Raw genomic sequence first — 119,122 nt, forward strand, 5'->3', positions numbered from 1 at the left:
CTCCCGCTTTCACTGGCTCAGGATCACAGAGAGGATGTCCCAAGAGAACCTACAGTCTGACAGGGACTGAGAGAACCAGGGCTCCTCAGAACTAGCTCCCCCCAAGAATGCCCATCCAAGGAAGGAAAGAGGGTGACCAGTGGGACAAAGGCATGCCAGAGGAAGGTGGCTGAGCTACTTTTTCCCTTTCTTACCGGAGACTCGGTTCTGACCCCACCTGTGCATAGGGAAGCATCCTCCTGGACGGGAAATAAAATCAGGCTCTTGAGTGAGCACTGAACGTCCAAGCTAGAAAATTATTTTATCCTGTCCCTGCATATAAAACAGTGAATTGAAACCAAAAGTGGTCTGTGAAGATGAGTGTCCTGTGAAGGATGTTCCTGTTGGGAGGCAGGCCATTGTGAGTCCTCTGGGCTGGGCTCCAGCATTGGAGCAGGCTGTCTGGAACTCTGGGCAAGGGGTTTGGCAGCCCCACTCCAGAGCAGCAGGAGTTACTGGGGGTCTTGTCCTTGAAGGCACTGGCGATGAATCCCTATTTTCTGTGTGCCTGCTGGAGGCCCATCATGGTTTTCAAGTAATTGTGCTGGACGCAGAGAAGGGGAGAAAACAGGAATTGATTAGCAGGTATGGAATTAAGAACCAGAAGCCATGCCACTTACACCCACCCCACCATTCATCCTGCAAACATCACATTCTGGGGACGAGGATGCCCACTGACCAGCCCCAATTCTGTTGAGAAATAATGTTCCATTCATCCCCTTTCATATTTTCATCCTAAAGAAAGTGTGTAAAACTGTTTTAAAATGGTGTGGCAGGCATGTTTAAAAGCAGATGTGTATGCTTCAAAGGCCCACTTGAAAGTTTCTGGCAAGAATTAGGTTCAAAAAGAAAAGAAGAGGGTTCTGTCTCCACAGGGGTGGGCACACATGTATTCCGAAGGGCCCTCCCTCTGCAAACCAGATTGATGTTCACAAATTCTTCCCTTTTAATGCAGTTCTAGGCCCTCAGAAAGCAGGTGGGAAAGGTGCGCTGAAACAGAAACAGTGGGCAGTAAGCAAGCAAGTCCTAAAACCAACTTGAAATGTAGGTATGAATCCTCGATCCCCCACAACGTGGGAACGGAAACTGAAGCTCCCGTATTCAGCCAGAATTCTTTTCTACCCCCAATGTTTTTATTGTGGCAAAATACCTACCTTACATAAAAATTTCCCATTTTAACCATTAAATTTTTTAAATTATTATTTTAGAGAGAGGGTGCGTGCACAAGTGGGAGAGGGGGAGAGGGAGAAGGAGAGAGAATCTTAGGTAGGCTCCATGCTCAGTGTGGAGCCTGATGTGGGGGCTCGATCCCCTGACCTGGGATCATGACCTGAGCCAGAATCAAGAGTCAGATGCCCAACGAACTGGGCCCCCGCAGGTGCCCCCCCATCTTAACCATTTTTAAGTGTACAGTTTGGTGATGTACTGATAATGTGCAACCACCACTATCACCCATCTCCGTATGTCTTTTCATCTGGCAAAACTGAAATTCCATACCCATTAAACACTCACTCCTCATTCCCCTACCCCCGAGACCCTACCAACCACCATTCTATTTACTGTCTCTATGATTCTGGCTACTCCAAACACTTCATGTGAATGGAATCATATAGCTAATTCGCCTTTTTGTGACTGGCTTATTTCACTTAGTGGCTGGACTATTTTATATTCCCGCCAATAGCACACACACAACGGTTCCAATTATTCCACCTCCTCACCAATACTTGTTATTTTGTTGTTGTTGTTTTGTTTTGTTTTGTTTTGTTTTGTTTTGTTTTTTCTGGATCATTGCCATCCTAATGGGTATAAGGAGATATGTTGTAGTTTTAATTTGCCTTTTCCTGATGATTTGTGACGTTGAGCATCTTTTCATATGCTTACTGTCCATCTGTATATTGTCTTTTGAGAAATGTCTACTCTTTGCCCATTTTTTAGTTTTAAAGTTCTCTAGAGGGGGGCCTGGGTGGCTCAGCTGGCTAAGCATCCAACTTCGGCTCGGGTTGGATCTCAGAGTTTATGGGTTTGAGCCTGTGTCAGCATAGAGCCCGGAGCCTGCTTCAGATTCTGTCTCCCTCTCTCTCTGCCCCTCTCCCATTTGCACTCTATCTCTGTTTTTCTTTTTTTTTTTTTAATTTTTTTTAACGTTTATTTATTTTTTTGAGACAGAGAGAGACAGAGCATGAACAGGGGAGGAGCAGAGAGAGAGGGAGAATCCGAAACAGGCTCCAGGCTCTGAGCTGTGAGCACAGAGCCCGACGTGGGGCTCGAACTCACGGACCGTGAGATCGTGACCTGAGCCGAAGTCGGACGCTTAACCGACCGAGCCACCCAGGCACCCCTCTATCTCTGCTTTTCAAAAATAAACATTAAAAAATTTTTAAAAAAAAGAAGTTCTCTATATATTCAGGATATTAATCCCTTATCAAGTTGGAATTTTTGAAGGGAAGTTAAAATGGTCCTGGGTTGGCAATGCCCTGTGGCTAACTGCAAAATCAAGTGCAAATGCCATCAGGGGGAAAGAATGCACTTATGCACTCATGACTCCTACACCTTCAGTTCAGTCAAACATGAACTTATCACACGCGCGCGCACACACACACACACACACACACACACACAGATAAAAGCCACCATAAGAGAAATTTAGCAAGATGGAAAACATTTTGACCTTGAAAAATCTGATCCTGTATACTTTACGTATAAAAATATATATGAAAAGTTTAAATAAATATTAAGATAGAATGGCTCAAGTATAACATTTACATATCAAGTTTCTGTGTTGGCATGTCTTTTTCTTTCCTTCCTTCCTTTCTTCTTTCTTTCCTTCCTTCTTTCTTTTCTTTCCTTTCTTCTTTCCTTTCTCTCTTCTCTTCCCCCCCTCCCCCCTCCCCTCCCCTCCCCTCCCCTCCCCTCCCCTCCCCTCCCCTTGCCTCCTCTCCTCTCCTCTCCTCTCATAGGTTCCACACTGGGCTTAAACTCATGACCCTGAGATAAAGACCTGAGCTGAGATCAAGAGTCAGGTGTTTAACTGACTGAGTCATCCAGGCGCTCCATGTGGGCACATCTTAAACATAAAAATTGTCCAATGCAGAGTTCTCCTAGAGATTGAGGGATGGTGGGAGAATATAATACTGACCTATAGAAATGCAGGATTCCCCTGTTGAATGGTTTAGAATTTAAATGTTTATCTGAGACTTTGGAAGTAAAGACAACACAAGGTTATGGGGCACCTGGGTGGCTCAATCTCTAATGCTTCCAACTCTTGGTTTTGGCTCAGATCATGATCTCATGGTTTGTGAATTCGATCCCTACATTGAGCTCTGCATGGACAGCACAGAGCCTACTTGGGACTCTCTCTCTCTCTCTCTCTCTCTCTCTCTCTCTGTCCCTCCCCTGTGCACACACACTTACCTCTCTCTCAAAAAATAAATAAATAAGCATTTAAAAAAAAAAAAAAAGAAAAAGGAAGGTTTGCCTGGAATGTCAAGAGAGAAATTCAGGGTGGTAGCCATGCAAATCACTTTGGTCCATCTTTTCTGTGATCTTGAAATAATTTATGCCAGTCAAAACAAGTTCACAACAATAAGGAATAAAATTTTGGAAGCTCTTTCCTCAAAGCCAAAGACCTTTTGGTCCTCCTATTCAATATATATGATGACTTTAACCAATTGATCAAAATTAACCTCACCAATAATGGGACAAAGCAACATCTTGTGCCTCTTGTTACAGACTGAATGTTTATACCACCTCAAAACACATTTGTTTATCACCACTGTAATGGTATTTAGAGGTGGGAAACTTTGGGAGGTAATTAGGTTTAGATGAAATCATGAGGGTAGAGCTCTCATGATGGTTTAGTGTCCTTATAAAAAGAGGAAGAGTGAGAAGACTCTCTCTACACAAATACATGTCTAGGAAAAGGCCATGTGAGCACACAGCAAAAAGATGGCTGCTTACAAGCCAGGAAGAAGGCCCTCACCAAGAAGCAAATCTGCCAGCACCTTGATCTTGGTCTTCCCAGCCTCCAGAGCCATAAGAAAGAAATGTCTGTTGTTTAAGACACTCGTGTATGGCATTTTGTTATAGCATCCCAGGCTGAATAAGACATGTCCTGATATGATGTACATGAAGAACATGACATCATTCCTGTGGTATTTCTGCCCAGAATGCAGAACTTGAACTTAAATCACAAGAAAACATCAGACAAACCTAAACTGAGGGACATTCAACCAAATAACTGGCCTGTACTCTTCAAAAATATCAAAATCATGGGGCGCCTGGGTGGCTCAGTCGGTTGGGTGTCTGACTTTGGCTCAGGTCATGATCTTGCAGTCTGTGAGTTCAAGCCCCATGTCAGGCTCTGCGCTGACAGCTCAGAGCCTGGAGCCTACTTCAGATTCTGTCTCTATCTCTCTCTGCCCCTCCCCTGCTCTCACTGTGTCTCTCTCTCTCAAAAATAAAATAAAAACATAAAAAAAAATGTTTTTAAAAATCAAAATCACGAAACCCAAGGAAAGACCCAGGAATTGTTCTAGATTAAAGGAGACATGGCACCTAAATGTGATGTGTAATCCTAGACTTGATCCTGGCCAGGGTGTGAGAGGAAAACAACTATAAAGGACACCATTAGGTCAACTGTCGAAAGTTACATATGGACCTTGGGTTAAATAATATTGTTGCATCATTGTTAATTTTCCTGATTTCAATTACTATATCATGATTATGTAGGAGAATGTACTTGCTCTTTTTTTTTTTTAGGGTTTATTTTTGAGAGAGAGAGAGAGAGAGAGAGAGAGCGAGCGTGAGTGGGGGAGGGGCAGAGAGCAAGGGAGACACAGAATCTGAAGCAGGTTTCAGGCTCTGAGCTGTCAGCACAGAGCCCAACGAAGGGCTCGAACTCACAAGCCGTGAGATCATGACCTGAGCTGAAGTCGGACACTTAACTGCCTGAGCCACCCAGGCACCCTGAGAAGGTAGTTGTTATTAAAAAGTAAACACTGAAATATTTAGGAGTAAAAAACCAAGAGAATGACATGTTCTAAAATTCACTGTGGTTATGGTTGCATTTAACTGTGGATATATGAAAAAACCACTGGTTGTACACTATAAATGGGCGAATTGTATGGTATTTAAATTATATTATATCTCAAAGGTTTTTTTTAATGGTTATTTATTTATTTATTTATTTGAGAAAGAGAGAGAGTGTCAGCAGGGGACGCGCAGAGAGAGAGAGAGAGAGAGAGAGAGAGAGAGAGAGAATCTCAAGCAGGACTTGAGCCATCAATAGGAAATCTTATGTGGTGTTCAACCCCACATACCACAAGATTGTGACCTGAGCCAAAATCAAGAGTCAGACACTGAATAAGCCACCCAGATGACCCCCTTTGTTTCTTTTTATTTTTATTCTCTCTTATGATGTATGTTAGACTTTCTCATTATGTCCTGTGTATCTCCTAAAGTCTGTTATTTCTTCTAGCCTCTCACCTCTCTATGCTGTAATTTGGGTAATTTTGTTACATTCCTATTTCAGTTTATTAATGCCCTCTTCAGCTGTGTCTAGTCAGCCATATCTAAAAACTGTACTTGGTTTTTCTTCAAATCTGCTTGGTCATTTTTAATAAACTCTTTTTTCATGCCCTTTAAAAAAAGGATAAGGCTCCAATATCCTTTCGTGATAAAAATACTCAGTGAACTAGGTACAGAAGAGAGCTTTTTCACCCTGATAGAAGAAAGGTTCTAAGAATAAACTTCAAAGTGTGCTACTCAGAGTGTGTTCCCTGGACCAGCCACATCAGCATCATCTGGGAGCTTATCAGAAATGCAGAATCTCAGGCTCCACCCCAGGGCTGCTGCATCAGACTCTATTCTAACAGCCTGGTGATTCATGTGTACTGCACAGAGTGAGAAGTTCTGCTATAAGGCTCTTCTTTTTTTTTTCTAGGAAAACCCCATAGCCAACATTATACTTAATGGTGAAGGAATGAACACCTTCCCCCTAAGGTCAGGAACAAGACAAAGATGGCGACTTTCATCTCTTATTTCAACATCATACTAGAGGTTCCAGCCAGGCAAAGCAGGTGAGAAAAAGATATAAAAGGCACTGGATTGGAAAGAAAGAAGTAAAACTATTTGTATTTGTATATGACATGATCTCCTATATAGAGATAACCCTAAGGAATCCACTAAAGAACTATTAAAATTAATAAATTAGTTTAGCAAGGTGGTAGAATACCACATCATTATACAAAAATCGGGGGCACCTAGGTGGCCCAGTCAGTTAAGTGTCCAACTTCGGCTTAAGTGTCTGACTTCGGCTCAGGTAATGATCTCACGGTTTGTGAGTTTGAGCCCTGTGTTGGGCTCTGTGCTGATCTGTGCTGACAGCTGGGAGCCTGGAGCCTGCCTCGGATTCTGTGTCTCCCTCTCTCTCTGCCCCTCCCCTGATCATGCTTTCTTTCTCTCTCTCAAAAAAACATTAAAAAAAAAAACTTTAGAAAAAAAATCAATTGTATTTCTATACACATGCAATGAACAATCCAAAAGTGAAATTTAAAATACAATTCAATTCATAATAGGGGTGCCTGGTGGCTCAGCTGGTTAAGTGCCCAACTCTTGGTTTCAGCTCAGGTCATGATCTCACAGTTTGTGAGTTCAAGTCCTGATTCAGGCTCTGCACTGATAGTGCAGGCAAGGGATTCTCTGTCTCCCTCTCTCTGTCGCTCCTCCGCTCTCTCACTCTCTCTCAAAAATAAATAAATATTTTAATAAACAAAATTCCATTCATAATAGCATCAAAAAGAATAAAATACTTAGGGGCACTTGGGTAGCTCAGTCGGTTAAGCATCTGACTTCAGGTCAGGTCATGATCTCACGGTTTGTGAGTTCGAGCCCCGCATTGGGCTCTGTGCTGACAGCTTGGAGCCTGGAGCCTCCTTCGGATTCTGTGTCTCCCTCTCTCTCTGCCCCTCCCCAACTTGTGCTCTGTCTCTCTATGTCTCTCAAAAAATAAATAAATGTAAAAAAAAAATTTTTTTTTAAAGAATAAAATACTTAGGAATAAACTTTTTTTTTAAAAGTACAAAACTTATACTCTGAAAAGTACAATTATACTGAAAGAAATTAAAGACCTAAATAAATAGAAAGATAGCCTATGTTCATAGGTTTGAAGACAATATTAAGATGTCAATATTCCCCAAAGCAACCGATAGATTCAACACAACCCCTGTCCCAGCTGGCTTCTTTGCATAAACTGACAAGCTGGTCTGAAAATTTGTTTGGAAATACAAGGAACCCAGAATAGTCAAAACAATCTTAAAAAAGAACAAAGATGGAGAATTTCTACTTTGTAATTTCAAAACTAACTACAAATCTACAGCAACCAACACAGTATAGTACTGGCATAATGACATATAGATCAATGGGATAGAACTGAGAGTCCAAAAATTAAAACCTCACATTTCTGGTCAATTGAATTTCAACAAGGGTAACAAGATAATTCAAAAAAGAATGGCTTTTTTTCAATAATTGGCACTGGGAAAACTGGATATCCACCTGCAAGAGAATAAAGTTGGATCCCTGCCTCATACCATGTGCCCCCTCCACTGAGCCCAGCAGGGGCAGGCCTCTTTATGGCCAAAGAAGGAAATTCCTACATGATGGTCACAGTCAAATGATCTTTGAGGCTGGGCTATCTAGGCCTACTTGTCCCTACTCCATTCTCTGCCAAATGTTCTGGGAGAGCCCTGCCTCCCCACAGAGAGATTTTCATGGACAACCCTGAGTGAGCTCTTTGGAGTCAGGTAGTGGGGTCAAGGGGGACAGCCTGGCCAGGGTCTCCTTCCCCAGCCAACGTGGTTGTGTTCCAGCAAACTTTTTCAGAGAGTCAGGGCCCTGTCCACTGATCTGGGCATCCCTCCAGGGGCCAGGGTTAATAAAGCTTGATGTTCACAGCACAAAGCTAAATGGCTAAATTTAGCTCCCATCCTCTCTTCTGCTGAGGGAATTAGACCAGGCAGCTGGAGCAGGCAGGGGAACCTGCTCCAAACCACCACTAATTAGGCCAGGAATGTACATTTAACCTAAGAAGAGTCACCTAGGCTTTCCCTCTGGAGAGACACAAAGTAAGTAGTCAGGTGATATACTGGACATTGGAGCTGGGAAGTCTTAGAAAACAGCCAGACTGGGGGCAAAGACTGGGGCTAAAATCGAGAAGTGAGTGGGAAGAACAGATAGGGGAAGGAGTAGACCTCAGGAAGAAGCTCAGGGACAGAGAGAGGCCTGGAGGGAGAGGAGCCAGAGGCTGTTTCCTGCAGATGAGCTCTGTGGCCTGCTACTCAAAGTGTGATCTCGGACAAGCAGCATACGCATCATCTGAGCCTTATTAGAAATGCGGAATCTCAGGCTCCACCCTAGACATGCTATGTCTGAATCTGCAATCTAACAAGTCAGTACAGATGTCAGCTTAACTATAAGTGTAAAGAGAATGAATTCAATAAGGAGAGGACTTAATTATGACACAAAATCCAGAAGCCAAGAAAGAAAAGACTAATACACTTGATTTCATAAAAATCAACAGAATAACTACAAAAAAATAGGTAAAGACAAATGACAAACAGGGAAAAATATTTGCAATTCATATCATAAAGAGCCAATCTCCCCAGTATATCAAGACTTCCTACAAATTAATAAGAATAAAGACCAATATACAATGGAAAAATAGGGGCGCCTGGGTGGCTCAGTCGGTTAAGCATCTGACTTTGGCTCAGGTCATATCATGGTTCATGAGTTTGAGCCCCTCATTGGGCTCTGTGCTGACAGCTCTCAGCCTGGAGCCTACTTCAGATTCTGTGTCTCCTTCTCTCTTTCTGCCCCTCCCTCACCTCTTTCTCTCTCTCTCTCTCTCTCAAAAATTAAAAAAATAGGCAAAAATATGAACAGGCAATTTATAGGAAAAGAAATTAAAATGGCCCTTAAATATATGAGGAGAAGCTCAACTTCACTTATAATAAGAGAAATGTAAAATAGAATACCTGAGAGACCATTTTTCACCTTTTAGACTGGAAAAAAAAACAAAAAGCAGGATAATACATCTTGTAGTGAGGCTGTGGGGGTACAGATGGGTCCAGCTCTAGGCAGGCGATTTAGCACCATCCATTAAAAGTACACATGTCCTGGGGTGCCTGGGTGGCTTAGTCGGTTAAGCATCTGACTTCTGCTCAGGTCATGATCTCATTATTTGTTGGTTCGAGCCCCGCGTCGGGCTCTGTGCTGATGGCTCAGAGCCTGGAGCCTGCTTCGGATTCTGTGTCTCCCTCTCTCTCTGCCCCTCCCCCACTTGTGCTCGGTCTCTCTCTGTCTCTCCAAAATAAATAAATGTAAAAAAAAAAAAAAAAGTTTGAAAAAAGTACACATGTCCTTGGGGTGCCTGGATGGTTCAGTCAGTTGAGCGCCTGACTTGATTTCGGCTCAGGTCATGAGATTGAGGACTGTGTTGGGCTCTGCACTGAGTGTGGAGCCTGTTTAAAACTCTCTCTCTTCCTCTCCCTCTGCCCCTCCCTAGCTTGCACAGTCACTCTCTAAAAAAAAAAAAAAAAAAAAGTATACGTCTTTGTGACCAAGAAATTCACTTCTACAAACTTCTCTCTCACATATATTCACTCATATGTGAATTCACATTTCTACAAGGTTAATCATCACAACAATATTTGTATTGTAAAGAAATGGAATCACCTAAATGTTCCTCAATATGAGATGGGTTAAATAAATTTTGATACATCCTCACAATGGAGTACCACTATACAGCTATAAAAAAAAAAAAAAAAAAAAGAAGAAGAAAACAAGCAGCTATGAGTTGACATAGAATGATCTTCAGGATACATGGTTAAGTGCAAAAAGTGAAGATATAGCACAATGTGCAAGGGGAACAGTAGAAACAAGTGACAGGGTTTCCCTGTCAGAGCGGGTTGGTGGGAATTGGATGGATGGGGACTGGGTATTTGTATTTACATTTATATTTTGTATATATATATATTTGACAGAGAGAGAGAAAGAGTGTGAGCAGGGGAGGGGCACTGGGGGTGGTGAAAGAGAGAGAGAGAGAGAAGACAACGAGAGAGAGAGAGAGAGAGAGAGAGAGAGAGAGAGAGAGAGAGAGAATCTTAAGCAGGTTCCACACTGGACGTGGAGCCCAACACAGGGCTCGATCCCTCGACCCTGGGATCTTGACCTGAGCTGAAATCTAGTCAGACACTTAACCAACTGAGCCACCCAGGTTCCCTGTATTTATATATCTTACATGATGAGCTCTCTTAAGCAGTCCCCCATGTGCACCTGCCACTTGCATATAGGAGCCTGTGGGCACAGAGAAGTACACAGCACACAGGCCCTCTGTGTTCTGGCTCCAGACTGAGCCTCAGTAGACCGAACCCTTCTGCTCCAGCCCAAGCTGCTCAGGGAGGAGAGTGCAGGCCCACCCCATGGCCAACACCTGGTCTAGCTTTGCCTCAGCTGCATGTGGTCCTCTGTCCCCTGCCTCCTGTTCATGGTGGCCCCCATTGGAGACATTGTCCCCAGCAGGCAGACCCTGTCCTGGGCTACGAACCACACATGGACCAGCTTAGCTCCCAATAGCCATGTCCAGGCCTGGCCATGGTCTGTGGGGCTCCTTTTGGTTCCCAGGACTCTGGTGTCAGCAGGAGATCCCAGTGACTCCAGGTGACTCTGTATTTCCCACGGCTGGCATATTCCTTCTTTGTCTTTTCAAAGTAGGAAGTGTGATCTTGGGTGTCCCAGTAATGTGGCCCCCGAGGCCTCACCTTCCTGGAGACATGAACCCCCAAGTTACCTTCTGTTCTGTCTTGACTTTGGCATTGTAGAAGGCGACGGAGTCAGGGCCCTCGGGCAGCACCACCTGCTGCAGCTGGCTGAACTTGTCCTGGGCATCTTCTCCCTAGAAGAGGCTCAACTCAGTACAGTCCCTTCAGCCTGGCACTGTCGAGATCGACCCTGACACGGCCTGTGGGGGGCATCAGGGCAGCCCCTCGCAGGGTTGGCAAACCCCTGCGCAGGGTAGCTCACGACCCCCAGCCCCAAGTTTGCCAGACACTCTGCAACTGCCTTCGGGGTGGGATGAGCCACCCCAGAGAGGTGACGGCAGCAAGTGATGTTTCCTGGGTCCCCATCTTCTCCATACCTGGGGAGAGACCTATACCTGTCTGTTTGCCTGGGTCCGCCATGGGCGAGGCCAGGAGCAGCCTGTACATTGCCATGTTCGCGGAGAAAAGAGAGGATGAAGGGCGCTGCCCACTCACTACCCCGTGCTCGTCCATTAGCCCCACTCCTCCCCTTGTGCCACTCACCAGGGACATGATCCTGCTGACAGGCACCATGCCTGGCCGGATGCTGCCGCCTGGCTTCAGTGCCACTTGTAGGTCCTCGGGGATGAAGAAGGACTCGTTGTACCAGATATCAAATTCTGCAAGCAGGCAGGCAGACGGCACTGTGAGCTGTGGGGGCGTCTCTGAGGGAGCACTTACAGCCTATGTGTGCAGGTCACAGGCTCGCCCTCTGTTTACTTCCTGTCCCGGGTCTCACCCTTTCCTATCTCCCTCCCCTACCCTCGGAGTGATTTTTTTTTTAAGTTTGTTTGTTTGTTTGTTTAGAGAGAGGGAGAGAGAGAATCCCAAGCAGGTCCCCCACTGATGAGAGACTCAAATTCATGAACTGCGAGATCATGACCTGAGCCAAAAACTGACAGAGCCACCCAGACGCCCCTCTTGGAAACACTTCTGAAGCCCCTGTCCAGCCCCAGCCTCTGTCAGAGAGACGCTCTGAAGCCACTTCTAGAACCCAGGTGGTGGCCTTGCCCTCTGTCTCCCAGGACCTCAGGTGGCCAGCCGACCTTCCCAAATGGCACACCTGTGAGCAGGCGGTGACGACACTGATCCACCAAGTGCTGGCAGTACTGGATTTCTGCCCTGAGGTCTCGCAAGTCCTGATACTCAGTACGGTACTGCTTCTTGAGGTCTTTGAGCTTCAGGATCAGCAGGAATTCCTCCTCATCGATGATCATCAGCCCCTTGTTCTCATACTCACCTGCAGGGACACAGGAGGTCAGAGAATGAGGTGCTCACTTGGGGTGTGGGGAGGAAGGTATTCTGGAAGGACAGAACAAAGTGCTGGCAAAGCCCGAAGACCAGAAACCAGAGGAAAGGCTGGGGTGTGGTGTGCGGGTGGGCAAAGCACCTGGACTTGCCAGGCGACAAGGACATATGTGGAAGAGGGAACTCAGGCCGGAGGGGCCACACTGGCACCTTTAAGAACAGGTGGGGGCGCCTGGGTGCCTCAGTCGGTTATGCATCCGACCTCGGCTCAGGTCATGGTCTCACAGTCCCTGGGTTCAAGCCCCGCTTGGGCTCTGTGCTGACAGCTCGGAGCCTGGAGCCTGCTTCAGATTCTGTGTCTCCCTCTCTCCCTCTCTGCCCCTCCCCCGCTCATGCCCTGTCTCTCTCTCTCTCTCTCTCAAAAAATAAACATTAAAAAAAAAAAAAGAACAAGAGGGGTGGCAGAGGAGAGGGTAGAGATGGCCCATGTTTCACACTTATGTTGATCTTAAACCTCAGTGGCCAAAGATAATTTAGTAAGCACCTGGATTAAATGGATGTTTTCCTTTTTTGTAAGCTATATACATGAACTGCCAGCACTTGGGCAAGGTTCCCTATTAATAACAGTGGCTGTAAATCTGTATCATGTCGAGTGGCTGTCAGAAGCTCCAGGAGGAGAGGGGTCAGTTGCGCTGTTCGTCAGCGCTACTCACGGTCTCTGCATGACCTTCGAAGGTCTGTCAGTTGATGAGCGTTGCTGAGTTAAGACAACATAACATGGTCTGTGGAGTCACGCACCTCAGCCACTGCCACTGCCCGCAGCACCTTGAAAGCTCAACATAGGCATCATGTCAACCCCCCCCCACCAGGGAGTGTGGGGCTTCCACCCCAGGACCCCTGGAGAGTGAGTCCTACGTGCGACTGAGGTGTGTGGCGGGGGTGTGCGAGGCAGTCTCCAGGTGCCCTTCCGCTGAAGTTTACTGCAGAAAAGTTAAGACGCTGTCACAGACACCACATATGGAAAGGCAACTAGGACCTTGAATTGGTCCCAATTCAAGGAGTCTGGAGTTGGAGGGTACAGTGTGGAGTGACCTGGTCCGTGTACTGTGGGCAGTCCCCAGTGTGGTCACTGTGACAGACACAAATCCTTTATAAAGTCTTTACAGTATTCTATTTCACAGAGTCTTTACGGTATTCTGTTGACATGGGGAGGGACTGTGAGCACCCTGTGTCCCACTGCAGGGGAGGGGGGTTCTCTGATTATCTGCAAGGAAAACACTTCAACCTAAAATGATTTTTCAGCGGCACCTGGGTGTCTCAGTCAGTTAAGCATCCCACTCTTGGTTATGGCTCAGGTCATGATCTCACAGTTCATGGGATAGAGCCCCGTGTCGGGGTCTGTGCTGACAGCATGGAGCCTGCTTGGGATTCTCTCTCTCTCCCTCTCCCTCTGCCCCTACCTTGCTTGCACATTCTCTGTCTCTCAAAATAAACATTTTTTTTTAATTAAAATGATTTTTCATTTTTCTTTCACAAAACACTAATCAACATGCCAAATTTGCTGACCTTCTGGGCCAATAAGTGGCTATCAATCAAAATGAATCAAAAAATGAATTCAGTTGATCTATTTCCTCAAGATAAAAGTATTTTATTTGGTATTTTAACAACCAATGGGAAAACAAGTGATGTTGGGGGTAAGAGCAAAAATGTTTTCTTTGGTACTGATAGATAAAATTTATTTATTTATTCATTTATTTATTTATAAGTTTATTTATTTTGAGAGAGAGTTCAGGACCATGAGGGGGAGAAGAGAAAGAGTGAGAGAGAGAGAATTCTAAACAGACTCTGTGCCATCAGTGCAGAGCTGGATGCAAGGCTCAAACCCACAAACCACGAGATCATGACCGGAGCCAAAATCAACAGTTGGATGCTTAAACCAACTGAGCCACCCAGGTGCCCCTGACAGATAAAATTTTAAGTATTTTATTTTACTATTTTTTTAATCAATTGAATGTTATTTTTTTAATGTTTATTGATTTTGGGAGAAAGGGTGCATGCATGAGCGGGGAAGGGACAGAGAGAGAGAGAGAGATGGAGAGAGAATCCTAAGTGGGCTCCATGCCTAGTGCAGAGCCCAACTTAGGGCTCAATGTCACGACTGTTAGGTTATGACCTGAGCTGAAATCGAGAGTTGGATGCTTGACTGAGCCACCCAGGTGCCCCTAATTTAAAATATTTTATTTTTATTTTTATAATGTTTATTTATTTTTGAGAGACAGAGAGAGACAGCATGAGCAGGGGAGGGGCAGAAAGAGAGGTAGACATAGAACATGAAGCAGGCTCCAGGCTCTGAGCTGTCAGCACAGAGCACGACGTGGGGCTTGAACTCACGAGCCATGAGATCATGACCTGAGCCGAAGTTGGACGCCCAACTGACTGAGCCACCCAGGTGCCCCTGAAATATGTTAAAGTACTGTTTATTTATTCTTCATCTCATCCTTTAAAAACATCTGTTTTCAGGTATATTTAGGAATAGATGATATGTCAGCACAGCATGAGTATATATTATTTAAGGATGTAAATATGTAATAAGAAATTGTATATTCAAAGAAGGTGTGGGCAGAAGAGACAAAGAAGTACTTGGCTCTGGGGGCGCCCGGAGCTTCTGGGCGGGGGCATGAGAGCCACCGTCACCAGCCCTTCCCTGTCTCCAGATCCTTGGAGGCTTTGCCCTCTGGAATAGTGTGTGACAGTTGCTCTGTAGGGTGTGAGCAGAGTGGCCTCAAGAATTTGGAGGTGCCCTCTGAGAAGTAAATGAGCAAGGTACGTGTCTCACTGTGACATGATCCACCTGGCCTGCAGAAATAAAACAGATGACATCTAGAGATGTCCCCACTGATAATCACCTGGAAAAAGGTTGTGATTTAGCAAGATAAAGCCCAGTAACCTGTGGTGTGCCCTGCTGCAAGGACAATGGGACCAAGCCAGGGGTGTGAACAAAGATGTGGTTTCTGAACCTCTGGCCTCAGAGTCAGGATGGTTACTCATTAAAATGCAGGTTCTGAGCCTTGCTCCAGATCCCCTGAGTTAGAACCAGCAGTCCGGGCCTGGGAACCTGTGTTTGACTAGCCCTCCCAGAGGAGTTCTCTGAATACTCAAGCTTGAGGGTCCCTGGCCCACAGTGCAGGTGTGGGCAGTGTCTGCCACCGTGACAAGGGCACCAGGTCAGGGTAACCAGGTGAGCACCCTCCTCACAGTAAGGTCCCTGCTTTCTGAGCCTGAGGGCCCCCACACCACCTGGCTTAGGGGACGAGATTTTGCCAGGCCAGCATTGGGTGTTGAGGGTTTGGCATAAGGAATGGTCCTAGTGACAATGAATCCCCAGGCTCTCTGGTATCCACATTCTCTTTCCTTCCTCAGTTCCCTGTGTCTTGACCAGCATCCTCATGTCAGTCGGACTACCCTGGGTAGTAAGGAGACCACACCAGGATCTCGGGGCCTTGTGGGGGACGCCAGCTGCCCATCTTCCTGGGGAAGCCTCTATAAGACCAAGGCCTGCTTCTCCACTGGGAGAAGCACCTAGGTCTGAGATAACAAAATAATGGGGGGCCCACAGGCAGAAGCTGACTGACAGGGAAGGACCCTGTGATTCCCAGGGCTGACTAGAGCCACGTGATGACCCAGGGGTGAAGACTGCACCCCAACATGCCCTGAGGCCCCCTCCCATCTGAGTCCTCCAGGACCCAGGGCTGCCCCATTTAGCGCAGGATATTCAGCTCCCACAGCCGCCCCCCCACCCCACTATCTTCCCATCATATTTACCTTGTTTCTCCCGGAGTGACTTCTGGAAATTTAGTGCCTCCTTGGTCACGTCCATCTGCCGTTTGATGGCATTGATGCGCTGTGTGGTCTCGCTGGCCCTTTTCCTCCGCTCGTTCAAGATGGATTTGTTCTCTTTGAAGATGCGGTTGATCTCACTGCCTCGCTCGTTCTTAAAGTCCTCGAAGGCCACAGGTTTGGGGGGTGGGGTACTGGGCCTGAAGACAGAGGGGGAGGGGAAGGAGAAAGTGGGGCAGGGTCTTAGAGCCTAGAGGCACTTGGCCTCTCTTCGCCGGGGCTTCTGTGGGCAGAAGGCCCAAACTCCCAGGCACCACCTATCCTGCACTGGAGCTACCCTGTGTGGGAACCGCTCACCTGTGCCTGTCTCACTCAGCAAGCAAGGACACATGGCCATTGCAGAAAGTGAGGACAGCAAGGAAAAGTGTAAAAAACAGAAAACAAAGCAAAAAACCACTCACTGCCTATTAGCAATTACACTCTGGTGTCTCTACTTCAGGGATCTCTTCGATAATTTTTTTAATGTTTGAGGAGCACTTGGGTGGCTCAGTCGGTTGAGCATCTGACTCTTGATTTCGGCTCAGGTCATGATCCCAGGCTCGTGGGATCAAGCCCCATCTTGGGCTCCGTGCTGAGCATGGAGCCTGCTTGGGATTCTCTCTCACCCTCTGCTCCTCTCCCCCGCTCACACATGTTCTCTCCCTCTCTCTCTAAAATAAAAATAAATAAATAATTAAAGTTTTTTTAATGTTTGAGGCCACACAGTAGATGTAATTTTACATCTTACGTCATTCACAGAACCATTCTTTCGTGTTATAAGGAGCCCCGAGAACTCTGGTTAACAACATATAATTTGAAGTGCTGGGGCAGGGAGAAGCAGATCGTCTGCAACTTCCTATGAAATGCATCGAAAAAATAAGAGGGATTGGGGTGACTGGGTGGCTCAGTGAGTTAGGCGTCCGACTTCAGCTCAGGTCATGATCTCGTGGTCCATGAGTTTGAGTGCTACGTCAGGCTCTGTGCTGACAGCTCAGAGACAGGAGCCTGTTTCGGATTCTGTGTCTCCCTCTCTCTCTGCCCCGCCCCTGCTCACGCTCTGTCTCTCTCACTCTCAAAAATGCATAAATGTTAAAAAAAATTTTTTTTAATAAGAGGGATGGAGAGAAAGATGGATGTGTGATGAAATAGGTATAGTAATATGTTAAATGTAGACTCAAGACAGTATTCACTGTCCAGTACTTCCAACTTCTCTGAGTGCTTAGAACTGTTCACCTGCTGGGGAGAAAATTCTTCATGCACATCCTTGTACATCCCAAGGGCAGAGATAATAACTCATTTAGTGCCTTTGCCATCACATTAGCTCCTGAAGGTATTTCACAAAAAACTGTCGTCACCTTTTTAAATTGATGATGCAATGAACATCTGTTTGCACAAATCTTTGTGCAAACATCTCTAATTATTTCCTCAGGATGGATTACTGAACACTCAATGACCGACTCACCAGGGAGAGAAACTGGGTAGCCAGAGGAAGGGGTCTCATACCTTGAGAATTTGGTGCCTTTTTTTTTCTTTGTCTTTAAGTAGGCTTCAAACCCAGCATGGAGCCCAACGTGGGGCTTGAACTCATGACCCTGAGATCAAGACCTGAGCTGAGATCATGAGTCAGACACTGACTGAGCCACCCAAGCACCCTGAGGGGCCTTTTAAATGCATTAGTTATTTAAAGAAAAAAAAATTTTTTAATGCTTATTTATTTTCTAGAGAGACAGAGCACGAGCAGGGGAGTGGTAGAGAGCAAGAGGGACAGAGCAACCGAGCGGGCTCTGCAGTGATAGCAGAGAGCCTGATGTGGGGCTCAAACTCACGAACCATGAAATCATGACTTGAGCTGAAGTCGGACGCTCAGCTGACTGAGCCACCCAGGCGCCCCTAAAAATTTTTATTTAAATAATGGCTATTTGAAGGGTCTAAAATGATTCCATGTGTAACTGCATATCTTGGAGGAGTCCTGAGGCGGGACCATTTTGCATGTGTATAAGCCATCATCTTACTTCTTTTTTTTTGTTGTTGTTACTTCTTTTTGGATTGTACTCCTAGTCTTTGCCTGTTATCCCCTGTTTTATCTCATGTATCTACAGGTACTATTCACATGTTGAGGATCACATTCTGGTTTTGAAAGATCTGGAGCAGGAACTACCATTAGAGGGTCACCTGGGTGGGCGTAATTCCTCCTTTGGGGAGTCCGAAGGAAGGGGCTCAAGGCTGGAGGTCTCCCGTTCCCGTATAGTCATGTCTTTGACATCCCCCTCCTTGGAGGATGGGGTCAGCTGGGTCTTGGACGTAGAGACATCCAACTCCTTGCCACTCACAGGGCTGCTGGCACCTTCCTTTCTTGCTGAGGAGCTAGAAGGAGAAGGCAGGGAGACCCCAGGCTTAGTCATGGGCAGTAAGGTGTCTCTGGTGCTGAGGAGAGTGACCTTTCCAAACCCTGTTATATCAGAAGCCCCATCCCACTCAGTCTTATTTAGATCATACATGTGGACCCAAACACAAAGAGTAAGACCCTATGGATAGGAAGAGGAGAGCATTCTTCTCCTCCTCATCAGAATACGTAGCCCCCCCTTCAGCAGCCTCAGCAGGAGACACCTAGGAAAATGGCAGTCTCCAGGTCTGGAAGCAGGTGCACCTGTGGGGTGGGCCACAGGCTCCCGGGAATATCCTGGCCATTGAGGCACTTATCACACAGGCACCCCTGGAAAGGAGTGGCAGAGCCCCCATCCAGGTTAGGTCTGGGGACCGAAGGTAAAGCAAGACATGTCTGCCCTGATGCCTTGACCAGCCCATGAGTTCTGCATTCTCCCACCTACATGGGTGCCCACACCAGCTCCCAGGAAGGTAGCTGCCCTTCACCTCCAAGTGACGGTGCCCAGGGTCCTCCTTCTCAGAGAGGCACGTCTGAGCATGCCTGAATCATCAGGAGGATGCGAGGGGCCTCGGCAACCCCCGCTACCTGACTCCTGTCCTGCATGTGATGGTTTTGCACAATCAGCTTTGGACTGTGTCCTTTACCAAGTGATAGTAACAACAACAACACATTCCCACTGTGTACTTTCTAGGTACGGGGACTGCATTCACCCACATCTTCACAACCCCCGTGATTTTGATGCTACTATTATGAGTCCCAACTTAGGGACCAGAAAATGGAAGCACAGAGAGGCTGTCATGCCTCGCACAAGGGTGAAAGGCGCTTCCTAGAGCCTATGCTCTTTGTCCACTGCTACGAGCATCTCTCAGGGAGAGCGTCTCATTAAGTGAGCCTTGCATCCACAAATGATCCTTGCCTGAAAGGTGAACTGTGGTTTTTAGGGGACATGAGCACCAGGCAGCTGGGTCACAGGTGGTTTCCGCGTGCAGTACTAGAGTGGGGAGTGCTAGCCTGGCCTCTCTCTTCTACTCTACCACTCATCAGTGGTGTGGCCTTGGACCACACCCCTGGGCCTTGGTTTCCACATCAGTAAGATGGAGACATTAATGCCCACCTCATGGGGTCGCTGTGTGGACAAGAGGTAACCAGCCCAACCTGAGTCCCACGGATACTGCTAGTACTGGCAGTAATGGGAGCAACTGTGACCAGCCAGTAGCTAAGACACTAGCTTAGCTACTCTCTTCTTTCACCAGCCAAGGAGGGCCAGGTGTTGAGCAGGTAGAGCAGCAGGAAGGTTACTCACCTGAGCTGCTCTTTGAAGGTCTTCTTGGACTTGGATTTCTTCCCAGGTTTGGCAGAGAAAGGGGTGACCCCGAGTCCGAAGCCTTGTCCATCAGGCTCACCTACTAGGTGGCCATCAACGTCCACAAGCCCTGCCTGGAAGAGGCCAGCCACAGGGCAAGGAGTTAGTTGAAGGGTTCTGGCCTGTGGGGGACCCAAGTGCATATGTGCTCTGGTGGGCACGTTGACCCCACACACCAAGATAGCTGTCGCCAGTGCCGCTGACTTCAGGCTGCCCCCAACAGCACTATCTCTGGCCATTCTACCAAATGTCCACTTTCCACATCAACACCACACCATACCGAGAATCTCGAGTCCTGTTGCCAACGTGACTCCAGGAACCGGTCTTGTCTGTGGTCACGTCTCTAATTTTGGAGACCATTTTAAATTCCTGTATGGCAGACTCTTGCATGGGTCACACTCATCCTGGTGTTACCTTTACCTAGTGCAACCCTAGATCTGCTTTAATGTGACACTTGCTGCTTCTGAAAAGGTCTGGGGATGGAAACATCTGACATGAATGCTGTCAACAAGAAGCAACCATGCATACCTTCTGGACCGCAGAAATGGCTGCAAAGTCATTCTTATCTATGAGGGTATACTTCCTGCGCAAAGCAGATTCCACTTCCTGTTCCTGTTGGCTTGAGAGAGAGAATGAGAGAACACCTGACACCTGGGGCCATGCTGAACCCTCTGGAGCAAGAACCAAGTACTGGAGGTAGACCTCATGTGGGTGTGGCCCCCCTGTGATGGAACCACACCCTCCTCATGAACCAGACCAGACAAAACAAGTTCATGCCACATCCCGATTTCTCAGTGTACACATCTATTGTCCAGCCTCCCAAATTTGTAATGGCCACCCTTGCTTGCCAGGCACTTCTGCTCCAAGATAACTTTAACAAGGACTGTAAGCCTGCCTCAGGACCATGCTTTCCTAGGTGCTATCTTTAAAGGCCCTTTGGGGGGTGCCTGGGTGGCTCACTTGATTAAGTGTCCGACTTCAGCTCAGGTCATGATCTCACGGTCCGTGAGTTCAAGCCTCACATCAAGCTCTGTGTGACAGCTCAGAGCCTGGAGCCTGTTTCGGATTCTGCGTCTCTGTCTCTTGCTGCCCCTCCACCACTCAAGCTCCCTCTCTCTCTCAAAAATAAATAAACATTTAAAAATTATTTAAAAAGGGCCCTTTGGAATCACGTGACCCACTTCTGTGATCCACCCAGCATAAGCCACTCAGTTTACAGGTATGCCTGTACCCATATAAACCACAAATGCCTCTTGAGGTGGGGGTGGGGAGCAGGGAATATTCACGATGCCCTGCTCTGGCCATGCTCAGGGCGCTCAGGGTCGGCACTCCATAAGGACCTCCTGTTGAGTTAATGAACTCAAGAAACATCTACCAGGGACTACCAGGGACTCCTCTCTGTGTTGTCCTTAAATGGATGTCTGTCCTCCCCGCTTCCCCCAGGGGAAGGGAAGGGCTGGAGGATTTGAGAGCTCAGCGGCCTGGGCACACCCCAAGAACTCTGATCTGGCTCTTCACCCATGAGAGACGAGGCAGTGCACTTAGAGGCCATGCCCTGACCACGGGAAATGAAAATGGCCGCCTGATGTAGGAATCCAGTGGGTGGGGAGGGTCCCTTACCTCAGAACCACCCGGAACTGGTTGAACACCTCCTGGATCTGTCTGAGGTTGATTATCTGGAGGGAAGAGAGCAAGGCAGAGGTTAGGCCTCTGGCAGCACAGCACAGGGTGTGTCTCTGTTCATAGAGAAACCAGGACTCCTTGACTAACCCTTTGATCCTCTGTCTTGAGAATGGCATATCTGTTCTCCTCAAGAACAAAGAAACAATTGGTTAATAGTTTTCAAGCTAAGTATTTATTGAGGCTATAAAAATGACCTTTTCTAAGGGAAGATCTCCGTAAAATTAGAATGTCTCTAGTACTTGAAAATACTAAGAAAAAACATTTTAATAAAATGTATTGTCCTCAGCTCTCTCCTGTTGCTGAAAGGTTCTGTTGAACTTTTGTGTGGTTACAGACACATATACATCTATGGCTGGGGGAAGGCTATTGGCTTCCCTCTCAGCCCTAGGGACCACAAGCATTACCCCTGAGGGTCAGTCTAGGACTAGCACTGTTACAATGCCAGAAGGGCCTGCCCCTCCATCGTCTGAGGCCTGCCAGTTATAGCTGCCACAGTGACAGGCTAGGGATGGGGAGGTGTCTGTCACATAGCTCCCTGATGAAGGGTTTGCTGGCCTGCACTGTGAAAAAAGAATGCAACCTTCCTCCTGAGGGCCCTTCCCCATGTGGCTGCCATCTCTTCCTCCTTGGCCTACTCCAACTCAGGCCCTGGGTGTCTGCCTTGTAAACCAGCATGACCATCATCCTTGAATGGCCTCACCCCACGTGGCAGAGCCAAGCACCTGAGCTCCTACAGCTCAGTTAATTCCAGCTTGCTTTCCCTCCTCACTGTACAAGTGTGGCCACCAAAGTCCACAAGGTTAAGCATTTTGCTGACATCACTCAGCAAGGAGGCAGCTGAGCTGGGACGTGATTCAGGGCAGCCTGGCTCCAGGGCCTGCACTTGTGATGGACCACCCCCTGTGTGGTCAGGGCCGGTCAAGGCTTCTGGCCACTCTGTGGGGCACACCCATGCTTGTAACCCTAAACATGGATGCTGAGGCTTCAGTGGGCTGCAGGGCCCGAGGCCGGGGGTCCAGCACCACCCACCCGACACCCACTGCACCCACTCAGTGTAAGGTTCTAATGCCAGCACAGCACAAGTGGGGGTATGCCCAGGATAGGGAGAACCAGGCCACTGGGCATGGTGGTCCCAAGGAGATGCTCCTTACATCAATCTCGTCCAGTGTCCCCTCCAGGTACCTCCGCACCTGGGAGTTGATCTCAGCAATCTGGATTTCATCCATGGGATCGTAGTTCACAAGGGTGCGGTTGGCCTTGGAGGAGGATGAAGAACATGTCAACGAGCTCCAAATACCTGAGCCCGACAGGGGCAGGAGGGGTCATTCTGAGAATCAAGGTGGAGAGGTTTGGGCACAGGTCCTGGCCACCTAAGCCAGCTCCATTCCCTTCACCATCAGGTCCTGGCCAGGTGCTCGGGTCACAGAGGGACAACTGGGTCTTGGAGGGAAGGAAAGCCACCTGTCATGAGCTTGCCACTCCAAGCAAAGGGCTCTGCTGCCCGAGTCTCAGGAGACTCTAGGATGACAGCCATGGGTGGGAGGTGGCTGCCTCTGCCTTGAGACACCCCCCCCCACACACACACACGCATGAGCAGGCCCAGGCAAGCCACCAGAGGTCTCCTGTCCCCACCCTCTGCCCTCAGGGCTCTATGCTGCTGCCCCTCCCCCACTGCCCAGTATGCCCCACCTCCTCTGACCTTGACCATCATGCTATCTATCCCTGCCCTACCTGCCTGGCACCTGGCTCCCTGCCCCTCATCTTCCTGCCAACTGTCTGCCTCTGCTCCCTGATATCTGACACCCCTGCCCACATCCTCCTGCTCTTCCAATTTCCCTGCCCACCAGGCATCCCTGGCTCCTTAGCCCCTCTGACCCCAAAGTCTCCCTGCCTACTTGGCCCTCCTGGGGCCTGTCCACCCAATCCCTCTGCCCACCTGGTACTGTGACCACAGTCCCTCCAGCACTCCGGCCAGCCCCTCACCCAGCCACCTGCCTCCAGCCCCTTACCAGGCTGTCGTGGATGGCCAGCTCCTGCTTGAGCAGTGCCAGCTCCTTCTCCAGGTTCTTGACCATTCGCTGCCAGGGAAACACAGTTTGGGACGGGGCAGGGAGGACAGTCAGAGAGGCCACTCTGCCTCTTCCACATCAAGCCCACAGTTCCCCAACCTGTGGCCGGACATCCTGGCCCCTCCTGGTAATCCATGGAGTGTGATCTCAGCATCTGGACAATTCCTTCCCCGCCAGTGACTCTTTCCCAACTGGGGTGAGTTTAGGGCCTTCGGGGGCCTCACAAGTCCCTGGCCTCTGCTTCTTTCAGCAGACAGAGGAGATTTAACAGAGTGAGCACAGGCACCCACAGGGCAACCTCACACCTCAACTTCCAGGAACTTCGGGTTATTTCCAGTCTACCGGGGTGAAGGCCTTCTCGTTGCAGCCTGCTGCCTCCAGGAGGCTCCCCATGCAGTCGTACCTTTTACCCTCATCCTTCCCAACCACTGCACAAACATGTCACATTCCCTGCTGATAATCATGTATGTCACCTCCAAAGTTTTGCTGTTATAAACAAGGCTGCACAACATTTTTGTACTTACATCTTTGTGTCTTTATAGGTTTCTGTAGGATAGCACAGGCTCTTTGTGATCTGCCCCCATTAACTCTTCCCTACCGTTCTCCTCCAAGCTCATTCCACTCCTACCAAATTGGCACACTCCCGCCTCTGCACTGCCTGTCCCCTCTGCCCAGGACACTCTTCCCCCAGGTGTTGCCCTGGCACACCCCCACACCTCCTTCAAGTCTTTGTTCAAAAGCTTCTAAATTAGGCACATTTCAATCACTCTATGTAAAACTGCAGTTTTACACACTCCCACTCCCACACCACTCTTTTCTCAAATCTTGCTCTAATTTTCTTTATAGCACCTATCACCAACACACCCTAGAGCAGTGCTGTTTGACAGTACTTCCTGTAATGATGGAAATGTTCTCTATCTGGGCCCTGAGTTACACGTAGCTACTGAACCCTGGAAATGTCATTAGGGTGACCAAGGAAGTGAACTTTTAATTTTATGTAACTAATTTAAATAACCCCAAGCGAGTAGCAGCTACTATTCTGGATGGTGGAGCTCTAGAACTTACCTATTTCTTTTTTTTTTTTTTAATATTTTTATTTTTTTATATTTATTTATTTATTTATTGACGTTTATTTATTTTTGAGACAGAGAGAGACACAGCATGAACAGGGGAGGGGCAGAGAGAGAGGGAGACACAGAATCTGAAACGGGCTCCAGGCTCTGAGCTGGCAGCACAGAGCCCGACGCGGGGCTCGAACTCACGGACCGTGAGATCGTGACCTGAGCCGAAGTTGGACGCTTAACTGACTGAGCCACCCAGGCGCCCCTTTTTTAATTTGTTTTTAAATTTATTTATTTATTTTGAGAGAGAGAGAAAGCAGGGGGAGAGAGAGAGGAAGAGAGACCCAAGCAGGCTCCATGCTGTCAGTGCAGAGCACAATGTGGGGCTCCAACTCACAAACCATGAGATCATAACCTGAGCTGAAATTGAGAGTCAGATGCTCAACCAACTGAGTCACCCAGGCACCCCTTTAAACATTTTTTAAAGAAAAATTGTAGGCACGCATACCTCATTTCATTGTTCTTTGCTTTACTGAGCTTCTCAGATACTGTTTTTTATAGATTGAAGATTTGTGGCAACCTTGAATCAGGCAAGTCTATCGGCACTATTTTTCCACAACATTTGCTCACTTTCTGTCTCTGTGTTACATTTGGTAACTTCTGCAGTATTTCAAATTTTTCATTATTATTTTATTTGTTATATTATCTGTGATCAGGGATTATGAGTCACTGAAAGCTCAGACTTGGGGTGAAGTAGGCTCCATGCCCAGCATGGAGCCTGACACGGGGCTTGAATTCATGACCCTGAGATCAAGACCTCAGCTGAGATCAAGAGTCAGACACTGAACTGACTGAGCCACCCAGGTGTCCCAGCAATAAGGTATTTTTAAATTAAGGTAGGTGCATTGTTTTTTTAGACATAATGCTATTGCACACTTAACAGACTACAGTATAGGGGTGCCTGGGTAGCTCAGTCAGTTAAGCATCCAACACTTGATTTCAACTCGGGTCATGTTATCACAGTTTGTGAGATTGAGCCCTGCATCAGACTCCATGCTGACAGTTCCAGAGGCTGCATGGGATTCTCTCTCCCCATCTCTCTTTGCCCCGCCCCAGACTACTGTATAGCATAAAAGTAACTTTTACAGGCACTGGGAAACCACAAAACTCATTTGACTTGCTTTATTGTGATATTCACTATATTATAGTGGTCTAGAACTGAACCCACAATATCTCTGGAGGTATGCCTGAATATTTGAGGTGTACAACATGATATACACATACATAGTAAAATGATTACTATAGTCAAGTTAGCTAACATATCTATCTCCTCACCTAGGGACAATTTTTTGTGTGTGGTTAAGAGCATCTGAGATCTACTTTCCCAGCAAAGCTCAGATGATGGTTAGCATTTTTGAGCAATAAAGCATTTTTTAAATACAGTATACAATACGGTATTATTTTTTGAAAAAATGTTTAATGTTTATTTTTGAGAGAGAGAGACAAAGCAGGAGCAAGGGAGGGGCAGAGAGGGGGAGATACAGAATCCGAAGCAGGCTCCAGGCTCTGAGCTGTCAGCACAGAGCTCAATGTGGGGCTTGAATTCACAGAGTGCAAGATCATGACCTGAGCTGAAGTCGGATGCTCAACCGACTGAGCCACCCAGGTACCCCTACAATATGGTATTATTAACTATGGTCACCATGCTGTACTGAACTGGGGATAAGATAAGATCCCCAGAACTTATCCATCCTATAAATGAAAATTTGTGTACTTTGAGCAACATTTCCCCTTTCCTCAGCCCCTACCCCCACTCTTGGTAACCACCACTCTACTCCCTGTTTCTGTGAATTTGACTTTTTAGGTTCCACATGTAAATGAAATCTTGCAGTATTTTTCCTTCTGTATCTGGTTTATTTCACTTGGAATAATGTCTTCTAAGTTCATCAATGTTGTTGCAAATGGCAGGATCTAGATTCACTTCTTTTATTTTTTTTAAGTTTATTTATTTAAGTAATCTCTACACCGAATCTGGGGCTCAAACTCACAAATCCGAGAGTAAGAATTATATGCTCTCCCTGGGGCGCCTGGGTGGCTTAGTCAGTTGAATGTCTGACTTCAGCTCAGGTCATGATCTCACAGTTGGTGAGTTCGGGTCCCACATCGGGCTCTATGCTGACAGCTCAGAGCCTGGAGCCTGCTTCCGATTCTGTGTCTCCCTCTCTCTCTGCCCCTCCCCCACACATGCTCTGTCTCTCTCTGCCTCTCAGAAATAAAGAAAACTAATAAAAAAAATTATTTTTTAAATAGAATTATATGCTCTCCCAACTAAGCCAGCCAGGCTCATTTATTTCTTATATTTATCGTATCTCTCTCTCCCACCCCCAGTAGTCAGCTCTTTGAGGACACAGATTTGTGTTTTTTGTATATTAACACACTCCAGGTGCTTCAAAAAGTGCCTGGCACATGGTAAGTGCTCTATAGATTTTAGGTGAATGGATAAATGACATATTTCTAGAAACAGAATTGCTGAGTCATTTTACATTTGATGGATGCTGTCCTGTTGTCTTTCAAATGAGAGGCACAAGGGATTTTATGCTGAGAACCTTCTCTGTGAACAACAGGGCGTTCTTCAGTTGTCAAAAAATGGCCACTGGAGGGAGCCCCTGACAACTGCATCCTGGTACTGGTGACCAGGGCTGTGACCAGTCTGCAGCGAGAGGTGACAGAACCCTGGCATTCTGGTGTCTTTGTGGCAATTCAGGGCACAAAGCCTAAGACTCAAAGCACATGACCAGGGTCCAAATCCCGGCTCTGCCCCTCTGGGAAGCCCCAAGAGGTTCTCCTTCAGGTAGACTTCCTATGAGGTCAACGGGAGAGGCTTGGTGGCCAAGCCCCTCCCCTCAGCTGAGGGATCTCAGTTCTAAAAAATACATCATGCCGCCGCTAGGGAAAGTTGGGCTGTTGAGGGCCTCCAGCTGGATGACTGTCCAGTGTGGTGCGGGGAGCCAGGCTTAGATCTCTGGGCCAATCAGGTGATGTGAGGAAATGGGTCATTGGCTCCCCCTGTAACCAGCCTCCATGTCACATCCTGAGACCATAGGTGCTTCTCCTCATGCCTGGCAGACTCGCCCTCCTGTACCGAATGGAAAGAAGCTGCTTGGAAACACAGGGCTGGGGCACGAGACCCCACAGAACAGGGCCTGGCAGCACCTCCTGGCTGACCAACTCCTTTTTTTTTTTTGTATCTCAGATGGAACACGAACCTGACCAATGCCTTTAAAGACCAGGGACATTTTCTGGATGGAACTAATGCCTTGGAAACAGCACAGACTCAAGTAAGTTCCCTGACGGTCAGGGGTTTTCATCATAAACATAATGAGGATAATTCAGCACCTTCTGTTTAAGCCGCACACCAGGCTAGGAGCACCTCTCCACTCGGGAAACTTCCCTGGTTGACCCCACTGCAGCCTGCAGGTATGATCTTCTCTCAGCAGAGCAGAATATCAAGTGTTTGGCTGCTGCCTGTTTACACCCAAGGCTCACAACCTTTACACCACCTCACAGAATCACAGACTCACAGAGTACGAGGGTCACCTGGAGGTCATCAGTCCAGCCTCCTAGTCCATAGGTGAAAACTCTGAGGCAATTCCACAGAAGCTACCCCATGGTCCAGAAAACAGGCATCTATACTGAAGAGGGCGCTAGAAATAACACAGGCAGACTGGCTGTGGTCTATGGAAGGCGGCAGCCCAGGTAATTTTCCATGCCTCTCTCAAGAACTCATGCTTATAAATGCTTATCATTTTTTAAGTTTACTTATCTTGAGAGAGAGAGAGAGAGAGAGAGAGAGAGAGAATGAGGGACAGAGAGAAAGGGAGAGAGAGAAAATCCCAAGCAGGTTCTGCCCTTTCAGTGCAGAGCCCGATAAGCTCTTTTTTAATTAAAAAAATTTTTTTTAATGTTTTTATTTATTTTTGAGACAGAGAGAGACAGAGCATGAGCAGGGGAAGGACAGAGAGAGAGGGAGGCATAGAATCCGAAGCAGGCTCCAGGCTCTGAGCTGTCAGCACAGAGCCCGATGTGGGGCTCGAACTCACAGACTGCGAGATCATGACCTGAGCTGAAGTCCAACACTTAACCGACTGAGCCACCCAGGCGCCCCTTAAATTTTTTTAATTAAAAAAATTTTTCATTTTTTAAGTAGGCTTCGCACCCAGCATGGAGCCCATTGCAGGGTTTGAACTCACAGCCCTTGAGATCAAGACCTGAGCTTAGATCGAGTCAGACACTTAACCGACTGAGGCACCCAGGTGCCCCCCCCCACCTTTTTAAAGAAATAAAACACTGCAGACAAATATGCAGCCCCTATGTACCTCTCTCCAAGTCCACCGCCCCCCCGACATCCCAGAGGGAACCCCCAGCCTCAGGTTGGTCTTTTCGCCCCTGTGTTTTGTTGTTGTTGCTTTTTTTTAATGCACACACATGTATCGATGAACGATATTCAGCTATGCTTCACATGTGTTTAGACAGATGCTACCATTTGGCCCGCTTCAATCCCGCTTGAGATTATCCAGCTGGCAGCTCGAGCCCTGGCTCTCTCCCTCCCTGACTCACTCAGCTCCTCTCTGGTGAAGGGCTAGCGGTCCCGTGCCCAGCTGCTCACTAGTACAATGAGCAGCACAGGCACCGTTCTGCCTCGAGGCTCTTCACATACATATGTGGGGACCGCCTCCAGACTGTCCACCGGGAAAGGGAACACTGCTGACCCATACAGCGAGCAGTGCGCTAGCCAACATTTACTGAGCATTCACTCCACGACAGCACTGTGGGAAGAGGTTTCTCCCCATTGTATGATTTTCCACAGCCTCTCTTAGAGAGTGGATTCTGCCACTCCCCCAATTTACTATTGAAGAAATGGTGGCTTACTAAGAATAAGTATCTTGCTGAGGATGTACAGCTGATGGAAGGAAAGAGCAGGTTGCTGAACCCCCAGTGTGGGGGCCATGGCTCTTAACTACTGTGCCAGTGGTTCTTGAGTGTGGCCCCGGAAGAGCAGCAGCAGCAGCATCTGGAAACTTATTAGAAACGTGAATCCTTAGGCCTCACCCTTTGGCCAATGGAATCAGGAACTCTGAATGGGTTCAGTGACCTGTGGTTCCAGAAGCCTGCCTAGAGGGGCTCCTGGGTGGCTCAGGCGATTAAGCGACAGGCTCCAGGTTTCTTCTCAGGTCATGATCTCACCGTTCCTGAGGTGAAGCCCTGTGTGGGGCTCTGCTCTGATGGTATGGAGCCTGCTTGGGATTCTTTCTCACCTCTCTCTCTGCCTGTTGCCCCCTCACATTCTCTCTCTCAAAACAAACAAACAAACAAACAAACAAACAAACAAACAAACATTAAAAAAAAAAAAAAGAAGCCGGCCTGGGGTTCTGCTACCAGGGTCTGAGAGCCACTGCTCTAACCCACCCCCCTCCTCAACCTCCAAACCATGGGTTAGTTACACAGAGCCACGGGGACCACTATTTTCCTTTAGGATTTGGAATCTGGAAGGTTTAACTACTTTGTCATGAGCTCAGGGCACGTACATGCTCCTGTCTCTGGTAACCATGATTCCACAAGCATCCTGAAGGAAAATGAGGTAAATGAGTTTTTACTTTACAAGAAGTTGCCAAGATGCTCTCGAAAGCAATTTTATAGATTATGCTCTGGCCAGGAACAGACAAAGGCTCTGGTTTCTGCACATTCTCGCCACCACTCTGCATTGTGGAAACGTGCTAATTTTTGCTAGTCTAAGGGTGGACTTTCACTAAGGTTTCAACCTACACCTCCCTGGTGGTGGTGCTGAGCGCTCCTTCTGATCGGTCAGCTGTGCTTGCTGAGAGGGATCACACAGGTCGGCAGCAAAGAGGTTCCGTAGCGTTCTAACCAGAGGAGTCTGAGAGATGGTCCACACTGACTGAACTCTGAAACAGCTCTAAGGAACTCTCATATAGAAGCCCAGGGTAGTCAGAGGCCCTGAAGCCTCACACATGAACTGGGTGGGGACCTGACCTAGTCCTTTCACCTGTGCGGTGGCCCCCAAGTGGGGGGGGGGGGGTTCTCCAGGGGCTCTGAAGACTCTGGTCTGTCCCAGAGTGGAAAGGGACTGACCCGGGATCTCATTGAGGCAGGAAGGGAAGCCAGGCTTGTGTGACCCAGGCAGCAAACCCACACACCTCCACGGTGAGACATCTGCCCACAAACCCCTTACTACCTCAGCATCATACTTTTCGTTGATGGCAGGCTCAGTGGTGACCAGCTTCATCCTGCTGGCAAACCGCAGTGAAGACAGCTGAAAAACAGATCAGACAGCCCTCTATGTCTTTGGCCAATTGCTTATGAATAGAGATATTTTCAAAACAGGCCAAAGGAGTCCACTAGGAAAGACGAATTTCTGCATATAAGTCTACTCCAATGTGAAGTGTGGGGTCTCCTTGGGGGTTCCACCTGAGTCCCTCTGGAGGGGCAGCCAGGCAGGGGTAATTATGGCCGCAGGCCCAGGAGGCAGCCACGTAAGTAGGCACTTGAGAAACAGACCCAGCACTGTGCCCCACTGCACCGATGTTACACGACAGGTGGAGGACTGTCCCTTGGCAACGAGGAACTGCCAGTGGTAGCACGGGGCGGGCCCTGAGATCCCAGCCTCACACGATGGTGGGCTGTCGCAGGGCCCCGAAACAGGGGGGCGGGCCTGGGGGAGGGCCACCCAGAAGTGGCTCAGAAGAAGGCCCGAAAGCGCTCTTCAGTCCACCCTGGTGATTAAGAACCCTACCGCTGACCCACCACGCAACCTCAAACAGGTTTTGTAGCTTCTCTGTAAAGTAAGGGAGACTTCATGAAGAGGTGGGTGGTGTGCTCTGGATGGAGCTGGCAGGAGGTCCTCCGGAGGAGGCCCCTGTCACTAGTCAGAGCTGCTTCTGTGTGGGGTGGATTCGGACTCTCCTGCTCCAAACACAGCAGCGAGTGTGGCCACGACCCCCTTGCTGTGTTTACTCCCACACATACGTGCAGCGGCCCTGAATAGAGCAATGTGATCCACGACAGGAACACTGTCAAGGTTTTAAAGCATTTGGAGAAGAGACTCATTAGCTTCCACACCCCAGTATGCCTTCGTCCCAACCCCCTGAGGCCCCTCCAGCAGCTCCTCTGGGCTCCATGGGCACCATCCTGGGTCACAGGACGGGATGGCGGGGTACCAGCAGAATGGCTTTCTATGCGGTGACCATCTCAGGGGTGGGAATGAGAGAGAGGGGCCTTCCACCGTCTTGGAGGGCATTGCTCAACAAGGCAGTCAGGAGGCCCAATTTTCATATGGCTCCTCTCGGGGTTCACTCGTGCTTTGTTATACTACGCGGTTCCTGAAGCCTTCCCCCGCTGGGGATGCTGCCTGCACGTCAGTGGGAGCTCCCTCCCCGGCCTCCCAAGCCCCAGGGCGCTCTCTCTGGAAGCTGGAATGGTCCCTGATGCAAGAAACTGGGAGGCCCTGCAGGAGCATCTTGCCCTGCAACGTGCCTGGAAAGGACCTGTTTCACCTAAGTGGATTCGCCAGATGACTGAGGCTTGCCTTAAACATCCACACCTGACAAAATGTCTAGGAGCACTTTCCAAATCTGTCTTATTTATGATGAGTGGCCCTTCAGAGGAAGAAGGGAAGCCTCAGCCGGAATGCCCAGTTGTGTGAGCTCACCTGTGTCACTGCCTCAGCCATTAGAGCCCATATTCCTGCCTCTGGGTCTCCTAAGCTTGTCCCCTCCCAGGTCCCCTGGGTCCTGCTGCTGGGTTAATCTTCCTGAGTCACAACTCTGGCCACAGCCCTCCCTGCTCAAACCCCATGACACCCCAGCAACCAACAGAACAGCCAAGGCGGCACCCTGGCTGCCAGGACCCGAGCAGCCTCTGGAGTCTTTTCTCCCCCTTCTCCTTCCTGAACACCACCCCCCACTCCCCCTGCAGCAGCCAGGTGTTCCCGGCATGGGCCACACCATCAGGCCCACAGTTGCCTCTGCCAGAAGCATCTCTGCTTTCTTTTTATTTTATTTTATTTTATTTTATTTTTTTATTTTATTTGTTTTTAAATGTTTACTTATTGTGAGAGAGAGCGCGCACACGTGCGTAAGGGGCAGAGAGGGAGAGAAAGAATCCCAAGCAGGCTCTGTGCTGTCAGCACAGAGCCCGATGTGGGACTTGAACCCACAAGCCATGAGAGCCTAATCCTGAACCAAAACCAAGAGCCAGCCACGTAACGAATTGAGCCACCCAAGCAACCCGCCTCTCTGCTTTCTGTACCACCAACCCTTTCAACCCAGCCAGCTCGGTGCCCACCTTCCTCACCCCACTTTCAGGAAAAGTACCTTTTCCTCTGAAGGATTCTTTCATCCAGACCTCTCACATTACTCAGGGCCATGGCAAGGAACTCTGAGGCGCGAGGCCACGTATAAGTCACCTCTACCGAGCTGCTCTTCCCCCCACACGCACACACAGTACGTGCTCAATGCCCATCAGTTTGCACCAGCCTCATAACCACAGCCTGGAACCCTGTGGTGCTTCTAAGATTTTTCAGCGTGTAATTATGAAGAACAAGAAATCAGCTGCCCTAGATCCCAATTCACAGGAGCAGCACCGTGGGAAGCATGGTCCTTGCCCCCACAAAACCCTCTTCACATAGACTCCCACGGTGCGCCTGCTCCCTGCCTTGCCTCTTCCTCAACACAGCCTCTGCCCCTTGGTACTTGGTATTTGGATCCCGCAACAATTTTGGTTGATTCAGTCCCCGGATCTCTTCCCTCTTGACAATGTCTATGGCCCAGTATGCCAGCTTAGCCAGCCCGGAGCCAGCCTTACCCAGCCCTGGAACCCACAAGAAGGGATTCCAACCAGGCCGCCTCGGCTATCTTTACGTACCGTCTCTTCTAACTGGGCGGCTTCTCCGTAGATGTTTGTCAAGAGAACCATATTGCAATTTCCCCCTGCAGAAAGCAGGACACAGAAGGGCCATGAACCTTGTGGGTATTCTGCCAAGAGATTCTTTTAAGGCTGGTGGGGGTCTGCTATGGGTTGAGAGTTTGTGTCCTGACAAAATTCCTATGTTGAAGTCCTATCCCCAAGTGTGATGGTATCTGGAGATGGGGCCTGGGGGAGGTGATCAGGTTTAGAGGAGGTCCTGAGTGTGGAGCCGGCATAATGGGATTAGTGCCCTTATATGAGAGAAAGAGAAAGACCAGAACTCTGTCTCTCTTTCTGGTCCCTTTCTCTTTTCTTTCTTGCTCTTTGCCGTGTGAAGGCACAGAAAGAAAGCAGCTGTGTATGAGCCAAAAAGAGCCCTCACCAGGAACCATCCATGCTGAACCTTGATCTGGGACTTCCAGCCTCCAGAGCTGTGAGGAATAAATGTCTATTGTTGAAGCACTCCAGACTGTGGCGTTTTGTTACAGCCACCTGAGCTGACTCAGACAGAGTCAGGAGGGACATGCCCAAGCATGTGTGAGACTGGAGGAGGGCAGGGAAGGGGAGAGGCCACTGGATGTACCTAAAAGAGGAGCCGGGGGAACAGCAGAGGAGAGATGGCACGGGGCAGGGGAGAGGGCTGTGGGCCAGGGCTTTGCTACTGATGGCTCTCAATTAGTAATCAGACACCCAAGACCGTGCCATCAGGCGACACAAATATGACAAACACAACCCCTGTTCCTCTGTCAGGGAGGCTGTGGGGGAAGAGAAGGAGGCATGACAGAGACCCTCCACCTGGTCACCTTGAAGGCCGTGAAGGATTCTGCCAGGTTAGGGATGAGGGGAAGTGAGCAGGTAGTCCCAACAGAGGCAAAAGTTTAAGCAAAGCTTCTGAGGGAGCAGCACTGCATGCTGTGGGTGAAAGAGGGGACCATGCATGACTCTGCCTTTTCAGCTGTGTCTGGGATCACAGTGAAAAGGTTGCAGGGAAGTGCCAGCTGCCGGAAGGGAGCAATTCCATTACCACCAGCAGCAGCTAGACCCGGCCTGGCCCTCCTCCCTGTGCATGGACCTCGCCCTCACCTGCCCTTACCTAATGAGTCCTTGAGGGCGTGGGTAAGCTTGCACTGCCGGAAGGGGATGTGCTCCCGCTTCTGGTCCCCGAGGGCAATGATGGCCTGCTCCAGGAATGACAGCGACTTGTTGATGTAGGTGGCTTCCTTCAGGACTCGGCCCTCAGACTACAAACCAAAGGTCAATTCCACTTCACACCAAATGGGGAGGCTGCCTCACTGGGAACACTGTGGGTGGGTGGCCAGGCCGGAGCCTCCTTTCCAGAGCCAGTTCTTTTCTCAATATCATGGGATTGTATTCCATCATGGCCTAATACTAATACTCACAGGAATGCTCATGCGAATATTCATGGGAACGCTCACGGGAATATGAATACTTCTGTGAATATTCACATGAATTCTCACCTAAGAGTCACACCGATATGAATACGCACAGGAATGTTTGTGCAGACACTTGGGCAAATCATCTTGTGACTATCATACACATACAAACACTTAGCTGAATGCACATAGGAATGCTCACTGCATACTTGTGTGAATACTTATGCTAATTCATGGCCAAGCCCATGAATAGCTGAGCTGAAATACTCATGGAAAGACTCATGTGGACACTCCTACTCATATGCAGAGAAATGTTACTACTAGCACCAAGCATTTTCTGAGTACTTATGGGGGGCTAGGCACCTGGCTAAGAATTTAGGGGCTGTCCTCTCATTTAATATTTACCAAAATCCTCTTAGGTAGGATGCAACTATGGTGCAGCTGTTTCCCCTCCACTAATTCCATCCCTCAAAGCTCCATGGGGTCATGCCCACGTGCTCCACTGCGCCCAGCTCAGGGCTGGGCGCACAAATGCCCCATGAGGGACGTCCCATGTGCATAGGCACTGTGCAGGAAACAGGGCTGTGGCTTGAGAAGGGATGTCCTGCTCCCACTTACCCCAGACTTTCCCAGCCTTTCTGAGCCCGCTAGATCCACCAAGTTAATTTTGGAAGTGATGTACTTTTCGTCTGATAAGGTCCTCGAATGAGCCTACAAAACATCCAAACAGAGGTTAGATGTCACAGGGAGAAGCTTCTAGTCTGCAGCAGATCCAGTGGGACTGGGCTGTGCCCCCCCCATCCCCCCATCACTGGGCTATTCAAGGAGCTCAGACCCACCTCCACATAGATGGTGAAAATGCAGTGCGACCTGGATGAGTTTTTATTCATTGTGTGGGAGGCTATAACCCTGTTGGTCTCTCCCTGAAGAGGAGAGGAAAAGTAGACAGCATTTTGAAGAATTAAAACAATAAAGCATTTGGGTTATTTTCAACTATTCTGACAGGTATACAAGTGATTTCATGTTACTGCAATCAGACCTTCCAGAGATATCTCATTTATACACTAGTAGAATGGGAGACCAATTGGAGTCCAGACCTAGACTTTCACCCTCTGCTAGGGATGTGTGAATTTGTAGAGCTTTCTGAAAAGCCAAGTAGCAATAAGAATGAAAAAGTCTTAAAAATGTTCATGAATATTGACTAACAATTAACCTACATACCCAATGATTAGGTCTATCTGTACAATGGAATGTTATATAGCCAGGAAAATGTTGACAAATATTTTTTTAATAATAGAGAAATGCAGAATCCAAAATCATAACAAACTGACTTCAATGGCACATTAAAAGGATCATGTACCAGGGCACCTGGGTGGCTCAGTCAGTTAAGTGTCTGACTCTTGATTTTAGTCATGATCTCACGGTTCATGAGTTTGAGCCCTGCATCAGGCTGTGTGGTCACAGTGGGAAGCCTGCTTGGGATTCTCTCTCTCCCTCTCTCTGTCTGCCCCTCCCCTGCTCAATCTCTCTGTCTCTCTCTCAAAATAAATTTAAAAACATTAAAAAAATTTTTTTTTGCACATTTAATCCCATCTTGGCATCTGCTTCTCAGAAGGCACAGACTAACATACTTTTAAAGGACTATTGAACAGACTGACATTGACTTCTCACTACTAGTGATGGAAACCATAACTTTGCAATGATCTCTTTAATATGGTAGAACAAAACAGGGGCACCTGGGAGGCTCAGTTGGTTAAGCATCCGACTTCAGCTCAGGTCATGATCTCACAGTTTTTGGGTTTGAGCCCCATGTCGGGCTATGTGTGGACAGCCCAGAGCCTGGAGCCTGCTTCAAATTCTGTGTCTCCCTCTCTCTCTGCCCCTCCCCCACTCTCACTCTGTCTCTCTGTCTCTCAAAAATAAATAAACATTAAAAAAAAATTTTTTTCAACCACTCAACCAACTGAGCCACCCAGGCGCTCCACCTATGTGACTTTTTAAATAAACTTTTATTGACATATAATTTAATAATTTTTTAACATGTTTGTTTGTTTATTTATTTTGCGAGAGAGACACACAGAGAGAGATCAGAGGATCAGGGGAGGGGCAGAGAGAGAGGGAGACAGAGAATCCCAAGCAGGCTCTGCACAGTCAGTGTGGAACCCTATGCGGGGCTCAACCTCACAAACAGTGAGATCATGACCTGAGTTGAAATCAAGAGTCGGAGGCTTAATCAAGTCACACAGGTGCCTCTATTGACATATAACTTATATGGCATAAAATTCTCTGTTTTAAGTGTACAGTTTGTGATTTTTTAAAGGAAATTTAGAGCTGTGCAACCATCACCACAATCCTGTTTTAGAAATGTTACATCACCCAAAAAGTTCCCTGGGCTCATCTGTAGCCATTTCCCACCCCGTCCTCCCAGCTAATCTACTTGTATCTCTAAAGATGTGGCTACTGGGAACATTTCAAATGAATGGAACCAAACAGGATGTGATCTTCTGTATTTCTTTTACTTAGCATTTTTTTGAGATTCATCTATGTTGTAGCATGCATATATCAGTACTCCATTTCTTTTATTGTTAAATAGTTTTGCATCATTTTATTTACCCATTCACCAGGTGATAGAATTTTGGTTATTTCCAGTCTATGGCTATTTTGAATAATTCTGCTATAGTATTTGCTTACAAGCCTTTGTGTAACATACGCTTGTGAACATACGCTTTCATTTCCCTTGGAAAAATACCTAGGATATTTGCTAAGTTCTATGATAAAATTAATTAACTTTTTAGGATACTGCCAATATGGCCACACCATTTTATAGTTCATCAGTGAGGTATAAGAGTTCCAATGTATATGACTTTAAAAAATTTTTTTTAATGTTTATTTTTTTGAGAGAGAGAGAGAGACAGAGACAGAACACGAGCAAGGGAGGGACAGAAAAGGAGACACAGAATCCAAAGCAGCTCCAGGCTCTAAGCTGTCAGCAAAGAGCCCAACGTAGGGCTCAAACCCACGAACTGTGAGTTCATGACCTGAGCCGGAGTCGGAGGCTTAACTGACTGAGCCACCCAGGTGCCCCCTATGTGACTTTTAAAAGAATAACATATGCTGAGGAATTTATAGATTTATAAGAGCTTTTATATACTAAGAATGTTAATTCTTTTTTTTTCTATACCACAAATGCCATGATTTCACATTAACTGAAAATTTCAACTGACAATTTCAATTATGTTAATTTTTGTTCCTGTATTTTTTCATTACTATCTGAACTTGCTAAACGAGCATATATTAACATTTATTCTGGTTATCAAAGTAAGTAAAAAAACTAAGGAGGGAGGGAGAAAAGAAAAAAAAGAACAAAGGAAGAGAGAGATGGAAGGAGAAAGGGAGGGAGGGAGGGGGATGTGAGGGAGGGAGGGAGAGAGGAAGGGAGGAAGGAAGGAAGGAAGGAAGAAAGGGCAGAAGGCATCCTTAGACTTGGTCATCTCACCTCAAAAAGGAGGCTGAATGCATCCTCCTCCTGACTTGTAAGATGCACTGACAAGCCCTTAATGAAGACCCCTTGAGGGTTTTCCACGATGGTCATTGGTGTGACTGATGGTCCGACATAGGGCAGAGTGGACAGGAGATCAAACAGACTCTCATTGTAAATTTCCAGGTAGGAAACACGCACAGTGATGGCATGTGTGGGGCGTTCTTCAATCATCCTAAAAACCTACATGGAATATTGGACAGTAGTCACCAAGAGCAAAACTCCAATGACCAACCAGTGTTAGGAGAGTTCTTACCTCAGCAGGAAACATCAAGAAGTACAATAAAAAAAAAAAAAAAAAATCTGTCCTAAAAGAATTTACAGTCTAGCTGGCATAATGGTCATCATCATCAACAATTACTATTAATAGTTCATTGAGTGGCACTTATTATCATCTTGTAGAGTTTTTTTTTTTAATGTTTTTATTTATTTTTGAGAGAGAGACAGAGTGTGAGCGGGGGAGGAGCAGAGAGAGGGAGACACAGAATCTGAAGAAGGCTCCAGGCTCTGAGTTGTCAGTACAGAGCCAACACGGGGCTCGAACCCACAAACCGTGAGATCATGACCTGAGCTGAAGTCGGACGCTTAACTGACTGAGCCACCCAGGTGCCCCACATCTTGTAGAATTTTGAAGACTGACTTAACAGATTGTACAGCCATGATGAATGGAAAGGACTCTGGAGTGAAGATCCCTCATTTTATGGAGTCTCACCATATATAAGCCTCTTACACATCCATTATTTAATCCTATTCTTACAACTCCCCTGCGATTGAAGAAGGATAGGGGCAATGCCCATCTGGGTAAAGGCCCATGCAATGAAATTATTTGTCTATGGCCTCAGCTAGTAAGAGAAGAAGCCAAGCCAAAACTCAGCCTTCCCAACTAACAACTTCCAAATACCCTTCCTGGTACTTCTGAGCAGGTGGTGACTTTGGACTGGTCTTTTCCCCTCTCTGGACCTTAACTTTCTTAGTTGCCACATGAAGGGAGGGGTTGGGCTGGATGATCCCTGAGGCCCCCACCTGGCTCTAACAGTCGAGGGTAGTGCTGTCCAACACGGTAGATACTAGCCACAGGTGGCTGCTGAACACCTGAAATGTGGCTGATGCAAATAAGGAATGGAATTTTAAATTTTACTTGATCGTAATTAATTTGATTTGAAAGTTAAAACTAGCTGCTAAAGGGGCACCTGGGTGGCTCAGTCAGTTGAACATCTGACTCTTGATTTTGGCTCAGGTCATGATCTCACGGTTGTGGGATTGAGTCCCACGTCAGGCGTTGAGCTGACAGCAAGGAGCCTTTTTGGGATTCTCTCTCTCCCTCTCCCTCTGCCCTTCCCCAGCATGTGTATGCACATGCGTGCACAGACACACACACACACACACTCTCTCTCTATCAAAATAAATAAATCAACTTTAAAAAATGTCCACTAAGTTCAATTACTGGTAAACTTTTCAGAATGTTGGCAACAACTTGAGTTTATAAATCTACTTTTTCAACTGTAAATTTTATGAAATCTAAATGCAGATTGAGTATTCCTGATAAGTACTTAGTGTCTAAATTGAAATGGACCGTAAGTGTAAAATACACACTGCATAGACTTAGTGTGAGAAAAATAATGTAAAATATTTCAAGAATTTTTATATTGATTATATGTGTAAATTATATTTTGGATATACTCAGTTACATAAAATATATTATTAAAATCAATTTCACCTGTTTTACTTAAAAAAAATTTTTTTTTTAATATTTACTTATTTTTGAGAGAGAGAGAGACAGAGTGTGAGCTGGGGAGGGGCAGAGAGAGAGGGAGACACAGAATCCGAAGCAGGCTCCAGGCTCTGAGCTGTCAGCACGCAGCCTAATGTGGGGCTTGAACTCACAAACTGTGAGATCATGACCTGAGCCAAAGTCGGGCGTCCAACCGAGTCACCCAGGCGCCCCTTCCTGTTTTACTTTTTAAACTGTGGTTACTAGAAAACTCAAAATTGCATGTGTGACTTACACCGTGTCTCTACTGGGCAGTGCTGGGCTCGACTACTGAAGTCTAAGATACCGAGATACTGAAGCTTGGACAGTGGGATGTGAAGGCTACTGCTTCATAAATTAGAGCATGGATGCTTTATACACTAGACAGTCATCTATGTTTTTTATAGGACAGGGCTATAAAACCTCGAGACGCTTTTGGGGAAAGGCCCTTTGCCTCCTACCTTCCAACAGAAGGTCCTCACAGAACTCCAGAGGAAGGCCCTTGTGTACTGTCTTCAGTCATACTTCCCAGACCCCCAGGACTCACTCGATCCTGAAAGTTCATGTTGGGCCCTGCTTCTTCCCTTTGTTCTTTCTGGGGCTGTGGCAGTGGAAGAAGCCAGAGCAGGCCAGGGAGGAAGCTTTGCAAGAGGCCATATCCCCCTCATTAAAATGAGGCAGGAACATGATTAGGACTTCCAAATCCTCAATTACAGGTTCACAGACCATCACAGCAGCAAGAAGCTGGTTGGCACGTCCAACTCCCTCTTTTGCAATGAGGAAATAGGTTCCTCATGGGCTTGGGTCAGACCCTGAAACTTGAAGTCCCAGTTTCCTGAGGCCTCTGCACCACCCTGCCCCCCACCCCCCACCCGCCACCATGTGTATCCTGTCTCCAGTAGCAGGCCTAGGGTTAGCAGCAGGTGTGGTAGAAAGGGGACCTGTGTGGTACCCTGCCTGTGGGCCCTCTCTCTACCTGCTGTAGGGCACGAGGAAGGATCCCCCGGTGCTTGTAATTCTCAGTTGTCCCTGTCATGGTATATGTCTTGCCGGCTCCCGTCTGCCCGTAACACATGATGGTACCTGCAAACATTTGGAAGCGTGTCTTGGTGATGTCCAGGAAAATAGCTCCAAGGATAGCTCTCCTATCCCCCAGCATGCCTGATGCCAGCCTGGACCCTGGCGCGAAGGTGGCCATTAGGAGCAGCCAGGGACAGGAGGGATTCCTGCCTTGGAGGGCAGGGTGAGTGGGCAAGGAAACAGGACATAAATGGTCAAAACACAGACTGCAGCTCTGAATGTGTGGCCCAGGTAGTGCTCTACTGATCCCTCTGCCAAGAGACCAGACCCTAGGGCTGCTGAGCAGAGTGGGGAATCCCAGGGAACAGAGGAACTGGGAATTTTTCTAGACAGGTGAGGAGGGAGATAGAACATTGAACTCCAGCCCTTCTTTAGCAAGGCCATGAACTGTCAAGAGTCTCGGGGTAGGCCTCCCAGGGGCTGGCCAGGCAGGAGACAAGGAGAGCTTTCAAAATCCCCAGGAAGAGATGGGAGTGGGGAGAGAATTTCCTGTTGATGGTGAGGATTCTTTGCAGACTGCAAGTTCCCACAGGATCAAACAGGGCTACTAGTTGGCCCCAAGCCACTTCCAAACACAGACCATGACAGGTCCTGATCTGGTCCCACGGCCCTCTCTGGGAAGACTTCCACTTGCACTTCTCACATCTCTTAGGTCTACTGTCACCACCAGGCTCTGAGACACGAAGAATGCTGTCACCCTGGACTCCGGTTCCCATCCGCTCTTTCTCCTGGCTTGGCCAACCTGAGCCAGACCCCATCCCAAATGCCGCTTCTGGGCAACACTGGGCCATGGAAATCAGCATTTGCCTTCACCACACCAATGCTCTAGTTCCTGGGATTGGTAGGTTTTGCACACGGGGCTCAAACTCAGCATGTGAGCTGAGGTCAGAAACAGTGCCGATTAGCACAGATGTGCAGGAAGGAGTCACTTCAGCTGGGACTCAGAGCCCACTTGTAATTCTATAGCAGCCAGGGCCCAAGACTCTTAACTTCCTTGGCCTTCTTAGTTCCTCTGTCTCTACCTCCTCAGGGCCATATCCCCTCAGGATTAATAAGGACCACGTCTATGTGTCACAAGTGGGATACATTACAATGTTTAGTTCTCAACACTAAACAGACTTTAAAAGAGACTTTTAAACAGAAGACCTAAAAGTTGCAGACAGGGGTCATTCTAGTCACATGGGCAAAGTTTACAAACTGTGATAGATTCTTTCTACAGATTTTCAAATCTTAAGATTTTAAAGCAATCTTAGACCAAACTAGTTTGTAAAAATCTCCCAATAAAGCTGCTTTCCATTTGTTAAGAAAATCAAACTCTACTCCATTTTTTCATGCTATATGTAAATAACTCTATGCTAAAATAGGAAGAGTAGATTTATTTTGCTGGTAAAATGATGGAAATAACTCCTGGCAGGTAGTCAAGAGAGAAGTATTTGGACTCCATCAAATTCGTAAGGCCATTATCTTCAAACTAGTATTTGAGAGATTTGAAACAGGATAATAGTTCAATCCCCATGACCTATAGAGAGCCACAGTCACTTAGTCTTCCTATTCAGAAGTTTGGATCAAGTCATGCCCACAATACCACCAAGCAAATAATAAGTTTTCTACTAAAAGAATATGAGATAGACACATAAACAAACAAAAGTTAGCACAAGAGGTTATATTTTATTTTATTCACCATAAAATACTTGCACCTCTTCCTCCAGGAAGGGTTCTGCAGGTTCTTACAGTCAATTAATAACAGTCAATTAACTAAATTACCATTGTATCCGTCGAGAGCCTGAGCAACCACGTCCTTTGCGACCGTCTCATAAACCAAGTCCTGGGAGGCATTGTGGAGAACTCCATCCAGCTTGAACGACCAGTCTGTCTGCTGGTTATTGACAACCCCTCTCCGAGTATCTTTTTTTAAGTGAATATCAATGCTCTAGAAAGAGAGAGAGAGAGAGAGAGAGTTAGCCAGCTAGTTAGGTATTAGGAAACTGGTATGAAAAACTCACTGATAGCTGAGGCCTGACCTGGAGAAAATAAGAGGAAGCAAACTTTAGGAAGAACAGGGATTCTCACACATGGGCTGATATTCAGATGATTTCTTTGGGATGGGAGAGGAGAAGGGAGGCCACACCACCTTTACGGTGGAAGGATCAGGAGACTGGAGCACTTACTGGTTTCAGGCCTTGTCACCCTAGGTTACAGGGTGCTGTTTGGCTTGATTCCCACATCTATGATACGAGGTCAAGCACATTTATCATGTTTTTTTATTAAACAAGCTTTAGACACATTTAATAAGCACAGGGAGGCCTTGACTTAGGCCAGAGAGAAGACTGGGCTTGGTGACAGAGACCTGGGCTTGAGCCACATCTTTTACATGCTACGGAGCATTGTGAGGAATGATGAATTAATAACCACAGAAATGGCTCTTGGCTTCTCAGACAGTTCCTCACTGGTATTATAGCAAATCAAGGGTGCCTATCACTTGTAATTAGCATATCTTCAGGTGCAAAGATTTCATTTTTTTTTTTTTTTTTTAGATGCAAAGTTTCCTAAAGACATTTTTAGACTTTTAGATCTCTCCATAGCAAGCCACTAAGGCAACAGCTGGTTTAGGAACATATTGGGTTAGGTCAAGGGGAGATTCCAATCTTCACCGTGGGGCCTTCTGATGTAAAGAGACTCTTGTCAGAATTTTACACTGGCTGTCCTAATCCAGGAGCCAACACACAGCCACATGCAGAAAAAGTAAGATCAAGCAAGAGGAGGGGCTTTGTCCATTCACACATGAAATGCTCTGTGTTTCTGTGCTCACTGAGACCATGTCCTGCAGGATTTGCTGCACATGAGCTTTTCTCTGACTGTCAAGACTTTCAAAGCTTGGGCAGTTTGCTCTCGGATTCTTCCCTTAACGAATGTCCTCATGCTGCCCATGTAGGTTCACAGATGTTTGCTCAATGAAAACATAGAACTCTCTCAACCTGTCCTAAGCCTGTCATGGGCTTCAGAAAGGTTGTCAGGACAGTGGTCGGGACACAGGGATGGATACATCTTTCCAGTTCTTTCGAAAAGAGTTTCTCTCACTGGTTTGGTAAGTTGAACAGTTATCAACTTAAGACATCTTACTTGACCCCCTCCCTGAGGGATCATGTAATAGCAGATCTGATCCCCACAGAGTTTTATGAGTGTGGACAAATGTCAGCTTTTCTGTGTCAGACACAAGGATGAAGGCAAACTTATTAACCACAAATACAATTAAAAGTGGGAGCTTCGGGGCACCTGGGTGGCTCAGTCAGTCAAGTGCCTGACTTTGGCTCAGGTCACGATCTCATGGTTCATGAGTTCGAGCCCCACGTCGGGCTCTGTGCTGACAGCTCGGAGCCTGGAGCCTGCTTTGGATTCTGTGTCTCCCTCTCTCTCTGCTCCTCCCCTGCTCACGTTCTGTCTCAATCTCTCTCTCAAAAAAAAATAAACATTAAAAAAATTAAAACAAAAAAAAGTGGGAGCTTCAGGAGTTTCCTTATCAAAAGTGACTCAAGGGGAGTGGTTTGGACTTGTTGGAAGTCTGGACTCCATCTGAACTTTTATCAATTCTGTCTTGGTCCTTAAAGGCTGTTTGGACACAGGGTCCCACCGCAGCAAGGTGGGACAGAGAGGACCAAGCTGGTGAAAGCAAGCACATCCCACTTACTTTGTTGTCATCTCCGTATTTGATCATTTCGTGAGCAAAGTCATCGGTGGGTTTGACACGGACAAAGGTATGAACTTTTTTCCTAGTACCCATTCTAGCTAAAAAGAAGAAAACAGTACAGCTTTCAGTAGTTATCATCAAGTGGCAACGCATTAAGAAGATCAGAATGGAGTGACTGACACTCGGTCTGTGTTCTTCTATCCCAATGAGACCCAGTCTTCCTTTTTACCCCTTCTCGTGTCAGTGCTCTACCCACAGGACCCGCTGTTCAACAAGTACAGGCACTTCCTACTTTACAGGCTGCCTCACCATTTTCCGCCATGGGCCCCTAAGAGACAGAAACACGAAGCAAGAAGAACGCTCCCTTTAGTGGCCTAATCTTAGACGTGTTTCCTAAAAATGTTCTGTACCTAAAAATGTCCGCTTATGCTTTGCCTCATTCATTATGCTTTCATCTAAAATACTTACTATGAAATGCATTTAAACTTAATTTTCTTGTCTTCACGAACATATGTTATTTCAGATGCAGCAGCCCCTCCTTTACCTCCGTTTGACCAGCTTAGATCAGAAAATGATTCCCTAGAAGTGTATTTAATCTAGTCCACAATCAGATACTCTTTCTTTTCTGACAGTCCATTGAGAAAAAATCAAACAGCCCTCTACCTCCTCGTCTTCTCGTCAACCTAACTAGAGTTTCATCATTTTCTTTCAGGTAGATCCACTTAATCTGTATTCCTTTATTTATACTACCACAAATAATTACCGTGTATAACAAAATGTCAAAATAAATGCTTGGTGTGGCTTCATGGAATAGGATGTAAGCATATAGGTGTATGTGTTTAGGGAGGGAGATTTAGGTAAATGACCTTCCTACTATGTAGAGCTGTCCTATAATGGAAAAGACTCAAGCAAGGTCAAGATGCCAGCTAGCAGAGATGCTACCAAAGGGACTGTTGCACTGAGGGGAGAGTTAATTAATTTCTAAGATCCTGTCCAACTGAAGTATTTTATTAAAATTTAAAAAAATTGATTGCACAATCAAATGATAACCAAGAAATCTCGTATTTTATCGGCTATTAGTCTCATTGGTGAAATCACACTAGGCCCTTTCCTGAGAGTGCCTGTGTAAAAATATTGAATACTAATCAGACAGTAAATTTTGGTTCCAACATTGACATAGAGTGGAAAAGCAAAGAGGGTTATTAAACAGAAGTAACAATTGTGCTATTTTTATTGCTTTAAGGGGAACTTAAAACTTAGTTCTTCAAAAAATAAAAATAAAAAACAAAACTTAGTTCTTTAGGTACCTCTTATACCCTGATGACAAAGGATTAAATATTGAGAGAAAATGTCAAAAGCTCTAAGGAGAGCTAAGGAAAAATCAACCTGTAATCATCATCAATACATTTAACCTAGTTAAGTAATACCACTAAACAAGATGAAAGTCTATGAAAATGTACTAAACTTCGTTATTTGAAACTATTAGGGAAATTAACATAATACAATTTTAATTTGTTCAAAGGGGAAACATTTCTAATTTTACATATAAGTTTTCCTAATATCAACCTAATATTTTTTCTTTCCTTCTTTTTCAAATGATGTGAACAGTATCATCAAGTGGTCTATGGTCATGCAGTCCTAACATTGGGCTCTCACATTTCAATAATTTCACTTTTATGGAACTATGAATACACAGAAAGAATGTTAAAAACTCATTTAGCGTTAATGTTCCAAATGTACCAAACACATTTGGAATAGGGACAAGGCCTGAGGGTCAGTCAGGATGTATGCTGCTTGGTACACTTCTCTTCTGACCTTCCTATTGGGGTTGAATCAGTTGAATAAGAGATGAGGCATTTGGTGCTAAAATAACTTGCATCTTCATAGGGCAGGAAAGAGGAGTTAAGGCCAAAGAAATCACCTGTATGCTTTTGTAAACAACAACAACAACAACAACAACAACAACAACAACAACCAGCAAAAGAATTTGTTGAATTTAGGAAGAGTTAGGGAAACATGAGACATAGGGAGCTGATTCAATTTCATATTCAAATTGGAAAAGAGCAGTAACACAGCAATTAAGGAAAAATAGCTTGCTTGAACTACTGCAAAGCACTCTAATAAACTGCTATGATGCTTAATATTTTTAAAAAACGAAATGTTAAGACCTGTACTGTAAAGAAAAAAATCATGCATGACAGGGATTTCTTCTCTGAAATACAGTTAATTATTTCACTTTTTTAAAAAAAAAGCACTTTAAGGGGCATCTGGGTGGCTCAGTCAGTTAAGCGGCCAACTTCAGCTCAGGTCATGATCTCATGGTTCGTGGGTTTGAGGCCCGCATCGGGCTCTGAGCTGACAGCTGGAGCCTGGAGCTTGAATTGGATTCTCTGTCTCCCTCTCTCTCTCCCCGTCCCCTGCTCATGCTCTGTCTCTCATTCTCTCAATAAATAAATATTAAAAAAAAATTAAAGCACATTAAATAAAGAATATTAACATTTTCCCTGTATTATCTAAGACAGGCTCACTGAATGTTACCTGATAGATTTTAAGGATATTAAACATATTTCTAGACACAACTTGCAATGACCGGTAGATTTCCTATTACAATTATATTAACTATTATCAGTGGCGTGAAATATCTCTATAGAAGTAAATTAAATAGAGACAGGTCCTGCCCTTTCAGTCTACAGTTTCAATGATGTAGACAAACGAAACTCTAACCCCTGTTACAAGCCCTTCAGATGTAAAATCAAATAAGCAAACATGACACTTTCACATCTGCCAACTGTAGAACTGCGTGTCCGCTTGCTACATTCCTCAAGTAATTAGTTCATGGAAGTCTTTTCCCAGCCACTATGGGACCATTCAGACCTTTCAATTTTTAGAAAACGAAGCTGAAAAGTATTCAGGTGATCAAGGATGATGGCTTATCCAATTTCAGTCCTAAAATTTTTGTCTACAACATTGAGGTCGAGCGATAAAGAGCCACAAATAGCTTGAAGGTCAATAGCTCTGGGTCGAGGACCCAGCCTCCTGGCCAGGGTGCCCTCTGAAAGGAACCAGCCTAGGTGGCAGGTGCCCAGGCCTCCCTCCTGGAAGCCTCCACCCACCAAGCACAGGAACAGCACGGACAGCCTGAGCATCGCCCTCCCCTCAGAGTGGGGCCTGTAATTTGCCAACATGCACATGCACATGCAGCTCCCCTATCCTCCCCAGACCCTCCCCGTGCTCACATCCATAGCTTCAAGTATGCCAGGAGTCATACCCACCTAAGACAAACTTTCTCTATTTTCAGATTTTTTTATTTTTATTTTTAAGTAATCTCTGTACCCAATGTGGGGCTCGAACTCACAACCCCAAGATCAAGAGCTGCATGCTCTACCCACTGAGCCAGCCAGGCACTCTGCAAGCTTTTTCTATTAACTTAACTCCTCCTATAAGGCTCCTACTCAGCAGCCCCTCAACACCCAGACATTCAGAGACCCCATGCCATCTTGCACTTACTGAAATAACGCTTGTTACCATTCTTACGCCACATCATTTGAGTGGGTTTCCGCTCCCAAATTAAATTACAAGTTGCTTGTGGGACAGAACTGTGCTTTCTCTCTTTTGAATCCCCCTTCAATGTCCAGAACAGTGCCCAGCACAGAACAGGTACTCAAGAAATGGTGGTTGGTAGTGATGGTCATGGCTGGAAGTCAGAGGGTGGCTGGCTGAATCTCCACATGTGGGTCCATCTTCGGTCACTACTGAGAGAGTCCCAAGGGGCATATGTCACTTCCCTCCCACACCACATCCAACCCCTGAGCCCACAGACCTTCCAGAAGGGCTTAGCTTCCAGGCACCACTTACAACAAGCCATATTCAGCCCCTCACCATGCCCTCTCTTTTAGCAGGGGTTTCCTCCCTCAGGATCTTATGGGAAATGCTTCTCTCTCATGGGCACCACCCTTAGATATTTCTTGTGTAAATAAATGAACCTCGGAGTGGCCACCAGCAGATCTCCCTGAAGGTTCGTGGTTTCCTTATTCGTTTTAGTGGTGGGAATGAACAGAATTTGCTACCAAGCGTTTCTGAAAGCTGGATTAAAGAAGAGGAAGCGTCTGCTGGAATGGTGGGCACCAGGTGAATCCCTACCTTTCAGCGCTCCTGCCCAGACGAGACGCTCTCATATGGAACCCTCATCGTTTTAAAGCGGCGGCAGCACCTGAACCCCGAAACAACAGGGTCCAAACGCACCCGGCCCTAGGCTAAACCAAAGACTCGATTCCCGACAGACCTGGTCTTCTCCCTTTTCCTCACCCAACATACCGGACCCCTGTGTGGAGTGTGGGAGGCAGTGGAACTTGGGACCATTCTTGCCCCTCTTTGGAGCGGCTTCCTCATCCATAAAGCGAAGGGCTCTACCTAGCGATCCCGAAGCCCCCTCCAGTTCGAAAACTGCCGTGTATGAAAGGGTCCAGCAGACCTCTGGTCCCCCACCTCACGCCCTCTCAACCTCGGCAGAGACGCAGAGGTCTCGTGGGACCAGGGAACGTTAGATCCGAAGACCCTAAACTGCAGCCAGCCTGAAAGAGCCCCCACGATGCCGCGCCCTCTCCTCCGCTCGGGTTTCACAAATCAGCGAGCCAAGCTGGGGGACTCCCGGGTAGGGCGGTGTTCGGATCCCAGCCGCTGCCCACCGCCTGGGCGTATACCCCGTCTCGGGCCTCCCTTCTCCCCATCCGTGCGGCGCGTGGTCGCTGCTCACCGCTCCCGAGGCAGAGGCCCTCCCGCCGCGCGACCGCTGCAGGAGCAGCGACCGCAGCCCTGCATTCGCGGCTGCAGAACTGTGTACATAGCCGCCATGGCAACGGACCGTTTCCGCAGATGCCGGAAGTGTCGGGTAGTGGCGGAAGTGAAGTCCGCGGCCCTGGGTGGAGACACGAGTAAGGTCAGGGCCGAATCGGAAAGGCGGGAGATGGGACCGGTTAATCCAGAAAGACTGCGGCAACGGCAGGCGCGACAGCACGGTCGGGAAAGCGAGGGAAAGAAGGCTGCGCTCGCACCAGGAAGCGGGGCAGCGGAGCTTCCGGCGCAGAGCAGCCGAGACTACGGCGGCCGTGCAGGTCCGTCTCCTTCTAGCCGTGTGCTCGCGGCGGCAGTCCGCCCCGCCCCGTTTGGTTTCTAGCCGGCCTCCCAGGCCTGCGCAGTCGCGGCGGCCGGGGAAGATGGTGGAGGACGGCGCGGAGGAGCTGGAGGACCTGGTGCACTTCTCCGTGTCCGAGTTGCCTAGTCGCGGCTACGGCGTCATGGAGGAGATCCGGCGGCAAGGCAAGCTGTGCGACGTGACGCTCAAGGTACCGAGGGCTGGGCAGCGCGAGGCTGAGGGATAAGGAACCGAGTGGGGAGGAAAGAAGGGCGGGGGGTAGGGGAAGAGAGGTCTAGCGGGCAGAGCGATGGGGCAAGAAGGTTGGAGACCGAGTAGGGGAGAGAGAGGTGCCGAGTGGGAGAGGGGATTGGGGCTGAATGGGGAGACGGACAGGAACAGCCTCTTAGTCCTTGGAAGGCAAGGCTGAGAGGTGCGCGACTGAGGCCCTCGGCGTGGGAGACATTGGGGTGCCGCCTCCCTTTTCTGTCAGACAGGAGAAAATGGACTTGCAGCCTCTTTGGAGGAGGGGGCGGTGGCCGCCTCCACATTCTGATGGGCACCAGTGAAGCACCTTCTCTTGTCACCATAGACATTTCTTTGTGCCCCTCGAAGTTAGCTGTTCTGTTGCAGAGGCGCAGGCTACGCCTTAGGAGTCATTGCTTGCCCTTGGTCGTTAGATTACTACCTTGTTTCCTAAGAGCTTTTAAAATCATATCTGGACATCTTTTGAGGTGGGCATCTACTCTGCCCCCCACCCCATACTGGAAGGCACACCACCACTACCACCTCCACAAGGGTCTCTGAGGATGGACTGGGTCTGCGTGGGGAGAGGGATCTCTTAACCACCTGTTTCCTACCGGTATTCTGGGCGCAAGAGCCAGCCTTCCTCCTGTGCTTTGCATCCATTCCTGCTGGGGAGGCATGCTGTGCTGCTCCTTGGCCAGATTGCTGAGCCCTCAGGAGCCCTCCAGGTGGGGAGAGACTGCTGTGAACTGTGTTCCCTGTTGGGCTTTGACTTGAGGCTCTGAGCATCTGTGGAAGACCACGCTAAGACGTGTGTGTGTGTGTGTGTGTGTATGTATATATACATATTTATATATATGTATCTATATTTATATATGTGTGTATACGTTTATATATATACATATATATATACGTATATATGCATATATATATACATATATATATATACATATATATGTGTATACACACACACACACACATACACACACGCAGAGCTCCTTTTGCTCTTCTCATTTTCTGCAGAATTAAGGAAACTTTTTTTCTTCCCATATTTGAGTCAGACCTCTGGAGACATGAGAGTAGATTTAAGAGTGTGGAGATAGAAGGATTTGGATTAGAATCCTAGTCATAACCTTGGGCAAGTTACTTAATGTCTCTAAACATCAGTGTTCCAAATGTAAAAATAGGGATGCTTTCTTATTAGTGTGAGAATTAAATGAGACCATTTGTGGTGTTCTTTGCATGAGGCCTGGCCTGCGTTTTCATCCCTTGAGGGAGGTCAGTTTTCCAGGAGAGGCATGAGGTGGCCTGAGAGGGAAAAGGATCTTTAGTGGGGAACCAAGGGGTTTGAGAAAAATGAGCTGGACTAAAGGAGTCAGAGGAAGTAAATATAAATGAGGCGGTTACATGTAGACGTCGCGGCTACTAGAGGTTTGTAAGCACAAGAATGATCTGGTTGTGGCGGTGACACTTAGGGTGAGTAGAGACTGGTAAAAAGCAGTAATAGGGGAGGGTTTTTGGATTAAGATTTAGGCTGTAAGGGTGAGCCATGGAAAGCCTGAGAGAGAAGCAAAAGCGTATGATACAGGGGGATGATTACAGATATTTCTACATAAAATAAAGCAGTGCAGTTTGCCTCTGCATGTAATGCAAACACAGAATATAACAAGCCTTTGGCATAACAATGCTCGCGTGATTTTTTTCCATTAAAATGCTATTTATTCATTCAAAGAGACAAGATAATTACCAGAGGTAGTTCCAACCCAGAGTGTCAGTCTAAATTGCTGTGTTAGTTTCGAGCATCCGGCACATAAGGATAAAGTATAAAGGCACAGAGTAGAACTGAACAGGACCTAGAGAGCGTTTGCTTCATTGGTTTTCTAACTCTTCTGTACAGCCTTAGGAGTAGCTCAGTGGCAATGTGAGGTCGGAGGCCAGGGAGAGGTCATACAAACCAGGCTCTCTCTCATTTCTCTCCCCTTCACTAAAGCTGCCCTGTGAAATCTGTTTTGGTTTCTCTCTCTCTCTCTCTCTCTCTCTCTGTCCCTCAAGATAGAGTCTTTCCTGAAACTTCTGATGTTTCCTGACTGTCTTCCAAATAAGTGGGTACTGAAAAGCTGGTTGGAAGCATTTTGGTGTGGGATGGGTTTATTGACTAGTGGTCCTCCTTATAGGGCAGTGCTTCTCAATCTTTAGCAGGTATTATAATCACTCGGTGGCCTGTTCACACACTGGTTGTTGGACCTCACCCCAGAATTTTTTATTCAATTCGTCTGGCATGGGCCCAAGAATTTACATTTCTGACAAATTCTCCAGTGATGCTACTGCTGGCCTGGAGCTGCATTCTGAGAGCCAAAACTGTAGGGTGATGGACCTGACCTTTTCAATGCGATGTGTTCAGAGTCCATGGATCTTCATTCAGGCTTCTGCCTGAGTGGAATAACCTTGGCTGTTACCATTTGAGGAGCCTTATGATGGGAGGGGACTGGGGGCTCTTGCTTCTGTGTGCAGACTTTCACTTAGTCCCCTGAATGGTGCCACTTTCTTGTCTTCAGTGGTTCCCTGGCTGCCCAAGTTTGGAGTCTAGTTCGTCCTGTCCAGATGATAAACCTCCAGCGTTTATCCAGCAACGGAACAGTTGCTTGCCTAGTGGAGGGGAGCAGTACTGTCTGATTGCGGCCTCCCTTATCCCCACACCTTCAGAGGAAGCCTGAGTCTCCAACGGTTGACTTTTGGAGGGGGCTCTGCAGGGACTTGCCGTCTGTAGCACTCAGTATTCTCCATCTAAATCAGCTACTACTCATCTTCCAAAATTTGGTGATGCTTTTAATATCCTCTTTCTTTCAGCTTCTTTTTCCTTGGGAGCTTTGCTGTTTCTTGATTTTCAGTCTGAGAGGTAGTATATAGTACAGACTCAAGCCAGACTGCCTGGGTTTGAACCCTGGCTCTGCCAGTTATTAGCTGTGACAGCTTGGGCAAGTTCCTTAAACACTGGTGACTCAGTTCCTTCATCTTTAAAATGGGTGTCATCACCTACCTAGTAAGTGTGTTAGGGATTCCATTAGTTAATGCACTTAAAACAATCATGTAGTAAATGTTCAGTAAGCAGTAGATATTTATGAATAATAATTTGATGGCGCTTCTAGAAGGGAGGGGAAATAAATGGGTATGTTCAACCTGCCATTTTGAATTTATTTTAGCTTCTGATGAATTCTGGATGATTTTATCTAAACATAACGTTCATTGCCTTAAAAGAGTTTGCAAACCACTGCTTTGCTTCGGTAGCCTGCATTTTACAGATGAGGACCCAAGCCCAGAAGAAGGGACTGGTCCAAGGTCACAGACTGAGTTAGGCGGAGCTAGGACTAGAGACTGGACTCCTGGTCTCTGTTCTCCTGGCCAAGTGTTCTTTCGTGCTCTCCTGTTGCCTCTTCTGTCACTGACAGTGGCAGAACTGATTCCAGCTGCTGATTCAAAGTGGATTAATCTACCTCAGGTCAACCCTCACTCATCCTTAACAACATGTCATCTTTTCTGTCCTCCCAAGTTTTAGTGAGAGTGTGCAAGTTAGCGTTAGCAGGTATGATGCAGTCTGTAAGTTCACTGCCAACTCCTAAACCTTTCTTAGTTTTGTTTTTGGAAATATTTGAAATTTAAATTCCTTGGGCACCTGTTGGATAATTAAGAAGAGGCATAACAGAAAGAGTAATAATGCTGGATTTTTAAAACCATATTCTGTATCTATGTTGACTTGAACCTTTTTCTTAAAAACTGAACATGATGAACCCTCTTCCCAGAAAAATGTGCATACAAAATTTTGCATTCAGTCATAGGCGCGATTCCCCTGAAGCCCATCTTTGGATCATGGGTCATGAATCCAGCTGAGTATTGTTCTCCTATCAGGAAAAACCCATGGTCCATCTACTTGGCAAATCATTTTATCTTGAAGGTACGGAGGATAGCAGTGCAGGACTTCTCGGCAACATATAGCAGAAGGCTTGGTCTGGGTAGAGGGGTTTGCGTCCGGTCAAGGCTCTTAGCCCCTCTTTCCAACAGCTGGTTTCATGTCCTTTCCTCTGGGCCACCAGCTGCCCAGTGCTCAGGCCACATCTGTCAGGCTCACATGCGTCCAGCGAGTTGAGCAGATTCAGTGAGTGCTCACCATGGGTTGTTATTCATAAGATCTAGACCCACCACTTTAACATTTGTCTGTTCTCCTCTCACCTCACATACTCCTTTTTCTTTATTTGTGAAGACAGAATGGGGTCACCAAACCTGAATATTACTCACTGATCCATCAGCTTAGGAGAACAGCTTCCTACACACACACACACACACACACACACACACACACACACACTCTCACACCCTGATTTGCAACCACTAATGAATGGTTCTCCAACAGTTTTCTGGCATCAGTCTTCTAGCATTTTCCCAAGGCCCTTGCTAAAGTTTTGAGCCCAGATCTGAGAATTTATCCTCTGGAAAGAAATGTCTTTTCCATGGGTAAAAGGCACAGTATTAGAATATTTCCTTTTGACCCACTAAACCCAAGTACGCAATTTTCATTGAGACTGGCTTCAAAAGCCACACATTTGAGTGGAATCTTGCCTAAGTTTCTCTCACACTGATTTTGTGGTGAAGGAGTATGTGGAGAAGGATATCAGGAAGTGAAGTAAGAACTTGTTGATACATGCCACTTTTATGTTGTGTGTGGTGTTACACAGGTATAATTACAGAGCTGGAGGAATCCTATGAAAAGGAGCCATAGAGATCCTCTATCAAAGCCATTCATTTTACAGATTAAAAAACCCTGAGGCTTAGAGATATTAAGGGACTGCCCAAGGCACAAAGCTATATTCTCTGGGATCCAACATAGCTGTTTGTTGGTGGAAGGAATGCCTTTGCGTCCTCTATCAGATTACTCACCTGCCCTGCTGGTGTTATGCAGCAGAGCAGGGAACACCATCTGCAGTGTCATTTTTGAGCAGGGAGGACAGTGATGGGTATGCTGCTAGTCTTTTGGACGTATGGATTGTGAACTCTTTTGAATTTGAAATGACACTGTATTGGAAAACTTGAGCCTCTGAATATCGTTCATTCCTGGTGTTTTCTACTGACTTTTTCCAGGCGTCTGTGTTCATTTCCAGCCTCTCCTCTTTTTAGTGAACAGTTAGACCTCAGAGGAAGAGTGTGCTCCTTGAGAGCACGTGTGCACTTGGGATATGAATTCATATTCATCGAAAAGTCAGTTTTGCTCTTTCTTCCTCAAGTTATGTGGTGGGTAATGCTGTTACCTTTGGACACCAGGCAGAGGATGAGAGAACTTGCTGCTGCCTGATGTAGGGAGGGAAAGGGAGTCGGAGGCATCCTGGAAAATCAGTTACCACCCAAGCAGTGTTCCTGGGGTTCACCCTGAGGCTTCTGGAGCTTGGCCAGCCGGCTGTGTGAATTTAAGAAGCTTATTTTGGGGATGCTTCTTAATGCAGGTGGTTCCTTTATTATTTTGTACATGAGACTCCATCGTTTGCCCCTTGGCCACACCTGGTTCAGCTTAGAGGCTGGTTGATGGAAAATGAGATCACATCTTTCTAAAGGTGTGTTCCTCGCCCCTTCTAAATTGCAAGCATGGCGTGTCCCTTCCTACTCTTGATTTGTTGCGTGTTGGCACTCCTGTTGCCTCCTTGGTGTAGAGCCAGCCAGTTTCCCCACAGTCAGTTTGGGGAGGCCCCTTCCGCACAAACCACTGACCACATCACCCGTTTCCAGCGGGGGAGAAGAGAATGAACCAAGATGTGTGAACCAGGAGTTGGCAAGCATTTTCTGTAAAGAGCCAGATAGTAAATATTTTAGGATTTGTAGGTCATACAGTTTCAGTTGCAACTGCTCAACTCTGATGTTGTAGCACCAAAGCAGCTGTACAGAATACATAAACAAATGGGTATGGCTTTGTCCTGTTAAAACTTTATCTGCCAAAAACAGGTGTAGGCCTAACCCATTGGCTGTGGCTGGCTGACCCCCGTTGTAGAGTGATATGGCCTTTGTAAAGTTAAAGGCTTTTGAAGTAGGCTCCACTTGCTTTATTGCCCCAGCGTATACTTCTGTGGTTTCAACACAGTATCTAGCAGTGGGAAGCATCTCTTGTTAAAGAGTACAAATGAGCCCGAAGTGAAGCACTTTCTTTTTCCAGCTCACTGCAGGGGATCATGGGACTATCCTGGTTGGTGACTGAATAACTGACATAGGAGAAGTTACTGTTAAATTTTGCATCTCTAAAGTCTTGTTAGCTCTGCTGGAGCTTGAACCAGACTGTTTCTGAAGCATTAACTAAAGACACCATGCTCCCTTTCTGTCTCAGTTGAAGCTGAGGATGCTTAGCTGCTTGCAGAATGGCAGGCCAGAGGAGACCGTGATGGCTCCTGTGTTCCAGTGGACCTGACCGGCTGTGTTCAGGGCCGTGAAGGTAAGGGCCAGAGTTGGGGCTGCCCGCCGGCAGGCAAAGTAGACAGTTCACATATGGCCCAATACATCTGGGCAGAGTGTGCTGCATATCTGATCAGAACACAAAAGTGCTTTCCAAAAAACAAGCTCAAGAACAGATATTTTTATATATTTACGGCAGAATTATTCACAGTAGCTGAAAGATGGAAACCACCCAAGGGGCACCGACTGTTGAATGGATAAAATTTACTCCATTTTGTTGAAATATACACGATAGAATAATATTCCATACATACAATGGAATATTATGTAGCCTTAAAAATGGAAGAAACTCTGACACCTGCTACAATATGGATGAACCTTAAAGACTTTATTTATGCTGAGTGAAACTAGCCGTTCATAAAAGGACAAACACCATAAGATTCCACTTGAATGACATAACCAGAGTACACAAAGGAAGTAGAGTGGGGGCTGCTTAGGATTGGGAGGAGGGGACAGAGTTTCAGTTTGGGAAGATGGAAAAGTTCTGGAGACAGATAGTGGGGCTGGTTGCACACCAATGTGAATGTCTTTCACGCCACTCAACTGGACACTTAAGAATGGTTAAAATGGTAAACTTTACGTTATGTGTATGTTACCACAATTTTTTAAAAAGCTAATAAGCTCAAGAAGACTTGTTACCAGGTGGGCACGTGAGACTGCTTGTAGTGCTGTGATTGTGGAGACACTGAAGATAGAATCTGGCTCTGTGTCCAGACCCACCGAGGAGAAACACAGATACTGAGGGGTGATCTCTCCTGTTCTTTTGCTGCCTCAGCTGTTAAGAGCCAGATTTTATTAGCTCAGCCCTGGAGCTGCACTTCAAATGGTCACTTAAAAGGAATCGATTTCTGAGAGATACGTAGTAAAGTGATGCACACGTGTCGTAAGCTTATTTTTCCTGTGCCGATTTGTAAAATCTAAATGTCCTGTAACCTTGACAGAGCTGTTCTGAGGACCAGCAAAACATACTGTGCTAACCTGTCTTCCCACTAAAGGTTTGTTGGCATAATCTGTAAATTACAGTGGCTTTCACATCAATATCTCTGTTTTGCTTATTTTGCTTCTAAATACTAGACCTGCGTTTCACCTGTCCTGTTGATCCTCATGCTAATTATGTCTCAAATGAAGGCTCTTTCCCTCCCAAGCTATCTCTTCTTTTGTTCATTTTGTGTATGGATGGCACACTATCCACGTAGTCAGGTAGAAGGGAAGCTCTGGAATTGGCTTTGGCTCATCCTCTCTCTCTTCTGTATATTTTATGGCACTTATCACAATAATAATGACATTACTTACAATATCATAACTCCGTGAGAGCAGGGACTGTAACTGAATTATTCACTGATGTGTCTATGTAATGTGTCTAGTAAGCCGCTGTCCTAATTCAGGTCCTCTTCATCTTTTCCCTAAACCCAGGATTTCTGGAGTAGTGTGTTGAGAGAATTCTTACAGACCCTTTAGGGAATGGTCCTTGTGCAGCTGCCGGATTGTTTCTCCCCAGGCTCTGGTCTGATCATTCGTTCTCCTGTTGTGAGTGACCTCCCATTCCATTCTCATTCAGCAGTGTGCTCAGCAGATATGTCAGCGCCTTCCGCGTGCCAAGCACTGTTCCATCTGCTGAGCAAGCAGCCCTAGGCAGGGTAGGCAGCGCCTCCGTGAGTGTGAGCTCACGTTCTGGTGGGAGGTGGAGTGGCAGACAATAAACAGATAAATAGGTATAAAATGTCCCGTGGTGATAAGTGCTATGGAGAAAAATAAAGCCCGATAAGGGGACTGAGGGTGTTGTTTTTGTCAGAGGGACCAGAACCAGCCTTGCTGAGTAGAGGTCTGAATGAAATGAGGGAATGACCCATGAGCATATCTAAGGGAAAGTATTCTAGGCAGAGGGAATAGCAAGCACAGAATCCTGAGACAGGAGCATACTTGGTATTTGGGGACACACCAGGCAGCTGGTGTGATAGGAAGAGAGTGACCTGGGTGACAAGTGGAAGAACACAAGGTTGGAGAGGTAGATCTGCAGGCCCAACATAGTTCCTTGTGTGGCTCAGTGAATACTTGTTGAATGAATGAATGAATGAATGAAGCTAGACAGTAATTATTCGTTTATTGGTTTATGAGTTTAGAATCAGGGCAGGGTGTTTGGGGTACACATAAGAAACGTAGGGAGAGGGCAGGGACTGTGACTGAATTATTCACTGGTGAAGAGAGCACAGGATTTCACTTGGACTTTTCCCTTCTCCCATTCAGGAGACATGAGCTCTCTGGCCAGAGCTAGAGAGACCAATGTTGGCGTGTGTGTGTGTGTTTTTAATGTTTATTTATTTTAGAGAGAGAGAGAGAGAGAGCATGAGCAGGGGAGGGGCAGAGAGGGAGACATAGAATCTGAAGCAGGCTCCAGCTGTCAGCACAGAGCTGGATGTGGGACTCGAACCCACGAACTGTGAGATTGTGACCTGAGCCGAAGTCAGAGACTTAACTGACTGAGCCACCCAGGCGCCCCTGGCTTGTTCTTGAAGTAACTTCTCTTCACCACAGAGAACATCAGAAGTTAGAAACTTGTCAGGGGAACAGGAAGTAGAACTCTTGGTGGTTTAAAAGGTGCTCCTACCCATGTTTGGGAAAGCTTGTCTTTTCTCCCCCTGTCCATAGGCTGTACTTTTAAGTCAGCAGGACATCTGGGGAAAGCCACTGGCTGGTGGGAGTGCAGGAGCAGCAGGTGGTGGCTGGTTTTCGGTGGGATTAGAGGAAAGACTGCTGATTTAACTGCTTCTCTGATTATTCTAAGCTGCTCACAGAAATCTGCCACTGTGCCTGTGAGACGTAAGAGAAGCTTAAGCATGCCCTGTTGGTGCTGACCGCTACTCCTGGTTGACTTTTTTAGGGCCACCAGCGGCATCCTTGATATACACATTCCACCAGACCGGCCCTTCTCTGCCTTTCTCTCCTAGTCGTCTGTAGGCTCCTCCTGCCGACTGTGTCTTTGTGATCTGTGTTCTCCAACTTCCAAGCCTTTGCTCCCGCATTCTTCTGGCTTAGAGTATCGCTCACATCTGCCAGCATTCTTACCCGTGTGCGAGGCTCCTTTCATATTTTTTTTTTCCCCAATTAAGGGGAAAGAAGTGGCCAAACACTCCTTCCTCTGTTCTCCTAAGGCACGCTGCATTGTTTCTGTTCAGCATTGTCTTGTGGTCACAAGTTTGCACTCCTGCCTCCCTGCCAATCTGTGTTTTTGTGAGGCACAGGCCTGTGCCACCTTCTCTCTTTTGCGCTGCCCTGTTGCGGTGGGGGGTGGTGTGAAATCCCGTCTGTCTGGAGTCTTCTCATATCCCTCCAGGTGCAGTCAATCTCTCCCTCTTCTGTTGTACCTTATCCCCTTGTTACTGACAATATGGCCCTTGCACTGATAGCTTCCATGTCCCCTGAGAGCTCGTTGGAAATGCACACTCTCTGCCCCCACCTCAGACCTGCTGAACCGGAATCTGGTGGTTCTTACATCCTGTGCACATGAAAATTTGAGAAGCATTGCCTTCACACTTCGCACCCCTTACCATACTGAACACAGTGTAGACGTGCTTGAGTGTTCACTCTTCCCATCCAGACGTTGAGCTCCTGTGGCCTGTGAAGCCTCTATTATCCAGCATACTTCTTAGCATGTTTCAGGCGCTCAAAAGTGTTTGCTGTATTATCTGAAAGGGCCCCTGGTGTTATGTTTGACATGCTCCTTCAGTCAACATATTAATGAAGTGCCTAACTGTGCATGCTGCTTTCCCAGTGCACGAGGCACCCTGCTGTTGAGTGGGCATCAGCCCCTAACTTTGGCATTGAGAGGTCGGTGGGTGAGATGGATACCCATAATTAATTATGAGACAAGGTGGAGTGTGGTAAATTCTGTAAGTGCCCAGCTGTTACCAGAGGCCTAAGGGAATGCCAAAGGAATGGCAGCTATTTCCAGTTCATAGGATTTGTGATGGTTTCATGGAGAGGATAGTGTCCGATTGGTGCCCTGCACGATGAATAGAACTTTGACAAACAGACTTTGTGGGAGGAGGCATTCCAGGCTGGGGAGAGCCTGTTTAAGGGCCTAGGCATGAAAGTGCACAGACAGGATGTTCCTTGAACAAGTAAGACGTAGAGGTGGAAGGTGTGATTGGGGAGGTGCGTGCGTGTGCACTGAACTCCTGGAATTCTAGTGGTGAGGAGTCTGGACGGGTGAGGAACTGGAAAATCACATGCTATTGTTGCAGTTAGATGTTCAGTGGTTTCTAGGGACTCTGCCCTCCTGTCTCCCTCTCTCCCTCTCTCCCATTCTACCTTGCTGGACATGGTGGGAGGCAGGGGAGGGTTTAGAAGCAGTGGGACAGGCCTGAATATTGTAGCTGGCTCTTTACTGGCTCTTTATGGGACCATGGCCCACGTGTTTTTTTAGTCCTAGCTGGTCAGCCACTTCCTCCCTCACCCCCTTCCGGAGTCACTTAGCCAGTGGGGGCTCCCTATAGCTCATCAATAGAGGGTTTCACACAGTGAGCTTTAAGATGCCATCAAAACCCCAGACTGAACCCAGTGTGTTTTATTATGCCTGCTGTCTGCTTCTCAACCCTGTGGGTTTGGGATACTAATCATTTTTCCTTTTGGTGGGATGGACTAGCATCCCTCAGCCCATGTTCTGGGCTGGGGGCAGGTCATCCAGCATTCAAAATGAAAGGACACACCCCTACCTTCATTTCCTTACATGCCACCCTGTTAGAAATGCACCTGAACAAGGCAACCATAGTGTGGCTTGTTTATTTCTTCTAGGGTTGGGACTGCACTGTCAGCCTGGACACCAGGTCCTCCTCTGGTCGTCCCTAAGCTTTACCATCTTTTTGTTGAGCCTCTTACTTCAGCTAACTGAATTTCCAGATAAGGTTAGATAGTAACCCACTGAACTTTTTTTTTTTTTTTTTTTTTTTAAGGTTATTTTTGAGAGAGAGTGTGTGAGCAGGAGAGAGGCAGAGAGAGATGGGGACAGAGGATCTGAAGCGGGCTCTACATTGACAGCCTGATGCGGGGCTCAAACTCACGAACTGTGAGATTATGACCTGAGCTGAAGTCAGACACTCAGCCGACTGAGCCACCCAGGGGCTCCTAGATAGTAACCCTCTTGATGCTTCAGTGCCTTCCTCCCACCAGCTCTGTCAGTCCTGAGCCAAAAGATCAAGGTTAAAAAGAAGAGAGGCACTCATCAGAAGTTTTGTTATTTGTTTGTATCTCAGATGAAAGACTGAGAGCTATCTCTTAGATGAAATGGGCTCTGGGATTCATTAAGTACACTTGGCAATGAGTTACTGTGTTAAGTGCTAGGACATCATAGCCTTTCCTTTCTGCGGGAAGAACATTCGTTCCGGATGGGGAGACATTCATTAGAGACAATATAAAAATGCTACAAGTTATGCTGGAGGCTTGTACCAGGCACTACAGGATGGGGATGCCCACTGCCTGGGAGTCTCGGAAGCCCCATAGAAGAGGGAGCATTTGAGCTGGATCTTCATAGATGAGCAGTAATTCACCAGGCAGAAAAATATGGGATAAGGATCCCAGCAGAGGAAATAGGGTGATTTAGGGGAATTGCCAAGAGCTGAGAAGAAAGGCATGGTGGGGGATTTGGGGTAGATAGAGGCTAATTCGGGATTTGGATCTGACTTGTAGGCAATAGGGAGCCCAACAAAATGGGGACTGACATGACAGACTCCATTATATTTTGAGTTGATTTATTCAGAAACTTTATTCATTCAACAAATACTGAGCGTTCATTGCCAGAACTAGTCCAGGAAACATACAAAGATTGCTCCCTTGGTAGACCTCGTGATTTAGTAAGATAGGTAAGTTACTTATGTCAGGCCGCCACCATTTGCTCTTGTCAAGGTTGCCCGTGACCTCCACATACAGAATGACCTCCACAGTATAGAACTATTCTGTAACCACAAAGATTTCCCTTGTGTTGCCCCTTTATAGTCACACCCATCCCCCTCCCACCCTCCATCCCTGGTCTCTGGCGGCCACTAATTTGTTCTGCTTCTCTCATTTCAAGAATGCTGTATGAATGGAATCATGAAGTACGTGACGTTTTGAGATTGACTTTTTCTACTCAGCATAATGCCTTTGAGGGCCATCCGGGTTGTTAAATGTACTGATAGTTTTTTACTTAATATTTCCGACTAGTATGCCATAGTGTGGATGTACCATGTTTTGTTTAACCGTTTACTCATTGAAAGACATTTAGGTTCTTTCCAGTTTGGGGCTACAAATAAGGCTGCTATGAATATTCATTTACGGGATTTTGCACGAAGGCAGGTTTTCGTTTCTCTGGGATAAATGCCCAAAGAGTACAATTGCTGGGTCATCCAGTAAATTGATTTTTAGTTTTAGCAGACATTGCCAAACTAGTTTCCAGAGTGGCTGTGCCATTTTACATTCATACCAGCATGTATGAATACCATGGTTAATTTTGGGGGTCAAGTTGACTAGACTGTGGTGTCTAGTTGTTTGGCCAAACATCAGTCTGGATGTTGCAGTGAAGGTATTTTTTTGGATGTGGTTCGCATTTAAATTGGTAGACCTTGAGTAAAGCAGATTACCTTCCATAATGTGGGTGGGCCTCATAAAATTGTTGAAGGTCTCAGGAGCAAAAACTGAGGTTTCCTGAAGAAGAAACAATTCTTCGAGATTGTAACATAAAAACCTTGTCTGATTTTCCCACCTGGGGGCCTGCCCTGCTGATTTCACACTCTAGACTGCAACATCAAATCTGATCTGAATCTCCTTCCTGTCAGCCCACCATATAGATTTCAGACTTACCAGCCCCTGTAATTGTGTGAGCCAATTCCTTAAAATCAACCTCCCCTCCCTCTCCCACCTTCCCTCCTTTCTCTGGCTCCCTCCCCATACGTACACACAACACTTCTGTTTATCTGGAGAACCCTGACTAATATAATGAGTGACTGAGTTCTGCATCTTCACCAGCAATTGGTGTTACCACTTTTTTAATAGTAGCCATTGTGTTAAATATATAGTGATATCTAATTGTGACTTTAATTTGCATTTCCCTAATGGGTGGTAGGGTTGAACATCCCATGTATTTATTTGCCAGCTGTATATTCTTTCTGATGAACTGTCTCTTCATGTCTTTTGCCCATTTTCTCGTTGGATTATTTTTGTTAGACAACTGTTGTGCATTTAGTGTTCTTTATGTATTGGAGGTAGGAGTCCTTTGTCAGATGGACTCGCATTTGGCAAATAGGTCAAAAATACAGTGTTAAATAGCATCAAGTCCTATTATTAAATAGTATTATTTGCAAGTAATAATACAAATTTACAAGTGTAATTTGCAAATAACAATACTTTCATTTTTCTTTCAATCCCACACCTCTCAGAGTGAGAGGATTTCTACACTAGCCTAGTCTGCCTTTGTAATGAATCTGATAATTTGCCACTTACTCAGTTCTGGGGAAACCTGTTCCTACCATACAGAAAACATACTCTTTGCTGATCCCCTGTCCTTGGATTCCTGCAGAGAAAGGACAAGATCCAAGATCCAAGATCTGAACTCTTAAGTGAGATCCTGCTGAGTATCCCTATAAAGTATTTTAAGTTTATTTATTTTGAGAGAGAGAGAGAGTGCATGCATGTGCATCCGAGTGGGGAAGGGGCAGAGAGAGAGGGAAGACAGAATCCCAGGTGTCCAAGGCAGGCTCCACGATGTCAGCGGGAAGCCCAAAGTGGAGCTTGAAATCATGACTTGAGCGAAATCAAGAGTTGGACACTTATCCACTTAACCAACTGAGCCACCCAGGCACCCCTGAGTGTCTTTTTAATTTAAAAAATGCTTTTATTTCTTTTGTGTCATTTAATTTTGAAAAAAAGATTTTCTTTCTTTTTTGAAAAACATATATTTTTTTAAATGTGTATTCATTTTTGAGAGAGAGAGAGTGTGCAAGAGAGTGCACACAAGTGGGGGAGGGAAGAGAGAGGAAGACAGAGAATCCAAAGCAGGCTCCTTTGAGGTCAGTGCACAGAGCCTGAAGTGGGGCTCGAGCCCATGAACCATGAGATCATGACCTGAGCTGAAGTTGGATGCTCAACTGACTAAGCCACCCAGGTGCCCCCCCAAAATATTTTCTTAAAGACAATATAAGTCTCCCCATTTCATAGCAGATAAAGTTGAGGCCCAGGGAAATTGGGCCTGTATTTAATTTGCAAATAAAATTTATTTATATTGCAAGTTTGCAAATATTTCTCCCCATCTGTAGATTGTCTTTTCATTCCCCTAAGAGGGTGTTTCATGGCACAAAAGTTTTAAATTGTGATTTAGTCTAATTTATTAAATCTTTTCCTTATGGATTGTAGTTTTCAGTCTCATATCTGATAACTCTTTACCAAGCCCTAGGTCCTGAAGAATTTCTCCTATGTTTTCATCTAAGTTTTATATTTGTAAGTTTTACATTTAAAAATCTATGATCTGGGGTGCCTGGGTGGCTCAGTCTATTAAACGTCCGACTCTTGGTCCCCACTCAGGTCAGGGTCTCCTGGTTTGTGGGTTCAAGCCCTGTGTTGGGCTCTGCACTGACAGTGCCGAGCCTACTTTGAATTCTCTCACCCTCTCTCTGCCCCTACCCAACTTGTGCTTGGTTGCTCTCTCAAAATAAATAAATAAACTTAAAAAAAAATTAAAAATCTATGATCCATTTTGAGTTAATTTTTGTGTGTGCTGAGGTGTAAGCTGAAGTTCTTTTCTTTGCCTGTGGATTTCCAATTGCTCAGCCCTATTTGCTGAAAAGACCTATCTTTCCTCCATTTTAGGTACAGATGTTTTCGTACCTTTGTCAGAATTCAGCGGCGGGAGATGCTCAGGTGGCTCATTCGGTTAAGCATCTGATTCTTGATCTCAGCTCAGGTCTTGATCTCAGGGTTGTGAGTTTAAGCCCTGCTTTGGGCTCCATGCTGGGCATGGAGCCTACTAAGAAAAAAAAATCAGTTGGTCATACTTGCGTGGGGTTACTTCTGGGTTCCTAGTTCTCTTCCATTGGTCAAGGTCCCTATCCCTACACCACTTATTCTGGCTATATAGTAAATCTTGAAATGGAGAGAGTGATTCCTCCCACATTATCCTTTTATTATACTATTTTAATTATTATTATTATTTACATTTTAAACCATTTTTAAATGTATAATTCATTTGTCATTATGATGCCAGCAAGTTGGGTCCAGAGACCCAGAGGATGGATGGACTTTAAATGTAAGCCAGCAGGGGGTGCCTGGGTGGCTCAGTCGGTTGAGCTCCGACTTCGGCTCAGGTCATGATCTCACGGTCTGTGAGTTCGAGACCTGTGTCGGGCTCCGTGCTGACAGCTCAGAGCCTGGAGCCTGCTTCGGATTCTGTGTCTCCCTCTCTCTCTGCCCCTCCCCTGCTCACGCTCTGTCTCTCTCTCTCTCTCTCAAAAATAAATAAACATTAAAAAAAAATTTAAAAAAAAAATGTAAGCCAGCAGGAGGTGAAAGCAGAGTTTATTGAAGGTATAGAGAGAGTGCAGGTACAGAGAATCCCAGAGACTCAGAAGGAAAAAGAGGGAGTCTCGTCTTTGCTCATGGTCTTGGGGTTTTTGTTGAAGACTGTGGTGTGGTGGATTACGTGTCGACTCACGCATCCAGGAACTGGTTGGAACAAAGAGGAGGGCCCAGGTGTTATTCCCAGGAGCCATAGGGCCCGGGTGTCAAGATGTCCAGAGCTGTGGTGGTCTGAAATGCGCGTATGAGGGCTTCCCAGCCATTCTCATCTGGTCCTTCCTTAGATGTTATCTATTCTAAAGAAATCATTATTAACTCCTTGTCCCTTACTTACAAGAGGACATATACTATTTGCTTTATAAGGCCTGTGTAAAGTGGGGTGGACGTTTAGGTCCTAGCAAGAATAGAAGTAGGAAAAGGAGTAAAGTGCAGATATTTATGGAATCCTTCAGTCTCCCTCTCTCAATTAAATACACTTAAAATGTGTAACCATCACCCTCGCCCACCGTCTATTACAAACCTTTTTCATCACCCAAAACAGAACCCTGTAACCGATAAGCAATAATTCTCCGTTGCCCCTTCCCCTGTCCCTTTGAGCCTCCTTTTCTGTCTCTGGTTTGCCTATTCTAGACCTCTCCTGTAAGAATCATACAGTATTGGCCTTTGTGTCCGGTTTATTTTGCTTAGTATGATGTTTTCAAGGTTCATCCACATTGTAGTATGTATTCTAATTTAATTCCTTAAAAAAAAAAAAAAAAAGACTTGGGGCACTTGGCTGGCTCAGGCAGTAGAGCATGCAACTCTTGATCTTGGGGTCATAAGTTTAAGCCCCACATTGGGGGCAGCATTTACTTAAAATTTTTTAAAAAGGCTTTATTTTTTAGAGTAGTTTTAGGTTCACAGTAAAATTGGTCAGAAGGTGTAGAAATTTCCCGTATACCCACTACCCCCACAGCACACACAGCACCCTTCACTATCAGTTCCTGCACCAGAGTGTGGTACACTTGTCATAATCAAACCCACACGAATACATCATGATCAGAGCTTATGGTGTACATCAAGGTCCCCTCTTAGTCGTGTATGTTCTGTGATTTTTGACATGTATAATAACATGTAAGCACCATTATAGTATCATAAAGAATGGGTTCACTGCCCTAAAACCCCTCTGTGCTCTACCTTTCATCTCTCTCTCCCTACACCCACAGGCAACCACTGATCCTTTTATTGTCTCCATAGTTTGCCTTTTCCTGAGTGTTGGAATCCTGTAGTATGTAGCCTTTTCAGATTGGCTTCTTTCACTTAGCAATATACGTTTTAAAGTTCCTCTACATCCTTTCATGGCTTGATAGCTCATTTCTTTTTGCGCTGAATGATATTCCACGTCTGGATGGATGGACCACAGCTTATTTATCCATTCAGCTCCTGAAGGATATCTTCAGGATATCCTTTTAACTTTTGGTAATTATGAATGTGGCTGCTATAAACATTCACGTGAAGGTTTTAGTGCGGACATAGGTTTTTAACTCCTTTGGGGAAATCTCAGGGAGTGTGATTTTAGATTGTATGATAAGAATATGTTTAGTTTTATAAGAAAATGCCAAATTAGGGGCACCTGGGTGGCTCAGTCGGTTAGCGTCCGACTTGGGCTCAGGTCATGATCTTGCAGTTCGTGGGTTTGAGCCTTGCCTCGGGTTCTGTGCTGTTAGCTCGGAGCCTGGAGCCTGCTTCGGATTCTGTGTCTCCTCTCTCTGTTCCTCTCCTGCTCACGCTCTGTCTCTCTCTCCCTCTCTCAAAAATAAATAAAGATTTAAAAAATTTTTCTTTTTAAAGAAAATGCCAAATTGTCTTCCAAAGTGGCTGTACCATTTTACATTCCCACCAGCACGAATGAGAGTTCCCGATGCTGCACATCTTTGTCAGCATTTGGTGTTTTCAGTGTTTTGGATTTTGGCCATCATAATAGATGCACAGAGATACTTTTTTTTTAATTTACATTTCCTTGATGACATGGTATGGAACATCTTTTCATATGCGTATTTGCCATCTGTGTATCTTCTTGCTGAGTTGTCTGTTAAAATCTTTTGCCTGTTTTTTAAATTCACTTGTTTGTTTTCTTATTGTTAGGTTTTAAGAGTTCTTTGTATGTTTTGAGGGGCTCCTGGGTGGCTCAGTCAGCTCAGGTCATTATCTCTTGGTTTGTGGGTTTGAGCCCCGCATCAGGATCTGTTCTGACAGCTCAGAGCCTGGAGCCTGCTTCAGATTCAGTGTCTCTCTCTCTCTCTCTCCCCCTCTCTCTCTCTCTCTCCCCCCCCCCTCTCTCTCTCTCTCTCTGCCCCTCCCCTGCTCGTACTCTGCCTCTCTCTGTCTCTCAAAAATAAATAAATGTTAAAAAATTTAAAAAAGTTCTTTGTTTTGATTAACAGCCCTTTATCAGTTAGGTCCTTTGCAAATATTTGCTCCCCATTTATGGCTTATCTTCTCATTCTCTTGATTCATTCCTTTTTAAGGCTAACTAATATTCCATTGTATGTATATGTACCACATTTTGTATACCCATTCATCTATTGATGGAGACCTGGGTGGGCTGTTTCCACCTTTTGGCTATTGTCAATAATGCTGCTGTGAATTTATGGGCATACAAATATCTCTTTGAGACTATGCTTTCGATCCTTTTGGGTATATACCTAGGAGTAGAATTGCTGTGTCATATTATTATTCTATGTTTAACTTTCTGAAGAACCTCCAAACTTTTCCACCATTTTATATTTGCACCAACAGTACAAGCAGTGCACAAGGCTTCTAGTTTCTCCACATCTTCACCAGCACTTGTTATTTTGTTTTTTTGTTTTGTTTCGTTTTGTTTTGGTAATAGCTATCATTGTGGGTGTAAAGTGGTATCTTAATCGTAGTTTTGATTTGCATTTCCCTGATGACTAATAATCTTAAACATTTTTTCATGTGCATATTGACCATTTGCGTGCACTTTATTACTTGAAATTGGTTCAGATTATTTTAGTTCTTTTTCCCATCATATGAATTTTGGGAGAATCTTGTCTGTATCTATAAAAATAATCTCGCTGTGGTTAGGAATTGCATCAGATCCACACATCAGTTGGGGGGAGAAATGACCTCTCTTTACTGTGTTGAGTGTTGTAATCCCTTAAGACCTGACTGGTGAGCAGAATGGGGGCCTTGAGACACGACAAGGGCCCAGTCAGAGCTAAAGCCACCCATCTACTAAAGCCGGGAAAGAAGGTCCGCCTTTTCTGATCTTCCCCAGGGCTTTCTCTGGATCACAGTGCTCAGAACTCTGCTCTTAATAGCAGAACTACCCTCAGCAAGACCAACCATTTATTGGCTCATGCAATCCAACTGGAGAAAAGACAGTATTGATGATGTGCCGGGGACTGAAATGCTGTCAAGATACTTTCCCTGCATGTTCAATGCGCTCCTCCCGCTGCAGACTGGTTTCTCATACAGGGAGGGTGGTGGAGCATCTGATGGGCCCTTGTTATCCTGGGAGGGGATTGTCCCTCTTTCTCATTTGAAAAGTCCTGAGGAAGGGCCTCATTGTTAGGGTTTAAATCATATGTTATATAGTGTGGTTGGAATGAATATGGAAGTTCCCAGAAGGTAAGGAGCACTAGACAAAGCTGACACGAGACGGAGTCTATAGCTAGTCATGTTTTTGGAAGGTTTTTAGTGGCATGTGTTGAAGCCACAAGTGTTTTCTGTTAACCTTCAAGTAACCTAAAATAGTTTAGTAAGAAATCATCGTTATATTACAGATCATTGATAGCTAATATATGTTATTAGTATACATAGTTACCTAATTATATGGCTATTTAGTGACATATATCTAGTTAAAGGTAAATAATAATAATAAACATATTGTCATTGCAGTAGCCTTCAAGTGTTGCACTTATTTGCAGACTTACTGTACCTATTTATATATGTAAGAAAAATTTGAAGGACATGAATAGAAAATCATAATGCCTCCTGCTCAATCTTTTTTTTTTTTTTTTTTTTTTTAATTTATTTTGAGAGAGAGAGAGAAAGAGAGCCCGGGAGGGGCAGAGAGACAATCCCAAGCAGGCCCCATACTGTCAGCATGGAGCCTAACGAACCGTGAGATCATGACCTGAGCCGAAATCAAGAGTCTGAGGCTTAATCAACTGAGCCACCCAGGCGCCCCTCCTGCTCAATTTTTGATAGGCTTTTCTAAATTTAACCAAGAGAACCTGCTGTCCATTTTGATTATAACCTTCAGTGAAACTGCCATCTTTCTGAATGTGCAGTTAATTTATTTTCACAGGGAATTGTTTGTTGACTTTCTAAGTCGCTGTTGAGGATAGAGTTGGTATTTTAATACCAATGACTATTTACTGAGCTATGTGAGGGATGTAGGAGACCCTTTTTGCCCTCAAGGAGTCTGAAGTCTACTAAGGGGGTAAAAACAAAAATACAGTGCTTGTGACTGAGGCTTCATATCTCCAACATGAAATAGCCTTACTTGTCTAAAATCTGAATGAGATTTTGTTTAGGGGTAGAGAGCTGGGTTGAGCTGACTTTGTGTTTGGCAGTTGCTGCATAAGATAGGGGTTTGGTTGATACCTGAGGTAGGAAAACAGATGCTTCAAGGCATCTCCATTCAGTCCACCTCTTCCATTTCTAATGGACAAGGCTGCTTTATTGCTGAAACTGATTAGCATTTAAACTCCATGGGGGTGGGGGTTGGGGCAGAAAGAGAGAATAATTGTGTAACTATGATTAAGAAACTGAAGTTTAAAAAAAAAATGACATTGGTGGTGAGTAGGCCTATAACAGGCCATTAATGGCTCAAGTGTGAATGCTTCTATATCGGGCTTAGCTCATTTCCTTTTTTAAAAGGAGCATTTTGTATAAGATACTGTTTATCTCAGTGTTGAATTCCACAAAGTGCAGACAGTTCATACTGGTTCAGTGAGTCTGTGAATACCAGCAAATCAGGTGTGATGTAAGGTGAGGGGGTTCTTAAGTTACAATCGGTATCTTCTCCTTTCTAGAGAATGTATTCACGTCCCTCTTCATAATATGTGTTCCCTGTGACTCTAAAGCAGAAATTAGCAAACTTTTTTTTTTTTTATTTTTTTCTTTTTTTAATGTTTATTTATTTTTAAGAGAGAGAGAGGGACAGAGCACGAGCCAGGGGAGGGGCAGAGAGAGGGGGAGACACAGAATCTGAAGCAAGCTCTGGGCTCTGAGCTGACAGCACAGAGCCCGACATGGGACTCGAACTCACGAACTGTGAGATCATGACCTGAACTGAAGTCAGATGCTTAACCAACTGAGCCACCCAGGCACCCCTTGCAAACTTTTTCTATAAAGGTCCAAACAGTAAATATTTTTGGCTTTGTAGGCCAATGGTCATTGTCATAGCTACTCAACTTTGAGATTGTATGGACATGTCTGTGTTCCAATAAAACTGTATGTGGACACTGAAATTTGGATTTCATATAATTCTCACATGTCATATTAGTCTCCTTTTGATTCCCTCCCCCCCCCCCAATATATAAAAATGTGAATGGGGCACCTGGGTGGCTCAGTTGGTTGGGCATCCGACTTTGGCTCAGGTCATGATCTCGCGGTCCGTGAGTTCGAGCCCCGCGTCGGGCTCTGTGCTGACAGCTCGGAGCCTGGAGCCTGCTTCCGATTCTGTGTCTCCCTCTCTCTCTGCCCCTCCCCCACTCATGCTCTGTCTCTCTCTGTCAAAAATAAACATTAAAAAAAATTTTTTTTTAATGTGAAAAACTACACTTAGCTCATGGGCCACACAAAAACAAGAGGCAGGCCAGATTTGGGCCCATAGACTATAGTTTGCTGACCCCTTCTCTAAAGATCTTAAAAATAACTTCTATTGGGGGTGCCTGGCTGGGAGCAAAGGACTCTGGATCTTGGTTTGAGCCCTACGTTTTGGGTGTAGAGGTTACTTAAAAATAAAATATTTATTAAAAAAAGGGGCACCTGGGTGGCTTAGTTGGTGAAGCATCGACTTTGGCTCAGGTCTTGATCTCACTATTTGTGAGCTCAAGCCCTGCATCAGGTTCTGTGTTGGCAGTGCGAAGCCTACTTGGGATTCTCTCTCTCTCCCTCTCTCTCTGCCCCTCCCTGACTCGTGCTTTCTCTCTCTCTTTCTCTCTCAAAATGAATAAATAAATAAATAAATAAATAGTTAAGAAAACTTCTATACAGTCTTGTATTTGAGGACATTTTATTTATTTAACAGTTATATTGCACTTAATATGTGCCATGCACTATTTTAAATGCCTTACAGAGATTAATTTAATCCTCACAATTAACCCCAGGAAAAAGGTACTGTTTAAATTTTTTTTTAATGTTTATTTGTTTTTGAGAGAGACAGAGTGTGAACAGGGGAGGGGCAGAGAGAGAGGGAGACACAGAATCCAAAGTAGGCTCCAGGCTCTGAGCTGATAGCCCAGAGCCTGACGTGGGGCTTAAACTCACGAACCGCAAGATCATGACCTCAGCCAAAGCTGGATGCTTAACTGACTGAGCCACCCAGGCGCCCCAAGAAAGGTACTGTTTAATAACATTTTGCAGATGTGTGAATTGAGGCACAGAGAGGTTGAGTGACTAGCCCAGAGTCACACAGCTAGCAAATGGCAGAACCTGGATCTGAACCCAGGTATTCTAGCTCCAGAGTACTTGCTCTTATCTACAATGATATGCTATCTGTCTTAAAGGATTTATAATTACTGATTTTCTAGCCTAAAGGAATTTTAGAGATTAATCCATCCCTACTACATTTCCATTTTGTAGACACATTCTCACGCACCAGCTTCCTACATAGCCTTTATGATTCAAATTTGTGCCTCAGTAAAATCATGGATTACCACTTATGCACTTTCAGCATCTCTTGTGACTGCCTAAAAGCTTAGTCTTAAATCCCACTTATCCCAAGGGTAATCTGTCTGCACAGGCTGGGCACTTAACTGTTCCCTTAGTGTTTTATTTATGTTCCTTGTGAGATGTTTGAAGGTAGGAGCAAAAGTATCAAAATGCTTTCCATCAAAGGGAAATCTATTCTGGGCATATCTTTTGCTTTCTTTGGGAACACCTGTCTCAGATTACTCCCAACTCAGATTTTGCCCTGATGCTTTTCCTGCTTGAATAAGCAGCTGGTTGAATCTTGAGCCCCACCTGTCTGTTGATAGGAAACAGAATTTGTGGTGTCATGCTACACTATCCTTGTTGATCTAAAGATACCACCAAAGCAGGGCTGTGAATGGAAAATTTCCCAGTCTTTCCAAGGAAAAAAATGGAAGCTAGGTGTGAATGCATGCGTGTGTGTGTGTGTGTGTGTGTGTGTGTGTGTGTGTGTTAAAGCAAGTCAAAATTTAGGTAAATGATGAGGTCTTCTGGTTGTTTTTTGCTTATAGTCTCAGATTCTACTAACCTCTGATGAAGAGGTTCCTGTGCCACAGGGACTCAGCAGAGTTATTGCCAGGGGCTCTCATATCCAAATGTGCACCAGTCTGTCAGCCAGATAAATGATACGTTTAAGAGGTGGGCGTAATTACTTTTCAAACATATGTAGGTACCATCATGAGCAAAAAGCAAAGCTTTGCTGAATTCGTGTTAGATGGCTGTTATTAATACAGTTACTACCTATTGAGACACCCGATCCAGTTAGAGCCCCTTATTTACAGATGAAGAAACTGAGGCTCAGGGGTGAAGGGAAGAGATTTGCCTTGGTCACACAGAAAGAGAACAGCTGGCCTGGAAGTTGGCACGGTTTGTATGTACCATGTGGCTTGTGCTGTCTCCCTTGGGATGATCAGATAAAGCGATTGGTAAATATTTTGACCTTTAATACTGCGCTGTACTTTCTAATAGAGTGGTTGATCACAGTAACATTTACCAGTATTTATAGTGCTTCTCTTGAGAATTTTAATGTGTTTTTTGGGGTTTTTTGTTTGTTTGTTTGTTTGTTTGTTTTTACTGTATTCCTTGCTATACCAGCATTAAGTAGTAATCCTACCTGGAAATCCAGTCCAACCTAGAAGCAAAGCATAGGAGAATTGGGCAGCTTGCTTATGTCTGTAGTAGAGCTGGCTCTAAAACTCAAGGTTTAATCTCTATGAATCAGACTGAACTTGTGAGGATTTTAGTTATTTATATCTTAGCCTTCTATGGCTGTTACTCTCAGCTGGGTGTAAAAACAAACTTTTGTTAAATCTCTGCTAAGTGCCTGGCAGTGTGCTAGGGTATTTTCACATGTATTACCTACCTATCACTTAATTTAATAAGACCAATGTTGCAATTCTGAGGCTCTGCTCAGAAAAAGCTAAATAGCTTCAATCTGCTCCAGAGCCCATCCATCTAGTCATTGATTTATTCATCTATTTACTGTTGTGGAGCACCAACATCAGGTTTGCAAATGTGCGCTTGAGTCATGTCCCATTGGTGGCCAAGCTGGGACAAATCAGCACAGATCCATTCCTCCAACAAGACTCAGGATTGGCAGTAACATCAGCATGGTCTGCACAGGGCAACACTTTTTTCCCACTAGAACTTCAGGAATTTGGAGTGACCCTGCTGATTTGGTCGAATGACGTTCGCAGCAGCCATTCTTGTACATCTTTCTATTTGATCTTCTTAAAAACTCTTAATAAGTCAGATGAATAGGGACGATCTCATAAGTTGAGAAGCCAAACATGGAGGAGGCCTGTATGAGGTGACCTTCCTAGCACGGGCTGGGCCTTCTAGCTTGCACGTTTGTGTCACGTGGCCATGTGTTATGGTTACATGGCATCATGAGCCACCGCTGCCCCCACGCTCTTCTCTTCCTTCAGGCGGCTCCTTGCTTCTCTTCTTTTCTTTTCCTTCCTGTACTTTCCTTCTGTTGCCTTGCAGATGCGTCCCCAGTAGGTAGGCTTTGACTGTCAGAGTTCCACAAGGCTTCTTATACCCTTTTTGCGCTCTAAGCTCTCCCTCAGTGACCTCTTCTTGTCTCTACACTGACAACTCCAAAAAGTGTCATTTGAGCCTAGACTCCATCTCTCTGTGTTCCGGATGTAGCCATCCACTTACTACACGGTATCTGTTCGGATGCCTCCCAGGCACTCAGTGGCAGCTTGTCCCAAACTTGACTCCATCTTCTACCCCTAACATAGCCCTTCTGTGTCATTTCTCATCTAAGTGAATGGCAACTCCCAGTTCATGCTCTGCCTGCAGAGAATGGCCCCATGGCCTTAGAGACCCTTCCTTGTACTGTTTCCTGGTTTCCTAACACTCTTAAAGTAAAATGTAGAATTTCTGAGTGCCCTATCTACTTTTCCAGCTTCACATCACATCACTTTCCTTTTCATATCTGTACTTGCATCATGGAGGCCACTTTGATTTTTAACGACTATCGATGGAATAGTGTGTTCATGATTTTTAAAACCAAGTATAGAGGAGTTGCAATACATGTGGATTTATGTTACCCTTACCTTCTTCCCCTTCATTTAACCCCATTAGCTCTTAATTTTCCCAACAAAGCTATTAACAGACATTATAAGTTACAGGGGCTTCATAATTAAAAAAAAAAAACAAAACAAAACCATACAGAGGAACTCTATAGGTGAGCTTCAGTCTCTTCAGATCCTACTGTGCAGAGCCCCTGCTTAGAAAGAGGTTCTGATTCCACTCTTTGTAGAAGCCAGATGGCCTGAGTGCCGAGTCTTTGCTGCAGTTTTAGTGGAAGTTGGTTGGGTTTTCAGTTGTAATTGGTGTCTTTTTCTCAGAAGCACACTTATGTACCTAGGGAGTCCTGGGATTGCCCCTAATTTGCTTTGTAGATGCTAGTCATCGCATACCATTCCAGAGCGGTTAAGTGGCTGGTGCTGATCCATGCGCTTACTAAGGAGTAGTGTGAGCACAGGCACTAGGAGTGTGCTGTGTGCACAAAGACCTGATATCCTGATCCAACCCAGGCAGCTCCATATGTGGTCATGCATTTAACTCTTTCAGTTCAGAGTGTTTCATTATACCACATATTTACTTTTTTCCTTCTGCCCTAGCTTGGACTTGGAACCTAGCTCTTTCCAATACTTTAAATTAATGGTCTGATTCCGTTCTAGTGGTGCCACCAAAGCACCCTTGCTTTATTCCTTTTTTTTTTTTTTTAAATGAACTTTTTATTTTGAGATGATTGTAGATTTGGATGTAGTTATTTGAAATAATAACAGTGCAGGGCGCCTGAGTGGCTCATTTGGTTGAGCGTCCAACTCTTGATTTCGACTCAGGTCATGATCCCAGGGTCATGGGATGGAGCCCCACATGAAGCTCCATACTGAGCGTGGTACCTGCTTAAGATTCTCTCTCCCTCCCTCCCTCCCCCCCTCCCTCCCTCGCTCCCTCTCCCCCACTCTCCCCCACTCTCCCTCCCTCTCCTTGTGCCCCCTCCCCCATGCATGCTGTCTCTCTCTAAAATAAAAATAAGTGAAAAGAGGAAATAATAACAGGGAGATCCTGTTTACCCTTTACCCAGTTTCCCCCATGGTAATCTTACAAAACTTCAGTACAACATCACAACTAAGATTTTGACATTGATATAATTCACCACTCTTACTCAGATAACCCCAGCTTTACTTTTATTCACTGGTGTGTATATGTGTGTTTAGTTCTATCTAATTTTTTTTATCGTGTGTAGGTTTTTTTATTTTTTCAAAAATTTCCCACATGGCTGAGAACTTGAGCTGGGAGGAGGTGTTTATTTACTGGGTCCCTCTCAAACTCCACTAGTAAACAGCTCAAGCATAATTCCTTCTCTTTTACATAATAGCTACTTAATTTTCAGGCAAGTTATTTAACTTCTAAATCTTCGTTTCCTCTTTTACAAAATGGAATTCACAGTAGCTACTTAATGCACAGGTTGCTATGAGGGCCAAAATGAGAAAATAATGCATAATGGGTACTTAACAAAAAGGAATTCAGTAAATGATCATCTCTCTCTATCTCTGTCTCTCTTTCTTTTCCTTTTTTTTTTTTTTAAAGAAAGTGTGCGCAAGCTGCAGAGAGAAGCAGGCGGGGGGGGGGGGGGAGAGGGGGGGGGAGAGAATCTTAAGCAGGCTCACACTCAGCACACAGTCCTGAGGGGGCTTGATCCCATGGCCGTGGAATCATGACCTGAGCCAAAACCAAGAGTTGGTCATTCAGCCGACTGAGCTACGCAGACAGGCACCCCTGATCATCTCATTTTTTAAGTGATTTTTTAAAACTGAGATTACAAATGAGAGTATTTGGGTTTTTTAAAGCTTTTCACAAAAATGTGGTATCTTAGGATTATAGAATTGGAAGATCCCTTAATAGGTTTGGGACTGGTGAAGAACCGCCCTAAACATTCTTAGGTGATAGGACCTTATTCTTTGTAATAAACTAAAATCTGCCTCCCTGTCATTTCTGGATCTGCCCTCATCCATGTGATGGCCCTTCTAGGGTTTGAGGACAGCTGCTGTGTCCCCCTTCCCAAATTATCTTTTACAAATGGGCTATCCTTTAGCCATTCCTCTTAAGATGTAGCTTCCAGACCTTCCCCCAGCTTGGTCTCCCTCTTCTGGATAAAGACAAATTTGTTGTCCCCTTTAACAAAATACAGAGTTCAGTTGTAATCTGGCTAACGTATCCCAAGATAGGCCTGCCTTCTCTTTACCTGAGCTTTTTGGGGAAACCAGGTCACCTAGTTTATGCATGTACCGTTTGTTCTTTTGTCTTCTGTCTACTTCCCAGATGAAAAATAAATGCATGGCAGTTTAACACAGCTAATTGAGCACACATTTTAACCCCCATGCTCTGCTGTAATCCCATTAAAATGATAGTAAGAGGGAGAAGAGGTATCAGTAGTTGAGAGGTCAATGGAATGTTGACACCAGAAAGTAGGAAGTGTGGTGAGCTTTGAGGGCCAGAGGAACTGAAAGTGCCTGCCAGGGGGAGAGACTAAGAAGAAAGAGGATTTGTAATGCAGAACCCTGGAAGAGTTCCAGAATTAGAGAAACAAAATACTGAAAACAGGAAGATTAGTTGAAAGTCTGTGTGAAAAGCAATTAGTTGCCTACAACTCCTCCCCCACTCTCCCAGGAGACCAGAATTTCAGTCTTACATATTGAACCAGAGGCATACCAAGGATAGAAGAGGGGATGGAATATGGTACAAAACTGAAAATAAAGGCTTTAAGGCAGAGGTCTAAATAGTGAGTGGTAGGACCATCACCTCTCTAACCTACTTTTCAGAATATCTGCAGGCAGGCACTCCCATCCAAGAGATTGGAAGATCCATCTCTGATAAAGTTTGCCACAGAGAAAAAGTTCCAAAGATACTATTTTTAGGGGTCCTCAGTAGAATGGCAGGGTCTTGCCTGGTCACCCCAATGTGAAGTCCACAAGTTGATAAGCCTAGTTCTCCCACACAGAACTTTCAAACAGTTTCTAAAAATATCAGCAGTTAGGGGTGCCTGGTTGGCTCAGTCGGTTGAGCATCTGACTTCGGTTCAGGTTATGATCTCACAGTTCGTGGGTTTGAGCCCATGTCAGGCTCTGTGCTGACAGCTCAGAGCCTGGAGCCTGCTTCAGATTCTGTGTCTCCCTCTCTCTCTCTCTGCCCCTCCCTTGCTCACACTCTGTCTGTCTCTCTCTCAAAATTTAAACATTAAAAAAAAATTTTTTTTAAAGTATCAGCAGGTAGCCACTGTCACGAGGCATTTAAAGCAAGCCTCTAACATGAAAGACAGAGACCAAAACAAATGGGGGAGAAAAGAACTCAGAGGAATAACAGTAAAAGCAGGGAGGAAGAAGAAAAAAAGAAGAAAAAAATTTAACATTTAAAAAAAAAGGTTATTTATTTATTTTCAGAGTCTCAGAAAAGAGAGAGCATGGAGGAGGGGAAGAGAGAGTGAGAATCCCAAGCAGGTTCCACGCCAGTGGTGCAGAGCCCACACAGGGCTTGATCTCATGGCCATGAGATCATGACTTGAGCTGAAGTCTAGAGTCAGACACTTAACCAAATAAGCCACCCAGGTGCCCCTATCTATAATATTGAGAGAGGTTAGAGAAAATACTGCATTTGTGAAAGATGAATAAGATTCTTTCAGTAAAAAGCTGGATGGGGGAGTCCTTCAGAAAACAAGAAGGGCCTCTTGGAAATTAAAAATACACCATAGCCTTATAAAAAGCTACAACACAGAAATATTGAAAGATAAAGTTGAAGAAGATTCCCAGGAGACTGACCAAATGAAAGAGATGGGAAATGGGGAACAGGTGAAAAAAATAGAGGATCATGGGGCGCCTCAGTGGCTCAGTCAGTTGAGCATCTGACTTTGGCTTGGGTCATGATCTCGCGGTTCATAGGTTTGAGCCCCATGTCGGGCTCTATGCTGACAGCTCAGGTCCTGGAGCCTGCTTCGGATTCTGTATCTCCCTCTCTCTCTGCCCCTTGCCCCTCCCCCCTCAAAAATAAACATTAAAAAAAAATTTTTTTTTAAATATAGGCACATTCCAAGAGGCCTAACATCTGACTAATAGAAATTTTGGAAAAGAAAAAGTAGACAATAGAGAGGAGGAAATTATCAAAGAAATAGGATGGAAAAGTATTCCGAGAACTAGAATCAAGTCTGTGGATTGATAAAGCACGCTGAATAAAGGACACCAAGAGCAAGGTATAATCCTGTTAGATTCAGAACTCTGAGAATAAAGAGAAAGTACTAAAAGCTTCTAGAGAGAGCAGTCACATACTGAGGGTTAGTGATCAGAAGGGCATTAAATTCCTCAAAAGCAACAAAGTAGAAGACATTGGAGCAATGCCTTCAGAATTCTGATAGAAAAATATATTCCCAACTTAGAATTTTATAGCCAGCTAAACTGTCACCCAGGTTTAAGGCTAATAAAGACGTTTTCAAACATATTGTGCATATGCCCTATGATATTCTGATATAATAAGAATATGTATTTGGTCTTTTTCCCTGGTTTCTGGCACAGAGCTCCTCAAACCCTTGGAATTTCCTGAATAGGGGTGATAAAAGCATCTTTTGTTATAATATTTGGTCTTTGTTCCCAGTTCCTGACACAAAAACTTCTAAAACCCTTGGAATTTCCTGAGTGATAGGTGTGTCCTTTGTTATTCATAACAAATCTCTTTCAGCCACGCCTGAGTTTATGCTAATAAGGTGACTCTTTGTGGGCCCCTAGATAGCTTCAGGATGGGGGCTGGTTCCCAGAGGAGACAACCTTGTGATTAGAGGGTTGGAATTTCAGTCCCACCCTTTGACCTTTGGGGACCTTCCAGCTTAGTGAAGGTAGCCATGTGTGAGGAGAGTGGCACACATAAGGACAGAAGCTCCTGTGCTCAGGACCCATCTAGACTTTGCCCTATGTACCTCTTCATCTGGCTGTTCTTTTGTATCCCTTTACACTGTCCCTTTATGGTGTATCCCTTTATGATTACACCAGTAACAGTAGGTAATCCATTTTCCCTGAGTTCTGTGAGCCATTTTAGTAAATTATTACACCTGAGAAGTGGGTTGTGGGGAATAGTCCCCCCCTCAACCCTGCCCCGACTTTATCACCAATTGCTCAGAAGTACATGTGGCCCAGCCAGACAAGCCAACCCTGAGACAGTGTAGGAGGGACAGCACAAGGGTGTGAGCACCAGGAGGCAGGGATCACTGGGGGCTGTTTGTAGTTAGGCTGCCACAAGTAATAACTAGAAGTGAAAACTCAAGAACTATTATAGGGATATTACTTAGAAAGGTGAGATAGGGGCACCTGGGTGGCTCATTCAGTTAAGGGTCGGACTTCGGCTCGGGGCATGATTTCATGGTTCGTGAGTGTGAGCCCCACGTTGGGCTCTGTGCTGACAGCTCAGAGCCTGGAGCCTGCTTCGGATTCTGTGTCTCCCTCTCTCTCTGACCCTCCTCTGCTTACATTCTGTCTCTCTCAAAAGTAAATAAACATTAAAAATTAAAAAAAAAAAAAAAAAAAAAAAGAAAAGAAAGAAAGGTGAGATAAATACCAGAAGAAAGAAGTTGTCCCTGAGAGCAGGAATCAGGGAACCAGAAACTGCTGGTGTGAAAAACCTTGTAGAACAACTTTAAGAAATATTTCCAGGGGCATCTGGATGGTTTAGTAGGTTAAGCGTCCAACTTCAGCTCAGGTCATGATCTCCCAGTTCAGGAGTTTGAGCCCTGTATTGGGCTCTGCACTGACCCTGCAGAGACTCCTTGGGATTCTTTCTGTGCCCCTGTCCCATCCCACGTGCTGTCTCTTAAAATAAATAAGTAAACTTAAAATATATATATATTTCCTTTTTTTTTTTTTTTTTTTTTTAATTTCTGACCCCCGCCCCAGAGCACACAGCCATTTAATGCCCCTGAACACCAGTAGGAGAGCAACACGTGGATTATGTGAGGAACTCATAGAATCTGAATCAGTGAGGCCCCTTCGGTGTTAGGAAGATGGTGTGATCTTAAAGAACAGCTTCCAGATAATAAACCTAAAGTGGTACAAAAGAGGCCATAGTGACAGAACCTGAACTAGAACCCTTAAATAAATGTGACCCGGGGAAGAGCATTGGGTAGTGAGATGCTCTGGCATTTCTCTAATGTGGAACTGGGCAGGGAGGGTGGGGGGGGAGACTGTTCTTTCTGAAGACTAGAAAGTTCTTAAGTGGAAATGTTTATGTGGTTTGAAGCTATAAATGGCAAAGCTTGTGAAAAAGACTATCCTTTTGACAGATAGTTGGAAAGCTCTTTATAGGACTCCCCAGGCTAAGGATGTGTCTCCTTAGTGAGGGTTTGACACACTTTGGAGAGAGTCTCTGTCCCTGTGTGGCCTGAGCCTTGTGGGCCATGCAGAGCCCCTGCCAGTACACAGCACCAGCCATTTGAGCTGGTTGTTGTCCCAGGACCCCCCAACATTTGTGCCCACAATGCTTGCTTTGTCCTTCATCCCCACATGTGCCCCTATTCAAGTCTGGTCTTGTTTCTCCTTATCTCTTCCTGTCACTGTGTATTTACCCTTCTTGAGCCTGCTGTCAGGAGCTCCAGGGTTCTTGGACAGTTTGTCAATTCCATCTGCCTTTAATCGGGATCAGGATAACATGAGAAATCAGGTGTTTGAGTTGGCGGCGAGTTGGGAACAGTGCAGTGAGACTGCCATATAAGTAAAAACTACCACTGGAAGCATTCAGGCTTCTAACTTTTTAACCATTTTAATGCCTCATTAAGATGTATTGCTTACATTCTTCTACTATAACTGAGTGTGTTGATTGAAAATCTCAGGGTCTCCATGACAGGCTCAGCTCTCATGTACTGGGATGCCTCCAGTATCATTGCAAGGGGCAGAAGCTTAAGCGGGGGAAGGGGCAGTTTGGGTTTTGGATGTGCATTCCTCAGTGTCTCTGTTTATATTTCACTCTGCCCACAGATTGGGGACCACAAATTCAGTGCCCACCGGATCGTCCTAGCGGCCTCAATCCCGTACTTCCACGCTATGTTTACAAATGACATGATGGAGTGCAAGCAGGATGAGATTGTAATGCAAGGAATGGACCCAAGGTACTCCATGTCTCCGCTAGGTCTCACAGCCTGCAGTGCCACTGGGGGGCCTGCAGCGGGACGCGGCATCTAGCGCAGCTGTGCGCACACAGTAGGTGATTTGGTAAACCAGTTAGAACCTCTGCCCAGTGGCCCGAGACAGGGTTAAATTGAGGAGAGTTTTTTTGATGCGTTTTTACTCTATTAGGGTAACACATTTAATAGGAACTAGACCGAGATATTTTTTATAACTAGGACTGGGTACAAGGTGCTGGAATACTATTCTGTGTGCTTTTTTGTGCCAGCCATTGTAGCTGGCAAAACAGTTTTTCAAATAAGTGTCTTCATTCATTACCCTCCTTACCAGTCTAGAAGTGTTATCCATCAGAACTTCCTGCATTTGTACTCTCTACAGTGGTAGCTACTAGCCATACATAGCTACTGAGCACTTGAATTTTAACTAGTGGGATAAAGGAGCTGAATTTAAAATGTTTTAAATTTAATTGTAATTAATACAGTTTTTAAATGGCCACGTGTGACTGGTGACTACTCTATTGAGACAACACAGATTCAGAAGATGGCAAGATTGTGGTTATTTGATGGTTGAGAACATTGATGTCCAAAGAGGTCAGGCCCAAAAGTGATCCCATCTAAATTTCTTCCACTGTCCAATACAGCCCTTCCTAGCAAACAGTTATTGGCCTCAAATGTCAGTACTGCCGCTAGATGAATTTGTGCTAGATGAATTTTTGGGGACGGAAGGCAGTACCATAACCCCTGAAATCATGCCATTTAGGCACTTACTTAAAGTTGTCCTTACATGTAGAGTTGCTTACTACTGGACCCTCTACATGGAAATACTTTCCTGATTACTGCATGCAGACTTTATGTAAACATATCCCATAGTATGCCTTTTTGGGCCTCGAAAGGGAAATGGATGTTTATGTGACTGATTCTATGCAAGTCTATGAACTGAGAATGTATGTTTATAACCTAGGCTGTATCCAGGGGCCCGCTGCACACCTACTATGTGCCTGGCACTGTTCTGAGATCTGGAAATGCAGTAGCGAACAAAACACACAGGGTGACTCAGGGCCATGACATTCTCGTTGGAGAAGAAATAATAAACGAAACAGGGACTCTAAAACGTCAGCCAGTAACCTGTCATTTGTTGCCTACCTTCTTAATCTCACAGTGATGGAAAGAAGGGGTAAGGGAGCCAGGAAACTGTAGTACGCTCTGACTGATTGAAGGTGATCTGCCCCAGCACATGGGGAGGATTTATATACCCAGTGCAAGGCAGAAATCTCAGGCCAGCTCCCTCTAAGGAAAGACATAGAAGTGGGTGTGCAAGGGCAGCTATGCACTCTCTTCTCTCAGGTCTGTGTCTGAAGGAGCTGTGCTCATCAGCACGCACAGCGCACGCGCTTCATTTAAAAGAGGTAGACTGAGCACCTGTTATGTGTGCTGCTGTAGACACTGAGGAATAGCACTGAGAAGACAGCACCTCTTATTGTACCAGCTTTCTAGTCGTGAGCATCTGGCAGTAAACATGCACATGCGTCATATGGCTGGCAAGTGAAAGTGATATGAGAAAAGTAAAGCAAATGAAGGTGGGCTTCTGTGCTGTTCCAGGGTGATCAGGGAAGGCTTCTGTGATGAGGTGACATTTGAGCTGAGACCTTAATTAAAGTGAGGGAGTGAGCCATCTGGGGAAAGAGACCTCCAAATAGAGGAGCAGCCAGTGCAAAGGCCCTGCGGTGAGAGTGTGTTTGGCATATTAGAATGGAGTGAGGGCTAAGAGTAGAAGGTGATGAGGTCAGAGAGCTGGAGAGGGGTCAGACCACATAAGGCCCTAGAAACAGAATTTGGATTTCATGCTCAGTGGGAATAGAAAGGCAGAAAAGTTTGTTGGAATCTCATTCTGGAAATTTATCTCGAAGAAATAATAAGAAACATTATTTATGATTGCAATACAATGAATGCTATGAGCTATTATGCCTACCAATAAAGGAAATAAATTATAGCTTGTTTATGTGTTGAAATACTATATAGCAGTCACTAAAAATGATAAACATGAGGACAGTATAGCAACATGGGAAAGGAGTTGATAAGTTACATGATTATATCCATACCATCTCTACATGCAGGCAAATGGGGACTGAAAATGAACCTAGAAAAATAACCACCGTTGACTCATTCAGTAGTAAGATAATGGGCACTTGCTTTCTTTTTTCAGAATTTTCTGAATAAAATTAAGCAATAAAGACAGCTTAGAAGTAGAATGTATCTTTGGCTCCTGGTGAAGTAATTATTCCTTTCAGATAGATTCTCAAAGGGCATGGGCAAAATGGATTTTAGAGAGGAGCCCACACACTCGCCAGGTCAGCATGTCAGCTTGGTTAGGGCCAGAATCTCTGAAGAGTATCTTTTCTGTTTCCTCTAGCGCCCTGGAGGCTCTGATCAACTTTGCTTACAACGGCCACCTTGCCATTGACCAACAAAATGTGCAGTCGTTGCTGATGGGGGCGAGCTTCCTGCAGCTGCAGAGCATCAAAGACGCCTGCTGCACGTTCCTCCGAGAACGGTGAGGTCGTGCGATGGACCTGGCCCATTTCGTTCCTGGAATCCCCTGTGAATTTGTTGAGTCTTTGGGGCATGCCGAGTTTTCCAAAGGGAGTGAGCCAGGGAGTTTACTCTGCAGAAATAACCTTTCTTCAGGTCTCTGTCAAGTAGTGTCCGGTTATTTGGGGTGAACATTTGAGGGGACATGATTTACGTACCCCCGCCTGCACTCCCCCTGGCCTGACATGTACCTCTACTTCTGGTCCTCTCTCTTCAGTTTGACCAGCCACTAATTTAGCTGACTGTTCTCACCGAGCCGATTGGCTCAGTGCTACCTAACTGTTGCCTAGCCTGTCTCCATCTTTGTGTAGATCCTGCCCCCTCCTTGAGTGTCTTGGCTTCTTTTCCCTTCATCTCTTGAGGAGCCTACCCAGATTTCACCTCCTAGAATTCTCTGTCTCCCTCCGTCTCCCAGAAGCAATCATGGACTGTATCCTTACCTAAGTCCAGCATTTGGCAATGACCTTTTGATGACAGAGCAGATAAGAAGGCTCTTCCTCCCCCTCAGGAGGCAGAGCTCTTAGCCACAGGGTAAAAGCTGCGCCTTCACCACTAGAGACTTGAGGGTGCAGGTTAGCACTGGGCTCCACATAGGCAGGGAGAAAGCAGAACAACGTTTCTACCTGAGCTTCTATGATCACAGGTCCCTGACCTGAAAACCAGCATTCTTCCCACCTCAGATCTGCCCTCCTGAACCTCATTGCGTCGTAGAGCTGCCCCCTCCCATTCCTGCTGCACCAGACCAGTTCACTTAGCAGCTCTGTGGACCCCACCTGCTGTCCATGTCCTGCCCATGCGGTGTTCTTGGATGTCACTGAGCACTGCTGTGTGTGCACCTAGTCTTGATAACCGTGGTAATGATGCTTAGCATGCAAGTTGCTCTCTGCTGGGCTCAGAGTGAGTGGTTTCATCATGAGGTAGATGGTCTGTTTCAGGTTTTACAGATGGAGACCACATAATGAGAGCACAGCCCCAGAGCCCCGCCTGACCTTGCCCCGGAATGCGGGGGGTGTGGGGCACACAGTCTTTCCTACTCATTTGTGAGCTGCTTCTTCTTCCTTTTTTTTTTTTTTTTTTTTTTTGTCTATTTATTTTGGGAGAGACAGAGACAGCATGAGTGGGGGAGGGGTGAAGAAGGCGAATCCTAAGCAGGCTCTTTGCTGCCAGCTGCATAGCCAGATGCAGCGCTTGAACCCACGAACCGTGAGATCATGACCTGAGCTGAAACCAAGAGTCAGACACTTAACAGACTGAGTCACCCAGGCTCCCCTCATTTGTGAGCTTTTTAAGGACACAGATGAGACTCTTGTTTGTCTCTTTGTCCCCACAGAACTCAATGATTAATTAGGCACTCTGGAAAGAATTAAGGTTGGCCACTCTCACAAGGGGACAGCAGCTCCACCTAGGGGCTTTTGAGGTCATCACTATCAATACTGGACCAGCCTCTTTTATAAAGTAGTGTCGTCCAAAAGATGCTTAAAAAGTGATTTTTAGACCAGTGGAATTTTTACATGCATCAGTGACATTTTAGGAAGACATACTTAAACACAAAGCCTGATGTTATGTCTGTCTTTTGACATTTTTCCATTCAGCCCTGCAAGAAAAACACACCTTCAACTAAACTGGGCTTCGACATCTAAAAGAATGGGATGTGGGAAGCCTGTCTTTATTCCTCCACACAGGCCCCAGAGGCTTGGCCTGCTTTCTATTTTTTTTCCAGTAGTTACCATCACTGCTTCTGTTCCTTGGGGTGGTTCTCCTGAGCCTGGCTGCAGAGTGTGTTAGGGTGTCCCAGCTGCCCCCTTCCTATGTATCCCCTTCCTATGGAAGCATGTGGACCTTCCATTTTCAAGTTTTGATTGCTAATGACTTGAGAGAAACCATTCTGAGCAGTGGTGGAAAAGACAGGATGTGCCAGGGCACAGAGAAGCTGCAAAGCCATCAGAGTTCTTAGAGCAGTCGTTCCTGAAGTCTCTCCACCTATTGGGTCTTCAGCCTCTCCTGATTTTTTTTCTTTCATGAGACTGGGTTGATTTTTTTTCTTGTGGCCCCTTTCCAAGTCTTCAGATGTATGGACCTCCTTGTGTCTAGGTGAGCATTGGAGCTGTGTATTTTCTAAAACACTCGTCTCAGAACATCAAATGCATCAGTGAACCAAGCCAGTAAGTTATTTAATTCAAGTCATTGCTTCCTGACTTTGATAAAGCATTACATCTTACTGTGGCCTCCTTGCTTACAAGCTGTGCCAGCAAGGAAGGAGGTCGTGAAGTGTCCACTGAAAGATGTGCGTCTGTATCAACACTTTGGGTTCATTTTCCCTCTTATCTTCTTCCTGCTCCTGAACGGGGCCGTCTCCTGTGTGCCAGCATTCCCTCCTCCTTCCCCACCTGCTGCCTCACAAGCAGGCTGCCCACATCCCATCCTTTTAGATGTCAAAGCCCAGTTCAGTTGAAGATGTGTTTTGTTCTTAATGCCAAGCCAGTGAAAGGCAAAGGTGAGGTGCAGGAATCCTAGCCCGAGAGGGAGCGGATGGGAACGTGCACAAGTCTCATTCAGTCACTGTGAGCACTGCAGGAGAAAGGCGTTATTTGATGACTGAGCTGACATTCTGATCTTAAGCCCTGTGTTCCTCACTGGACATGCTGCCTTGCCTAAGTGTTGCTCAGTGCTCATGCTTCCCTGGCCTTTGTGGAAATGCATGTAGGTTTCCAAAGCAATGGACAGACAGAGCCAGTTCAGTCTGGAAGGGAAACAACATCTTGTGGAGTTTAGACTATCCCAGAGCCAGACTCCTGAGATTGCCCTTCAGGTTTGCTGATGAGGGGCAGGGGTACTTGTTGATGAGTACAACTCTGCCTAGAACTTTAAACAACATGGCGGCGGGGTGGGGGGAGCAAACCTTCTGATACATACCCTCTCCCTCCATGGATTATCAGTCACACAGTCAAAATAAGAAAAGCCCCATCCCCCCAGGATCTCCTGCTGTCACTAAGATTTCAGCACCACTTTGGGCTCATTTGAGATGCAACAGTAGTAAGAAAACCATTATAAAAATGAAGGCAGCTGCCCCGACTTCATGCCAGCCACCATGCTGAGTGCTTTTGCCACATTCTTGCTTAATCATGGCCACAGCCTGAGGAGGTGGGTAGCTGTTGTCAGGTGAGGCTTTTTCCAGGTGAGGCTGTTAGTGGCACTTGAGGGATCCTCCCCTGTCACCTGGTGCCATGCAAGGCCCGGATTTACCCAGACGACCCCAGCGAGGGCAAGTCTGCCTTGGGGCCACGGGAACGCGCACAGGGTTCAGCCTGGCACCGCCACTTGCTTGTAGAAGGCTGTGGGCACATTTCTTAGTTTCTCTGAGCCTCAGTTTTCCGTCTAAAAATGGAGGCGATTACTGCTTGGCAGTGCGGTTGGAGACTCTGGCCTGGCAAAGTACTGGGCTCACCGATGGTGCTGAGTAGTAGCTGCTGCTGTCGCTTCTGGGCGTCTGAACAATTAGACCCATAGAGCTTCTTGCTATTTAAAAAAGATGAAAGGGGTGCCTGGGTGGCTCAGTCGGTTAAGCGTCCGACTTCAGCTCAGGTCACGATCTCGAGGTCCTTGAGTTCGAGCCCCGTATCGGGCTCTGGGCTGATGGCTCAGAGCCTGGAGCCTGCTTCCGATTCTGTGTCTCCCTCTCTCTCTGCCCCTCCCCCGTTCATGCTGTGTCTCTCTCTGTCTCAAAAATAAATAAACGTTAAAAAAGAAATTTAAAAAAAAAAAAGAAAGAAAAAAAATAAAAAAGATGAAAAAAGTAAGTAAAAGAATAAGATTTTAGATCAACTAAAAAGATGAAAAAGTGGAAGGGTCCCGATGTTAGAGAAGTCGTCTCCCCATGTGGTTTAAAGTCTCATCCTACAACCTCAGTACCCTCCTGGGGAACAGAGGTAGATGTTCACCAAAGCATGCCAGCGGCTGAAGGAAAGCAAACAGGTTTTCCAGTATGTGCTCTCTTCTTCTCTCCTCAGGGCTGCTTCACGGGCCTTCCCGGAGAACTCATTCCACCTAGATGCACTGAGCACGAGGCCCAAGAGGCAGGGCCCTCTGAGGATATAAACTGTCTTAATTTTAAGCCTGTACAGTTGAGGCGCTGAGAGGCACGCCTGAGATCACACAGGGAGTTTCCAGCAAAGCTGGGGTTTTTTCCATTCTGTAGCACCCCACCCCCCGGAACCAGCCTGAGAATGATCGAAGAGAACATTCTTCCTCTAAATTGTTTCTTTTCATCTTCTCTTACGCCAAAAGCCTCCACCCCAAAAATTGCCTGGGTGTACGCCAGTTTGCTGAGACGATGATGTGCGCGGTGCTGTACGATGCGGCCAACAGCTTCATCCACCAGCACTTTGTGGAGGTGTCCATGTCAGAAGAATTCCTGGCCCTGCCCTTGGAAGACGTGCTTGAGCTGGTGTCTCGGGATGAGCTGAATGTAAAATCTGAGGAGCAGGTGTGTAGAGCAGGGCAGCGGTCTGCAGGTGACACGGGGCTACTGCTCTTTCTGATCTTTGTTTTCAGTTGTTTTTTTGTTTTTTTTTAATTTTTTTTTTTTTAACGTTTTATTTATTTTTGAGACAGGGAGAGACAGAGCATGAACAGGGGAGGGTCAGAGAGAGGGAGACACAGAATCTGAAACAGGCTCCAGGCTCTGAGCCGTCAGCACAGAGCCCGACGCGGGGCTCGAACTCACGAACCGCGAGATCATGACCTGAGCCGAAGTCGGACGCTTAACCGACTGAGCCACCCAGGCGCCCCCAGTTGTTATTTTTTTAATGAAGATCATGATGCGTGTGCAGCTTGTTGATTGTGGGTTTGTTTTATTATACTACATACATCTTTCATGAACATTTGTATCCATGTTAGTGTCTAACATTCAGTTGATTTTATCAACATCGCATCCCTTATTGGCTGTTCGGGTTATTTCCAGCATTTACTATTGGAAGTAATGCTGCCATGAAAGAATCTTATTCTAAAGGAGAACAGAGCACCGGGGCAGTCGCTGGGGAGGAGTATGAGGTCAGGAGGGGTTGGTTTGTTTTTTAAGGTGAGAGAAATGACGGGTACATTTGGCTGATGGTGGGAATTTTCCAGAAGAGAGGGAAGAGTTGGTGATGTAGGAGAAAAGGGAGAATGACTGCTGGAGCAATGTCCTCAGTAAGCGAGAGGAGGCAGAGCAGAGGGCACAAGGCGTGTACCTGTTAGAAGTGCCAGCCGTTCTCATCCGCCACCACAGGAGGAAGAACCCCCGCACCCAAGGGGGAGGTGTGGGGTGAGAAGGGAGGTGCTGGCAGATTCCACTGACATTCTCTTCTGGCTTGGTTCTGTTTTCTCAGCTGAGAATGGGGATCAGGAGGAGTAGTAAAAACGTGAGGTCGGATGAAGAGGCATGCACCAGCCCTGTGGGAGCTGGAAAAGAGATGCAGCTAGAGGAAGGAAGAGGGCTTGGTGGGAAGCGGCCCCGATGAGATTAGCAGTCACATATTTAGAATGGGCCGGCCAAAGGGCGCCTGGCTGGGCCGAGTCAGAGGTGCATGCAACTCATCTTGATCTTGGGGTTGTGAGTTGGAGCCTCATGCTGTGCGTACAGATTACCAAAAAGAATAGATAAACTTAAAAAAAAAAAAGAATGGGTGGGCCAACTCTGTCAGCTGCAGAGTTCGGGTGGGGGTGAGCTTAAAGAGCTGGACCTCACTAGAGTAGAGACTTTTTTCCCAGGTGGGCGTGATTAAGGGAGATAGGCTCAGCATGGGCACTGAGGGCACCCACCTCATAACTCATGGAGCCGGTGCTGGATGACAGTGGGGAGGAAAGAGGCTCTGCAGGGGGCCCTGAGAGGGAGGTTGGGGGAGAGGGAGCACTGTCAAAGGCTCATTGGCATCAGTTACCGAGCAGAAAGGATTGGAGGCGGTGATCAGTGCCGGGAGATTGAAATTGATGGAAGAGGTGGAGCCTTTGGATGATCAGAGGGTCCTCGAAGGACAAAGAAGACCTCTTATCGGAATGGTTAAGAAGAATGTGAATAAATGGGAGTGCAGGGTGTTAGCAGAGGAGCGAAGGGTGACCCTTTAGGTGAGCAGAGGTGGGTGTAAGTGCCTGAAGAGGACTGGGAGTAGATATTACCTGGAACAGAGTGGGGCGAGGGCTGCACAGCAGAGGGCTCGAATGCAGGGGTGAGGTGTTTAGATCTGGCCCTCCGGACACCGGGAGCACCACCCGACAAGGCCTCCACCTGTTCAGTCGTTGGGAAACCTAACCAAAGTCCAGGGCAGAGCAGCTTGGGGTATTTGCAGTGGAGAGTCCTGGCCTGTCGTGAAGTTCTGCTTCAGCAGGAGGAGCCCCAGGCTTCAGGAGGCTGCTTATTTCCCTAATGTCAGAAAAGCAGGGGGAAAGTGGGCCCTGAGTGTGGTCATGTGGGCCCTGTGATTCACAGGGAAGATCTCCGTCCCAAGAGCAAGCCCCTCTCTAGCCATTCCACTAATGAGCGTGACCTGGGGCAGCTCAGTTACAAGTGGTACATTTCAGGGGTTTTAGAGGGACGTACCCTTGTGGCTAGAGCTGTTAGGGAGACCTCCAGAGAACGTGGATCTGGAGCCAGGCGTTAAGAAAAGGGGAGTGGGTTTAGAAGAAGAGGAGGAGGTGAGGGGACTTGGAGGTGACGTGAAGGTGGCAGTATGAACAGAGAACTAGCCAGCCTGGGAGGCAGTGGGGGAGGGGGCTAAGGAGGAAAGCAGGCAGGGTGGAATGCAGAAAGGAATAAGGAACCATTGACAGCTTTTCTTTTCTTCTTTTTTTTTTAATGTTTATTAATTTGAGAGGGAGAGACAGAGCATGAGCAGGCGAGGGGCAGAGAGAGATGGGGAGACACAGAATCCAAAGCAGCTCCAGGTTCTGGGCTGTCAGGACAGAGCCCAATGCAGGGCTCGAACCCATGAACTGTGAGATCATGACCTGAGCTGAAGTTGGACGCTCAACTGACTGAGCCACCCAGGTGCCCCGGCAGCTAGCTTTTCATTAGGAAGGTATAATGAAAGCCAGGAGCCTGTTATAGTCACGAGGCTTGTGTTTCAAAAGATGGCCAAATGGGGCAGCTTGGGGAGGTAGAAAACAGTGGCTTCAGGAAACAAGGAGGAGGAAGGATTGACGGACCCAAGAGACTAGCTGAATATAGGGAGTGGAGGGATGGAGACAGGGTGGTTGGGTGAGGTGCCTGGGGGTACGGCCCGGGGAGAGAGGAGTTACTGTACAGCTTGCATCTCTGCCACGGCAGGTCTTTGAAGCTGCGTTGGCCTGGGTCAGATACGACCGGGAGCAGAGGGGGCCCTGCCTGCCTGAGCTGCTGTCCAATATCCGCCTACCCCTCTGCCGGCCCCAGTTCCTGTCGGACCGTGTGCAGCAAGATGACATGGTGCGTTGCTGCCACAAATGCAGGTGAGCGAGGATCAGCCTGCACAGGATGCTGCCGGGGTCCAGGCAGAGGAGAGGACGTGGCCCCACTTAGGCTGTTTATGTTCCAGCTCAGGGGAGGAAGGATTGAGTGATCAGTCCTAATTTATAGCACGCAGATTGATCTGTCTTCTGTCTGGAGCCTGGAAAAGCCCAAGTCTGACCTCTTGAGCAAAGAAATGTGCCATGAGGGAGCATCAAGGCAGAAGGGGCTTCCTCCCCCATGCTGCCTGAAGATTTCCTAGCATCTCCAGGAGCTCACTTGGTGGCAACTCCCTGGGGCTCCTTACTGTCTCCAGTAAACATTAGGGCACTGGCCTTGGGTGGGTTTGGGCCCATCTAAGTGATGGGCAAGTGGGTGGGGGGACATGTTTGTGGCACCTGAAACTTTTACCCTGGGTAAATCAGTGCTGACCTGGCACAGCAGAGCTCCCAAAACAGCTCAGAAGGCGGTAGCCCTTTAGGAGGATCATTATAAAAGCAGAGCAGCAAAGAACAATGTTCACCTTCCTCCAAACTGCTTGTCATATTCCCAGCGGGTTCAAGGGAGGTCAGTGGCTGTGTGCGAGCAGTATGAAGGTGTGTTTTGACAAGGGGTGGAAGTGTGGCTACGGGTAGGTGGGACCCCTCAACCAGCAATCTCAACGGTGCTGTTAAATTTGAACTTCATTCTGTAGGCAATGGGTAGCTATCGGAGGTTCTTACAGAGACAGCTTGGACTATAGTGTGGAGGGTGGAATGGAGAGGCAGGACTGGAGGCAGAGAAATCCACCAGGAGCAGTCGGCTTCTGTTGCCACAGTCTAGGTGAGCAATAGCGAATTGCAGGGTGCGAGCCATAGGTATAGGAAGGGCTGGGTCTCCGTTGTGACAGGATGCAGGCTGCTTGTTGAACCTCCCCAATGCCAACTGCTGTGGCCGTCACCCTCTTCTTCCGCCAGGTGTGTGCTTGTTAGAAGATACTCATTTTGATTACACCTGCTGACATGGGCTCTGCTCACCCTGCCTCTCCAATTTTGAGCATGTTTCAATAGCTGTGTATGGTTTCCCCTGGACTCACCTGGGTTCAAGACCAAACCTTCCAGAAGGCTTCTCCTCCCATGTTTCCCCTGCAGTTCGGTTGGGGAAGCCATGATTGGAAATACACGTGTAGACCACGTGGGGAGAGTACCTCCTGTCATAACATCTTGTGCCTTGTTCCAGGGACCTGGTAGACGAAGCAAAGGACTATCACCTCATGCCAGAGCGCCGGCCCCACCTGCCGGCTTTCAGAACTAGGCCTCGCTGCTGCACATCCATCACTGGCCTTATCTACGCCGTGGGGGGCCTCAACTCAGCAGGTATCTTGCAGCTCCTCTTTGCAGCGCCCTGTCTTGGACTTTGTGGACGAAAAGGCACCCAAACAACCTAGCCCGGCCCTCTGGTTCCCCTCCCTCGTGTGTCACCACCCTGGTCCCTCTTGATTTTGTATAACTGTACTGCAGTTAAAGCATGTCGGATGTTAATACCGTTGAATCAGAATATCAGAGCTAAATACAGCGCTGGGTAGAATTCAGTTAAATACCCAGTTCTGTTACCAAGCTAATCACATTGGTCATACGGATCTCTGGAGTTAGACTATGACCATGTCCCCATGAGAAGGAAAATTCTCCATATACACAGGTTCTGCCACTATCAATAATGCTGTTTTCACTTCCTACCTGCAATGAAAAGCACACATGCTTCAGAATCTGTATGTTGTTGGCAGCTCTTACACAGTCAAGTTTTCAGGAAAGCTTGTGGGCCCCTCTGCCCTCCTGCCCACCCAGGCACTGCTGCAGGGCCGGAGAGATTTGTAACGTGGCGCCTGAATCTTTGTGGTACAGTGGCGTGAGATTGTCATCTAGGTGAAGGCCAGGCCGGTTCACAGTGTCAGTCTCGGTTTGTGGAGGTGGGGAGTTGGTGGGCAGTCCTGGGCAGCTTCATTTTTAATTGAAGGTTAATGAGAGGTGGGTACAAGTCTCTGCTGCTTGTTAACCATGTGACCTGGAGAAGGGAAGTCCTTAACTAGTACACACTGAAGTGTGGACGGTATGAGGTACCCCACAACAGAATAACACAGGGAAGGTGGATTTTCTTATTTGATCCACAAAACAAACAAACAAACCTGTTGTATAAAGATAGGGTTGGAATCACTCCTGGCTACTGTAACTACTGTTTATTGAGAACTTAGTATGTTTTAGAACTATGCTAGGTGCTTTGCCTATTCTGTCATTTGATCTTGACAACAAAGCTGCCACAGAGATTATCCCCATTTCATGTGTGAGAATAGAAGATAAGAATACAAAGCAACTTGCCCAGAGTCACATGGTAGTAAGTGAAAGTCAGCAGGGGACCCACCCCTTCCCTCCAGGCATGCTTCCTGCCCTGGGGGGATAGTGTGCCCATTTCCCATCTTTGGCTTTAAGCAGGTGGAATACCTCACTGCAGTTGTAAAACTGCCCTCTCTAGAAAGTACATGCCTCTTGTCTGATTCTGATTTTCCTTGAAGAATTAGGTTTGAGGTTAACACAGCTGGAATGTCGTAGTGGGGCCATCTGGCTCCAGTAATTCTGTGGGAAGAATTGATAGAGTCAGGTCAAACGTTCCATATAATCAATGCCCAACAGCCGTGATCTAAACACGTGGTCTCATTTGTTTTAATTTGAGTAGCAAATTTTTATGCAGGTGATTCCCTGAATGTGGTAGAAGTATTCGACCCCATCGCCAACCGCTGGGAGAAGTGCCATCCCATGACAACAGCCCGCAGCCGTGTCGGTGTGGCTGTGGTGAACGGGCTTCTGTATGCCATCGGAGGGTATGACGGCCAGCTACGGCTGAGCACTGTGGAGGTCTACAACCCAGAGACGGACACATGGACCAGAGTGGGGAGCATGAATAGCAAGAGAAGGTATCCTGGAAGCCACTTGTGCAGCCCGAGCACACACACTGAACATCTGGGGAGCACCATGAGAGACAAGCAGAGGCACATAATAATGTAAAACACAAGCTGGCCTGGGAGTTTCCTGCGGCCAGGCCAGCCACAGCCAGCACCTCCCGGGAGCCAGCATCCCCATCTGCTTTAAAATCCCTGCCTTGTCCTTTGAGGAACCTGGGGAGATGAGACACAGACATGTGGAAGTTGTATTATTATTTAAGTGTCAGATAAGGACTGAAAATGCATGTTATGGAAGATTCGAGAAGGGGAAAAAACTGGATGGGAACCTCTGGAAGATTTCAGGGAAGAGGTGGGATGAAAGTCGACACTTGAAGAATGAGTAGGATTTCACTTTATTAGTGATAAAAGGAAATGAGCGATGTTGTCCCTTATACTCTCTTCCCCCCCACATCTCTGCCACACGCAGGCTTCCACTACCCCAGGGAGTATGTGAGCCGCAGCAATGCACTTTACTTCAGGGCCCCCACCCCCAGGTGTGAGCACATAGGTATTTGTGAAGTGGACCAGGTTTATGTCGCTTAACAACTTCCAGATACTTGTTTCCTCCATCGCTTGCCTGCTCAGATTTCCTGAAGAAGGGTTCGAGGGCATCCAAATAGCACCTCCATTCAGCCTTCTTAGTGCTGAAGACGCAGGCAGCCTCTTCCCTTACACCAGGCATGTGTGGAGCATGTGCACAGTTGGGCGGTGGGAGCTCTGGAGTGGGAGGGGATAACTGGACAAGTTCTTCTGCCCTCCGTGGGGCCACCCGGATTAGCAGTTTCAAGTGGCATTCAGGTTTCTCTTCCGGGGCTGACAGAGGAGAGGAAGTTGTCCCTACCCGTATAACCAGAACAGTTCTGCATTTCTCTTTCATAAACTGAGCTTCCTTGACAGAAGCCCAACTCTAGGGGGAAAGTTAAATGAATTATTTTTGAAAGGGACAGTTTGAAATCCACTGGGGCAGATGCTCTGCTTTGGGTTTTCTGTTTGTAAGATCAAGTGACTGCATATGTGGTGAGGAGGAAGAATCGGGGTAGGAGACCTTTACCATGTGGAAGTGTTGGGCCGGGAGGCACATGTGCCCCGTCGTGCAGTTAGTACGTGGCCTCGAACCGGAAGGAATCTGCTTCTGTACCGATAAGACCAGATTCACAAAGGGTCAAATTAGGCTCATTTGGGAAAAATAAAGTTTTTATACACGATCTGTTCCTCTCGAGACCCTGAGCTAACAGGCTTGTGGTTCCTTTCTCTCCCTCTCCCTGCCTCAGTGCTTCCCTTTTCAGCTCCTTGGGTGCTTTGTGGCCTTCTGTGGCCTCGAATGACTCATCGCTCCATTTCCCCAACCCCTGACTGCCTTTTTTGCTTTCACTGCAACTACTTGTTCTTCCTTGTGTGTCTGCTCTGGGCAACTGCCTTGCCTTGACGTCCCCGGGTTTGGAGTGTTGTCCAGCAGGAGAGTCCCCTGGGCATCCCCTTCCCTCACTGTGGCTAATGCCCTGTTATTAGTAGCGTGGATCCAGCTCCATTTCCTCCCTTTTAAATTACAGGCTGCCTAAAAATGTTCTGAGTCCCTTGCCTGCTGACACCCCACATGGCAGTCTGTCTTGCCAGTTGGTGACAAACTCCTCCCTGCTGTCAGCCCTTCCCCTTCAGGCTTTCTCTTGTGGCCCATTCTAGTCCATGCTGGTCAGCGTGCCCCCCACCCCCCTCCCCCTTCACGCTGGTCTCTACCATTTGGTTGACAGTTAACCTGACGCAGTTTTGTGGCACCTCTTCTCTCATATTGCTGTTGAGCTCATTCCTGTGTTGTTATGTATGTCTGCTTCTAGCAAGATAGTGATGTGTCTAGTGAATTTGTGGTCTTCCCACGGTCCTTGCCTGAGGCAAGAGTCCTTTTCCTCTTCTAGGCTGGTTCGGGGTGGGGGGGGGGGTTCTGTTACCGAGTCCCTCAAAGGGACATTGCATGGAATCAGCTTGATTTTACATTGGAAAGGTGGCAGTTAGCCTGGTATATTTTATTTTCCTGTTTGTCAGCCACCCAGATTCATTTTTAATCTTCTCCAACATCAGATTTGAAAACCGTGAATTGGGCAGCTTGGCACTCATGTTTCTCATGAGGCTTTTTGTAGAACAGAAGATTATGTGATTATGCCAGACCACCGGGTCTTTAATCTGAGGGGAGTGGGGCATGGTAGACAGCAGGGGAGTGGGCTTGTCTCATTTAGATAGGAAGCATGCCTCTCCCTGGGCAGTCTGGAAAAGCACCCGACCTCCCCAGCCGCAGCTGCTCATCTGTACGGTGAAGATGGTGGTGCCTCCTTGCAGGGTGTGGTGAGGGTGGGAGATAGCAAGCCTAGAGTACCTGCCCTATGTCGTAAGTGCACAACAGGAGACTAGCGTCACCCACTGAGACAAAGTAGGGGCCATCTGGGCCACATCTGTCATGAAAAGACATCTGTCAAACTTCACAGCGAATTAAATAAAATCAGGCTAACACAACAAACATGTTGAAGGCCTATCACGTACAAAGCACCATGCTAAGCACTGTCAGAGTCACACAGAGGAAGACCCCTGTCTTCCAGGAGGTCCCCACTTGTTGAGAGGTGACAGGTGCCAGAGTATAGCACCTGTGGGTGGGAGCTTTGGCTTGCTCAGCACTGTGAATCTAGTGCCTGGGATGCGAGCCTCCTGAGTACTTCATGGGATCTGAGGAGTGAATGAGTGACCACAACCAAGCTGTGATAAAGAAGCTGTCCCTGGCAGCGAGGGGCGGGAGGGACGGACTCTTGCTGAAGGATCCAAGACGGCTTTTTGAGCAGGAAAAAGAGGAATTTGACCTGGGCCTCAAAGGTGTTGAGACCCTGAGCACAGCAAGGTGGAAGGTGAGCATTTCAGACAGATCAAGTACTGAGAAGGGGCCCCAGAGTGAACCCTGGCAGGGGGTACCACACGGCAGCTTCTTTCTTTCCCCCTCAATTTTATACCTTTACTTGGTCACACATGTGGGATTTAGGTCTGCTCTAGAAAGAGGCAGTTGATGGTTAGGTTTATCCCCCAGGGAGCATGAAAGGCTGGCCCTGGAAGTCGGAGGCCCATCTGGATGACAGCTCTGTCTTTTTCAGTGCCATGGGGACGGTCGTGCTGGACGGGCAGATCTACGTCTGTGGGGGCTACGATGGCAACTCTTCTCTCAACTCTGTGGAGACCTACTCACCCGAGACAGACAAGTAAGGACTCCAGCTCCTGGGGACAACTGAAACTTGTTAAACAGTATAAAGAATTAGACCTGCAGGATAGAGAATATCCTAGTCACCTTTTCAGCCTGTATAGTACCTTGCATATAATAAGTATTTAATAACTTTTGGTTAAATGAATGAAGGACTGAATAAATTTTATTTTACTTTATTTTTTTAAGTAAGCTCTGCACCCAACATGGGGCTTGAACTCATGACCCTGAGGTCAAGGGTTGCAAGCTGTACCAACTGAGCCAGCCAGGCTTATTTTATTTAGTTTTTTAATTTTTTTGATTTGAGAGAGAGGCAGAGGGAGAGAGAGAGAATCCCAGGCAGGCTCCACTCAGCATGAAAGCCTGACATGGGGTTCGATCCCACGACCCTGAGATCATGACCTGAGCCAAAGTCGTGAGTCAGATGCTCAACCAACTGATCCATCCAGGCACCCATTGATTGAATAAATTTTTAAAACAGATAAGCCTGAGTAGATAGTTGGAAATGTTTATTTAATCATCTATACCTCTTTGTTAAATCAGCCCATTTTTTAAAATCTTTATTTATTTTTGAGAGAGAGACAGAGTGCGAGCAGGGGAGGAACAGAGAGAGGGAGACACGGAATCCGAAGCAGGCTCCAGGCTCCAGGCCGTCAGCACAGAGCCCGACGTGAGGCTCGAACCATGAGATTATGACCTGAGCCGAAGTCGGCCACCCAACCAACTGAGCCACCCAGGCGCCCCTAAATCAGCCCATTTAATGGAAGTGCAGGTGAAAGGGGATAAGAAATAAATGCACAACACTTTCCAAAGTAGGATAGGTATGACTCGGGTAGGATGTGATTTAGAGAAAAAAAAAGTTATATGGTCAAATAAGCTTAGATGACATTGATGTATGTACCGCTAGAGTTCCTATCTTTCCATAAAACATATTAACATTTTAAAGACTGAAAAATTCTGCAGTGAAGAAGTCTGTTCAATCTCATCTTACACAATGCCTGTCACCATCTTCCTTTATGGAATACTCTTTGGAAAACAACCGGCAAGGTTAGCCCAAGTTTTTCATTTCAGTATTTGAATCTTCTCATAAGCCAGTTAGTTGATTCATCAGAATGCTTTTCAGCCAATGTTCCATTCACTTAACCAACTTACTATGTATCAGGCAGCAGGCTGGGTGTCTGAGATCCTAGCAGCCCATCTGCAGGGGCCACAGGTGCATCGTGATTATCCTACCCTGGGGGCGTCTGTTTGGAGCTCTTGGGTGCAGGGTGGGGAGCACCTTGATCTTTACCATGGCTGGCAGGGAGAGGCAGGGTGTCAGGGTTGACTTCTGAGAGGAGACCCATTATGGATAGTGGGAGATGCGCATTGTAGGCAGGGAGCAAAAATAGAGGCCCAGAGGACAGCGAGTGCTCAGTGTGACCGAGCAGCCAGCATGCATGGCACATGGCAGGAAATGAAAATGAAGTAGATGGGGACCAAGAGATAAAGAACCGCATAGGGAACTGGGACTCTGCCATGGAGAAGACAGTAAGGAGCCACTACCGGGGTGGGCTGCATAGGGTTGGGATGGGGAGGGTTTGAAAGCCAGGCCACCTGTAAGGAGGCTGTGGCAGGCCACCAGGTGAGAGGCCCGAGCTAGGGCAGCGGTAGCAGGGATGGGAACGAGCAGTGACTACCAAGGCAAACCAGCTGGGACTTGGTGACCACAGGAATGTTGATGATGAGGGAGAAAAGACCATGAAAACACTGAATCTGAGTATGGCGGTTCAGTGGCTGGTGGTCCTATTAACAAGACGGCAGTGCAAGGGAGGAGCAGATCTGTAAGGGAGAGGGGCCTTGTTTGGGACGTGCTGATTTTGAGTGCCTGCAGAGGTGGGGAGATTGTGCAGGGTGAGAAGGAACACTCCACGCTTCACCCCAGCCCTTCTGAGCTGTCCTGGGAGGACAGCAACGCCGAATCTCATGGCGCCCCCTCCTCCTCTGGCTCTTCCCTGAAGGTGGACGGTGGTGACCCCGATGAGCTCAAGTCGCAGTGCTGCTGGGGTGACGGTGTTTGAGGGCAGGATATATGTGTCGGGTGGCCACGACGGTCTGCAGATCTTCAACAGTGTAAGTCTGGGCTCCCCCTGGGTTAAGGGTACCCACTCCTTCCATCTTTGAGAATGATTTTGAAAGGCAGTTCTTTGGAAGAAACTCCAGCCTTGCCGTAGCTGCGTAAAGCGTCATCTAGTGAGGTTTCAGGCCATCTGCCACGTGCTCTGAAATTCTTCTGAGAATGGGAGCCAGTGCACACAAAGGAGGGGTAGAGTATAGCCATGCCAGCCCCACCCCCACCCTGTCCAGTTCACAAATGCTTCATGAGACCTGGCAAAATCCCTGCCCAGAGTAGGCGCAATTATACACAGTGTGAAGTTTCAAACAGTTGTATTCTGGATGATTTATTCTTTAAAATAAACATTTATTCTTTAAAAAGCAAACAAACAAACAAAAAAACCCTCAACCGCCATCTAGTGGTAGATCCATGGAGTTGCTCGGTGCTGTGGTGGATGGAATGCACTCTGGACAGGTTTCGGGAGACCCTGCTCTCATCCCAGCTCTGTCACTACATAGCAGTGTATCCTTGGGCAACCCCTTTGTTCCCTGAGATGTAAGACAGAGGGGGTCAGATTAAGTGATCTCTCTCCTGTCCCATAAGCCCCAGAGCAGGTGCGCAGCCAAGGAAGCAGGGCATGGGAGCCAGGGCACACACTGGCCTCTGACTGGAGTCTGACACCATGCAGGTCACCGTGCCCTGTGAGGTCGCCCTGCAGACTGAGCTTCGGCTCTGACCCCCGTACCTCTGTCCCAAATGCAGGTGGAACACTACAACCACCACACAGCCACCTGGCATCCAGCGGCCAGCATGCTCAACAAGCGTTGCCGGCACGGAGCCGCGTCCCTGGGAAGCAAGATGTTCGTCTGTGGGGGCTACGACGGCTCGGGCTTCCTCAGTATCGCTGAGGTGTACAGCTCCGTGGCAGACCAGTGGTGCCTGATCGTCCCCATGCACACGCGCCGGAGTCGGGTCTCCCTGGTGGCCAGCTGTGGGCGTCTCTACGCTGTCGGGGGCTATGATGGACAGTCAAACCTGAGCTCGGTGGAGATGTATGACCCGGAGACGGACCGCTGGACGTTTATGGCCCCCATGGCGTGTCACGAGGGAGGGGTTGGCGTGGGCTGCATCCCCCTCCTCACCATCTAAGGCAGAGGCAGGGGATGTGGTGGGGTAGGGATCTGGTACAGGCACAGGCACTCCCTTCCAGGGACAGGCCCCCTTGGGAGAGGTGGTAGACCAGGGGACGGGGTAAATGTGAGCTTGCTGGAGGTACAGCCTTTCCAAGTGCTCACAGCCTCCCTCACTGTGCTGCCCTTGTGACCGTCAAGCCTAGGTCACCAAGATGCACAGCGTGGGACCGAGCCCCTCCGGGTTCCACAGCTGGTGGCATGGGACTGCTTTGCTGGTCCACGCGTACACAGGCTCCATCCAAGTCGGCCTCCTACCTGCCACTTGGCAGAAAGCCTGCCATCTGACGCTCTTCCTCGCCTGCTGTTCTGGCCACGCGGTGGCCAGCTTGCAATGGGGTAGCTGCAGTGGCCAAGACTGCTGGAAGCTGGGGTGTGGCTAGGGGAGGAAGGACACGCCCCAGGGGCTCTCGTTGCCTGTGGCGGTGCAGCCACAGCAACATGCCCGTTGCACACAAGCACCTCCCTCTTCCATCTTAGGGCACAGAGGACTTCGTCTTCATTGCTGGGTGACCAGGGAGAGCAGAAGCTTTTCCTGAATTTTGGAATTTTAACGAGGTCTTTTTCATCTTGTTCAGGAGAAATAGAAGGAGAAAAAAGATACTTGAAAGAAACCGAAAGATATTTAAACAACGAAACAGTTGAAAGAAACTGGAAAGAAAAATACCTTTTTTTAAGTGAACATTTTTTGCGAGTAGAAGGCATTAGAAGACACTAAAGGCAAATGTGAGTTTAAATGGAAAACTGCCCACCACGAAAAAGGGCGGCATCCACTCCCACATTCGGGTCCCAGGGTCCTGAGGCCTCGCACAGCACTTGGGGTTGCCTCTGAGCCCTCACGTGTCTGGGGTCAGTACGCTCTCCACTGGTCCTCTAGCAAGGTGCTCATGGGGTTTGTACTCACACTCACCATCAGAGGACTTTTTTAATTGTAGGCTTAGTGAATCGGCTCAATTACGGCCACTCTTCTAGGGGAGAGTTTCCAGCTGGTCGCCAGAGGCTCCAGGGTGCCCCTGTGGTCACCTCCCACTGCCACCATGGCGCTCACTCAGACTCTCCGCCCCTACTTTCATTCCTCATATGACCAGCAAGGAGACAGCAGGTCTGGCCAGATTCTCGCCCGTCTATCATTCTCGGATAGTTTTCCTCATTGCGATACTTCTGGGGCACATTGACCATTTGTACCTCTAGAACCTAACCAGGGACTTGGTCCTTCCACCAGCCATGGCTGGCTTGGTCCAGTAGCCTCGTCTACCCTCCAGTCCACTGCTTCTCCATCCACTCGCCAATTCCAGGGGTCTGGCCTCCCTCCAGCCCTTGGCAGACCGACCAGCAAGGTGGACCTTTACACTCAAGCAAAGCTGACTTTATGGCAAAGAACTAAAGGCCGAAAGAATCTCTTGCTGCTGCAAAGAACAGATTTTATATTTCTTCTTCTGATCTTAGCAAATGACCTCTTGAAGAGACTCCATGCTCCTTCCTCCTCCTCCCTGAACAGGACCTTGACGTCACACAGCAGGGCCTGAGCAGGAGGACACTTCTGTTGCCAGTGCACTGGGCAGTGGGGCTGGGCTTCAGCTGCTGCTGCCAAAACCTGGTTTTCTAAACTGCTTCCAGCACAGACTAAATGAGGACACAGTTCCTTTAAAGCAAGACTGGGTCTTAGGATCCCATTCTCTGCCTGGCTGGTCTCCTGTCCCTTGCTGCCTACTAGGGTGGCCTGGAAGCCTGTTCAGAAAGGCACAGTGTGGATCCTGAGACGTCTTTTCCACCCCCACACCACAAGGTTTACGAGTGTGTGCAATCGCCACGTATCCAGAAGGATGTACCTTTGTTACCTGCCACTTAGGAGCCGGGCCTCTGCTACAAGCACTTGAAAATGATGTTTTTATTTCAAAAGACCCAACAGTCTGATGTAGTTTCACCTGGGCTCGTGGTGGAGCCTCAGCATTTCTCTCTCACTCCCTCTGGGTTTGCCTACAGAAGTAGACTCGGAAGGCGGTTGGGTCTGCGTTTCCTGTTAGAGAGGCGTGTGTCAGTGCTCCTCTTATTATCAGAAGCCCTTTTATGAACTAGAAGCAGTCCTGGCCATCCCAGATTGTGGAGGGGTTAAGGATCAGTCAGTGGGCTAATGAGGGGGCCTCCCGGGCCCTCAGGATGCTGGCACGAATGTTGCCATTGAGGCTGATAGATGATTTCCCCACCATCTGCTGCTCTTGTAGTGGCCTTCCTGAGTCCACTCCCACCTCCTGGTGTGGAAGTTAACACTGCTGCACCCGGGGCCAGTGCTTTGATCTGGGTGGGCTGTGAGCACGAGTGAGCCAACACCAACATTTTCACACTCTTCCAGCCATCGCTTCCTCAGTCTGAGGGGGGTGTTTGCAAATGACTGGGCTGGCTCTTTGGGGTTGGAGCCTTTCCAGTAGCCCTGTGAAAAGAAGAGTCCTCACCCAAGGATGTTGTGAAAAGCGTGTAACTAGGAGGTAGGAGAGATGTCATGCTCAGTGGACCTTGGGGTCCAGCCCAGCTGTGAGCACGGGATTGTGGCACTCAACGTCCTTGGGCATTTCCCCTCCTCAGATAACACACAGAGCCTTCTGGGTTTCACCTGAGATCAAAGCCAGGATGGGAGCTGAAGACCAGCCTTTTGGTCACAGAGATGGAAGTAGGTAGAAATTCTTCCCACCCCCCCACCCCCGGCAGTTTAACCTTTCCCAGAAAATCTTATTTCCTTTTATTTATAGAACGCATGTCTTTTGTGTTAAGAAACCAAAGAAAAATAAAAAGTACACTCCTAATATCTTCTTGTCCTTTCTTGTTGTATTTTTTAAATATTAGAAGTAAATCATGTTTTTATTGAAGTTCAGTGAAAAGATATATTGGACAAAGTAAAAACATTCCTGTGAAAATAAGGGAAGAGCCAGATGTATAGCAAAATCAGTCTTTGGAGAGACACATGTATGTTTTATAAGAATGAGTTCGGGTGAAAAATACACAAAAGTCTTCGCTAGCATGTTGCGTATTTGCTGCTGTGCAGATCAGCACTCTTCATGGATTTCCCCTTTTCTTCGCTCAGTGCCGTAAAACTCCAGAGTTCCCTGGCAGAGTGCGGCTAGCCTGTCTACTGCCGAGAACCCAGACGGCTCCTTAAAACTCTGGGCCAGAGGTGCTTAACTTCGGCGTACATAAAAGTCCCTAACAAATTCTTAAACCACACGCTGATTCACAGATCCCTCCTGCGGGACCAACGGCTGGGGTGCAGCTCGGGCACACGGGCACAGGCAGATTTCCATGGTGGTTTGTCCACTCCTCAAAGTGTGAGAGACCCACTCAAAGTGGACTCCTGTGTTTAATTTCCACTTCTCCAAATACAGCCACATTCCAGAGCTGCCTTCCTGAGATTACACCCTGGTCACTGTGGTTGTGGATGTCAGGAAACTTCATTCACACTTTCCCGAAAGCCAGCTACAGTCAGTCCTATCTAGTGGGTAAGGATTATGCTTGAACGGCAACTTTTATTTTTCAAGACTTTAGAAGGGTAGGTCTCTCCCACGTACATCCCACCAGCACGTTTCACACATAAACACTATTGATTCTCACCAGGTCCCCTCAGGAATCCCCACAGGGTAGGTTGCATGGCTCATTTTAGCATAAAGAAAGAGCTTCAGAAGGGCCGAGTAACTGACCTGATTCATCAGCTAACTTGTAGTGTTTTCAAGAATTGAGACCGGATTTCCACTCAGTCCAGCTTGCCGGAAGGGAACAGCGTCTGACCTTTGCAAGCAGCTAGTCCATCCGGCCTCGTGCTGTGTGTGGAGGGTGGTTGCCTAGTACCGTGACGGACCTTGGAGAAGACTGGGCAGTGAGGGAAAAGGAAGAACTCATCGGATTATAGAGGCAAGCACCCTTGTGCTGAAGCAGAGGAAGCCAGACCATCTGTGGGCTCTGTGCTAGGGGAGAAAAGTCTCTAAAATAAGAGCTGCCCTTTCCATGTAATCTACACCCTCTTGCTCAGAACCAAAGCGCCCATGGGTGAAGAGTGGACTGTGACCTTTATTCAGCTAGATTCATCTGCTTGACTTCCCATGTCCTTTCGTTGTTCCGTGGACTCCTCTCCCCTCACAGCCAACAGCAGAGCCTGCCCCTCTTCACCCCAAAGCAAGCAGTACTGTTTTCTGCTGCTGCTCCCGATCACGTAACATGACACAACCAAAAACTGACAACCGGGGGTTCTCACAGTGATTACCCCAGACTTGCTGTTCCCAATTTCATCTTTAGTGGTACATAGATATTTTTCTCTGTAATGGAGCTCAGTTCCCTATTCTGTTTTTCTACTAGCTTTGCAGTTCAGGATAAAAGCCCAAACTCCATAGCATGGCACAGAAGGCCACCGTGATCTGGCACTTTTTCTCACCAGGTTCCCTGAAATCGTCCTTCAGGGTGTCAGTTTAGATGTCACCCCTGCAGGAAAGCATCTCTCGTCAGCCTGGTGCCCCTTCTCTGTGCTTGTCCCCGCTGTATCCCACCAGGGCAATGGCCTGTTTGCTTGCCTTACCTGGTAGATGGGGTCTTTTGTTGTGTACCCAGCACCAGGCACATAGAGGAGGCGCAACAACTGTGTTTCTTGAACTTGAGGACACTCGGGTATATCAGATTCAAAGGTTGCCTAATCATGCTTCTCTCTCTATTCTTCCTCAATCTCCCATCACTAAGTTTTTCATAGTTTTAGTGAGGCATAATCTGCATACCTTAACACTGACCCATTTTAAGCACTCAACGATTTTTATATGGAATTATCCCATTTTAGAATACTTTCATCATTTTGAAAAGTTCCCTCATGCCCACGTGCAGTTAGTCCCCCCTTCACTCTCATCCTCAGGTAACCACTATTTTGCTTTCTATATCTTATAGATTGGCCTATTCTGGACATTTTATTTAAATGGAATCCTATCGTATGTGATCTTTTGTGTCTGGCTCTTTTAGAATGTTTTAGGGGTTCATCTATGCTGTAGCATGTATCAGCAGCTTGTTTCTTTTATTGTTCCTGAATAGTATTCCACCGCATGGATACACCCTATTTTTTTTTTTTTCACTAATTGATGAGTATTTAGATTGTTTCCAGTTTGTGGCTGTTACGAATACTACTAGAATGACGTACAAGTCTTCGTGGACACACATCTTCATTCCTGTTGAGTAGATCCCTAGAAGATTGCTGTCACATGGTAAGTGAATGTTCAACTGTTTAAGAAACTGATGAGCATTTCCAAAGTAGTTGTGCATTCTACATTCATGTCAGCAGTGTATGAGGGTTCGGGTTTCTCCACAGCCTTGCCAATTTTGTAATTGTCTCTCTTTGATTATAACTGTTCTTTTTTTGTTGTTGCTGTTTTCTAATTTTTTTAATGTTTATTTATTTTTGAGAGAGAAGGCACACACGTGAGCAGGGGACGGGCAGAGAAAGCTGGAGACACAATCCCAAGCAGGCTCCAGCCTCTGAGCTGTCAGCACAAGGCCCACTGCAAGGCTCGAGTTCATGAACTGTGAGATCATGACCTGAGCCGAAGTCGGATGCTTAACCGACTGAGCCACCCAGGCGCCCCTGATTATAACTGTTCCAGTGGATGTAAAGTGGCATCTCTGTGTAATTTTAATTTGCATTTTTCGGGGCGCCTGGGTGGCTCAGTCGGTTGAGCGCCGACTTCGGCTCAGGTCACGATCTCGCGGTCCGTGAGTTCGAGCCCCGCATCGGGCCCCTGTGCTGACAGCTCAGAGCCCGGAGCCTGTTTCAGATTCTGTGTCTCCCTCCCTCTGACCCTCCCCCATTCATGCTCTGTCTCTCTCTGTCTCAAAAATAAATAAACGTTAAAAAAAAAATTAAAAAAAAAAAAAATAATAATAATTTGCATTTTTTCTGACCACTAAAGATTTTGAGCATATTTTCATGAGCTTGTTAGCCATATCTTTGGTGAAATATCTATTCAAATCTGGCCCTTCTAAAAAGATTTTTTTATTTTTATTTTTTAGAGAGAGCGTAAGCAGAGGAGAGAGAGAGAATCTCAAGCAGGCTCCATGCTAAGCTATGGTAAGCTAAGCATGCAAACTGAAGCTAAGCATGCTAACTGATGACCCTGGGATCATGACCCATGCCAAAATCAAGAGTCAGACATTCAACCGACTGAGCCACCCCAGTGCCCCCAAATCTGGGTAAATTGGGTCATGTGTCCTATGAATGAGTTGTAAGAATTCTTTACATATTCTGGATACCAATCTTTCACCAGATATAGGATTTGTAAGTACTCCCAGTATATGGTGTGTCTTTTCATTTTGTCAGTGGTATCTTTTGAATTGTACAAGTTTTTAATTTTGATGAAGTTTGGTTTGCCAATTATTTCTTTTACGGATTATGCTTTTGGAGTCATATCCTAGGAACTTTTTGCATAATAAGCAAAGATCATGAAGAAATTCTTCTAGAGGTCTTATAATTTTAGTTCTCGTGTAGGTATATGATCCATTTTGAATTAACTTTTAAAAATTCATTTTTTGTGTGTGCATAGATATCCATTTATCTCAGTACATTTGTAAAGATTATTCCTCCACCGAATTTCTTTGGCATCTTTGTTGAAATCAGTTAACCGTAAATATAAGGGTTTATTTCTAGCTTTTCAACTCTGTGCCATTGGTCTTATGTGCTTGTCCACAAGCCAATACCACATTGATTGTATGGTATTGATTTCTCCAGCTTTAAAGTAAGTCCTAAAACTGGATAATGTAAGTCCTTAACCTTGTTCCTTTCACAATTCTCTTGACTATTTTAGGTACTTTGCATTCTCATGCCTTTTATGATCAGTTCATCAACTTCTCCAGAAGAGCCTTCTGGGGTTTTAATAGATACTGTGTTGAATTTATAGATCAATTTGGGGAGAATAGCCATCCTGACAATATAAAGTCTTCCAACCCATGAACACAGAATGTTTGTCATTTGTTTAGATATTTGATTTCTCTCAGTAATATTTTGTCATTTTCAGTGTACAGTCTTGTACTTCTTCTGTTAAAATGCGCCTAAGTATTTTTATTTTTTATGCTATTATTGATGGGATTGCTTTCTTAATTGTATTTTCAGATTTTTTTGGTACTAGTTATTTAGAAAAAAAATTTAATGGTTATTTGTTTATTTTGAGAGAGAGTGCATGTGAGCAGGGAAAGGGCAGAGCAAGGAGAGAGAGAATCCCAAGCAGGCTCTGTGCTGTCAGTGCAGAGCCTGACGTGGGGCTCTCAAACCCATGAGACCATGACCTGAGCCAAAACCAAGAGTGAAACACTTAACTGACTGAGCCACCCAGGTGCCCCTAGAAATGTTTTTTTAAGCTTGATCTTGTATCCTGTGACCTTGCTAAACTCATTTACTAGTTTTTATCTTTATTCGTTTCTTTCTTTCTTTATTTTTGAGAAAGAGAGAGAGACAGAGCATGAGCAGGGGAGAGGCAGAGACAGAGGGGAAACAGAGAATCTGAAGCAGGCTCCAGGCTCTGAGCTGTCAGCACAGATCCCAACGTGGGGCTCAAACTCACAAACCGTGAGATCATGACCTGAGCCGAAGTCAGACGCTTAATTGACTGAGCCACCCAGGTGCCCCTTAGTTTTTATCTTTAAAAAAAGACATGTATATTCTTGAGGATTTTCGTCTGTGATATATATAAGATATATACAAGATATATATATTAGATATATATCATCTGTGAATAAAGACAGTTTTACTTTTTCCTTTCCAATCTGGATGCCTTTAATTTTTTCCTCCCTTATTACACTGGCTGGAACCTCCAATACAATGTTGTGTACAAGTGGCAAAAGTAGACATCCTTGCCTTGTTCTCAGTCTTAGGGAGGAAAACGTACAGTCTTTTACCATTAAATATGTTAAGCTGTGGATTTTTCATTAGTGACCTTTTTCAAATTGAGGAAGTTTTATTCTCTTCTTAGTTTGTTGGGAGTTTTTGTCATGAATGGGTATTAGATTTCATTAGAGGTATTTCCTGCATCTATTGAGATGATCATGTGATTTTTGTCCTTTAACCTGTTATTATGGCATATAACAGTGATTTTTTAAGATGTTGATCCAACATTGCATGCCTGGGATAAATCCCACTCAGCCATGGTTTTATAATCCTTTTTATGTTGCTGGATGTGGCTTGCTAATATTTTGTTAAGTATTTTTCTATCTGTGTTCACTAGAGATGTTTTCTATAGTTTTCCTTTTTTGTGATGTCTTTGGCTGGTAATACTGCCCTCATGGGAGGAGTGAAGTGTTTCTTACTCCTCTGTTTCTGAAAGAGTATGTGAAGGATTGGTGTTATTTTTTAAATATTTGAGGGGTGCCTGGGTGACTCAGTCGGTTAAGCGTCTGACATTAGCTCAGGTCACGATCTTGCCATTCCCGAGTTCAAGCCCTGCGTCAGGCTCTGTGCTGACAGCTCAGAGCCTGGAGCCTGTTTCAGATTCTGTGTCTCCCTCTCTCTCTGCCCCACCCCCACCCCTGCTAGCACTCTGTCTCTGTCTCTGTCTCTCTCTCTCAAAAATAATAAACATTTTTTTTTTAATTTAAAATATTTGAGGGGAGCCTAGGTGGGTCAGTCAGTTAAGCATCTCACTCTTGGTTTTGGCTCAGGTCATGGTCTCATGGTTTGTGAGTTCGAGCTCCGTGTTTTCTTCACTTGCCTGGTGACCCCCTGAGGGTAGGTATCTGCTTCTCTTAGGGAGTTGGATCCTTATGGTTCAGGAAATTCTTGCCCCTTCAGCAGGGATTGAGATTACCCTCTCTCCCTTCTCTGGTGATGCTCCCATCTCTTTGTCTCAAAGATCATCTCTGTTCTCCACACTTGTACTGCCCACCTCCCCCTTTTTCTTACTTCCAAGTGTAAGAGGCCTCAGAGCTCTGTCCTGGGCTCTGACTTCATCCCATACATTCTCCCCCTAGCTGATCTTGCCCTTTCTCTTGTGTGAAGAAGGCATCTGGAGTCCATCTCTAGACGGGCACAGATTCTCATAGTCACTTGGATGTGTCCCAATGTGACCATGTCCAAGTGGAGCCTCAACTCGTCATCCCCTAGTTTTCTCCACCCTAGGAGTGTATCATTTCTCATCTTCCCAGTTGCTCACTCAGGAACCTAGTGGTGGGTTTCGGATTGGGGAAGGGATGAGAGTCATTTGTCTTTTTCTTCTCCATCAGCTAAGCCATGGCCTAGTTCTGTTGACTCTACCTCCAGTCCAGTTCTGTCCGCTGCCTCCACGCGAGTCCACACCATCAGCACATCCCTTGGAACCTGGATCACTATAATGGTTTCCTAACTGGTCTCCCTGCTTCCACCCTTGTGCTTCCTGCAGTCTATAGGCAGCAGAGCAGCCAGAGTGAAATTGTAAAGCTGTAAATCAGATCTTGTCACTACGCTGCTCAGACCTCTCCAGAGACTCCCCAGGGCCTCAGGCCCTGCTCTGTTGGGATGGTTTAGGGAGCAGTTCAGACACAGCTCTTGTAACAGATAAGATGTGTGGCCCCTGGAGATGGAGGGCATAGGACACTTGGCTCCTCCACCCCAAGCAGAGCTCTCCTTGGTTCTTTATTTTTTTATTATTATTTTTTTTAACGTTTATTTATTTTTGAGACAGAGAGAGACAGGGAGACACAGAATCTGAAACAGGCTCCAGGCTCTGAGCGGTCAGCACAGAGCCTGACGCGGGGCTCGAACTCACGGACCGCAAGATCATGACCTGAGCCAAAATCGGCCGCTTAACCGACTGAGCCACCCAGGCGCCCCTCTCCTTGGTTCTTTGTAGAGTATTTGTCCAACAGGTCTCGTTGGATCCTCCCAAAGAGACAGCAGGGATATCCCCATCTTATAGATGAGCAAACTAAAGGTGAGAGGGGGAGGAGACCTCCCCAAGGTCACTCAACAATAAGTGGTAAACAGAAAATCAACAGGTAGATAACAAATTGTGATACATCTATACTTGGCAATAAAAGGAATGAAGTATTGATACAACATGAATGAATCTCAGAATAATAGTGCTCGGTGAAAAAGAGCCAGGCATGAAAACAATGTACGCTGTATGATTCGATCTTAGTCCATTCAGGTTGCTATAACAGAATACCGTAGACCGGGTAGCTTATTTATTAAACAGAAATTTATTTCTCATGGTTGTGGAGGCTGGCAAGTCCACAATCAAGGGACCAGCAGACTCAGTGTCTAGTGAGGTCCTGCTTCCTGGTTCACAGACAGCTAACTTTTTGTTGTGTGCGGCCTCACAAAGTGGGAGTGAGGATGGGGGAGAGGGGGCCGGGAGCTCACTGCCACCTCTTTTATAAAGGCACAAATTCCATTCATGGGGACTCCACCCTCATGACCTAACTACCTGCCAAAGGCTCCACCTCCAAATACCATCACTTTAGGGATGAGGATTTCAACATACAAATTTTGAGGGGACTCAATCATCCAATCTATAGGAGCTTCCATTTATATAAAACTCTGGAAATTAGAAGCTAATCTGTAGTGACATCAAGAAAGCAGTGGTTGCCTGAAACAGCAGGGTTGGGGAAGAGGCAGGGATTCTAAAGGTGTGTGAGGAAACTTTGTGGGGTGGTGGATGTGTGTACTGTTCTGATTGGTGGTGATGGTTTCACTGGTGTATACTATGTCAAATGTATCTAATGTATCTAAAGTGCATACTTTGAATACATACATGCAAGTTATTGTATGTCAAGTAGAGCTCAATAAAGCTCTTTTTTTTTTTTTTTTTTTTTTTTTTAAAGCAGCAGAACACTGACTGCAGAGAACCTCACTGCAGCTTCTGAGTCCCCAAGGGCAGCTGTGTCCTCTGGGGCTCCCAGGACTGTACGGGGTCCTGTGGGCTCTCAGGACATTGTAGTCTCCATCACACGGGGACAACCCCAGCTCAGCAGCTCCCAAGGGGTGCCTGGTATGTCCTCTGTGTAGGTAGACTTTGGGGTCCTGCTTTTGCCATTTGACACAAACACTTTCCTCGACATTCCAGCAGTCCTCAAGATTATCACTGTTCAATTTCTTTATGCATACACTCACCTTATACGGACTCCTTCCCCTTTCACATAAATAAGAAGGGTGCCTCGCTCCAGGGCACCCCCCCACTTTTGTCCTTTTCTGCTCGACTTCTCCTCACTCTCCTACTGCTTGTATCGGTAGCCCCCAACAAAGACCCCTGCTAACACTCATGTATTTTCTTCTCTGTTGTTCTCTATATTCCTACAAACCATCTGTGTGCATCTGTCCACATGTGCGAGGTTTTGTCTGTTTTACAGAAAATGGATTCTACTGTACATAGTTGTTGAGCCTTCTTTTCCTCGCACCTTCTGCCGAAGCTCTGATCTACCCCACGTATTTGTCCCACCGCTCATTCGGCCATTCTGCCAGCCATTCCTGGTTGCCTCTATGTTTCCACATTTTGGCCACTTGGTTTTCTTGAAAGATGTTTTATTTTTTACACCCGTGTCTCTAATTCAGCTGGAATTATTAATAGATGTTACATATTTTTTTCCTCCAAGTGGCAAACCAGTAAGGCCTGCCTCATTTTTTTTTTAATTTTTTTTTTTTAACGTTTATTTATTTTTGAGACAGAGAGAGACAGAACATGAACGGGGGAGGGTCAGAGAGAGGGAGACACAGAATCTGAAACAGGCTCCAGGCTCTGAGCAGTCAGCACAGAGCCCGACGCGGGGCTCGAACTCACGGACCGCAAAATCATGACCTGAGCCGAAGTCGGCCGCTTAACCGACTGAGCCACCCAGGCGCCCCAGGCCTGCCTCATTTGAAAACTACCTTTTCCCACTGAACTGCACTGCTGTCCTCATCATCCACATATGAGAGTCACCCTCTCATTGATATACGGCAACCTGTTTCCAGGTTCCTCCGTGCCCTTTACCCCCCTTCCCAGACCCAACTCACTGTTCTTTTTCAGTTTTCTTGGCTGTTCTTCAACATGTATTCTCACAAATGAAGTGTTTTTAAATGTTTATTAAAAAAAATTTTTTTTTAACCTTTATTTATTTTTCAGACAGAGAGAGACAGAGCATGAACGGGGGAAGGTCAGAGAGAGGGAGACACAGAATCTGAAACAGGCTCCAGGCTCTGAGCTGTCAGCACAGAGCCTGACACGGGGCTCGAACTCACGGACTGCGAGATCACGACCTGAGCCGAAGTCGGACGCTTAACCGACTGAGCCACCCAGGCGCCCCTAAATGTTTATTTTTGACAGAGCATGAGTGAGGGAGGGGCAGAGAGAGGGAGAGACAATCTCAAGCAGGGTCCCCACTGTCAGTGCAGAGCCTGGCATCCCACGAACTGTGAGATCATGACCTGAGCCGAAATCAAGAGTTGGACACTTAACCGACTGAGCCCCCTAGGCGCCCCTCTCACAAATGAATTTTAAGATGACTAGGAGCCCCTGGCTGGGTCTGCCAGTAAAGCATGCAACTCTTGATCTCAGGGTTGTGAGTCTGAGCCCTACATTGGGTGTGGAGATCTTAAAGTCTTTAAAAAAATAAATAAATAAAAATAAGATTATTCCCTTCAAAAACACACAAACCCTTTTAGGATCCTAATGGATTCTAATATATTAAATTTATATATTTTGAGAAAATATTTTGGTTCAGAATTCATTTTTATTTTATTTTGAGAGAGAGAGAGAGAGAGAGAAAGAGAGAGAGAGAGAGAGAGCAGGGGAGGGTCAAGCTGGAGAATCCCAAGCAGGGTCCATGCCCAGCATGGAGCCTGACGCAGGGCTCAATCTCACCACCATGAGATCGTGACCTGAGCCGAAACCAAGAGTCAGATGCTTAACTGACTGAGCCACCCAGGCACCCCAGGATTTATTTTTAATTAATAAGTACTGAATTTTTAATTATGGAGATAAAGCAGCAAACAAACCAATCAAGTTCCCTGCCTCTTGGAGCTTAACTTAGAAGGCTTCTCTTTCCATTTTGATTGGGCTCTAATTTGGCTGAATTTAACCTGCAAAAATCTAGAGCTTCCTCTAGAAGCTCCCTAAAGTGGGATTTTTCAGATCAGAAAAGATTTGACTTCATGTCTGCTAGTGTAACAGAGTGGGTAAAGGACACGGGATTTCAGATCCCAGGGAAGGCAGTGCAAGAGGCCCGATTCCCAACATTACTATTGTTATTAGTTGCCAATAGTCTATAGAGAATTGCTTCATAAAGTGATTTTTATACCATCTTTAGGTTTCGCGTGAAGTGTATTCTGAGATTAATAAAATTAACTGAAGAGCTTTTCTGTCTTTTTCCTTGATTTTGAATTAAATAACTATTATATATAGATAGATGTGATTTTGTGTATATTTTACAGAAATACAGCTCTTCCTTGACTTACCATGGGGTTATGTCCTGATTAGCCCATAAACTGAAAATACTGTAAAATGATTTAATACACCGCCTAACCCACTGAGAATCTCAGCCTAGCCTGGCCTAGCTTGAACATGCTCAGGATACTTACGGTAGCCTGCAGTTGGGCAAAATCATCTAATATCAAGCGTATTTTATAACAAAGTATTAAATACTTCGTGTAATTTGGGGCACCTGGGTGGCTCAGTCAGTTAAGGACCTGACTTTGGCTCAGGTCATGATCTCCCAGTTTGTGAGTTCAAGCCCCGTGTTGGCCTCTGTGCTGACAGCTTGGAGCCTAGACCCTGCTTCTGATTTTGTGTCTCCCTCTCTGTCTGTCTGTCTCTCTCTTTCTCTCTCGGCCCCTTCCCACTTGCACTCTGTCTCTTCTCTCTCTCAAGAATAAACATTAACATTTTTTTTAAAAAATCCATGTAATTTATTGATTGCTGTACTGAAAGTGAAAAGCAGTGTGGCAGTATGGGTGCAGGATGATTGTGAGCATATGAATTGTTCACCCTGTGATCACACGGCTCCTACCACCGCCCAGCATCAGGAGAGAGGATCGTACTGCGTGTCGCCAGCCCAGGAAAAAATCCAAATTCAAAATTTGAAGTACAGTTTGTAGTAATGCGTGTCGCTTTGCATCATTGTCCAGGAAAATCATGAGTCAGACCATCGTTAAGTCAGGGACTGTCTGTATTAACAAAGTTTAAATAACTTTGGAATGATGTCCTTTTTTAAAAAAATATTTATTTATTTTGAGAGAGCACCTGAGCGAGTAGGGGAGGAGCAGAAAGAGAAAGAGAGAGAGAGAGAAAATCCCAAGCAGGCTCCATGCCCAGTGTGGAGCCTGATGCAGGGCTCAGTCTCATGACCTTGAGATCACAACCTGAGCTGATAATCAAGAGTCGGGTGCTCAATCGACTGAGCCACCCATGCGTCCCTAGAATGATGTCCTTTAAAGCCTTGCTACTCCAAGTGTGGTCCATTGGACCCAGCAGCACCTGAAAGCTACTGGCAAAAGCAGATTCCCGGGGCTCACCCAGGCCTACTGGACTGGAAGCTGTGTTTTAGGACAAGTCCTTGGAGGACCCTTGTGTGCACTGAGCAGCCCCCCTCTACAGCCTAAGTAAATCTCAGCTGTGGGCCATATTGTCCTGAAATTCTCATCACCTTTCCAGGCTCTGTCTGAGAAAACTGACCTTTCCACTTTTTCCCCGTCTGGGTCAAGGTTGATAATTCATATTTAGCTAGGAAATCGTTCACTTCCTCCAGCTTTTCATTCTCTGTGGCAGGGTAGTAAACAGTCATAAAGTAATGTTTATTATGTATGTATGTATGTATGTATGTATGTATTTGTGTCTGTATTTATTGCAAATTCTCGAATTCCATCACTCTGGTCTCTGGGTATCTGTGGCTCTTCCCCTTTCACGTCACGTGAACTCACTTTGCCCTCTCTCCTCTTTATCAGGCTTACGAAACGCAAGCATCTTCCTTGGTATAACAGTGTCTTCAAATTCATTTTAACAGCTGCACAATATTCCATCTACTGGATATATGACATAAGTTACTTAACCATTCCCCTCTTGGGCACTCAGGCAATTCCCTATTTCCCAGTAGCATAAATAAACCTGCCTAAAGACCTCTACCCCCACCTTAGATAGTAGTTTAGCAATACATTCAGTTCTTATATGGCCACACGCCTGGATGCCACGTCCATTCTAGGAACTTACTGTCATCTCAGCGTTGTTTACCACAATTTCAGAACAAAACACGTGGAAACGGCTTCTGTGTTCAGCAGCAGAAGTGATTTAAATCATATCTGCATTGGGTAGATAAAAAAATACGTTGGATCAGAAGCAACTGAATTGCTGATATGTTTACATGAGAATAAGCTGGTTATAAAATGGAGCATATACCATGAGGTCATTTTGTTTAAAAAATAAAACTCAGGGGGCACCTGGGTGGCTCAGTCGGTTGACCGCCAAACTTCGGTTCAGGTCATGATCTCACTGCTCATGAGTTCGAGCCCCGCGAAGGGCTTTGTGCTGACAGCTCAGAGCCTGGAGCCTGCTTCGGATTCTGTGTCTTCCTCTCTCTCTCTGCCCCACCCCTGCTCATGCTCTGTCTCTCAAGGATTAATAAATGTTAAAAAAATTAAAAAAAAAAAAAAAGCTTCTCTCTCTCTCTCTCTCTCCCTCTGCCCCTCCTTCCCTCAAATTAAAAAAATAATAAAATCAAAATAAAAATTGAAAACATTTAAATAAATAAATAAATAAATAAATAAATAAATATTAAATAAATAAATAAATAAATAAAACTCAGCACCTGGGTGGCTCAGTCAGTTAAGTGTCTGACTCTTGGTTTCAGCTTGGGTCATGATCTCGTGGTTTGTAGGTTCAAGCCCCATGTCGGGCAGTGCAGAACCTGCTTGGGATTCTGTCTCTCCCTCTCTGCCTCTCCCCTGCTTGTGCACATGCTCGCTCTCTCTGTCTCTCAGTCTCTCTCTCTCTCAAAAATAAACATTAAAAAAAATAAAAAATATAAAACTCACATGTGCGTGTGTATATCTGCACATGTATGGAGTAAAATTTGATTCCTGCAGCCATTTAAATGTTGCCCTAGAGGTCTGTTCACCCATTGTGTTCCCACCCCCAAATCCAGTGAATGCTTCCTTCTTAATCTTGCTTCTGTGGCCCTGAAGGCTTTCAGAAGCTGCCAGGCTAAGAAACTGAGCAGTTTGGAGCCTCTGAGTTATCTCAGGGGCTGTGAGAGTGTAGCAGTGTAGCAGGCCCCCGCAGGGCCTGTGGCTGGTCCTATGGGCCCCCCTCTCCTGCAGGGTATAGCATGATGGGCCAGTTTCCCCAGGCCTTGTGTGATATGCTGTTGACCATCACAGATGGGCCTGGAGCCTCCTGGGAGAAGTTCCTCAGCCCAGTGTCCAGGGCCCAAGGGACTGGGAGGACTGGGAGTATGCCCTTTCAGGAGCAGGGGGCCAGGCAAGGAAGTGGCATGCGGGTGTGAATGAGGTGCTCGTGCATTCTGTGGGGGCTGCAAGGGTTTGAAGTAGCCTCCAGCTGAACATCGTCTCCCCACTATGGGGAGAGGGTCTGAGGGGCTTATTTATCCTGCTCAGCCCAAACCTACCTATTTCCCAACC

The 119,122-nt window shown here is 46.4% G+C and overlaps 2 protein-coding genes across 19 annotated transcripts; one reads left to right on the forward strand and one right to left on the reverse strand.

Annotated features, from left to right (window-relative positions):
* Positions 1–276: 276 nt before the first annotated feature.
* On the reverse strand, positions 277–49,972 carry KIF9 (kinesin family member 9). 15 transcript variants are annotated; one of them, XM_042978796.1, is made up of 22 exons: positions 49,761–49,862; positions 48,515–48,756; positions 45,008–45,105; positions 43,087–43,252; positions 41,219–41,325; positions 38,451–38,675; positions 35,794–35,877; positions 35,573–35,665; positions 34,654–34,801; positions 33,519–33,583; positions 30,832–30,909; positions 23,458–23,526; positions 22,600–22,704; positions 21,386–21,441; positions 20,294–20,384; positions 19,706–19,839; positions 18,189–18,380; positions 15,963–16,177; positions 11,956–12,132; positions 11,397–11,512; positions 10,883–10,987; positions 277–583 (listed from the first exon to the last, which is right to left on the reverse strand). In XM_042978796.1, exons 2-22 carry the CDS (start codon positions 48,549–48,551, stop codon positions 533–535), a joined length of 2,412 nt encoding a protein of 803 aa, XP_042834730.1. In that variant the 5' UTR covers positions 48,552–48,756; positions 49,761–49,862; the 3' UTR covers positions 277–532. The 15 variants fall into 15 exon arrangements, with proteins under 15 accessions (XP_042834730.1, XP_042834729.1, XP_042834735.1 ...); XM_042978795.1 differs by having other exon boundaries at positions 48,515–48,759; XM_042978801.1 differs by lacking the exon at positions 49,761–49,862 and adding an exon at positions 49,708–49,730.
* Positions 49,973–49,992: 20 nt separating this feature from the next.
* On the forward strand, positions 49,993–105,351 carry KLHL18 (kelch like family member 18). 4 transcript variants are annotated; one of them, XM_007088436.2, is made up of 11 exons: positions 50,262–50,349; positions 56,743–56,847; positions 82,862–82,992; positions 85,418–85,558; positions 89,881–90,079; positions 92,897–93,057; positions 94,274–94,410; positions 95,762–95,999; positions 99,152–99,256; positions 101,256–101,367; positions 102,113–105,351. In XM_007088436.2, exons 3-11 carry the CDS (start codon positions 82,928–82,930, stop codon positions 102,497–102,499), a joined length of 1,545 nt encoding a protein of 514 aa, XP_007088498.1. In that variant the 5' UTR covers positions 50,262–50,349; positions 56,743–56,847; positions 82,862–82,927; the 3' UTR covers positions 102,500–105,351. The 4 variants fall into 4 exon arrangements, with proteins under 4 accessions (XP_007088496.1, XP_007088497.1, XP_007088498.1 ...); XM_007088434.2 differs by lacking the exon at positions 56,743–56,847 and having other exon boundaries at positions 49,993–50,349; XM_007088435.2 differs by lacking the exon at positions 56,743–56,847 and having other exon boundaries at positions 49,993–50,349; positions 95,777–95,999.
* Positions 105,352–119,122: the final 13,771 nt, after the last annotated feature.

This window comes from Panthera tigris, chromosome A2, assembly GCF_018350195.1.
Source record: "Panthera tigris isolate Pti1 chromosome A2, P.tigris_Pti1_mat1.1, whole genome shotgun sequence".
Classification (NCBI taxonomy): Eukaryota; Metazoa; Chordata; class Mammalia; order Carnivora; family Felidae; genus Panthera; species Panthera tigris.

What these genes read in the sequence shown, in the direction of transcription:
- KIF9 (XM_007088433.3), bottom strand. Translation starts at nt 49,400, where the DNA reads ATGGATGAGGAAGCCGCTCCAAAGAGGGGCAAGAATGGTCCCAAGTTC. An exon ending in ACACTCCACACAGGGGTCCG is followed by an intron (nt 45,106 to 49,321) that starts GTATGTTGGGTG and finishes TCTTCTTTTTAG; the next exon opens with CTAGAATGGGTACTAGGAAA. An exon ending in GAGGAATTACGCCCACCCAG is followed by an intron (nt 16,178 to 18,188) that starts GTGACCCTCTAA and finishes CTCTGTCTTCAG; the next exon opens with GCCCAGTACCCCACCCCCCA.
- KLHL18 (XM_007088434.2), top strand. Translation starts at nt 50,221, where the DNA reads ATGGTGGAGGACGGCGCGGAGGAGCTGGAGGACCTGGTGCACTTCTCC. An exon ending in TGCACGTTCCTCCGAGAACG is followed by an intron (nt 85,559 to 89,880) that starts GTGAGGTCGTGC and finishes TTACGCCAAAAG; the next exon opens with CCTCCACCCCAAAAATTGCC. An exon ending in CGTTGCTGCCACAAATGCAG is followed by an intron (nt 93,058 to 94,273) that starts GTGAGCGAGGAT and finishes GCCTTGTTCCAG; the next exon opens with GGACCTGGTAGACGAAGCAA.